Consider the following 140075-nt stretch of genomic DNA (forward strand, 5'->3'; position numbering starts at 1 on the left):
AATGTGGCAAATAAATTTAAAAACGTTTTAGTATTAGTATAGATGTGTCATTAATATCATAAAATTATTGTTAGTATTATTCTCAATTCAGTATTAATGTTGAATTTTTCTATTTATTACAACAGAATAGAAATCTTTATTATCCCGCAAAGGGGAAATTCAGGTGTTAGAGCAGCATCAGGTTGACAGACAAAATGTTCCTAAAGTGTTAAAAACGTTATAAAACACATATCTATATTCAACTTATTTACTACAGGTCTGTTTAGAAACATCACTGTGGAATCCACTGTGGACTCTGACATTTGTGTTTCTTGATGCAAAACAGCCATTATCCATGAACATAAAATTATGAAATAATTACTTATTTATGTACTGATTTCAAATAAAACGGGAATTAGATACTTCAAATAAATCAAATAATGTATTCATACTTATTTTAATGGTTTTTTTTAATATACAAAAATTATTAATGTGGAATTTAATTGGTGTAAAAATCACATGCATTTATTTAAATTTCTAATTATTTTAGAATCTTGTGTTGCAGCATATTGTAAATTATTTCATCTGCCATCGGAGCAGACATTACATTTTATAAACAACTGTAACACGGGGAATGTGTATGTGTTACATTTATTTCTGTAATATGAAATTAGTTCAAATTATAATTAATGAATGTCATATTTAAAGATTTTGTAAATTGTTGACACTTTTATATAAAAAATTATAATTTTTTAAAAGTATTTATCTAACATATTTGTAGTTGTTTTATTTAATTGATAAGAATTAAATATTTATTTGACAAATCATATACTGTAAACTGAGTAGTTTTAATATCTGCCATAAGAGGGCAGCAGTGCGCCAGTGTAACACGTGTTTCATAAGAAAAAGAATGAAGCGGAATTGTTTCCACCAATCAGAGCGGAGGAGGGCGGGGCCAGACGGCGGTATTTATGTGTGGAGCGCGGTGTGGCGTGACTCATCGCCGCCCAGATTCTCTTCATTCCGAGAAGCAGCTCCTCCAGACCGACTCGTTAGGACCCACGTTTCTCCCCCACAGCCGGACAGGATTGAGATGTTACATTTTAGGTTCTCCACAGTCCTGAAGGAGTGTTTTCAAGCCACCGTGAAGCGTCCCTTCCCCTGCCGCACCCAGGAGAGCTGGTACCCGGCGCCCCGGCACCACCGCTGCCTCGGTTCTGTTCCCAGTGATGCTGCTGCCGCCGCTGCTGCCGCGCCGCGCCGCACCGCGCCCTGCTCCGCACCGCGCCGCTCCTACTGCGTGAAAACAGAAGGCGCATCCACCGTGGAGCTGGACGAACACCTGAAGAAGGATGGGGCCGAAGGAGACAAGTACGTTTGCTGGGTTTTCTCTCTCCCGGAGGAGAAGGGTTATGTTAGTGGGGAAGGGAGTTATGCGGGGGTCACGGTGAGTCATGACGCACATGAGCGGATGCGGCGTCCTTTCACCGCCTGAATAAAAATGTCATGAATAACCCGTAAAGCTGCCTCCTCCCAGTTAGAATATGAACATATGGTGGGGTCCGATAACATGAAACCATCAGAACCAGTGTAGGCGGTGGTAACGCGGACTGGAGGCAGTGTAACGGCCTGTCCCGGGTAGCAGCGGCGGCCACCGCACCTGTTGTTCATTTCTGTCTGGAGCTTCATTTAAAACCGCAACACGTTAAATTAACCCCATTATCTCTCCATCTGGCCAATCAGAGCGCTTATTACCCCCCAGCGTGTTCCTGCTCTGAAGTCAGCCTGCGATTTGGAGCTGGGATAAAGGGCTATTACACAACATTTTAGGAGTTTAAAATCTAAAATATATATTATTTGTTATATTTGACATCCAAATGCACCGATCCACTGTTTTCACTTCTAATACCGATATCTGAGGTTTAGCACCAGCAGATACAGCAAAAACAGCTGAACTGACTTAAAACGTTTCCTTTTGTAAACACAGACATAAATGTACTGAATTAAAAAATAAATTTGATAACTCACACCAATAGCTTCACAATCTAGGTCAAACTCTTAAAACAACACAACTTTAATTAGATCAGCCAATTAGGAGGGTAACAGTCGGCCTGGCATAAGTTTTACTGGACAATTTAAGTAATATAATGTTAATGTCAAAATAATGCAAGAACACATTTTCAAAATCAATCACTTTAAATTCTAATGAACATTTAACACTGGAATTTAAATATCCAAAAAAATAAAAAGAACAACAGTAACAACAAATAAAATGAATTATGAAATATCTGCAAACAAGCTGAGAGCAAAGGTCCTGACCGAAACCTTTATCATCCAGTTTTTAGTAGAAAGAGAAAAACAAGTTATGCAATTGGAAATTATTCAGTTTGTTTTTATTTATCATGATTTATTAATTTATTGATTATTGTGACAGGTCTAGATAGCAGCCAATGGAAAATAAATAATAAAGAAACTGTCAAAAACCTTTTAAGGGCGTGCCGTGGTGGCGTAGCGGTTAGCGCGACCCGTATTTGGAGGCCTTGAGTCCTCGACGCGGCCGTCGCAGGTTCGACTCCCGGACCCGACGATATTTGCCGCATGTCTTCCCCCCTCTCCTTCCCCGTTTCCTGTCAGCCTGCTGTCATATAAGGGACACTAGAGCCACAAAAGACCCCCTGGAGGGGTAAAAAAAAAAAAAAAAAACCTTTTAAATGGTTCAGAAAGTGCTTAAGATCTGGAACACTGATCTAGAATTACTTTCAATATTGGGACCAATACAGATATTGATGATGGTTTTACCTGAATTCCTAGAAATAAAAGTGAATCTTGGATCAGCAGCTCCACCAGTTAATTCTTGTATACAATTTTGAACCTTTACATCAGGAAGTACATTTTCTTTAAAGTCATATTTGATATAAATAGCATTTTAATAACAACTGAAGGAAACAGTGTGTTTGTTAAGCTGTAAAATGGGGAACACGTGATGCTGCCCCTTTAAGACCAAATTTCCAGCTGTTGTAAAATAATCTAGTCCAGGTTTGAAGAGTTGGTGTATCTGAGCTGACGGACAAGTATACACAGTCATTACCATATGATTTTATTTAATCAGCAACATAGAATCATGACGTAGATCGTCACACACTTTGCTATTAACAGCTGTGTGACATCCTGACTTAGCGGTTTAGTAGGTTAATGAGTTTAACACGGCCGTGTTGTAGTTGACTGCAGCTTTAAATAGTTTCTGTTTTAAACTTGAAACCAGGACAATGCATGTATATCTATCTAGTTATCATTGAAAACAATTTAATACTTATTTTCGCCATAACTTGCCGCGTATGCTGAACCGACGGCTCCTCTGACGGTCGGACTGCTGCAGGCGCAGGCAGGTAGGCAGGCAGGCAGGCGCAGGCAGGCAGGTAGGCAGGCAGGCAGACGCAGGTAGGCAGGCAGGTAGGCAGGCAGGCAGACGCAGGTAGGCAGGCAGGCAGGCAGGCAGGCAGACGCAGGTAGGCAGGTAGGCAGGCAGGCAGGCGCAGGCAGGCAGGCAGGCAGACGCAGGTAGGCAGGCAGGCAGACGCAGGTAGGCGGGCAGGCAGGCAGGCAGGCAGGCAGGCAGGCAGGCAGACGCAGGTAGGCAGGCAGGTAGGCAGGCAGGCAGACGCAGGTAGGCAGGCAGGCAGGCAGGCAGACGCAGGTAGGCAGGCAGGCAGGCAGGCAGGCAGGCGCAGGCAGGCAGGCAGGCAGGCAGGCAGACGCAGGTAGGCAGGCAGGCAGACGCAGGTAGGCGGGCAGGCAGGCAGGCAGGCAGGCAGGTAGGCGGGCGGGCAGACGCAGGTAGGCAGGCAGGCGCAGGCGCGGGCGGGTAGGCAGGCAGGCGCAGGCAGGCAGGCAGGCGTCCTGATGCATTCAGGCTGTTGATGATCTGATGGCTGCGCCTCCCTTCCTCTGCTGGTTTCCAGGCGACCGCCGGGTTCCTGGGCTCGGTCCGATCTGTTTTTACACGTTCTGGACGAGCTGGTTACCGTGGCAACGCGTGGAGTGTTTACTCTGCTGGAGTGGAGAGAGTTAGCAGAACAGCTTTGCATTCTGGGAAATGTGCAAAGCGTGGCAAACTGCTGCTGCTTCATGGTGGAAAACACGAGAGGATTCTGATAAAACGGGAAAGTTTCCTCATATCAGCTGATCGATTAACAGAAACTAATAAAACCAAATCAGTAAATACACAATGGACGATTGATTACTTTAGTAATTGATTATTCTAATGATTAATCGATTAATCAGTTTTTTAAAAGTTATTTATTCTGCAGAATTTTCATCTAACCACTGAAGCATTTCTTATATAATATTAAAAATGCAAATAAATAATCTGATTCCTTTATTAAATGATCAAATCAACATTTTATTTTCTAAAAGTCAATAACAGATCAAAGGATCAATCTGCAGCTTCTGACACCAACATGAGAAACTAAAACTGAACATCAATACAGAGATGATTATTGATTAACTGATTAACTGTTAAAGTGCAGAATGTCCTGATTTGGCAGCAGTGTGGCGATATTTCAGTCAGATAAAATCGGTTTCTCATGTCCGTATCGGTTGATTCCCGATCTCCAATCGATTTATCGGCGCGTTCTTCTTCTCTGTTTCAGTTTCAGATTTGTCGTTTTCACAGAGTAGAAAATGTATTTCTAGATCTGCTCTGATGGTTTGATCCCCTATAAACAAACCGATCGGCCTCTTTGTGTTGGAAACAAAGAGGCCAAAACAAAGCATGGCTGCTCCACCTTCCTGCTCTGACTCTTCAAAATAAGAGCACAATGCAAACAGGTTCCCTCAATAAGCTCAAATTTACAAAACATTTTTTATTATTGTGTTTTTAAGATCATTCAGAGCTAAAATTGGAAGTGGATGATAAATATGATTAATTACACGTCTGCAGTTTTTTTTTGGGCTCTAGTGTCTCTTTTTTCAAAGCAGGCTGACAGGAAAGGAGAGGGGGAAGACGTGCGGTAAACGTCGTCGGGTCCGGGAGTCGAACCCGCGACAGCCGCGTCGAGGCCATGTTGCCTCTGAATGTGGGTCGCGCTGACCCCTCCGCCACCACGGCACGCCCCACGTCTGCAGTTTTTACTCGTATTCAGGTTGGATGGATAACATCTGAGAAAATCAGGTTGCTTTGACTAGGCCGTTTGACACTTGACTGATCTCATTCAGACCATTTTATTGTGGTTTTATGCAGGACTGAAGCGATTAATCTGATTAGTTGAAATACTAGTAAACTAAATAATAAATCTAATTTATATAAGAAAAATAATAGTATATAAAAAACAAAATGCTATTTAATAATCAAAGTTTTACTTTAGAAAAGGAAACGTGGTTAAATGAAAAATTCAATTAATCATCAGAATCATTGAGTTTCAGCTCTGGTTTGAAATTTGCTCCATAATCAATAACTTTAGAGTATTAATGTGTGCAGATGAGAGCTGGATGAACGCATGAATGGATCAGCAGCCATGTTGACTTTATTAATCCGCCTGCAGCAACGAGGAATCTCTGGAACGCAGAACCAAACGCTGGAGACAAAAAGTTAGCAAATACCATCTGAACGGGCTGCAAGGAACCGTGAAGGTCGTTCAGGGGAACCGTGAAGGTCGTTCAGGGGAACCGTGAAGGTCGTCCAGGGGAACCGTGAAGGTCGTTCAGGGGAACCGTGAAGGTCGTTCAGGGGAACCGTGAAGGTCGTTCAGGGGAACCGTGAAGGTCGTCCAGGGGAACCGTGAAGGTCGTTGGTGTGTTTTGTATTTTCAGCCTGCGAGTCGTTTGTGATGTCATAAATCTTTCAGTGTCTCTGTCCTCACTGAGCGCGCTCAGACAGGACCTCAGATGGACCTGTTCTGTTTTAACCCGACCCAAACGTCCTCTGACTCCTCCCACAAGCCGGCGGCCGGTCAGTCCGTGGTCGGTTACTGCAGCGACGAGTCGGTCAGTCAAGAGGTCAAAAGGTCAAACCTGCTGGTTGAGTCCAGGAAACCAGCAGGTTTGACCAGAACTGGAAGGAAGATGGAGGACGGAGCATCCATCTGTTCATCCATCCATCCATCTGTTCATCCATCCATCTGTTCATCCATCCATCCATTTGTTCATCCATCCATCTGTTCATCCATCCATCCATCCATCCATCCATCTGTTCATCCATCCATCCATCCATCTGTTCATCCATCCATCCATCTGTTCATGCATCCATCCATCCATCTGTTCATCTTAACTTTAATAGAAATTAACAAATCAAATCAAGCAAAGATCAGAATACCTGATCGACTCGTCAAATACTAAAAAGTTTATGTAATATTTACTTATTGATTAAAAGCATCAAAACTTTGATTATTTAAGTCTAAAATAATCTTCCACTCTCACCGTTAAGTGTTTCCCAATAAGCAATAATTGATCAATGAACTGCGATATAAATGAAAATGAGCTCAGTGGTTTTCCGTGTACAGAGACTTTATGATTATGATCAGTTTTATTTATGTTTCAGTCGTTTGAGGTTTTCTTTTCCTTTTATTTTCTATTTTAAATGTTTTCCATTTCCAGTGTTTCACTTCATTTCAGTTCACAGATCCAGTGAAAATTAAAGTTTTAAAGTTTTCCATTGTCAGTTGAAAATGTTGTCAAAACAACAATATTATCATTTATCTCAATAAAGGCTAATATTTAAGTTTATCATCCAAAATGGTTTGGCTCCAGTTGTACTGATATCAGAGCTGGTAGTTTTGTTCTGTTTGCTGCTGAACTCTTCGCTTCGTCCCAAAAGCTGCAGCCTGTTAATTATTTACTCATGTGGAAAAAATCCCAGAGAAAACTGAGTCACAGAAGAGCGGATGGTTGCTTTTTTTTTACCCCTCCAGGGGGGCTTTTGTGGCTCTAGTGTCCCTTATATGACAGCAGGTTGACAGGAAACAGGGAAGACATACGGCAAATATCACCGGGTCCGGGAGTCGAACCCGCGACGGCCGCGTCGAGGACTGAAGGCCTCCAAATATGGGTCGCGCTAACCGCTACGCCACCACGGCACGCCCAGATGGTTGCTTCTTTCATTTCATTTAATTTAATTTAAGTGTTTTAGGCTGAGCTGATTCATGCCTGCAGATTTTTAAAGTTCACTTTTTGACAGAGTAAAAGGAAGTTGGAAAGTCTTGAGCTGCTCATTGTTTTATTTCCTGTCAGTGTTTCCTCTGTTTTGGTTTAAAACTGAACCTGAAACTGAAGATGAAAACTTTCCTCCTCTGAAGGACGATCACAAAATACTTCACTACCTGCAGCATCTTTAATTGGCTCCAGTTTATAAATGTCAACGTGTTTCTACTCTAAAATCAAACATTTAGAAACTGCACTGAACAAAAATATAAACACCCCGTGTCAAATATTAGAGTTTTATGAACATTTGGGTTACGCAATATATAGAGAAACTCAAAATATATTTTCAGTAATTACTGACCTTCTGATATTGATGTTATCAATATCAGCATTGATGACATTGTGGTTCAGCCATTTGTAGCAGATTGACGGTCCTTTGAACATGATCAGGATCAGGTTGAGGAATCTGGTTCTGACCCAGTTGGCTTCCCGTAGGCAGAACAATGTGTCTGTTGTTCAGACCAATAGTTTCATCAGCTGAGTGTCGCTGGTCTGAGCCGATCCTCAGGTGGACGAGCCGACGTGGCCGTCTGGTGCTGAGCGGTCAGACGAGGATGAGGAGGATCTGCAGTCTGTTGGAAACCAACTCTTAAAGGACCGACGGTCCGATAACGGCCCATTATCGGACCGTCGGTACGACGTCCTGCATCCAACATGCCAACGGCTCCAACATAACATCTGAGGCTTTATGACTTCTGACATAATGTGACATTTTGGGGCCTTTTATTGTCCAGACCAAGGATTGTCCAGCTGTTGCTCATTTTGTCTGACCAGCCAGTGGACATGTCCCACAATGCACTGAGTAAAACAACAACTCACTGAGTAACGCTCACTGACAGGAAGTTGGATTAAATATTATACACAGATCAAGAGAAATATTACTTTGGTACAATAAAATGTCAGCAATGCTCATTTACAGTCGTTAACTCCACATGGCAACAATATTTGACATGTTTATATTTTTGTTCGGGGTAGTTTGTGATTATTTAAACCTCTAATATGGATTTTTATTTTCATTTTCTCTGAAGAAAAAACTACAAGTATAGAGTGACCAGCCTGGGCATGCTAGCTCTTAGCCTGTCTGGTGCTAGCATTAGGATAACAACTAGCATTAACTAGGCTAACACTAGCATTAAGTAGGCTAAGGCTAGCACTAGACAGGCTAACAGCTAGCATGCCCAGGCTGGTCACCTGCCACTCCTACTTTATTCTTTAAAGAAAATGAAAATAAAAAAACACATTAGAGGTTTAAATAATCACCAACTAGGTTTCAAATAGTGTAGTGTTTTATTCCACACTTTTAATTTAGTTTACTTAATGCTAGCATTGGGCTATCTAGTGCTAGTATTAGCATTAGGTTATCCAAGGCTAACGTTTGCCTTTCTAGTGCTAACATTAGCCTATCCAAGCATAATACTAGCCTACCTTTGCTATTGGCCAGCTGAGGAAGAAGACTATCCATCATGCTAGTTGTTAGCCTATCCAAAGCTAATGTTAGCTAGTACTCTCCCTGTTATTAGCCTGTGTGTGTTGCTCAGTTAGCGGTGCTAGCCAGTCATTAAGCAGATGAGTTTTCCTCTGTTTTGTTGCCGTCAGAAGGAGGAATCCAGGAATCCTGCCCAGTTTGGAGGATCTGCTCTTCTACACGGTCGCTGAAGGTCAAGAGAAGATTCCAGCTCACAAGTTCCTCACAGTGAGTTCCTGAATCAGAACTTCCTTCCTGTAGTTCCTGTTAGCAGAGCCTTGTAACCGACCTCTGACCCTGTGAGCCAGGCGCTGAAGGCCACCGGGCTTCGGAGCGGAGACCCCCGCCTGAAGGAGTGCATGGAGATACTGAAGGAGACGCTGAAGAAGACTCCAGACGGCGTGACGCTGGACCGCCACCTGTTCAAGAAGTAAGGCCCGCCGGACTTACCGGAACCGCGGGTTGTTCCACTCAGACCCGGTTCCCGTGGAAACAGCAGAAATGACGACTTTCTGGCTGTGCCTCTCCACTCTGCATCAGTTTTTACTCTCACCCAGTTTGTCAGACTTCAGAGTGGCTGAGCTGGTCGGCAAACTGCAGCTGCATGGCGCCGCCGCCGCCGCGCTGTCTCAGCATGCTGTCTGGTTCTGTTCATCAGGTGTGTCCAGAGCAACATTGTCCTGCTCACTCAGGCCTTCCGCAAGAAGTTCGTCATCCCCGACTTCCAGTCCTTCACCTCCCATATTGACCAGCTTTATGAGAAAGCCAAAAACCTCTCTGGAGGGCAGGTGTGTCCCTACGGCCGTCAGGTTTTGGGGTGTTTTTGCTTTTTCATGTTTATCGTTTATTTTCTGCATTCGGATTCATAATCGTCGGCCTGGTTTGGGTTTGCTGCTCTCTGCTGGGATTGAAAAAGGAGAAATTTGCCCTTCAGACGTGTCAGAAGCATCAGAGAGCTGATACTTTCACACAGCGCTGCAGGATGTTCTGCTGCTGCAGCCTGAGAACAAAACCTGCTGACTAAAACATGGAAAATTCACACGTTGCACTCAGATGGAGCCGCAATGGCAGCGCCGCCTGAGGAAAAACTAAGTACACCCCTGATGCTGCCACAAGACATCAGCAGAGTTCACACCTCCATCAGCAGGTCCCACTGACCCTAGAGGAGAAGCTGGGGAAGGGTCAAAGGTCATCGCAAGACCATCTGAGAGGAAAATAATTCCCAAGATAAAAATTAATAATTATTTGTTTAAAATTAATTCATTCAAAAATAAAAATTAATTAGAAAGTTAAAAAAATAATAAAGTAAAAATGTTAAAAATGTATTTAAAAAATCACAAAGATAATACAATTAATAAAAATAATGCAAGAAAGTAAAATATCAAAAATAATAAAAGTAAAACCACTGAAAAAATTACAACAAAAATAAAGTTTAAATTATTATTATTTAAGTTAAAAATAATCCGCTTCCTAAAATAATGACCTGTAAGGCAAAGAAGAAAACTTTTGACAAAAAATGACACAGGCTTTTATTTTAGGAAGGTGATGAAAAAATAAAGAATCTAAATTAAGTAAATGATCAAATATAAAAAAATAAAATTAAAACAAGAACTGGACTGAGGTTAGCAGCTCCGCTGGATGAAAACCTTCTGGAACAATGTCCTCTGGACAGAGGAGACCAGACGCATTGGACCAAGATGGAGGAAACCAGACACAGCATATCAGCAGTGTGGTGGAGGAATGATGGCCTAGTCAAAGTCCAGACTCGTCCTGATTGAAAAGCTGTGGTGGAACCTTCAGGAAACGTTGGAAACAGGAGAGTCATGTGGCTCATGGGGTGTACCTAGTTTTTCAGGTCAGCGGCTGGTTTTGGTCGTCTCTGGGCGGATTTGTCCGTTTCTCCTCTGCAGAAGCAGATTGGACGGGTTGTTGTTGTCGGAGGCAACTCTGAACCCTGAACCTCAGCGCTGAAAGGCGATGCCTTCCTTTCTCACTCTGGCCTCGCCTCTTTTTCCAGGTAGCAGATTACATTCCTCAGCTTGCCAAGTTCAGCCCGGACCTGTGGGCCGTCTCGCTCTGCACCGTCGATGGACAGAGGTGAGACTTCCAGCAACAACTCAATGTTTTCCACTGAAACGCCACATTTTACCTGACAGAGGATCAACAGGGGTTTATGTCTTTAGATACACATTAGCATGATCTGGCAACAACAAAATCATAAAATAAAAGGGCACCACGTTGTTTTTTTATTGATAACGAGAAGTATTTAATGAGGTGTTGTACCCAGTTACACCACACGGTGGCGGTGCTACATCTTGCTCTCCTTTGAAGAAATCTTCGAGTTTCCGTTTTAGTTGTAGGTTAATGACGATCACTAACCTCATGGATATGATTTCCATCAAGTGTTTATCATATATTTTTTGTTATTGTACTAACTAGCCTAATGTAGACTGTGTTTTCAGAGCTAAATAACAGTTCCTAGTTTGTTAGCATTTCGGCGCTAGCATGCTAGTTGCCGCGCTAGCTTAGCAGCGGTAATTGTACCGGAACCATACTTGGTATAGAAGCATAAAATAAAGTATTTCAGTCAGAAATGAACACAGTATGTGAGCAAAAATATGTTCATTATGTTAGAAATTAAGTATTTTATGCAAAATAACACTTTTAAGTGGCCTTTGTTACTAAGCTTAGTTTACTGTCCAAGAACAAATGTTTGTATGCTAGTTGTTCCTGGCCCAGTTCTCCCATTTGCAGCTTTACTGTCCTCGGGACATCATGTCCTCACCTGGAGACATCAGACTTCACGTCTAAAGGCGTTTATTTCTCTGAAATTGGGAAACTTGTACAGGAAGGTAATTCGCAGCAGTACTAATCAATGATTAATGGCGGTGTGTACCTGAAGCTGCTTTCTGATTGGCTCAGCGTGTGTCTGTGGATAAACGACTCCATAAAGATAAAACTGTTTTGTTATGAAGTTGTGACCTGTTTTATTGGCCTTTTTAAAGGATCCTGGTTATTTAACCTACTGCTGCATGTTGACCTTTAATGAGTGGTTTTGTTTTTGCACAGGCACACGGTGGGCGACACTAAGGTCCCTTTCTGCCTGCAGTCCTGTGTGAAGCCTCTGAAGTACGCCGTGGCGGTTCATGACCACGGCACCGAGTATGTTCACAGCTTCATCGGGAAGGAGCCCAGCGGCCTGCGCTTCAACAAACTCTTCCTGAACGAAGACGGTGAGACTTTACCGGGCCAGAACCGGATCTGCTTCCTGCTGCTGCGTAGAGACAGGAATGTCGCCGTTTTCTCCCCGGACGTGGTTTAACTCGCACTAAACACTTCCTGTGTTGATTGGTTGTCAGAAGCAAAGAGCTGCGTCTAGAATCAGTTTGACAGAAAGTAGAGCTTGGATTTCCAGATCCTGCAGCTCTGCTTGGTTTCCCAGGTGTTTTAACATCTGGTTAAGAGTAAAAATAAAAATATAAAAATAAAGTGACATTGCAAATAAAATATAATGGAAAAAATGAACATGTAGTAATACATATAAGAATGAGAATAATTAAATTGTAAAAATTAAAAGCATAGTATAACTAAGAAAAATATTAGTGATACAAATCAAAATAATAAAATGATGATGGTGCAAATAAAATATGTAATGCGAATAATGAAAATTTAAAATTACTAATAAATTAGGACATAATTAAAAATAAATACATAATGAAGTGTATTAATTTAACCTGGCTCGTTTGGCTTTTAAAACCTGTAGAAAAGTTTTGATTTTGGAGTTTCTGTTTTAAATGAATCCCTTCATTCCTTTACTTTATTTGTGCCGTGTTGAGTCTGTTTGTTCTGCGCTTGTTGCTGATTTTCCTGTGAGCTCCTGTTGTGACGGCGGCTAACTGAACTCCTGTTGTTTTGGCAGATAAGCCCCACAACCCCATGGTGAACGCCGGAGCCATCGTTTGCACGTCGCTCATTCAGGTAAAAGCAGAATCAATCTGTGAAGGGTGGGATCTCTGAGCTGCTACTCCAGATTAAAAATGATGATGAATAGCAGAAATGTTTGTTGCTGACTGTTCAGGTTTAAAATCTCCTGATTTAACCACTTTAGATGATTTCTGCTGCTTTTCTCCTGCTGAGTTTGGATATTTCTGACTGCAGGCATTTCTCAGCCTTCCTGGATATAAATAAAACCAACGACACTCGGATGCTCCTCTGGGCTTTTAGAGGCCTCAGCTACTGTTGGCATCTGAAAATAACCAAAGTCTCTGCAGCAGACTGTTGGTGTCCCCGAAGGAGACACAAATCTGGAAAAAAATGCTGTATTAAAAAGACAGACATGTAGTTGCTAAATAAAACCAGACAGGACTTTAAATTCCTGAAATAATCTTGAAGCTGCTCATAGAAGCAGGAGGCGTTTAAGCAGCTCCTCCTGTGCTTGTCGGGTCGGAAAGGTTCCAGTGATTTATGAGGCGCCAGGTTTTTCTGCTGCGCTCCACACCTGGCTGCAGGAAACGGGGACCTGGTTTCACTGAGAAGGTCAAATCCCAACTCAGAGGCTGCATTTCAGAACCACCTAATCAGACACAAATGGATTCTTCTGGGCATCTAGATGGTTCTTAGGTCAAACTCACTGCAGCATCAACGATTGAATCGTGAAAACAAAATGAGCCCAGTTCTCTTATTAACATGGTAATGCTAATAGCAGCATCGCTGTAAAGCAGCAGACTGCAGGCTAGCTAACCAGACTCTGTGTATTGAATTCTGCACAGGAATTCCTGTATAAACTTATACTTAATTAATAATAATATACCTGCAATAATCAATAGTTCAGTTTATTTAAGCAGCAGATGGACTGATTGTTTCTCTTTTGTTTTAAATCAAATAAATTAGATCATATCTTATGGCTTTAATGCTGCTGTGTTTGGTGTTTAGGCTTCTGAACTGTGGTGGGCACTGCTAACTGAGAAGCTAGTTGTGCTAACCTTAAAGAGCTAGTCATAAAAACAAGTTCCACTAACGCTGCAGCGCTACACCAACACAGTATTTAACAGGAGCTAATGCTAAAGCATTATAATACAACATATAGCAAATGCTAATGCTAAGGCGCTAACTTCTGTAACCCTGAGCACCAATTTAATTTTGACATTATAACTGTAATGGCCTTAAATATTGTATTTTTCTGTATTTTATTTTTTTTCTTGTTTTAAGTGAAATTATTAGTGAATAAAAACAGAGGAGAGGAAATGGCAGCTCAAATGATCTTCATCCTCTTCAAAATAAGAGCATGATTAATGATAAACTAAAGTCAAACTTGATTCAACTGGATGGTTATAAAACAGCCAAGTAAATTTATTTTGAAAAATTAATGTAGCGGAAACTAGACTAAAATGCTAAAGCGCTAAGCTAAAAATTAGCTCTGCTATTAGCATGTTAGCAGATGGGTGCCCAGCACTGCTCCTGAAGCATAAGCACTGCAGCTGAATTGACCCCTGAACTTGTGCAGCCCCTGAACCGGGCCCTCCCCCACCTGTTTCTAAAAGTATTTCTGAATCTGCGGCAAAGTAAAACCAGCCAGTAATGTTTGATTAAAATGTTTGTTTGCTTTTGTTTCTAAGTTTTGAAGTGAAGCTGATGTTTAGCCTGTAGCTGGTTGGATTTCCGCCGGTGGGTGACGGCGGGGCCGCCGCCCGCCTCGGCCCCTCACTGTGTTTCTGCTGCTTCAAGGCTACATGTTGTTGTTGTTTGTGTGTATGTTGCATATTTTCCAGACGTAGGAACTGTGGGAAATAATGACTGCTGCTGCAGGTCAAATGACGTTGGTAATTTTTTCTTCCTTTTCCATATCTATCCTCTGACCCCCCCCCACTCTCCCTCCTTTCTCTCTGTCCTCTCCTCCAATCAGCCGTTAGAGCCATGTAGTGACTGTTAACACCTCCATCTGTGACAGCGTGCAGACAGCCCGATCAGACTGATCAGATCAGTCCACTGAGTGCAGCTCGCTCAGTTTTAACTCTTCACATGTGCATGTGTGCAGATTGTTGTTGCTGTGTTTTCCTGAGGCAGTGAGGGCCATTCCTCCCTCTTTCCATCCTCCTCCCCATCTGTTTGGGCTGATAACCTCTTCAGCGCATCCACACTTGCATTATCGTAACAAATAATGCAGAAACCCAGCTGTCACCTGCACACCATGCACGCACACACACGCCTACACACACACACACCTACACACACACACACACACTGCCAATCTGGTTGTTCTAGATTAGCTAATCTACTAAAATCTCCTCCAGCTGCAGGCAGACTTTTCTCTCCTTAAATTCAGAAACAATCATAATTATAACATCACTTTATAGAGGCAAAGCTGCAGCGTTTAGGTTTTTATTTGTGATAAAATAATTTCTAATTCTGTAGCTTTAACCTGTCAGCAGTTAGTGTCCTCTGCTGCCCCCTGCTGGAGGACCTCCTCTCACTGTCTTCTTCTGTTCTCTCTGCAGCAAACTGCCAGCAACGCAGAGAAATTTGACTATGTGAGTAATCGGATCCTAAATGTTCCCCGCATCCGGTCAGCAGCCTATCAGCAGCTCCGTTTCTCTTCCAGGTCATGTCCTTTCTGAAAAAGATGGCAGGAAACGAGTATGTCGGGTTCAGCAACGCCACGTGAGTCTCTGCGTTTAATCAACACACAATAATATTTATCATCAGCAGGGATGAAAATCTGGACCCACATCTGAAATATTGAAAATTATAAGCAAGCCAAAACCAGATTGCTAATCCCAGATTATCTGCGTGAAAGTCCTGGATGGTTTTCTAAAATATCACTGCAGAGGGAGAAATCACACATCAGAGTTCAGCATTTCATTCACAGGAATAAATTTGTTCTTTTATCAACATTTACGGCCGTGTTTCCGAAAATTCAACACAGCGTCTCAGAATGGAGATGAAGTCAGTTTTTAACATGGGACCGATATCCATGTTGATGAAAATCATGTTTTATTTTTTCTGCCCCGCTGAGAAGCTCAGCTTTGGCTCCAACTAACAAAGATTTTAGTCGTCAATTATTCTGATTAATTGGATAAAAAAATTGGCACATTAACTATATTTTTTTTATTTTTTTTAGCACATTGTCTATTTTTGAATCTAAATACCAAGACTAATCAATTAGTAAATTAGTTGATGATCATTGTGAACTGATTGATCTGATTGTTTCAGCAGCGCTGATCGATTCTCCTCCAGAGTTTCTTGCTGCTTTTTCATTCATTTTTATTCCAGAACCCGAATAATTCCAGGTTTAATGAATTTATGTCAATCTGAACTTTGACCTGTGAATCACTGAGGTGTAAAAATACGAACGGCGTCGTTTCTGAAATTTATTTCATGTTGTGAAGGACGAAGCATCGTCAGGATTCAGACACATTTCAGTTGTTTAAAGATATAATATTTTCTTTTGACGTTAAAACAACTTGATTTACTTTTTTCTGTTTTTCATTTTTAATGTTTCTGCCTTTTAACTATCAAATCATTAATTTGAGGAAAGAAAACCTGCAGTTTTCTTTGCAGTTTTCCTGTTTTTAATTTTTTTATTTGTTTTTTACAAGAATATCTGCTCATTTAATTCTGTTTTTGAATGTTTTTCTGTTTAATTTTTAAATCCTCTTTTATTTTGAATTCTTCCTGGTTTCCAACATTCGGCCGTTCTGTCATGTGATTGAACTGGTTTATGGAAAGATGGCGGCTGCCTGCATGCTTTCTGCTGCATGCTGGGAGTGTTTTCTGGTAAACACCTGAGGCTCCTGTTACATCATCATCATGTGATGATGACGATGATGATGATGAGCTCCTCGCGGCCTCTTGGCAGCGCTAACCGACGCCTCCATGCTTCCTGTAACTCTCTCCCCTCTGACAGATTCCAGTCGGAGCGCGAGTCTGGAGACAGAAACTTCGCCATCGGATATTACCTGAAGGAGAAGAAGGTCGGCCATCTGCTTATATCAGGAAGTTTCATTAAACTGGAAACACTGAAAAACTGCACAATATGTTACAGTTTATCCTTGTGGCGATGCAGTTTTAATCTACGCTTGGTGAACGTAGTGGATTGTCTGATCGGCATAGAGGAACGTTTTTCTCCTCACAAATAATTAGTTTAAATCAAAAATCAAACTAATAGCTGGATACTTTCTAATTTAATATTTAAAAACGATGTATCAGATATAATTGTCCAAATTCTTCTATTTTAAAGATTAAAATGAAGAACTAAATTTTATATTCACAAAATAACAAATTCAACACCTTTCCAAAATAAGTATTTGTAAAATTTGGAACTGATTTCTGATCAAAACAAGTTTGTTCTTCATTTATTAAAGTTTCTCACAGCGAGTCGAGGATCCAGAGATTAGACTCAAGATTAGCAATACTTCATAACACGCAGTAAAATTACTCCTGGAAGTTGTTGTTTTTTTTTTCAAATTGTCATTCAAGTAAATGTAGGGTTAATTTTTACACCAACATTTTGTAACAGATTTCGCATCTAATATCAACATCAGAACATTTGCTAATTTTTTTTTTTACCCCTCCAGGGGTCTTTTGTGGCTCTAGTGTCCCTTATATGACAGCAGGCTGACAGGAGAGGGGGGAAGACATGCGGCAAATATCACCGGGTCCGGGAATCGAACCCACGACGGCCGAGTCGAGGACTCAAGGCCTCCAAACGTGGGTCGCGCTAACCGCTACGCCACCATGGCACGCCCATTTGCTAAAAGTCTCAGAGATCCGTCGTCTTCCTGCTTTCAAACAAACATCACAAAGTTTCACGAAGGGTTTTAAAAGCTTTGTCCAGTTTAGGAACATAATATTTCACTGAATCGTCTCCTTTTTTTATAAATAAAAACTGAACCAAACATCAGCGGAAGGTTTCTTTATGAAACTGTTTATGATGAATATTTCATCTGTATTATTAGTTTTCTGGTGGTAAACTGTCTAATATTTGTCTGCAGTGTTTCCCTGAAGGAACCGACATGACGTCTGTCCTGGACCTTTACTTCCAGGTGAGTTTTTATTTACAAGTATAAAATATGAATGGCTGAATATTACCCTCTGTTATTTCTCTCCTCCTTGAAGGTCAGACCAGTTTCTTCAGCTCATTTTTGTCCTCCATTTTGTTTGCTGACTGTTCTTCCAGCTGTGCGCCATCGAGGTGACCTGTGAGAGCGCCAGCGTCATGGCCGCCACGCTGGCCAACGGCGGCATCTGTCCCATCACGGGTGAGCGCGTGCTGAGCCCCGAGGCGGTGAGGAACACGCTGAGCCTGATGCACTCCTGCGGGATGTACGACTTCTCGGGACAGTTCGCCTTCCATGTGAGGCCCGGTCCGACCCGATCCGTTCCAGGTGGTTTCGCTCCTCTAACCGCTCTGCCGCCCCTCCCTCCGCAGGTCGGACTGCCGTCCAAGTCCGGGGTGGCCGGAGGAATCCTTCTGGTCGTTCCCAACGTGATGGGAATCATGTGCTGGTCGCCGCCGCTGGACAAACTGGGAAACTCGGTCCGAGGAATTCAGTTCTGCACGGTACGGACAGAACCCGCCTGCTGGTTGTATTAATGCAGGACGTTTGATCAGGTTAGAGTAACTGGACCTGATGAGAAAGCTTAGCCCCGCCCCCAACACGTCTGAAACAGTCCACCAAAAGTGGGCGGGGCCAAGAGGAGTGGGGGCGTGGCCAAGCCTCGGGCGGAGCAGAGGGGGTGTGGTCAGGACGACAGAACCACTGATGCTAACTTACACTCTATTGCTACATTTAGCAGCTTTTCAGACGTTGCTGGAAACCATTTCAGAAATATCAACAAACGTAGCATCTTTTATTTCTCAGTGCAAAAAATCAAACTTTTTGTTTTTTAACGACGGATCTAGCTGCTCTTTTTTTTTTTTTTTCTTTCCAAGAAAGCAACTAGTGATAAGTTTAGTAACATTTCCAAAAAGGAAACATATCTAGTTTCCAAACTTCAGCTTCTAGACTCTCATCAGACTCTGCAGGTGAAGTTGGTGATATTAAATGGTTTTGCTTCTATATTTTGGTTTAGTTTAACAAGCCGGATTTCCTACGTTGAACAAATTATTTGGATTAATAGTCTGAAGAATCTTGTATTTTTCAACCTCAAACCCTTAAAAATCCTCCGTATTGAATGGAAACTTTCCAGAGGTCGATGGACTGCAGCTGTTTAATCAGTGATGGCGTCCCGGTTAATGGTTAGCATGGAAGCTAAGCTAACGACTTCCTGTCATTTCAGGATCTGGTCGAACTTTTCAACTTCCACAACTACGACAACCTGAGGCACTTCGCCAAGAAGCACGACCCGCGCAGAGAGGGAGGCGACCAGAGGGTAAGGACCGCCGCGTCAGCTAGCGGTTGTCACGGCAACCCTCAGTGTCTGTTTCTGTGATCTGTCCCAAAACAAACAAGCCACTGTGGTCAGAAGTTTCCATCCATTCATCATGAAGGGACCAGCAAAGGGTCATAACTATACATACAGGTTCAAATGTTTTCACACGCCCTCAGATTTACTGGACGGCGTTTCCTCTAACCCAGAGGAACGGCTTCACCTTTACAAGCAGCCAAAGATGGAGGAAACTAGATTTAACGTCAGATTATTGTCAAAAGTTACATCCAGGTTCCTCATAGAGGATTTAAATAAGCCTTCAAAGGTCAGAGGTCATAGAGAGTCAGGACTAGAAAACACAGTGACCTCAGATTCATGAAGAGGCTTTACATCCTGCAGGCGGTAAGACCGTCGGGTAGATCCGCTGGTCGTCTCCATAGCGATGGGCTTGGGTGCCATGTTCTTTAAAGAGCCTATAAATGAAACCATGCCGGGCCAGGGATGGACCCCTGAGGATCCCCACATGACGACAGGCTTTCTGCCAGGCCAACGTAAATTATGGGATGCCGTTTGTACAGTTAATCAAAAAATTTATTTGGATTATTTAGGCTTTCATGAGAGAAAATGGGGGTTCGTTTTTAAATTTTCACCATGTTCATTAATTTTCAATGTCAGTTTCAAACTAAATATTTAGTTTGGAACAAACTATTTAGTTAGTTTGTTAAATATTTAGAGAGAGATGAGGCCCTTAAACCAGAGGGTGTGTGTGTGTGAGCCTGTATGCGTAGCTCCTGGCTGGCGATGTGTTCATGGTGACCTCTGACCTCGGCTGTTTGTGTTGAAAGGGCGACGCAGCGCGGCGCCGCTGCCCTTTTGGCCACCGGAGCCGCGTGGCTCTCTAATCCAAGCTGTTGATGATGAACTCCTCCAGCTGTTTTGTTGTTGCTGATCAAGCGATCGGTAATGAGACTAATTGATTATCCGTGTCGATTGAACAGCAGCACATCTTCGGACCGATGGATTACGAGAGCCTGCAGCAGGAGCTGGCTCTGAAAGCGCCGCTCTGGAAAAAAGTGTCTCCCACAGAGACGGACCAGGACAGCTCCACCACTGTAGTCTATAGGATGGACAAAGTCGCCGAGTGACCCCTGACCTCCACCGCCTGCTCCACCCCATATTTATATTTATAAAGCATGTAGACCACTATTTATTGCTTGTGAAGCGGTTGCTATGGGGACGAGCCGGGAAGCTCTTATTACTATTTCATTTGGTTCATATTTTCTGTGAATCTCTGAGATCCAACAATCAGCTTCATCTCACTCCAGATTCTGCAGAACCGGACGGGTTTTCTGGGTTTCTCTGTCAACAGGAGGCTCTGCCTCCAAGGGGCGGAGCAAAGAAGCAAGCAGCCAATGAGCACAGAGAACTCGTTTATGTTCAGATATGCAGAAATATTTTAGTGTTAGATGATATTTGCACAACAATGTAAGTGTTATATGCTGATGCGGTCTGCATGGAGGCTCAGTTATTGTTGGAAAGGCTTTTAATTTCTGGAAACTGACAGTTTTTACAAAGATTTAGAAAAATAAGCTCTGATCTTGTTTAGAAAAGTTTGAAAATTGTTGGATTTTACAGAAAAGTCCAATTTTAAAGCTATGAAATTTACTTAGTTGTGATATTTAAGTAAATTATCCATAAAACTTTGACGTATTAATGACCAGCTGCTGTTAATTCTTTCCTCCTGCAGTAGATCCTGAACCTCCAGTCGATTTCTCTGCTTTTATTTTAATCAATTTAAAGTCAAATGTAAATTATCTCCGTTTTAATCATGAACATTTTATCGTGTGATTTTGATGCGTTGGACCGACACCGTGACTGACCATGATTTTAGTGAGCAAAAGTATTTTCCAAGAGCTTAATTTAGTCTCTTTAAGCCAACTGAGCAGCAGTGCACAGCCTCTTTTCACTGCTGGAAGAGTTTAGTTTTATTTTGAGTCGTTACTTTCAGAAACCAACGCAGCAGAGAAATGAAAACATTTTTGTTGCTTGCACTGGATTTTATTTAGTGACATCAGAGTAAATTGGGCTGAATGCAGATAGATGCCTGCCACACTTTCCAGAAAGAAAAAAACAATAATAATCATGCAGTGTTTGTTTCTAAGGTGCAGTTTATCAAAAATGTTCCGTTGTCATCAACCCTCAGTCAGTCGGTGCCGAGACTCCGGTCGCTCCGGGTTTTTCCTTTTTGCTCCAGGTTTTCCTTCCCGCTCCGGGTTTTCCTTCCCGTTCCAGGTTTTCCTTTTTGCTCCAGGTTAGCTCTGAGTTTTTCTTGGCTGCTTTCCGAATCTCACAGGTTTACAGAAAATCTGCAGAAGTTTTGCTGCTTTATCAATAATAACTGGCAGAAACGAGGTTTTAAAGTTTCATAGGAAACTCTGCGATAAAGTCCCAGTCCGGTCTGATCCGGTTCGGGTTTGTTTGATTTCCTTCCAGTCTTTCAGAGTTTTTCCAGGCCACGGTCGTCTTCATGCAGGTTGCTTGGCGTCGTACATCATTCACACAAAAGTCTCATTTAAATAGCAGCATGAACCACAACGCAGAAAAAAATCTGATTTTATTAAAAAATCATAATTGAGAATCAAAACCTGTTTGAACATGAAGATCCTCAGAAAGATGGAAGGAAAGTCTGACTAAACCTGGTCTGGATGAAGAGTTTTGCACAATGCTGTACTCCTCTTTATGTCCCATGATCTTCCACTAGGGTCAGAGGTCAACTAAATGATCAGAAAGGAAAACAAGCTGAAATCTGTTCATTGTATCACTTTTCTGTAAATTATCAGTGGATCTGATTCTTCTTCATGGCTGTTGGTGAGACGAAGGCAGCAGCATTTTATTCCAGGTTCTGGTGCTGGTCTCTGTCTCTGTTCTGGTGCTGGTCTCTGTCTCGGTTCTGGTTCTGGTCTCTGTCTCTGTTCTGGTGCTGGTCTCTGTCTCTGTTCTGGTGCTGGTCTCTGTCTCGGTTCTGCAGTCTGTTTTCAGTATTACTGATCCGTTCTGCTGGATGCTCAGAGCAGCAGCTGTATTCTTTTGTTGTGTTGGATGGAAACTTTGGCCGGTTGCTGTCGCCCCCTGCAGGAACCTAAAGGCGTTGCGGGTGAAGGCGTTAATGGTGGCTGCACCAGTTGGTGCTGGAGCCGTTCAACTGGTTTTAGGATGGAGTTGAGTTCAGACAGAGACGCTGCTGGAGCAAAAAATCTGATTTATGAAAACGTTTTTTACTTTGTCACATTTCTTCTCTTTCTTTTTCTTTTTTATTTCTCTGTAGATAAAGATTCAAAAGCCTCGACTGCTTTAAGGCCCCTGAGAGACGATTTGAAGCTAAATCAGGTTACAGCTTGATTTCACTGTAAATAGGCAAAACTTTTTTTAAAAACTGAAGCACAAAGTTAAATTGCAGAGTTGTAACTCGCAGTATCATCGGCGTAGAAGTGAATTTTAACTCTCTTTAGGAAGGAAGAAACTGGTCTGAGGTGGATCCCTGAGGAAAAAATCATTTGTTGACTCAGTTTTTTAAAATTTTTTTAGAGGAATTAATTTTTCTACTCTGCAGGATGCGCTCCATTAAAATCCTTGGGGTCATAAAAAGTTAAATCTGTAACACTTTAACCCGGTTTGTTTTTCTGAAAAGGACTTTTCCCTCCAGTCTGATTCATGAATCGTCTCACCGTGTGAGCTTAACGCCGGCGGAGCTTTTGAATCTGTTACTGATTGTTCTCATGAAAATCATCCGTTTTTGTTTTCTGCTTGTGTCATTTTGGGTTTTTTTTATTCTCATCTTGCATGCTGAGTTTTGTACAGACTGTTAAATGTTTTTATTTTCTCCATTATGTCGATTCTCATGCTGAACCTTTTATTTCTTTATGAAATGGTCGCTACAGATGCAACTTGGATGAATAAAGATCATTTCTGCTTCTGTCTGACTTGGAACTGTGAGGTTTCTGGACTCAAACCAAAGATTTCATGTTTAATTGTGAAAATAATCGTGTTTCAGGTTTTAAATGTAGAAATGAAACCTTACATTTCCAAGTCTTTATGTGTATGAAGTCTCCATGATCTGTCCTGTCAGCTGATTGGAGCAGACATGACATCTACATTGTTCATTTGATTTTTCTTGTTTTGCCATTTTTGTCTCATGTATTAAATAAAATAAAGCTCTTATCTATCAGCTTCCTGTTTTGTTCCACAACTCTAACTTAACCCACCCAGGATAAAGAGATTTTAGTTCCTACTGGGTGTTTGAAGCTGTGTTGGTCATCATCGTGGGGGCGGAGCTTCAGGGATTACATCAGTAAGGGGTACCACAGGGTTTGCTATTGGGCCCATTTCTTTTTAGTTTATTTTTTATTAACTGTCGGGCAGGAGTTCAGAGTAGAGCTGTTGGATGACTTGATTCCTTTATTTACATTTAAAACTTAGTTTTTCTTAGAAGTCAAATACTGACAATGATCCAAATAATTTCATTCTAGACAGAAAACGGAAATAATCTGAGAATTCAAACATAGAAAATGTGGATTTCTTATTTAACTTTAGATTGATTAAAACTAGCTTTGGGGATCCTGACTCCATAGTGATGACCGGTTACGCCCAGGTCCCTCTTGAAAATGAGATCTAGATCTCAACGGAGATTACCTGGTTAAATAAAGGTAAAGGTAAATAAAGGTAATCTATATATCTTTATAACGAGAGGCCTAACTCCACTAAAACCAGTAGAAACTTCATAAACCAGTTTTAGGTTTCTCCTGGGAATCCAGAACGTCATCATGACCATTTTAAATGTCTACCGGTCAGATTTTACAGCCTGTTAGATGTTCAGTAGTTTTATGTACTTTAGTTTTTCTTAATATCACAAAGAGTGATTTTTCTATCTTCATACAGTATTTATGTTCATCCTGCAGATTAATTTCTATTGTTTAACTTCAACGCTTCAAAGAAGGTTAAATTTAGAGGTGAACAAAACTGATCTTATTGGTTTTCATACGGATTGTTACATTTACAAACAGTTTACTGTATTAATTTGGAGGCGGATCATCTCGGATCATCCCGGCTCCGCCATGTTGCAGCGGTTTGTCCACCACCCGGAAGCCATCAGTTTGTGGAGCTGATGTCTGTGATTGTGTCCTCAGGTGAAGTCTGTCATCAACCTGCTGTTCGCTGCCTACACAGGAGACGTTTCCGCCCTGAGGAGGTGAGCATTTCTCCCGCTGAATCCAATATCAAAGTTTTACTCACTTCATCAACCAAGAAGCTCTGCACTGTCGCAGCTTTGCGTTTTATCGCCCCCTAGTGGCGACACAATGCGCATGTCTACTGCTGTTTTTGATGGCTGTAACCGGAGGCCACTTTATGACTGTATGTATGATCCATTGGCAGTAATAATTTCCTTCATTTAACCTGTCTAACGGGACTGAATGAAGGGGCTAAAGTTTTATTTCCATGTTATTTATTCATTTGTAAAATTTAAATAACTATTTAATCTGCAAGCTAAATATTTAGCTGTGGAAAATTAACTTAAATATTTAGCTATCAAGCTAACTCTAGTTCGGAGCCATTGCTATGTAAATGTTGGGAGCTATTAGCTCTGAGCTTTTCCTCTAACTATATGTTTAGCAAGCTAAATGTTTAGTTTGGAGCCATTGACGCTCCGAGCTACTAACACCAAGGAGCTATTTAACTAGCTAAATATTCGTTCACATTAGGTCAAAGAAGTTAGCAAGCTAAATATTTAGGTAGTCCAGAGATAAATATTTAGATAATATGCAAATTCACTTGCCAACAAGCAGAAGTGGACTACCAAAATAAAAGGTGGGCTTTGGGGACCGTGTCATGTTTTCTATTCGTCTGTTCCTGTCCAACATTTACATTTATTTAGAACAAGGATGAGCCGTTTTAAATGCAATGCTGATTTTTATCAATGACTCGATGGTAACAGTGATGCCTCAGCGTCTCAACAGCAGCAGTTTCTCAAGACCCAGCTTTTATTTTGATAGTCCACTTCCGTTTATCGGCAAGTGCGTTAGCATAATAGCTATTTAGCTCTGAGCTAGCTAAGTATTTGAAGATAAGTTGCAGGTCTAGTCAGAAGTTCACATAAACCTTTCAGAGGAATGAAGATTATATTCAAGTTTTTAAGATTTATTTCAGATTATATTTTTTCCGGAAGTTAAATGTCCAATAACCAGTTTTGTTTGGATCTGGGATCTTTTTCCTGCTGGTCTGAACAGATAACCTCCAATCCAAACTGGTTCTGATTGGATCAATCCGGCCGACACGATTCAGTTCAGAACCCGGACTTGTGATGGGTTCTGGTTCTGGTCTGACGGGTCCAGAACCCCGGCTGAAGACGGGTGTGTGTGTTTCAGGTTCGCCCTGTCCTCCATGGACATGGAGCAGAGGGACTACGACTCCAGGACGGCACTCCATGTCGCCGCAGCTGAAGGTAAACCGGAACCAGAACCTTTAAAAAATCTAAAATATCATGTCTGAAGGAACATTCACGAGCCAGAACCGCACAGTATTCTGGGAGATGTAGGCAGAGGAAAGGCTTTAGCCGCGCAACCTCTCACGGCTAGCTAAGCTAAGTTGGATGGCATCAGCTCACCTGGTCTTTGGTTACCTAGCAACTCGGTCATTCTTTGGTTGCCTAGTAACAACCTGCTGAGTTGCAGTTTCAGGTTTCTCCATCATGCCCCAAAATTGCTTAAAAATAAAAAAAACGACATGGGTTTTCTCTCCATGGTCACAGGAATGGTCACCCCTCTAGTTTGGCAGGATTTTTACATATTTGAAACAAAAACTAAATAAATTTATCAGCTGATAAATCTGTCAGCCATATTGTCGTTCAGTTACCCAGCAGAACCAGTTAGCGTCTCTGTCTGCTTTCAGGACACCTGGAGGTGGTCCGCTTCCTGCTGGATGCCTGCAAGGTCAACCCGGTCCCTAAAGACAGGTGAGACCCGTCCCGCAGGTCCACTATCCGGTCCGGCCTGGTTCTGAGTCCAGCCTGTCCTCCTGCCAGGTGGGGCAACACCCCGCTGGACGAAGCCGTGCAGTTCGGCCATCACGACGTGGTCGCCGCCCTGCAGCAGTACCAGGAGAACTACAACCCGGCCGACGGTTCTGACAAGACGAGCAACGAGAAGAACCTGGACAGCCTCCTGTAGAACCACCGGATCGTCCGGAGAAAACCCGCTTTAGTGGCTTTGCTTTGTGTTTCCTGATGTAATGTGTGTGAGCTTCATGCAGCGTCTGTAATCCAGTGTTTACAGTATATTTACACATATTTAAATAAATATGAATATATCCAGTCAGGGATGGAACCAGAAACCTACGACAGTATCAGGGTCAGATGGAAAACAAAAAGATGAGAACATTTCAGGAAAAAACTTTAAGATTAATCTCAGAAAATTTCTAGAAAAAAGAAGACGGGCATTTCTGAGTTTGAAAAGTCAAAAAAATGTTGGAAAAGAATCTCAGAAATTTTAATCTCAAATTTTCTACAACAGGAAGATTTCTGACCTTAAAAAGTCTGAAAATTGCTAAAAAAAAAATAATAAAATCTGGAATTTTTTAGATTAATCAGAAATTTTCAAAAAAATAAAAATATTGTTTGATAAAATCTCAGAAATGTTGACACTCAGAGTTGCAGAAAAACAAAGAAATTTCTGAACTTGAGAAGTTAAATGTTTCAGTTCAAAACTCAGAAAATTTCCAAGTCAAACAATTTCAGAAATGTTTGTTTTTTCTAGAAAATTTGAGATAAATTTGTTTTTTCTAGAAAATTGTTTGATTTTTCAAACTTTTTTTTCTAAATGTTTCTGAGATAAATCAAAATTTTTTTTGGTGGGCATTTACTCCTTTTGTCTACCTACCATGGCCCTATTGTGTTGTCATAGAAACCAGTTTTCTGCTTATGTGAGTTTGTGTGAAATCTTGCTGTAAATTGTTCCAGGTATCTGTTCTCTGATTGGCTGATGGCTGCAGACGTCGTGCAGCTCCTCTGACGTCAGATGATTGTATCCTGAATGTATTTTATGACGACGGCGTCGTCGATGCACAGAGACTTTATGAGACTCATGTTTGTGTAATTTATTCAATTTACAATAAAGTTTTTTCTTTTTGGTTGCATTCTGACTCCAGACCAAAGGTGGCGCTAGTTTCTAGTCATAATCTCTTTCAGTGGGTTGTCATAGGCACATGAGGAAAGAACAAAAATCTGGAAATTTCTGCCAAAAAAGTTGAAATTTTGTAGAAAAAACAAATAAATTTCTGGTAAACGTTGAAAATTAACAAGAAAAAACATGTTTTTAAATTAATCTCAGACATTTTCTAGATAAAAACTTGGAATTTCAGAAGTCAAAAATGTTCAACTTTTGAAACTCAAAAAATTTCCAAAAGCAAAAATTTTTTTGTACTTTTTAATTCAAAAATTTTCAGATTTTTTTTTCCCCCAGAAAAAATTCTTGGGTTAAGCTCCAAACGTTTTTGTTTTTTGGCTGAAATTTATCTTTAAGCTGTCATAGTTTTTATGCATCAGTTTGTAAAATAATATTTACATATTTAACTGTAATTATTTTCCATTCAGCTTCATTAATGTTCAAATTCAAGAACACAATTGACCATTTTTGCAATTAAACATTTTTGTTACCAATACTTGTATAGTCAGTTTCCATTCCTTAGCTGCCTAGTGTTGCTAAATAGCTTCAAACCCAAAAATTTAAATGAATGTCTTCTACTAAGACATCAGTAAGCATAATTATGTTTTTAATCCACATTCCAGCTCAGGGTTAAGATTATTTACTGGGTTTATTGGTGACATTTTAACTTCCACTCAATAAATCAAGTGCAGTTCACACTCCAACCACTAGATGGTGTAAAAGTGCATCTAATCGCATCCTTCGTAATACAGGAATATCAATGGTGTTCATACTTATGTTTTGCTGTATTTGCAAAGAGGCATTAAAGTAATAGTTTATAGTTTCAGACGGATATTTCCGCAGCATAAATTGTGTCTGATAAAAGTAATAAATTTGTTTCTATGGAAACAGATTGGCCCCTTTAATCTTATGCCCATAAAAACAGCGAATAAAATGCAAGGTTTTCACAATCACCATGTGTTGATCACTTTCACTGTTGGAGTTTACTATAATCTTATTGTACAGTGACAATACATAAATTCTGTTCTGTTATGTTTGGATATTTACAGCTTTATTAAAGCATTTTTAATAAAATGCAATGAGGTAAAAACTGGAAAGTGTATTTATATTTCAGCCTGAAACCCTGGAGGAAAGATTTCCCCTTTAAGACAAACTTGCATTTTTTATTTTTACTATGTACATAATAAACCAGGTGATGTTCATGAACCTTTTCTGATCACTGATTGATTAACTGATTAATGAACTGATTGATGAACTGATTGGTGTCGTGCGACGGGTCAGGCTGGAATAAATCCTTGAAAATGTCGTCCTGCAGAGCAACAAAAACCGTTCATTTTAAATCAGCTGCCATAAAGAAGTCATGAGACAGGAAGCAGCCTTCAACCTACCAAGGTGTGCTCGGGGTCCATGTCCATGTCTGTGGACAGAGACGGAGACAGAGGCGGAGACGGCGGCGGCGTGGGGTCACTGAGGGGGAACAACATGTTTACTTCCTGTTTACTTCCTGAAGAACAACTGGCAAAGAGTCTCAGTTCAGCAGAAACTTACATGGAGACCAAAACGATCTTCTTGGAGACGTAGCCCTGTTTGTCCATGCTGGGAGGAGACGGATCTGCAGGGGGCCAAACAGAAACAGCGCCACCAACTGGGTGAAACTTTAACGGCTCTGATTCTAAAACTGATTTTAGATTTGAAACAAATTTCCCCACAATGACAACAATTAAACTGGCTTTTAGACATTTTTGTAAATATTGGTAAATACATTTTCATTTTGTCATAATAGGATATCTTGTGTCCAAAGTTTCAGAATTGGTCAAACTGAAGGTCTGTGTGAATAGTTTCTGCCAAGGTGTCATTTTTAAAGTCACTTAATTTATGCATAACAGTAACAATCTGGGCTATTTAGAAAAGAAAGAAAAAGTTATAAAAGTTACATTTTCATCATGTTATTCATAAATGTTCCAGTTTGAAACTAAGAATTTAGCTTGATGGCTAAGGCTCAGAGCTAACTAATTAGCAAGCTACCTGGCTAACTAAATATTTAACTTACTAACTAAATATTTCGTTAGCAAGCTAATTATGCAGGAAACACTTAGCTTGAAACTGACATGAATAACTGAAAAATTAACCTCCATTTTTACTCTTCAGGCCAAATTATGGCTGTTAATTTTTTATCCACACAGGACGTCAGAACCGTCTCCAGACGTAAACACGGCCTGGTGGCGCCGCTCGGTACCTGCTGCTCTGTAGCGTGCGAAGGCGGCGTCTTTGGGGGTGTCGGGGTAGAGGTAGACCAGCGGGTTGTGGCTCCGCCCCGAAGTGGTCAGGGTGTAGCTGTAGATGGCGTTGGGCAGAGACAGAACCGACAGCTCCTTCTTGGTGTACGGCTCCACGGCGTGGATGCGTTTCTCTGCAGAGCGGGTCAGATCAGAACTCTGTGACTGTTCGGGTTCTGTTGATCCCGTTTGGGTCTGTGTGACACTGACCTCCGGCGGACTGCTCCACCCAGCTGAAGGTGATGGCGCCGTCCAGGATGCTCTCACTGAATCGGATCAGAAACGTCCCGACCGGTTTCTCCCGCAGCAGGGAGCGCGTTCTCTCCTTGCTAACAAATCCCATGATGCATCTGGAGAGCAGAAACGCATCCAGACATGTTGAAGGAGGAGAGAAGCAGGAGGGCCGCTAACCCGACCCGACCCGACCCGACTTACCCGTCCCTCCACAGCTCCCACACAAACTTCTTGATCAGGTCCAGAATCCCATCGATCCAGATCCAGACGCTCTCATCCTGGGAAACAGGAAGTCAGAGACGTCCAGCGATAAAATCAATAAAAACATGAAACTTTATTTATTTACAGTTTCAGAAAGTTTTTTTTAAGGGTATCATTCATTACAGCTTGAATCTGGATCAACATCCTGAGTTCATAAACCAACTTCGTGCCATGTTGGCCCCTAAAGGCCCCTGGCCCACACTTTGGACCCCCTGGACTAGAACAGGTTCTGAACCTCACCTTGGAAAACTTGTTCCAGTCAATCGGACCATCAGGATCATCTGGATAAAATCAGAAACAAGCAGCAACAATTTAATCAGTTCAACATTTAAATCAATCAGTTAGCTTAGCATGAAGGCTAAGCTAATCTAATCCATTACATGTATGGAAGCAGAAACATGGAGGAAGTGGGAGGTTCTGGTTCTGTTGGACCCACCCATGATCTTGGCCTGCAGCATGGACAGCTGGTCCTGGTCCAGTGGCCGCTGCCCGACCGACAGGAACTGCCAGCTGAGGAGCGGCGCCAGCTGCTCCCAGGTCAGGCCCGGCGGGTCCAGAAACAGCGACAGGTTCTGGCCACACAAAGCAGAACTTCAGCCCGGTCCGGCAGAGGCCGGCCCTGGTCCTGGTTCTGTACTCACCTCCGAGTCGGCGCCGGACGCCATATTGGACCACATGATGGCGGCCCAGGCACTGGGAACCTGGTTGGAGCTGGAGATGACCACCAGCGGCAGGGAGCTGGCCTGGGGGACAAACAGAACCGGACCGGGCCGTCAGCCGGTCCAGAACCGGATCACTGGTTTAACTGGTTTTACTGGTCACCTGGATGTGGAAGGTCTCCCCGTTGTGCTGCAGCTGCGTGACGAAGCGGATGATGTGAAGCTCCTCTGTGACGGTCAGCTGGTTCTGATTGGCCCAAAACGTTCAACTATTTAAATAATCACTTCCAGTCTTCAGCTTCCTGGTTAACAAACGGTTAAATAATTCAAAACGTTTCACCTCACAGGAACCTTTAACTCTGGCCTTTTTTTCTTTGAGTGACTGAAAACAAAAACAGATACGAAAATGATTCATTAATGATAATCAATACTTTGTGATCAATAGTTTGATCAGGTTTTCCCACCATGTGCTCGAACGCCGCCGTCAGGGCGCCGCTGGACAGATCGACGTCCAGAACCTTGGAGTCGTCACGCGAGAAATCGAACTGACGAAAACTAGAACAAATAAAATAAAAAGACTTTATTATTATTGAAATATTTCACTTAAATATATAAAACAACAACAAAAAATTATTTTTACTAAAATATTATTTATAAATATTTAATATAAATAGCAAAACAGGATTTATACATTGTTTATTTTTTCAATGTAAACATTTTTCTTGTCTTCTTACCTGCTGATCGTCTTCATTTCCTCAACGTCTCTGATTTTAACCAGAAAAATGAGATTTTATGGAAAAACAGAAACAGAGTAAAATATTTGATCTGAACTGAAGATTTTTTCTTACTTGTCAAAAACAGGTTTGACTTTGATGAAAGTCTTAAAAGCTGGAAGGTTTACCAAAAACCTGAGGAAAATAAAAATAAAAGTTTAAAACGCTGAAAATAAAATTCATGTAAAAACATTTTAGGATTAAATCCCAATGAAACAGAGAAGAAGAAGAAGAACCTCCAAGCAAAATGGTGTCAGACGTTTGTGCTGCAAAGATGTTTGTTTGTGCCGCTATCATTTCAGACATTAAAAAAAAAAGTCCAGAGGTCAAAGGTCAACCAGCCCCCATGTTTACAAAATTAAAAATTGGTGTTGATAAACTCTGCTACGTTTGTGCCGCACAAAAATTAATTTGTGCTGCTTTTGTTTTGATCTTATTTTATTAGATTTCATAAATTAAACAAAATTTTGACATCAAAATCAGCCATTTTGATTTCTGGCTTGATTTCAAAATGGCTGACCTGTGGAAGCTTTTATTAATGTTTTAAAGTGACAGCAGCACAAACACCAGTTCTGCTAGATCTGGATGTGGGCGGCCATCTGGGCTCAGGTTGTAGGTCAAAGGTCACGGTGTTTGGACCCGGACAGTACTCTGAGGGAAGCCGCTCCGCCTCACCTCACGGTGACCTTGAAGCGAACGCCGGTCTTCAGGATCAGCGGCCGGTGAGGAAGGTTCTGCATGACGGGCTGCTTCTCCACCACCAGGGCGCTGCACAGAACCCAAACAGAACCGGTCAGCAGGCCCGGTCCGATCAGCAGCCGGGGGCGTGGCCTCACCTGGTCAGCAGGTTCCGGATCAGACTGCGGCTGAACTTCTCCATTTCTGCCACGGAGTTGGTGAGGCCCGGGAAGTCCGGGGCGGGGAACCTCTGGATCTGGACCTGCAGCCGCTGCAGCTGTTCACCGACACCGATCAGAACCTCGGCCACTGCCGTGAACCTGCAGAACACAAACGGGTCGGGTCAGGCAGCGGGCCGGGTCGGGTCAGGTCGGGTCATGAGGCGGGCCGGCGCCGGCGGCTCACCATTTCTCCAGCAGGTCCAGGCCGGCGTCCTCTGGGCTGCCGATGCAGGATCGCTGCTGCCGCCGCCGCCACTGAGGAAGCTCGGCTCCGGTCAGAGTCTGGACCGAACCGGCCGCCTCGTTCAGAACCCTGACCAGCCGCTGCAGCACAACCTGAGAGAAAACCATCATGAGACACATGAGGCGGGTCGACCCGCAAACCCAGAGACACCTGCTGCAGGGGAACCAGATGAAGCAGGTTGCCCTTCAAAATAAAAGAAGTTTTGCTGCTAGTCGGTTTCAAAACTTAAATTGAGGGAGCTACTGGTTCTGATCAGCTGGTTCTGATCGGTTCTGATCAGCTGGTTCTGATCAGCTGGTTCTGATCGGTTCTGATCAGCTGGTTCAGATCGGTTCTGTACTGTGTGGGTCTCTGGTACCTGTTTGGTTTGGGAGATGGACCGGGCCATCCTCAGACACTCCTGCTCCACCAGGGCCTTGGACTGGACCAGTTCCACGTTTTGCTCCACTGGTGAAGGAAACACAAACGTTCCTGTTAGAACGCAGCAGTGATGACCTTTGACCCAAACGTTCCTGTTAGAACGCCGTTTAGCGTCACACCGCAGCGTTCCTGCAGCGGTGACCTTTGACCTGACCTTTGCTTTGCCACGAGTTCTGGATGAAGTCGAGTTTTTCGCTCTGATCCTCCAGGATTTTCACCTCCTTCTTCAGTTCCTGCAGCAGATTTCACAGATCAAGATTCTGGTTCTGATTGTGTCGGTCCGGTCGGGAATCGGATCCGTCTGATTACCAGAACCTGCAGCTTCAGCTGCGTCACTTGGTTGTCCAGCTCCGTCCACTGCGGTGCCACGACGCCATCGCTGCCGCCCTGAGAGGAGAGCAGGGTCAGTTAGCTTCCATGCTCAGCGCCGCCGCCGTACCGTTAATCGGGACTCACCGTCGTCATGGTAACCGATTCCAGGAGCTGTTTCTCCTCCTTCAGACATTCAGACAAAATGGCGGCCAGGTTCAGCGGCTGAGCCTGGAAGTTCTCCTGGAAACACAGAGCTGCTTCAGACCCGGCAGCGGTAGCATACTGACCGCTGCGCCAGCTCCGCCGTACCACCATGAAGGCCCTCATCCTGGGGAAGTCGGGCCCCTGCAGGATGGCGTTCTCCTGGACCGAGCGGCGCCACTGCTCCTCCAGCTGCTGCAGCAGAGCGTAGAAACACGCAGCCGCCGCGTTCTCGTTCACAGCCGCAGAACTCCTGCAGCAGGAAATGATGTCACACTTTGACCCACCTCACTTCCTGATTTAGCTTCAAGATTTTTTCTGGTTTTGTGTTTTTATAACAATATTTCTAATGTTTTTAAATTGTTTATGTATTCTGTACGGATTTAAAAAATAAACATGGATAGAATGGCCTAGTCAAAGTCTAGATGTTCAGAGCTGGTGGAGACCTGCAGCTAGAGGAGGCTCCGCAGGGTTCTGACTCAGGCAGGATGACTACAAATGTCCTCCACACTTTTCAGATTTCCCCCCCTATTTTTACAACATAATTATTTTATTTCCATTTTGTGTCAAATTAAATCATTTTATGAAACTTTTTCAGGCTCAATAAATAAAACATGTTCAGTTTGACCCGCTGCGCCCCCTGCTGGACCACAGCGGCGTCTCCATAGCAACCGCATTCAGGAAATGCAGCGGGTGGATTCTGACTCCGCCCAGAACCGGCTTCAGAACCTCTTACCAGTCCTGGCTCTCGATCCAGTGGCTCAGCTGGTTCCGGATCTCTGTGGGGAACCGGCCCTCGTACAACTGCCGGACCTGGTTCTGCAGCGCCGAGTCCAGCTTTAGCAGCTCCTGCCACTGGGCCATCTGCACAGAACCACAACAGAACCGCCTGAGGAACCGGCTCTGACCCGGTTCTCATGTCTCAGGTGGGATCCAGCTGCAGGCTGTAGGTTACAGTATATCCATAAAAACCTCCAGAACTTGTAGCAGAACTTTTCAGATCATGTTGTAGTTTGTAGTTTGAATCTGTGAACGTTCCAGATGTTCAAACATTCTCGGTTCTGATCCGGGAAACGTTCAGTCAGCTTCTGATTCTGATCCAATAAAGACTCGGATCCGCTCCGTGTTTTCATGCATCACTGTGCAAAAAAACACGGAGCGGACCTTAAACTGGAGGGAGGAAGAAAGGGTCCGAGCAGCAGCGGTACGGAAGCCTGAGGGGTTCATGCTCACTCCGGTAAACAGTCTCACTACTGGCACCGATATTCATTTATTTATATTTTCTTGCTATATTTTCGAACACAAGTTAATAATCTAACTTTAAATGATTAAAGTTAAACTTTATGAAAATGTTTTCATCAAATTCAGCTTGAAATCATCAGACATTAGTCAGAAAACTAACATATTTATGCAATAAACGCGTAAAGACTAAAGCAGTCAAACTGTCTGAGGTTGAGTTTCTCACCGTGAGTCTTCAGAGTTTCTCCAGGAAGCGAATCAGAGCCGATCTGCAGGCAGCGGCGGCTTTTATCCCGCGGAACCTCCCTCCGGACCGGACCGGCTGATTCTCTGGAAACGTCTCAGCCAGAGGCTTCAAGTTCAGCCAGAGGCGTCACTTCCGCCTTCAGCAGCTTTTCATATTAAAGGTTTTTATTTTTAAAGAAAGGAGCCGCTTCACAAACATCAGAGCTGCGAACAACTTTACATTAAATAATCTTATTATGCTAATTATAGGCGCCGGACATGAAACGGTGATCAAAAATAACAGCAAAAACATTCAGTGGTATTTTATTAACTGTTTATCCGTTACTACATAAAGCTTATTTAAGCCATTTACAAGTGTCTTGAAATAGCTTAATTAACAAGCTATTATTATTTAGCTAATTATTTAGCTTGCTAACTGAATATTTAGCTTGGTAAATATTTAAATGGGGGCGAAATATGAAGTTTGCTTAGTAAATATTTAGTCTGGTGCTAAATATTTAACTTGGCTTAAAACCTAAATTGGTAAAATACTAATTTTTAAGTATAAAAACTAAAAGGCAAAGTATCAAAGTAAAAAAAAACCCAATAAAACATACCAAAAAGGAAATCAAATAATGGAAATAATAATGGAAAGAACACAGCAGTGAATGTCATTGTTGACCGACAGACTAACAGGAAGTTCTGCGTTAAACTTCTAAGATTTTATTATTGGTACATATTATTCTGCTGAGGGCATTTTAACCTAATATTAATATTTCCAAACCAACAGCGGAGAGAAAAGGTCAATATATGATCTATAAAATATGATCATTGTTGACTTATCAACCCGAAACTTTCAGCTTCTCTGAATGGCAGGTAAATTTGAACTTATGATCTAAAATAGTCCCAAGATGTTTATAGTTTTCTACTGTCTCCACTGTCTGACCTTCAATTACTGTTTGATTTGAGTCGTGGAGCTTCTGTCTAAAATAAAATAAAGTCCTTTGTTTTCTGTAAAAGTTTTAGTCAGAGAAATGTTCAGCATCAGGCCAACTATCACGAATCATCTGCAGATTTTAATATTAACCCGTTATCATGCCGTCTGCATACAAAATGTAAAGAAGGAGGAAAAGGACGCAGACCGGGTCTCTAAGATAAGATAAGATAAGATAAATCTTTATTGTCATTGTCACAAGAACAACGAAATTTAAAAGGTGCCATCAGTCAGTGCATATGCTTAAAAACAAAAAATAACTGTCTCACAATTCACACACAATGTAAGAATTAACAAATAACTGGTAAAAAAAAATAAAAAAATAAAAACTAATAAATAAGAACAGCCACATTCTCACATCCATCATTTATGATGATTAATGGTTGTTTTTGATTGCATTTAGTTTTGTTATTGCTGTCGGGTAGAAACTGTCTCTGAGACGGTTGGTTCTGGTTCTGGTTGCTCTGTATCTTCTGCCTGAAGGCAGCAGTGTGAACAGAGAAGGTCCGGGGTGAGAAGTGTCCTTTGTGATGTGTTGTGCTTTTCTTAGACAGCGGTCGCTGTGAGGGGAGAGGGCAGCCAATGATTTTTTGGGCTGTATTCCCAACCCTTTGGAGAGTTTTCCTTTGAGCCGCAGTGCTGCTGTTATACCAGACGCAGATACAGTAGGTCAGTATGCTCTCTATGGAGCACTTGTAGAAGGACACCAGCAGCTTCTCCTTGATGCTGTTCCTCCTGAGAACCCTCAGGAAGTTCAGTCTTTGCTGGGCCTTTTTTATCAGCTCCAAGGTGTTCATGTTCCATGTGAGGCCCTGCTCAATGTGGACCCCCAGGAAACGGAAATCAGCTACCCTCTCCACACATTTTCCCCCAATGGTTAGTGGTGTAATGTCCGTTTTATTCCTCCTGTAATCTATTATGAGTTCTTTTGTCTTTGAGTTGTTGAGGAGCAGATTGTTCTCCCTGCACCACTGCAACAGCCGCTCCACCTCACCCCTGTAGGCGGACTCGTCGCCTCCTGAGATGAGCCCCACCACTGTGGTGTCATCAGCAAACTTGATGATGGTGTTGCTGTGGTGGGCAGAGGTGCAGTCGTATGTGTACAGACAATAGAGCAGGGGGCTCAGCACACAGCCCTGTGGAGAGCCAGTACTAAGGCTGAGGGCAGTGGATGTATGTTTTCCCACCCTAACTCTCTGCTGTCGGTTGGTCAGGAAGCTCAGAATCCACATGCAGGTGGAGTGAGGGAGGCCCAGGTCCCCCAGTTTGTCCACCAGTCTGTGAGGGAGGATGGTATTAAAAGCAGAGCTGTAGTCTACAAAGAGCATCCGCACATAGCTCCCCTGCTGCTCCAGATGTGACAGAGCAGCATGGAGGGCCGTGATCACGGCGTCCTCTGTGGATCTGTTGGCTCTGTAGGCGAACTGGTGGGGGTCAAAGCCAGGAGGGAGAAGTGCTGTGATGTGACCCCGGACCAGTTTTTCAAAACACTTCGTCACCACAGGGGTTAGTGCCACTGGCCGGTAGTCGTTGAGGCAGGAGATGTGAGGTTTCTTGGGCATGGGGACTATGGTGGAAGATTTCAGGCAGGATGGGACTGTAGACAGGGCTAGGGACTGGTTGAAGATCCTGGTGAAGACTCCAGCCAGCTGATCGGCGCAGTCTTTCAGGACACGTCCAGGGACGCCATCAGGTCCAGCAGCCTTCCTTGGGTTGACGGCCCGCAGTGTGCGCCTCACCTCGTGCTCCTCTACGAGGGGTGTGGTGTTCTGGGTCGCTTGGTGTAGTGTGGCTGCCTCTGTTGGCTTCACCTCAAAGCGGGCAAGAAGAGGTTCAGCTCCTCTGCCAGCGTGGCGTCGCCTTCCGCAGCTGCGAGGTTGGTCCTGTATTTGGTGAGATGCTGGATTCTCTGCCACACCTACATTCATCCATTCATCCATTCACTCTCACTTTCTGCGTTCTGGATGTTCAAACATCCAGAATCCGGCACTGAAATCTAAATGTGGTTAATGAGTTTATGGATCAGAGTTAAGTATTTTGTGTTTAGCTTGCTAATTAAATACTTATGTAACAGGCGGCTCCACCAGGTGGCGCTCCCTCCACAGCCTGAACCTCCATAAAACGGAAGCTGGAAGGTGGAGGCCAGGTGTTAATTTCCTGTGTGTGAGACCAGGTGTGTGTCGGCTGTGGTAGATTTGGAGGAAAACTGTTTGAAATGGATTCTCTTAATAAGTTTGTGCTGATGTTTTTACACAGGGCCGCAGTATTAATGATGTTACCTGGGCGTGACGCTGCAGGTAGGTTGATCCATTAGTCTCTTTTAATCAGATTGAATTGCATGTTTTTGGTTTTTATAGAGTTTTTATCTGGTAGGGCTGCACCAGATCTGCTACATGTAGTTTAACTTTAGAGGTCTTGTTTATGCGATGCAGGTATTCAGTGTCTTAATGTTTTAGATTGACTCGATTAAAGTGATTTAATAAGCATTTAGTAATTTTTGTCTTACAGTTTTATCACTGCTTCCTTTTAGAGTTTGGTTTTCTTGTTAGTCCGTCCAGTTTGGATTGTTTGTCTCCTCAGTGTTTGTGGTCAGACTGACAACCTAACATTTATTGTTTTGTCCTCCGTTTGTTTTTGGGTCACTTCCTGAACACTCAGATTTCATGTGGCTGTTAATCTCAAATATCTGAGACCCGATCCTGTTGTTGTGATCTTGAGTTTGGATTGCATGTGATCATCTTGCAGTGAATCCAGTGGATCTTAAGTTTTCACTGATTTATGCGGGTTTGTCCGCCTGAAGTGGTTTTTAAATTCGGGTTGAAGTTAACGGGAAACCCTTTTATTTGTGTAACAATAAATGTTAACTTCATTCTGGTTGCTCATTGCCCTTCGGCTTGATGGAGTCGTAACAGTTAAAATATAACTTTGAAAGTAAAATACATTTTCTTTCTTTTATGTCAATTTAAATAACCCAATGTTAACTCCCTTTTCCAAAGTGCTGCTTCCAAGCATATTACTGTAAAGTTGAGTGGAAGGTAAAAATGTGCACAGAAATCAGGGATTATAGCAACCATGTGAGGTAAAATAAAACTTATTTAGTGGGAAGAAAATCCCGTGAATTTCATTAATTGTTTTGAACAAAATTAATTAGTTTTGCAGTTTTCAGATATTTTAGTGACAGGTTTGCTTCATGCTGTAGAAAGTAGCTGTTCAGTGAGAAGAGGTTTCTATGCCAACCAACAACAAACAAATCCAGAGCAGAATTTTTTTACTCGGATGTTTCCTCATATTTCACTGACTCACCAGCTCCGACTCATCGCTCTCAGGAAATCACCTCGGAACCAAAATCTGGTTTTGTTTCCTTGTCAAACTTGGTCACCTCTGGGATTTCTGCAGATTCAGTTAATAATAATAATAATAATAATAATAATAATAATAATAATAATAATTAATCTCATTTTAAAGTTTTCTTTAGAAAGAAAAAAAATCATCCTCTAGTTTAGGAGTTTCTGCACAAATAAAACCAAAACTTTGTTCTGAAATGAATGGAAGTCCAGAAAACCTTCAGCAAGCCTGTTGAGCAGCTGATTAACGGCCTGCAGGTGGATCCAGACCTTCGCTCAGAGGTCGAACCTCCATCTTTCTTTCTTATCCCACCGGAAGCCGCGATCACTGCCGCCTCTCGTGACTCATTCCCACAACAAAACAGCAGGACGACTCGCCGAGAACCACGTGATTCTCCAGAAACCCTGAACAGCATTTACAGAGAGTCACGGTGAGTCACAACATCCGGTTTCCTCTCCAAAATAAAAGCTCAGAACCGGGACCTCTGGCTGCAGTATTTCTTTCTGGCCAGCGGGGGCGCCGGTGAGCGGAGATGACAGGCTGATATGAAGGAGGAAATTTATTTAGAAAAACTTTTTACAAAGAACTTCAGCATATTGGAGCTCAAATTACAACATTAAATAAAAACATTAAAGATGTTTTTGGTCCCTAAGAACATGAAATATTTATAATATTTATGTTTGAAGAGGTGAAGAAACATCGAGGATTCACTCTGAGTACGGAGAGCTCATCTGGAAACAGAAAGAAAACAAACTTATTCTCAGAGAAATAAAAATACATCAGAAACTGAACACTCTTTTCTTTCTATTTCTTCCGACTAAATTAATTTAGGTTATGAATCAATATGAAAGTAATTATGTGTGTATTCTGAAGGCCATGCGTCTCATTTTCTATTCATTTGATTGTTTTTCACCCCTTTAAGACTTTAAATTACCGTAATGCACCATGTATGAGTTTTAAATGAGTAAAAATTAATTAATTAAAAACAAAGACAGATTCTTACATAAATGCTTTTAAAAGCTTCTCAGCTTCTTTGCTGTAATTTGGTTAAAACAGACAGGAACCACAGAGGTTATTATTTATTGATATTATCAGTTATTAACTGATAAATCAGCTTCTTTAAAGATTTTATGATTTCAGTTTTTAGGACATAAAGAGGAAAAATATGAACTCTGACATATTGGAAGAATAAATAATAGAAATAATCAAATGAATAAATCTTCCACTGAAGCTCTATTAAAATAATTTAAAACAGTCCTGTGAAGATAAGACTACATGGCCACTGGGGGGCGATGTGGTGGCGTCTATTGCCCTGGGCCCCCTCTGCTCTGGACAAACCCCTGGAGAACGCGGCGCGTGGAAACTCACGGTGTCGATGTCGAAGCACAGGTGCTCACTGAGCATGTCAAACTCTCCGGGCGTCATGGGCGGCTCTGGAGACGGGCAGGAGCGCGGCGTGGAGCTGGCTTCTGATCTGGATCACAGAACGGGAGACATTTCACTGTAAAGGCCTCAAACCGGATCAGAAACAAGATTCCTCCTCAAACCGGATCAGAAACAAGATTCCTCCTCAAACCGGATCAGAAACAAGATTCCTCCTCAAACCGGATCAGAAACAAGATTCCTCCTCAAACTGTTACCAACATCGGTTCGTTTAGAGCAGGGCTGTCAAACTCATTTTGGTTCTGGGCCAAATCCAGATCATGAAGGCTCTTAAAGGGCCGGTTGTGCCAGAAAGTGTTGATAAAATCTGATCACAAACTGTTAAAATATCAATGAATCCTTAAAATTAAATATTATTATTAAACATCTTTTCAGTCCCTCCAGGATTTCATGATTCTTTTTGTGATGTTTGCAATAAAAATCAAAGTGTTTGTGTTTCTAATTTGGAAATATTGATGCTCATTTATGACGTAAATGTGACTTTTTATCACTCGCTGTATAGATCATGGACTATAATCTGACATCATTTAAGGCTGAGGCAGCTGTTTAGTACAAGTAAAGTTTTTGACAAATTTTGAGAAAAATCTGCAATAAAGTCCTAATTATGTTTTAGTGCAAAATTATCGTGAATTGTCATAATAATTCTCAGGAAACTGGAGGGACTGACTTATATAATTTGGCAGTAAACCGATTTAAAAACTGCATTGATTTGATTGAAACATAATATTTAAGCACACTTAGTGTTTAATCTAGAATCTAGAGGGCCACATAAACAGTTACAGTGGGCCAGATTTGGCCCATGGGCCTTGAGTTTGACACATTTAGAGAGATAAAACGGAGCGAGAGCTTCAGCTACAACCATGTAGCCTGTAGCTTAGCCGCTAAAGTGCAGCTAATGAGAGTTGTGGCCATTTCTGTGGAGGACTCACCGCAGCTCGGAGATGGGGATCAGAGTTGATGGGATGTACGGATAGACTGAGAACACAGAGAGGTCAAAGGTCAGAGCTGAAGATTCAAGGTGACATAAAAACATCAATGCTAATGGGCTATAGCACCATGGTATTTAGCATAAGCTAATTTTGGTTGATTTACTGAAGTTGTTTATCTTGTAGGAACGTTGTTCCATGATGTTGGTTGGTTGTTCGTTTATATTTTCTGAAAATCAGTTTCCTTGATTTATCAGAAATCTAATCCTCCAAAGGGAAACTGCTCAAGCTGCCACAAGGCTGGGCTGGTAAAACACTGACTACTCAGAGGTACTCCACCTAACCCCAATCAAAGCAAGCCTGTATGAACTCAAAGGTTGGTGTCTTACCTTTGCTGGGCTGGCTGTTGTAGAGCCGTCCGAAGGCCTCGTCTTTGGGAATGTCGGGATACAGGAACTTGAGCGGGTTTTCCGGAACGCCGCCGTTTGAGATCACCTTGTAGTCGCGTATAATGTCAGCGAACGGGAGCGCGCTCAGCCGGTTCTTGGTGTATGGCTCCACAGAGTTGAACTTTACGTCCCCTGTTGGACAAAGTGACAGTTAATAAGACAATAGAAGAAGAAAACTGGCAGCTAATCAGGAAGTGGAACCACAAATCACTGAGCTGTCTTCAGTTTCTCAGGCGTTTCATTGGACACTGGCAGCTAATCAGCTATTCTGAGCAAACTTAGCGCTTTAATGTTCATTAAAGTTAGCTTCTATTAATTACTATGCTGCTAAAACAATTATCTTCCACTAAATACTATGTTGGTTTAACACTTTAGCATTAGTTTTCACTAACGATGATATTAGTTTAGCGCTGTAGCATTTGCTTCAACTAATTATTATGTTAGCTTAGCATTTTAGGATTAGCATCTACAAATTACCATGTTAATATAGAGCTTTAGCATTAGCTTCTACTAAATACTATGTTGGTTTAGTGCATTAGCAGAGCAGTAATTTTCCCAATATATATTTTTAAAATTATTCCTCAATCTTATGTATTCAAATATGACAAATAATGTTTTGGAAATGTAAAGATGCTAAGGTGCAGGCTCCCAGTTGCAACATGTTTTAGAAAATTAAATTTTTAATGGATCTGACCCAGAACTTTGTCAAAACCATCTGACAAAAATAAATATAAAAGCATTTCTGAATGACCCTATTAGAGATATTTTTACTCAGTTTTACAGACAAATGCTTTTCAAGAAACAAAAGAAATATTATTTAAAACAAAAAATAACAAAGTCCATCTGACTGAGTTTACACAGAACTGAAGGTTTTGACAAACCAGTGAGTAAAAAGAAAAACTTGATACATGTGAAGTAATGCAATTTATGTAAAATACATTAAAATGAACTAACTGCACATTTAAGTGAGATTTGTCAACATTATCACTGAAAGAGTCACAATGTCAGTTAAAAACTGATGGAGTCGACAAAATGCCAAACTACATCAATACGATGTTATTCTGAAGGAGGCCATATTGTAGCTCATCAGGTCCATGAAATCTTTACCGAAATTAAACATTTAGTTCACAAAAATTCATAAAAGTTTTGTAAATTGTCAGTTATGGTGTTGACACAATATGGTTGTGACGAACAAGTTAGGAATTAAACCGAAGAAAAAACTAAAGAATAACATAAGCTAACTAGAGCTGCTAGCCCTGTTAGCAAAGGAAGAGAAAGGAAGACATCATGGGGTCCTCAGGAGTTCTGATGCCCCCAATAATGCCTGATTTATTTTACATTCTTTTTATGTCAGACGATGTTGACAAAAACTTGGGACAAATTTCAATGGAGTTGGAAAATATATAAAAATGATTTTTAATTCAATTTATTGATACTTTTATAATTATTTATTTGAATACTTATACTTATTGTCATATTATATTATCTTAGTATTCCTTTAATTGTTTTAAACTATTATAATGTATTGAGTTTTGCTCCAGGACAAGGGATTTTACAGACACCATCCACCTACTACAATGTTTAAAATAAAAAATATTCAGCAAACTCCAGGAAAACATACATTATTGTTGTTCACATGGCCCAGGTTAGTTAGTCAGATATTTGAAAAAATATATATTTTGTGTATATTTTATTCAAATGTTGTGCTTTGTCCATAGGAAATGTTTTATCACTGAGAGCTAATTTCTATGACTAGTACTTTATGGTTTAGCTAGCAGTGCTAGCCACTGCTGAAGCTAAGAAAACCTCAAGGCCAAGAAAGGTTTGGATGCTGACAGTGAAATCCTGTAACTTTGTGTGTTTATATTTGTGTGTGTGTGTGTGTTTATATGCGTTTGTATCTAATACCTTGTGGGAACCATTTTCCTGACATATATTACGTTGTGGGGACCCACTGGGAAACACTGTTTTTGGGTCAGGGGTCAGATTTAGGACTAAGGTGTGAATTGAGTTTTGGTTAAGGATAGGGTTAGGGTTAGGCTGTAGAAATGAATGGAAGTGAATGGAAAGTCCCCGCAAAGATAGCTGCGCAAACATGTGTGTGTGTGTGTTTATATTTGTGTCGGGGTGTGTGTGTGTGTGTTTATATGTGTGTGTGTTTATATTTGTGTCGGGGTGTGTGTGTGTGTGTTTATATGTGTGTGTGTGTGTGTTTATATTTGTGTCGGGGTGTGTGTGTGTGTTTATATTTGTGTCGGGGTGTGTGTGTGTGTTTATATGTGTGTGTGTTTATATTTGTGTCGGGGTGTGTGTGTGTGTGTTTATATGTGTGTGTGTGTGTTGGCCTCTCCGCCCACCGCTGTCGCTGTGCTCCACCCAGGTGAAGGTGATTCCTCCCAGGTGACTCTCGCTGAAGCGCAGCAGGAAGGTGCCGGGCTCGCGGTCCTTCAGCAGAGCGCGCTCCATCTCTTTGCTCACAAAGCCCATGATGAAGCTGCAGACAGAAAATCACCTTCATCACTTCTCCTTCTGCCTCCAGGCTTTTACTGTAGAAACTATTGTTCCAGCTGTGAAGCTGCAGCGCGTTTTGCTCTGCGCCACTTCTCTGTACGGCCTGAACAATAAAGCAAAGCAAAAACAATCTGGGCAGATTACAGGAAGCTGCAGTTCCTCAGCTCAGATTAAATTGCCTTTAAAAGCTGCTGCTGTAAGATGAAGACAGAAAACAGAATAAAAAATCTGAAGCCAGCTGGTTTCATAAACATCACAGTGATCTGTTAAAAGGTTTTACACCACTGAGGTTTTTCACTGTTCCAGCCACAAACCTCAATGTTTTTATCTACGTAACCGACCAGCACAAAGTGGAGAGAATCCAGGAAATGATTCCTGATTTTCACTGTCCTGAACACACCAGAAAGAAACCTGGCGGTGGCAGCATCATGCTGTGGGAAGCAGGCCAGGGTAAAGTTAAATCCTGACAGGTAAACTTGTTAGAAGCTGCAGGGTTCAGGTTCACTTATGATGGGATAGTTTAGAACATGGGTCAGGATGGCCTAGTCAAAGTCCAGACGTGAGTCCAGATGGGATTCTGTAGGAAGACTTGAAACCTGATTTTCTCAGATGTTTTCCATCTGATCTGTCTGAGCTGAGATGTTTAGAAACACAGAATAAACTCAGAGGAATTAAAAAATCTAATTTTTCAGATTTTTTTTTCACAGCTCAGCAGAAACTGAGCAGAACTTTGTGTTGAAAATATCTGTAACATCTGAAGAGTTTAATGTGAAAATGATCTGGAGACATGAATACTTTATCAAAGTTATGAAAAACTTCCTTCTTGTTTTGGGTCTCAGGTGAATCTTGAAGATCCTCATTTTACTGAAAGAGGGAAACATTTTCTCCTTTCTGTTCCTTAAAGCTTCACTAAAAACACTAAAGAATGTGATGGAGGCTCCATCAGGCTCCATCAGGCTCCGTCAGGCTGACGGAGGCGTTGGGGTCTTACTTCTCGTTCCAGACCGGCAGCAGGTGCTTCTTGATGAGCTCCAGGATGGAATCCAGCCACATCCAGAAACTGAAAGGCTTTCCAGGAATGTTCTCCTGTGGAGGACGGAGAGCAGAAGGAGTGACCGAGGGAAGAACTGCACACTGAGGTCACACTGAGGTCAATCTGAGGTCACACTGAGGTCACTGTGAGGTCAATCTGAGGTCACTGTGAGGTCAATCTGAGGTCACTGTGAGATCAATCTGAGGTCAGTCTGAGGTCACTGTGAGGTCGTTACCTTAGCAAACTTGGACCAGGAGACTTGGTAATCCCCACATGAGGCGTGCTGACCTGCAGAAACACAGAAAACAGCAGAAATGTCACTAGATTAAAATCTGTCCTAGTTTTGTTTTCTCATATTTAGTAGTTTATTTATTAGGATGAGCAGAGTGTCGTCTGCATAGAGTGAAATAAAACCAGAGAAACCGACTCAGAGCAGAAGCTGTTTGGTGCGACAGAGAGAATTATCCTCCATCTTTAAACTGTAGTTTGTAACTTTTATAAAAAAATATATTTTTACATTTTTGTTAAAGTTGTGACAGTTTGTTATGAGACAGATAATCTGTGAAAAAGTCGAACATTTCCTCTTTCTTCCAGCGCTAACTAGAAACAACCAATCAGAGCCAGGGGGCGGGGCTGAGCGCTGTCAATCATCCTCTGTTTGTGAATGGTAAATCTAGTTAGCATAGGGGCCGATGACAGTGGATAAGCAGTTTTCCTGTAACGGTAAGTTGTTTCTCCACCATTGGCACATTTAGCAATGAGTACATGAGGATGATTGGCAGCGCTAAGCCCCGCCTCCTGGCTCTGATTGGTTGTTTTTGTTGCATTTTCCCAGTCGGTAAAGCAGCTCAGGCAGGTCAATCTGTTCTCGGATGCGTTTAGCCGTTGCTGTAGCTTTAGCCGCTCCCGGCTCCAGGCGCGTACCCAGCAGCTTTTCGCCCAGCATGTCCAGCTGCTCCTTGTTGAGGCCGCGGCCGGCGAAGGTGGAGAACTGCCAGCTGAGAACCTCAGACAGCTGGCTCCAGCTGGCGCGGGGCGGGTTCCCGAAAAAGCCCAGGTTCTGTACGGAAACACGAGTCAGCAAAACCAAACCGACGGCTACGGCAGGCTGGTTTAGCATTAAATTCACCACACTTACATCTCTGACTACATTTTAACATCAGATTTATCAGTGAGCTTCAGTTTAAGCCGTCTGCAGTAAATGACTAGCTGGTTAGTTTTTTGGCTAAAGTTTTGAGCAGCTGATCGTTTCACCCGCGGCTCGTCGGTCAGCAGGTTGTACCACATGACAGAGGCCCAGCCGCCCGGCAGCTGGCTCACGTTGGAGATCACCACCAGCGGCAGCGAACACGTCTGGGGAGAGGAGAGCAGAAATGAGCGACAGCAGCAGCTGGCGTGTGACGATGGAAACGACCTCTGACCTCCAGGTCGATGGCGAGGCCCTGCACGGTGAAGCAGGCCTCGAAGCTCAGCGAGTGAAGCTCCTCCGTCACAGAGAGCAGGCCCTGAAAGAAACCAGCCATCAGAATCCAACCGAGTCCAACTGCAACCAATCAGAGCCAGGAGGCGGGGCTTAACGCTGTCAGTCACACTTGTGTACTGGCTGCTAAATGTGCTAATGCTGGAGAAACACCATACTGTTACAGGAAAACCAGCTAGTGATGATGCTAACTAGTCTTAGCATTCACAACGTGGTATGCTAGATGCAGCGCAGCAGAGTTATTGACAGCACTAAGCCCCGCCCCCAGGTTCTCATTGGTTGTTTCTAGTTAGCACTGGGAGAAAGCAGAGGAGCTAAATCTTTCAGATAGTTTCAACAAATATGTTAAAATCTATTTCATAAAAGTTACATTCTGCAGATAATAACTCTGACTTTCACTTTAAAGTCGGATTTAATCAAACTTTAAAGTCTGATTGGTCGAGTAATTTACTAAACTCAACCAAATAGATTAAATTTTTATATATTTTTATTTTCCAAATGAACAGAAGGAATTTACAAACTGGATGGATTTTTTTTAATGAGGCAAACGGTCTAAACATCGCTTCCCTTCATAATTTAACTTGTTTTATTAAAATCCTGCATTCTCAGTTTATTACTGATAAGATAAAAAAATATATATAAATATGTGTGTAACAAGGTTTTATTTTATTTTATAATCAATTCTTCAAATTGATTATATTTGGTCAAACTGTACAGTACGTTTCGCTGTGCGGTTACCGTAGCAACCGGTAACTTTCAGCTCCTCCCCTTTTTAACAGTCGATCAGCTCTCTGCATGTATCTGAACATATTTCTGATCAGTTTAACTACAAACAGTGTCTCTGTGGTGCTTTGTATGATTTTAGCTGTAATTTTCTGCTTGTCTGACTATCTTGAGTTTTACAAAACACTGGATAAACTTTCTTTTACTGAGGGAAACATTTCCTTCAAACTGTTCTAGATTTTTGTGGCGTTAGTGCTTTAGTAGTGATCCTTTTTGCCCTGTGGATGTTTGATGTGTTTGAAGTCTGGTCACCTCGTTGCCCTTGGTGCCGTTGCTGTACTTCTTCTCTTTCAGCTGCTGTAAAACACAAACTCTGTCAACTTCCAGGCAGCGTTGCAGCAACCTGCGTTGCTCAGCAGTGAAAGTTTCCTACCAGGTGTCTGAACTCGACGGAGAGGCAGCCGTTGGAGTAATCCTCGATGTCCATCACTTTAGTGTTGTTGGTGAGGATGAAGAACTGTCGACTTCTGAGGAGCAAACGGGACGGAGTCCGACTCAGATTCCACCGAAACGCAGACAGAAAACTTCACGCAAAAAAAAAGTTCTACAAAAAACTTGGAATGTTCCAGAAATGTCCGGTGTTTCTTCTGGAACGTTTCTGAAATTAATCTCCAAATGTTATTTCTAGCGAATTTTCAGCGTTTGAAACTCTTTATCTATCATTTTTTGAGTAATTTAGAAATTTCAGCCTTTTTTCTCCGTTTGTAACGGACCTCATCAGAATCCCATCAGAACTTTTTGAACTTTCTCCGTCAGTAAGGAGGAATCTGGATTATTTCCTATGAGTTTCTGCTGAGGCATCTGAACGTCTCATCACAGCATTTCAACCAGGTCAGGACTTTGACTAGGCCACAGCAGCACCGTGATCCTTTTGTTTTCCAGCCTCTGTGTTTGGAACCGTTCACACTGCAGTCTGACCCCATTTAATGAGCAGCAGGAACGATGCAAAAGAAAATCTGATTTCAGTAAAAAAATTAGATTTGAGATCAAAACCTGCTGTGTGAAGGTGGTCATAATGTTCTGCTGCAAACTGACCGGTATGTTGCTGTTTTATAACTGTAAAAACATGAAAATGTAGCTTCATGTTTAGCGTTTTTTATCTGAGAAGTCAGACTCACACTCTGCCGGCCGGAAGATCCCTGCAGAGACGACGACACAGGAATTACTCCTCAGGTTAACGTCGAATTAATATTTATTTTATTCATATTAAAAACCGTTTCATACTTATCAAATGTTGTTTTCACTTTTAGCTGATAATCCACTTCAGGAAGTTTGACCAAAAGTCTGAAAGGAGGAGAAGAGATTAGCTGTTTATCTTTCATTATGACGGCAGTGGGAATGATGGACGGCTGCTGGGCTTCAGTTACCGGACTTTGGTGGTGAACTGGACTCCGGTCTTGATGATCAGAGGTTTCTGTGGGTGAGTGGGCATGCAGGGCTGCTTCTCCACCACAAAGGAGCTGAAACCAAACCGTGGTCACTGCCATGGACCCAATATGATCATATATTCATTATAAATTCATGTTATTTCAGACGGGCCATGGAGACGGACCGGGCCCCTGGACCCCCGGGCCCCGGAGACGGGCCGGGCCCCGGAGACGGGCCGGGCCCCTGGACCCCCGGGCCCCGGAGACGGGCCGGGCTCACCTCTTGATCAGGTGGTAGATCAGGTATTTGACTCGTTCCTCCATCTGAGGCTTCTGCAGCGGGATGGGGTCGCTCTCATACGTCACCTTCACCACCAGTTCTCCCAGTTTGTCCAGCTGCCGTTTGATCTGGAAGAGGCTCTGTGCTGTCAGAGTGAACCTGAGGGAGCAGGAGGGTCAAAGGGTCAAAGGGTCAGAGCCGTTTGACCCCAACAGAAGGAGGTCAAACTCTTTAAAAAACTGTTCAACGTTCATGTGATATTTATCGTTTTACAGTTTCACCAATAGAAACATGACTCACCTATTTTACTTTACATAGAATGAAAAATATAGAAGCTAAAACTGCTAATCATGCTAGCTAATGCTAACCTAGCGTAGCCACATGTATCTTCTGGTTGCTAATATCTGAGTTACCTTCACAACATTTAGTTTTCCAGTCATTCTGTTTTGAGATTCAATTTATCACTTAATATTTATATGAATAATAAAATACTTGATGCTAACATGCTAACATAGCCTAGCTTAGAGAGAATATCGCAGGTTTAATTTAATATTCACAATATTTTCTGTGAACTTAAGGAGATTCCTAAATAAACTAAACAGTGTTGTATGAAAGAAAGAGATTAAAAACTTATAATTTATCACTCATTGGGGCCTGCCATGCAAAGCAATGGCAGGAACCTATTACTATTCTCCCAATTCTTTATTTTTCATCCGTAACCGTTAATGCGGCTCATACCGCTGCGTGCACACCTACAAATGAGGTATCAAAACGTGCAGAAAATTCACGCCATTGGAGCTATTACTTTTGGTGGGATTTGGGCTTAACGTGGCGACATAATTCGCAAAAAACTACGAAAAAAACCCCATTATAAGTCAATGGGAAAAATCCTACAAATACCCTATTTTTGAGGATTTTCTGTGTCGTCACGAATTCACGTAGAAATGCCATTCAAATTTCATTTTGTAGATACGTCTGTGATCTCTTCGAAAGTGAAGACGGCTCGTCGATACCAATTACGGTTTGTCCACAATTTGTCTCTAAGCGACCCAAAGTTTCTCATTTTTCCTAAAATTAGAGTGTCTCTCTGTCTGATTGCCCCTCTGCTAGAGTGAGAAATGAAGAGAATTTTTCACCCCAAAATAATTTTGACATCGCCATCACGCCCACAAATATCGCACGATTGGTATCAAAATCGGTCCTGACATTGATACGCATGTGTGCTCCGGTAAAATGTTTTCGAAATTTATCTAGACCGTACGGTTTTCTGTCACGGTGCTTCAGAGCAAAGTCATGCGACAGGATTTTCTGAGGCTGTCTCAGGCTGTCTCCCATGTATTTGACTAGAATTTCAGATCTGGGCACAACATTTCTTTCTCTCATCGCTGTTATTGCTGTGAGTGAGGTACAGACATGAATCTCGGGACTATCGCAGAAGACACATAGCCCTCTCATACGCTTCAAACGGTTTTCGAATATGTATTACGGTTCCCGAACGGAAAGGACTTGTTCCCAATGCTTTTTTTCAGTAAAACTGCCTGGCTCAAACAGACAATTGTCTGCCCAGCCTCTCTCACTAACAGCTCACACTTTGCTGAGAAAATTATTTACCATAGCAACGGAACTCAAGAGGCTATTGGCTGCTGGTTTGGACTACAAATACGCATCACTGTAGTTCTATCTATAGTGGAACCCTCAGTTGAAACAGATCAGGACTGAACTGGCCTTTAGAACTACTTGCTGCTATGGGCTGTATATAACTGATTTAACTCAGGAACTGTTACACATGGGATTAGTTTGGAACTTTAAAATTAAGCATACTGAAAATTTCAAAATAAAAGCCTTGTGATGAGGCTTTTATTTTGCAATTTGGCATGTAATTGCACTTTTTGGCAATTACATGCCAAAAAGTGCATGTAATTGCACTTTTTGGCTTTATGTGACTTTTTTATCCAAAGCACTTTTACACATGGGATTAGTTTGGCCCTTTGAAATGAAGCATACTGAAAATTTCAAAATAAAAGCCTTGACAATTTTTACATGAGATTATTGCTCTTTTGAGCATTGTATAACTGATTTTATCCAATGACTGTTATACATGGGATTAGTTTGGCCCTTTGAAATGAAGCTTAACAAAAATTTCAAAATAAAAGCCTTGAATATTTTTACATCATGTAATTGCTCTTTTTGGCTTTATTTGACTTTTTCATCCAAAGCACTGTTACACATGGGATTAGTTCGGAACTTTAAAATGGAGCATAATAATAATTTCAAAATAAGAGCCTTGAATATTTTTACATCAGGTAATTGCTCTGTTGAGCATTATATAACTGATTTAACCCAATGACTGTTATACATGGGATTAGTTTGGACCTTTGAAATGAAGCTTAACTAAAAATTTCAAAATAAAAGCCTTGAATATTTTTGCATCATGTAATTGCTCTTTTTGGCTTTATTTGACTTTTTCAGCCAAAGCAATGTTACACATGGATTTAGTTTGGCACTTTGAAATGAAGTTTTACAAAAATTTCAAAATAAAAGCCTTGACAAAAATTTTAAATCATACTGAATGGTGCACGTCCACCTTACTTAACGTTCTTGTGATTCTCCACATGCTATTGATTACATTGAGGCGTTCTTTAGCATTGATGCTAATTTCTAGCATGACAACGCCGGGCCCAAACCGACGGGCATGGTTTGGCAGGCCCCGGTTAAATTTCTTCAGAAATTTTCTAGTTTATTTTTTTACTATTTCCCTTGTAGCAGATAAAAAATTACTACTTCATAATATCACATTAATAATAATAATATCACATTAATAATAATAATATCACATTATTCAGGTATTATTGACTTTTTTGTTGTACAATTTTTTACTTGTATCATTACAAGTTTTTATTACATTATTATGACTATTGTGGTAATAGGAGTTTATTCTCATCATTGCGATTTTTTTCTCAAATTATTACAACTTTCCTCATGACTTTATTTTTGTGATGTAATCATTTTTCTCTAACTGTCGTATCTAGATGATGTCATCGCTGATATTTTCCATTCATTTAGCTAAAACTGAGCAGTAAACGTATTTGTGTCGAGTTGCTAAGGTTTGTGTTTATAAGGCTGATTATTTATTAAATCAGTTATTAGTGTAAATATTTAGCAGGATGTTGCTGCAGCTCCTCACCAGCTCTGCAGCTGCTCCAGCCCCGTCAGCAGAGGCCCACCGATGGCGGCGATCTGCTGCCGGCGTTTCCAGTCCTGCAGCTCCGGTCGCAGCTGAGAGGTCATGAGGTCGTCGATCTCTTTGATCACTACGTCCATTTTTGACAGGATCTCCTGAAAACCAGAGGAGGAAGGAAGAAGGACGAGTTTACGGCTGTAGATGTTGGAGCTGCTGAGGTTTGGTGTCTCTGCTCACCTTCCGTTTGAAGTCCAGCCTGTTGAGCATTTCCTGCAGTCGAGTGATTCCCTGTTTGATCATCTCTGACGTTCTGTCTGCCGATTCTGGAAAATCAAACACGTGAATATTCAGCGTCTCTTTCCAGCCGATCCTCGACGCGGCGCTCACCTCGTGACTGAAGCGTCTTGTAGCAGAAATCGAAATCGTCCTGCATGTCCTCGATGTTTTTCACCGCCTGGTCCATCAGCTGCAGACAAACGTTTAGTTTTTATCACAGCTGATGCTTCGCAGCCCGTTTGGCTCCAGCTGTGCTCAGCTACCTGGACGCTGTTTCTGATGATGCTCACTCGGTTGTCCATGTTCTTCTGCCTCTCGAAGGCCACAGAGTTCTGCAGCGACTGCTCCAGCGCGCCCTGCAGAAACACCCGGCCGACCAAACTGAGCTCATATGTCTTCATTTTACAATCATTCATCACAGAAAACTGCAGCATCAGAGAAAACTGCAACATCAGAGAAAACTGCAGCATCAGAGAAAACTGCAGTATCAGAGAAAACTGCAGCATCAGAGAAAACTGCAGCATCAGAGAAAACTGCAGCATCAGAGAAAACTGCAACATCAGAGAAAACTGCAGCATCAGAGAAAACTGCAGTATCAGAGAAAACTGCAGCATCAGAGAAAACTGCAGCATCAGAGAAAACTACAGTATCAGAGAAACAGCAGCATCAGAGAAACAGCAGCATCAGAGAAACAGCAGCATCACAGAAAACTGCAGCATCACAGAAAACTGCATCAGAGAAAACTGCAGCATCAGAGAAAACTGCAGCATCAGAGAAAACTGCAGCATCAGAGAAAACTGCAGCATCAGAGAAAACTGCAGCATCAGAGAAACAGCAGCATCAGAGAAACAGCAGCATCACAGAAAACGGCAGCATCACAGAAAACTGCAGCAGAGAAAACTGCAGCATCAGAGAAAACTACAGTATCAGAGAAAACTGCAGCATCAGAGAAAACTGCAGCATCAGAGAAAACTGCAGCATCAGAGAAAACTGCAGCATCAGAGAAAACTACAGTATCAGAGAAAACTGCAGCATCAGAGAAAACTGCAACATCAGAGAAAACTGCAGCATCAGAGAAAACTGCAGTATCAGAGAAAACTGCAGCATCAGAGAAAACTGCAGCATCAGAGAAAACTACAGTATCAGAGAAACAGCAGCATCAGAGAAACAGCAGCATCACAGAAAACTGCAGCAGAGAAAACTGCAGCATCAGAGAAAACTACAGTATCAGAGAAAACTGCAGCATCAGAGAAAACTGCAGCATCAGAGAAAACTGCAGCATCAGAGAAAACTACAGTATCAGAGAAACAGCAGCATCAGAGAAAACTGCAGCATCAGAGAAACAGCAGCATCACAGAAAACTGCAGCAGAGAAAACTGCAACATCAGAGAAAACTGCAGCATCAGAGAAACAGCAGCATCAGAGAAAACTGCAGTATCAGAGATAACTGCAGCAGAGAAAACAGCAGCATCAGAGAAACAGCAGCATCAGAGATTAACGCAGCAGCAGCATCAGCAGCAGCATCAGGCTCCGTCACCAACCTGCTCCTGTGTGCAGGTGGTGGCCAGGATCCGCCGCTCCTCCCGCAGGCAGGTGGAGATGACTCGGGCCATTCCTGTGGGGTTGGTGGTGTATTTCCTCTGGAGCCACAAACACAAACAGCAACGTGTTTCAGGTTAGAGCAAAACATTTTGAATAAAACCAGATGAGGAAGTTATTTAATCGTTTCCACATAAACCGGTTCAGTATTGTTCTGTTTCCTCTGTTATTCAGAATATTGTTATGCAACAACAATCACAAAACAGAAACTCGTCACGCTCTCCATCCATGATGAATGAGTTCATCCTTTACCCACAATGCATTGCTATAGTACAGTAGACTGAAGTCCTATTAGAGTTAATTATACAAAATTAGCGACAGCAAAACTCAACATGATGAACTCAAACCTCGACTTCATCATGTTGGTTTGTTATTGGTTTAGCGTTTAGCTCCTCTGTTCATGTAGCGCGTTAGCTTCCGCTACATATCATGTTGGTTTATCGCTTTAGCATTCAATGAATTTTGACTTTATATGGAAACAGAAAACTCACTAAATCAGAAAAGGTCATTTAATTCAACAGTTTGAAGATGGAGAACTTCAAGATACTGAATCTGACAGCATGAACTTTAAAAATAAACTTCAGAACTTCAGTCTTTTTTAACAAATCAAAATGAATTATGGTTCCATATTCCAAGTAAAATATTTTCATATCTGGGTTAGTTTATTTCTAAGATGTGACTTCGATGTTAAAAAACTGCCTGTTAAACTTTCCTTCTTTCACCAGCAAGTTTTATTTTATTGGGGATTCATCTATAAACACACAATACTCCCTAAGGAATTTCTGTTACATAAAAATGAATAATAAATCAATCTTTACACATAATTGGCTGGAACAAGGTGTTTGGTCTGTGATGCATTTATTAAATAATGGAGGGATTCAGTGTTAAATATAACCTGCAAATTAATAAAAGTGAATTTTCAAAAATTATTAGAGCTTTTCCCCAAAATATTTTATGCACAGCTAAATGTCTTTATGAGAACCATGTTTACAGAACCTCTGGTCTACCTGGACTTCTGATTAATGGACCCAGTATCACAGATAAAAAACTAAAAACTCAAAAATTAGAGAATGTTTTACTACTTTGTTTCCTTTGGTATCAAATCAAAATTTCATATCACATGTCTTCTCAAAGGTTCAAAGGGTAAAAATTAGAACAAATTATTTAAATCTTCCTTTTCCTCCAAAAGCTAAGGAAGTCCACTTTAAAATCGTTTTATCCCTCTAAGGAATCTTTAGACTTCGATTTGCTATTGATGATAAAACTTGTTTATTTTGTGATATCGAGTCGACTGAACATCTTTTCTATTAATGTGTTTATTGCAAAGCTTTCTGTTATGATGAGCATCACTGGCTTTTCCCTAAAACTCCAAACTTACCTGAATTTTCTAAGAAAGACATTATTTATGGGAAAAGAAATTTGAAAGGCTACTAAATGTAAGAATTATCATGGGCAAGTTTTTCATTCACAAATATTGTTTTCTTCAAGCAAAACCTTTTTTCCCATTTTTCACAAGGAGCTCTGCCGCCTCTTCTTATCCATAAAGTTCATGGACAAACAACCAGATGCAGAACTGGATCATGTGAGAAACGATCTGAAGCTGCTGGAAACACTGATGGTGATTTTTGTTCTTTTTGTTTTGTGGTTTTGTCTCTTCTGTCTGTGTGGAAGCAGCCAGTCGACTTTTTCAGGTTTGAGCACATCTGATACTGATGCCATGTTTGTTGTATTTGATGTTATCAATACATTAAGAAAAACTGAAATATCTCCTCAGCATTAGCTTCTGCTAAATATCGTGTTGGAATAGCGATTCTTATGGCGTCCCATTTGAAGAAGCCCAGCTGTTTTTTCTTTCCATTCTTTACATAATGATGTTTTCCTGCTTTGGTCTTGACTGGATGTTTCTACGGTTCTCATTGGGCCTGAAGTTTCAGATACACTTTGCCTCTCAGATCAGACAGCATAAAGGAAGTCCAAATCTAGTAATATAGTATTTCCCCCTTATTAAACCGTTGCCATAGTTTCACCAACATCTGCTTGATGATCCTCTTCCAGTCACTACAGAGCTGAACTCTCAGGGTCAGATTATATATTTATGTTACAAACTAATTTCATCAAAACTCTGAAGTTCTCACAAGGTTTTAATCTTGCAAACATTTTAGATTCTCCAGCTACTAAAATCAGCTACATAAACATTTACAAATTAGGCTTGAGCAAATTTAGCCACCGCAAACTTTCCCACAGCCGTATTTTTACCACCATGAGCTTCTGCTTGACATTTACACCCAGAGCGAGGCGTTGGCCTGCCCATTCAGAAAAACCAGAACGTTTCTCTGCGGAAAATTCACCCACAGGCGTGACGAAGCTTTCATCACCAGCGGAAAGTCAGAGATCCGATGCACACCTACACCGAGAGCAGAAGGTCTGCTCGTTTCTCTGCTTCCAGCATCAAGTGAAGACTTTCTTCCCTGTTCGCTTCTGGAGTTTATCTCTCACAACTTTCCTGCTAAAGAAACAGACTCTTAGCAAAAACCTCAAAGATGATTTCAAAACCAATCAAACGAAAAGCAAAACTAAGCTTCAAAGTCTGTTTTGGTCCTTGTGTTGCTTTAAATCTACAGAAACACAACAGCAGCAGAAAACCGCAAACGCCTCAGAGCTCAGGAGTTTCTGCTTCCTCTCGACATGATGTTCGCTTCGACACAAACATCGAGCTGACAGGAAGCCGCGGTGAGGCGCCACGGCCCGGTTCTGCAAAGGTGAAGAACTTTTCAAGAACAAAACACATGCGCTCATGTTTCTGACGTTTCCTCAACCAAAATGTCCTGCAGAACTCCTCAAGCAAACAGCATTTACTGCAAAAAATACTCTGAAGTACTGAGAAATACCGTGAAGTACTCGGCCTTCAGATGGATATTCAAAGCTGGATGTCTGGGATTAAGTTCATAAACATTTCCAGATCATTTGGAGGAGAACCCAGCCACACATTTAAAGCTCATTTCAAGCGAACATGAACTAGATTTTACTTCCTTTTCTCTCCTACAAGCTGTGCAGCAAACCCCATCCTGCTACTTCTGCTTACTGCCGGCGTGTTGCGGCTCCGAGCCACTGACCTGGTTCTGATGCCAGAACCGTTTCAGGAGGAATAAACTGGTTTCTGTACGGATGAGTAAACGTTTCATGGTGATGCTCATGAAAGTACCGGAAAACTTTTTCCTATCAGTGAAGACAGATTACCGTAAATCCAGGCAGAATTCGTTACCGCCCGGAAATCTGTACAAATGATTTAACGCTTCCAGCAGCTCATCTTCCTAAATATCAGAAAAAAAACTAAAAATGAATCAGTTTTAGAGCTTCTTCCAGTGGTGAACACACTGCCGCTAATCTGCTAATAGCAGCACTAATTTTTCACTTAGTTTTTGCTAACTTTGAAAACAAAATTAGTGCTTTAAACTTTAGCACTAGCCTCCCCTAATTATGTTTATGTAGAGCTTCAGCATTAGCTTCCACTAATTACTATGTTGGTTTAGTGTTTTAGTGTTAGCTTCCTCGCTGACATTGTCCGTTAGCATTAGCTGAAGTAATGTTTATGATTGGTGTTATAGGATTAGAAAACAAACCTGTTAGCTAGCGTTGCTAGCAGCTGGCTCCTTACCTGTCCCTGTTATCTTTCTATACTTTACTGCGCTAATAAACGGCTAGCCTTCTGTTTACCTTCAGAACCAGAGATTCTGGTCCGTGTTGACGGATCCGTCATCAATGATGAGAATCTAAAGTTCATGGAAAATGTATTTTAAAAATGCTAATTTTCATTTCATTGCTTTTTGTTTCTCTTTTTGAATAAAATAATCTGATGACCTGCGTGACGTCTGCTCTGGAGTTGAAGCTGAATTTTGTTTCTCTTCCTTCCAGGATGAGATTCATGTTTTTATTCTGCATGGAGAACTTCCTGTGGAGTGTGGTCATGAATAAGAGAACAAGCTGTAGTATATAAGACCATTTCTGGTGATGATCTTAACGACTAGGAAAAGAAAAACTCAGAAACAGGAAGGAGAAATAAACGTGATGCTCCTGGAAACCAGGTAGCTGAATTCCTGAGGTTTTAGGTGAAAATTCATCTTTTGAATGTAAAACCAGAAACAAAGCCGGCGTTGTTACCTGCAGCTGCTGCTGAATGATTTTCATGTTGTGTCTTTGCAGGAAGTTCTGCTCTTGAGATCGGACCTTCTCCAGCTGCGTCTGCAGGTTGGTGAACAGAACCGAAGCCATCGCCTCGTCGTTGACCGCAGAATCCCTGAAAACGGCCGAGACCGACCAGAAGAGCAGCGAGATTTACACAACGAGACTCTCCAGCTGGACATGATAGAGAGATTCATCTTATGGTTTAAATCATGTTGCAACTGGGAATGGATGGACTTTGACCCCAGAACGGCAAAAATCCAACTTCTGACTGATAAAAGTCATAATCACTGTGAATGTCAGTTCTACTGAGACTGATTTCAGTCTGAAAAGAGAGAAAAGGTTGATTTCTTTTAGGTTTGAGAGAAAGATGCACCAATAGTGAGGAGTTCAGGTAGGAGGGTGAAGTTAGCGTCGGCGGTGAAGTTAGCGTTGGCGGTGAAGTTAGCGTTGGCGGTGAAGTTAGCGTTAGCGGTGAAGTTAGCTTTGGCCATGAAGTTAGCGGGAATCTGAGGATCAGGATGTTTGCAGATGACGTTGTGATCTACATTTCTCTGTCAGCATTACAGTTAGCGCGGTTAGCTTAGCATGATGTGTGTTTGATTTTAGTTTGAGGTTTTCTTTTTGACAGAGTTCAGGGGTGACTGCTGGGTGCAGAAGGTCGCATTAAGGGGCTGAATTTGTGTTTTCCAGGCACCTGGTGCCATTTTACAGCATAATAAAACTGTTAGCTTCTGTTGCTATAAAATGCTATGAAATATGAATTACAAGAAACTTAACTTTGTAATTCAACACCTTGAAACTGTCATTAGATTGAGATATAAATCTCATTAAAAGAAAAATTATGTTTTTAATGTGTTATAGTGAGAAATGTCCTCGTCATAAATAGTTTTATATGTTATTTTAATGACAAATTTTCTCATTAAGATATTTCAAATAAAATTCTTTTTTTTTTCCTTTTTTTTTCTCCGAAGAGGTTTTGCGGCGCTAGCGGCTCGTATTTTTTGCGACAGTAGGCAGACAGGAAGAAGGGCGAGGAGAGGGGGGAGGACATGCGGCAAAGGTCGCCGGGACCGGGAGTCGAACCCGCGGCGTCCAAAAGTCACACACACATAATGAGACATAAAATTCATCCATGTTATGAAAATGGGAAACATTTTATGGCAATAAATGGTTTAAAAGGCTCAAAAATGGCGGCCATCTGGAAAATTGGCGGTTATCATGAACTTGAAGTGGCTGATGGGAAAAATGAATGAAATGAAGCCATGAACTACAGAATCATATTTAGAAATGAAGGTGAACGGGCGTGCCGTGGTGGCGTAGCGGTTAGCGCGACCCGTATTTGGAGGCCTTCAGTCCTCGACGCGGCCATCGCGGGTTCACTCCCGGACCTGGCGATATTTGCCGCATGTCTTCCCCCCTCTCCTTCCCCGTTTCCTGTCAGCCCACTGTCATATAAGGGGCACTAGAGCCACAAAAAGACCCCCTGGAGGGGTAAAAAAAAAAAAAAAGAAATGAAGGTGAACTAAAGACGACTGAATCCTTCAATAAAACCTTTCAAAGAAACTCGTTTGTTTTTCAGAATAAAAGTGACAGAAAATGTTTTAAAATCCAACATTAATGTTTGTAGCAGCTGCTGCGGCACATTAAACATAAGCTGTGGTGAACAGACAGGAAGTGATGTCGATGAGTGAAGCTTCAGGAAGTAATCTGATTACTCTGATAAAGCAGTAATCCTGCTGTTTTTTTTGGTAAAAAAAATAAAAACAATAAAACATACAAAAAGGACATCAAATACAAATCAATACCTAATGGAAAGAATACAGCAGTGAGTTTCATTGTTGACTGACAGTCACTAAACACTAACAGTACAAATGCTGAGTTAAAAAGAGAAACTGCTGTAGGAACAAAGCAGAGCTGCTACCTGATATTCTATCTGTAACTAACTGTAACTGTTACTGTTACTATAACTGTTACTATTACTGTTACTATTACTGTAACTGTTACTGTTACTGTAACTGTTACTGTAACTGTTACTATAACTGTTACTCTATCTGTTACTGTAACTGTTACTGTTACTGTTACTATAACTGTTACTGTAACTGTTACTGTTACTATAACTGTTACTGTAACTGTTACTGTTACTATAACTGTTACTGTAACTGTTACTGTTACTATAACTGTTACTGTAACTGTTACTGTAACTGTTACTATAACTGTTACTCTATCTGTTACTGTAACTGTTACTATAACTGTTACTGTTACTATAACTGTTACTGTAACTGTTACTGTTACTATAACTGTTACTGTAACTGTTACTGTTACTATAACTGTTACTGTAACTGTTACTGTAACTGTTACTATAACTGTTACTCTATCTGTTACTGTAACTGTTACTATAACTGTTACTGTTACTATAACTGTTACTGTAACTGTTACTGTTACTATAACTGTTACTGTAACTGTTACTCTATCTGTTACTGTAACTGTTACTATAACTGTTACTGTAACTGTTACTATAACTGTTACTCTATCTGTTACTGTTACTGTTACTATAACTGTTACTATCACTGTTACTATTACTGTAACTGTTACTGTTACTATAACTGTTACTGTAACTGTTACTATTACTGTTACTGTTACTGTAACTGTTACTGTAACTGTTACTGTTACTGTAACTATTACTGTAACTGTAACTGTTACTGTTACTATAACTGTTACTGTAACTGTTACTGTAACTATTACTGTAACTGTTACTGTTACTATAACTGTTACTGTAACTGTTACTGTAACTGTTACTGTTACTATTACTGTAACTGTTACTGTTACTATTACTGTAACTGTTACTATAACTGTTACAGTAACTGTTACTATTACTGTAACTGTTACTGTTACTGTAACTGTTACTGTAACTATTACTGTAACTGTTACTGTTACTGTAACTGTTACTGTTACTGTAACTGTTACTGTTACTGTTACTGTAACTGTTACTGTTACTATTACTGTAACTGTTACTATAACTGTTACTGTAACTGTTACTATTACTGTTACTGTAACTGTTACTGTTACTATTACTGTAACTGTTACTATAACTATTACTGTAACTGTTACTATAACTGTTACTGTAACTGTTACTATTACTGTAACTGTTACTGTTACTGTAACTGTTACTGTAACTATTACTGTAACTGTTACTGTTACTGTAACTGTTACTGTTACTATAACTGTTACTGTAACTGTTACTGTAACTGTTACTGTAACTGTTACTGTTACTATTACTGTTACTGTAACTGTTACTATAACTGTTACCGTAACTGTTACTATTACTGTTACTGTTACTGTAACTGTTACTGTTACTATAACTGTTACTATAACTGTTACTGTAACTGTTACTGTAACTGTTACTGTTACTATTACTGTAACTATAACTGTTACTGTAACTGTTACTGTAACTGTTACTATAACTGTTACTCTATCTGTTACTGTAACTGTTACTATAACTGTTACTGTTACTATAACTGTTACTGTAACTGTTACTGTTACTATAACTGTAACTGTTACTGTAACTGTTACTATAACTGTTACTGTTACTATAACTGTTACTGTAACTGTTACTATAACTGTTACTGTTACTATAACTGTTACTGTAACTGTTACTGTTACTATAACTGTTACTGTAACTGTTACTCTATCTGTTACTGTAACTGTTACTATAACTGTTACTGTAACTGTTACTATAACTGTTACTCTATCTGTTACTGTTACTGTTACTATAACTGTTACTATTACTGTTACTATTACTGTAACTGTTACTGTTACTATAACTGTTACTGTAACTGTTACTATTACTGTTACTGTTACTGTAACTGTTACTGTAACTGTTACTGTTACTGTAACTATTACTGTAACTGTAACTGTTACTGTTACTATAACTGTTACTGTTACTGTTACTGTAACTATTACTGTAACTGTTACTGTTACTATAACTGTAACTGTTACTGTAACTGTTACTGTTACTGTAACTGTTACTGTTACTGTAACTGTTACTGTAACTATTACTGTAACTGTTACTGTTACTATAACTGTTACTATAACTGTTACTGTAACTGTTACTATTACTGTAACTGTTACTGTTACTGTTACTGTAACTGTTACTGTAACTATTACTGTAACTGTTACTGTTACTGTTACTATAACTGTTACTATAACTGTTACTGTAACTGTTACTGTTACTGTAACTGTTACTGTTACTATTACTGTAACTGTTACTGTTACTATTACTGTAACTGTTACTATAACTATTACTGTAACTGTTACTATAACTGTTACTGTAACTGTTACTGTAACTGTTACTGTAACTGTTACTGTTACTGTAACTGTTACTGTAACTGTTACTGTTACTATTACTGTAACTGTTACTGTTACTATTACTGTTACTGTAACTGTTACTGTTACTATTACTGTAACTGTTACTATAACTGTTACTGTAACTGTTACTATTACTGTTACTGTAACTGTTACTGTTACTATTACTGTAACTGTTACTATAACTATTACTGTAACTGTTACTATAACTGTTACTGTAACTGTTACTATTACTGTAACTGTTACTGTTACTGTAACTGTTACTGTAACTATTACTGTAACTGTTACTGTTACTGTAACTGTTACTGTAACTGTTACTGTTACTATTACTGTAACTGTTACTGTTACTATTACTGTTACTGTAACTGTTACTATAACTGTTACTGTAACTGTTACTATTACTGTTACTGTAACTGTTACTGTTACTATAACTGTTACTATAACTGTTACTGTAACTGTTACTGTAACTGTTACTGTTACTATTGCTGTAACTGTAACTGTTACTATAACTGTTACTGTAACTGTTACTGTTACTATTACTGTAACTGTTACTGTTACTATAACTGTTACTCTAACTGTTACTCTGTTACTGTAACTGTAACTGTTACTGTAACTATTACTGTTACTGTTACTATTACTGTTACTATTACTGTTACTGTAACTGTTACTGTTACTATTACTGTAACTGTTACTATAACTGTTACTGTAACTGTTACTATTACTGTTACTGTTACTGTAACTGTTACTGTTACTATAACTGTTACTATAACTGTTACTGTAACTATTACTGTAACTGTAACTGTTACTGTAACTATTACTGTAACTGTTACTGTTACTGTAACAGTAACTGTTACTGTAACTATTACTGTTACTGTTACTGTAACTGTTACTATAACTGTTACTGTAACTGTTACTGTTACTATTACTGTAACTGTTACTGTTACTGTAACTGTTACTGTTACTATAACTGTTACTATAACTGTTACTATAACTGTTACTGTAACTGTTACTGTTACTATTACTGTTACTATTACTGTAACTGTAACTGTTACTGTAACTGTTACTGTTACTATTACTGTAACTGTAACTGTTACTATAACTGTTACTGTAACTGTTACTGTAACTGTTACTGTTACTATTACTGTAACTGTTACTGTTACTATTACTGTTACTGTAACTGTAACTGTTACTGTAACTGTTACTGTAACTATTACTGTAACTGTTACTGTTACTATAACTGTAACTGTTACTGTAACTGTTACTGTTACTATTACTGTAACTGTTACTGTTACTATAACTGTTACTGTAACTGTTACTGTAATTGTTACTGTAACTGTTACTGTAACTGTTACTGTTACTATTACTGTAACTGTTACTGTTACTATAACTGTTACTGTAACTGTTACTGTTACTGTTACTATAACTGTAACTGTAACTGTTACTGTAACTGTTACTGTTACTGTTACTATTACTGTAACTGTTACTGTTACTATTACTGTTACTGTAACTGTTACTGTTACTATTACTGTAACTGTTACTATAACTGTTACTGTAACTGTTACTATTACTGTTACTGTTACTGTAACTGTTACTGTTACTATAACTGTTACTATAACTGTTACTGTAACTGTTACTGTTACTATTGCTGTAACTGTTACTGTTACTATTACTGTAACTGTTACTGTAACTATTACTGTAACTGTTACTGTTACTGTAACTGTAACTGTTACTGTAACTATTACTGTAACTGTTACTGTTACTGTAACTGTTACTATAACTGTTACTGTAACTGTTACTGTTACTGTAACTGTTACTGTTACTATAACTGTTACTATAACTGTTACTGTAACTGTTACTGTAACTATTACTGTAACTGTTACTGTTACTGTAACTGTAACTGTAACTGTTACTATAACTGTTACTGTAACTGTTACTGTTACTATTACTGTAACTGTTACTGTTACTATTACTGTAACTGTTACTGTAACTATTACTGTAACTGTTACTGTTACTGTAACTGTAACTATAACTGTTACTGTCACTGTTACTGTAACTGTTACTGTTACTATAACTGTTACTATAACTGTTACTGTAACTGTTACTGTAACTGTTACTGTTACTATTACTGTAACTGTAACTGTTACTATAACTGTTACTGTAACTGTTACTGTAACTGTTACTGTTACTATTACTGTAACTGTTACTGTTACTATTACTGTTACTGTAACTGTTACTGTAACTGTTACTGTTACTATTACTGTTACTGTAACTGTTACTGTTACTATTACTGTAACTGTTACTATAACTGTTACTGTAACTGTTACTATTACTGTTACTGTTACTGTAACTGTTACTGTTACTATAACTGTTACTATAACTGTTACTGTAACTATTACTGTAACTGTAACTGTTACTGTAACTATTACTGTAACTGTTACTGTTACTGTAACAGTAACTGTTACTGTAACTATTACTGTTACTGTTACTGTAACTGTTACTATAACTGTTACTGTAACTGTTACTGTTACTATTACTGTAACTGTTACTGTTACTGTAACTGTTACTGTTACTATAACTGTTACTATAACTGTTACTATAACTGTTACTGTAACTGTTACTGTTACTATTACTGTTACTATTACTGTAACTGTAACTGTTACTGTAACTGTTACTGTTACTATTACTGTAACTGTAACTGTTACTATAACTGTTACTGTAACTGTTACTGTAACTGTTACTGTTACTATTACTGTAACTGTTACTGTTACTATTACTGTTACTGTAACTGTAACTGTTACTGTAACTGTTACTGTAACTATTACTGTAACTGTTACTGTTACTATAACTGTAACTGTTACTGTAACTGTTACTGTTACTATTACTGTAACTGTTACTGTTACTATAACTGTTACTGTAACTGTTACTGTAATTGTTACTGTAACTGTTACTGTAACTGTTACTGTTACTATTACTGTAACTGTTACTGTTACTATAACTGTTACTGTAACTGTTACTGTTACTGTTACTATAACTGTAACTGTAACTGTTACTGTAACTGTTACTGTTACTGTTACTATTACTGTAACTGTTACTGTTACTATTACTGTTACTGTAACTGTTACTGTTACTATTACTGTAACTGTTACTATAACTGTTACTGTAACTGTTACTATTACTGTTACTGTTACTGTAACTGTTACTGTTACTATAACTGTTACTATAACTGTTACTGTAACTGTTACTGTTACTATTGCTGTAACTGTTACTGTTACTATTACTGTAACTGTTACTGTAACTATTACTGTAACTGTTACTGTTACTGTAACTGTAACTGTTACTGTAACTATTACTGTAACTGTTACTGTTACTGTAACTGTTACTATAACTGTTACTGTAACTGTTACTGTTACTGTAACTGTTACTGTTACTATAACTGTTACTATAACTGTTACTGTAACTGTTACTGTAACTATTACTGTAACTGTTACTGTTACTGTAACTGTAACTGTAACTGTTACTATAACTGTTACTGTAACTGTTACTGTTACTATTACTGTAACTGTTACTGTTACTATTACTGTAACTGTTACTGTAACTATTACTGTAACTGTTACTGTTACTGTAACTGTAACTATAACTGTTACTGTCACTGTTACTGTAACTGTTACTGTTACTATAACTGTTACTATAACTGTTACTGTAACTGTTACTGTAACTGTTACTGTTACTATTACTGTAACTGTAACTGTTACTATAACTGTTACTGTAACTGTTACTGTAACTGTTACTGTTACTATTACTGTAACTGTTACTGTTACTATTACTGTTACTGTAACTGTTACTGTAACTGTTACTGTTACTATTACTGTAACTGTAACTGTTACTATAACTGTTACTGTAACTGTTACTGTAACTGTTACTGTTACTATTACTGTAACTGTTACTGTTACTATAACTGTAACTGTAACTGTTACTGTAACTGTTACTGTTACTATTACTGTAACTGTTACTGTTACTATAACTGTTACTGTAACTGTTACTGTAATTGTTACTGTAACTGTTACTGTAACTGTTACTGTTACTATTACTGTAACTGTTACTGTTACTATAACTGTTACTGTAACTGTTACTGTAATTGTTACTGTTACTATAACTGTAACTGTAACTGTTACTGTAACTGTTACTGTTACTATTACTGTAACTGTTACTGTTACTATTACTGTTACTGTAACTGTTACTGTTACTATTACTGTAACTGTTACTATAACTGTTACTGTAACTGTTACTATTACTGTTACTGTTACTGTTACTGTAACTGTTACTGTTACTATAACTGTTACTATAACTGTTACTGTAACTGTTACTGTAACTGTTACTGTTACTATTGCTGTAACTGTTACTGTTACTATTACTGTAACTGTTACTGTAACTATTACTGTAACTGTTACTGTTACTGTAACTGTAACTGTTACTGTAACTATTACTGTAACTGTTACTGTTACTGTAACTGTTACTATAACTGTTACTGTAACTGTTACTGTTACTGTAACTGTTACTGTTACTATAACTGTTACTATAACTGTTACTGTAACTGTTACTGTTACTGTAACTGTTACTGTTACTATAACTGTTACTATAACTGTTACTGTAACTGTTACTGTAACTATTACTGTAACTGTTACTGTTACTGTAACTGTAACTGTAACTGTTACTATAACTGTTACTGTAACTGTTACTGTTACTATTACTGTAACTGTTACTGTTACTATTACTGTAACTGTTACTGTAACTATTACTGTAACTGTTACTGTTACTGTAACTGTAACTGTTACTGTAACTGTTACTGTTACTATAACTGTTACTATAACTGTTACTGTAACTGTTACTGTTACTGTTACTGTAACTGTTACTGTTACTATAACTGTTACTATAACTGTTACTGTAACTGTTACTGTAACTATTACTGTAACTGTTACTATTACTGTAACTGTTACTGTAACTATTACTGTAACTGTTACTGTTACTGTAACTGTAACTATAACTGTTACTGTCACTGTTACTGTAACTGTTACTGTTACTATAACTGTTACTATAACTGTTACTGTAACTGTTACTGTAACTGTTACTGTTACTATTACTGTAACTGTAACTGTTACTATAACTGTTACTGTAACTGTTACTGTAACTGTTACTGTTACTATTACTGTAACTGTTACTGTTACTATTACTGTTACTGTAACTGTAACTGTTACTGTAACTGTTACTGTAACTATTACTGTAACTGTTACTGTTACTATAACTGTAACTGTAACTGTTACTGTAACTGTTACTGTTACTATTACTGTAACTGTTACTGTTACTATAACTGTTACTGTAACTGTTACTGTAATTGTTACTGTAACTGTTACTGTAACTGTTACTGTTACTATTACTGTAACTGTTACTGTTACTATAACTGTTACTGTAACTGTTACTGTAATTGTTACTGTTACTGTTACTATAACTGTAACTGTAACTGTTACTGTAACTGTTACTATTACTGTAACTGTTACTGTTACTATTACTGTTACTGTAACTGTTACTGTTACTATTACTGTAACTGTTACTATAACTGTTACTGTAACTGTTACTATTACTGTTACTGTTACTGTAACTGTTACTGTTACTATAACTGTTACTATAACTGTTACTGTAACTGTTACTGTAACTGTTACTGTTACTATTGCTGTAACTGTTACTGTTACTATTACTGTAACTGTTACTGTAACTATTACTGTAACTGTTACTGTTACTGTAACTGTAACTGTTACTGTAACTATTACTGTAACTGTTACTGTTACTGTAACTGTTACTATAACTGTTACTGTAACTGTTACTGTTACTGTAACTGTTACTGTTACTATAACTGTTACTGTAACTGTTACTGTTACTGTTACTGTAACTGTTACTGTTACTATAACTGTTACTATAACTGTTACTGTAACTGTTACTGTAACTATTACTGTAACTGTTACTGTTACTGTAACTGTAACTGTTACTATAACTGTTACTGTAACTGTTACTGTTACTATTACTGTAACTGTTACTGTTACTATTACTGTAACTGTTACTGTAACTATTACTGTAACTGTTACTGTTACTGTAACTGTAACTGTTACTGTAACTATTACTGTAACTGTTACTGTAACTGTTACTATAACTGTTACTGTAACTGTAACTGTTACTATAACTGTTACTGTAACTGTTACTGTTACTATTACTGTAACTGTTACTGTTACTATTACTGTAACTGTTACTGTAACTATTACTGTAACTGTTACTGTTACTGTAACTGTTACTGTAACTATTACTGTAACTGTTACTGTTACTGTAACTGTTACTATAACTGTTACTGTAACTGTTACTGTTACTGTAACTGTTACTGTTACTATAACTGTTACTGTAACTGTTACTGTTACTGTTACTGTAACTGTTACTGTTACTATAACTGTTACTATAACTGTTACTGTAACTGTTACTGTAACTATTACTGTAACTGTTACTGTTACTGTAACTGTAACTGTAACTGTTACTATAACTGTTACTGTAACTGTTACTGTTACTATTACTGTTACTGTTACTGTAACTGTTACTGTTACTATAACTGTTACTATAACTGTTACTGTAACTGTAACTGTTACTGTAACTGTTACTGTTACTATTACTGTAACTGTTACTGTTACTATTACTGTTACTGTAACTGTTACTGTAACTATTACTGTAACTGTTACTGTTACTGTAACTGTTACTGTTACTATAACTGTTACTGTAACTGTTACTGTAACTGTTACTGTTACTATTACTGTAACTGTTACTATAACTGTTACTGTAACTGTTACTATTACTGTAACTGTTACTGTTACTGTAACTGTTACTGTTACTATAACTGTTACTATAACTGTTACTGTAACTGTTACTGTAACTGTTACTGTTACTATTACTGTAACTGTTACTGTTACTGTTACTATAACTGTTACTATAACTGTTACTGTAACTGTTACTATAACTTACTCTATCTGTTACTGTAACTGTCACTGTTACTGTAACTGTTACTGTAACTGTAACTGTTACTGTTACTATTACTGTAACTGTTACTGTTACTGTTACTATAACTGTTACTATAACTGTTACTGTAACTGTTACTATAACTTACTTTATCTGTTACTGTAACTGTTACTGTTACTATTACTGTAACTGTAACTGTTACTGTAACTGTTACTGTTACTGTTACTATAACTGTTACTATAACTGTTACTGTAACTGTTACTATAACTTACTTTATCTGTTACTGTAACTGTTACTGTTACTATAACTGTTACTGTAACTGTTACTATTACTGTAACTGTTACTGTAACTGTTACTATAACTGTTACTCTATCTGTTACTGTAACTGTTACTATAACTGTTACTGTAACTGTAACTGTTACTATTACTGTAACTGTTACTGTAACTGTTACTATAACTGTTACTCTATCTGTTACTGTAACTGTTACTATAACTGTTACTGTAACTGTTACTGTTACTATTACTGTTACTATAACTGTTACTGTAACTGTTACTGTTACTATTACTGTTACTGTAACTGTCACTATAACTGTTACTGTAACTGTAACTGTTACTATAACTGTTACTCTATCTGTTACTGTAACTGTTACTATAACTGTTACTGTAACTGTAACTGTAACTGTTACTGTAACTGTTACTGTAACTGTTACTGTTACGATAACTGTTACTGTAACTGTAACTGTAACTGTTACTGTTACTATAACTGTTACTGTAACTGTTACTGTAACTGTAACTGTTACTCTATCTGTTACTGTAACTGTTACTGTAACTGTAACTGTTACTGTAACTGTTACTCTATCTGATGAAGCCTAGGCGCAAATTCAAACTGGAAGACTCTCTAGCCACACCTTCAGCAACCAATCAGCGCACGTCACGCATCACCCTCGACCAATCAACGCCGGACCAAGCCATGTCACGCCCTATCATCATTCAAGCCCCAGCTGAAAAGGACCTTCATCCAAGGACCCCTCCGCTTTCCAGCCGAGCTCATCCCACCTCCACCCCATCTCCACCTCCACTCTCCTAGCTCTTCAAGGATGCATCCTTCATCGACCTCCACCACCAGTGTCGGGTCCCGGGGATGACGTTCCTATCAGCGTCGGGAACGCTCGTCCGAGCTTATCGCAATCACAGCTCGATGTCCTCTGCCGGGGCCCGAGCGCCAAAGACTTTAATTCATGCATGTCAATAAACTCTCTTAATCGCTTCTCTTTCTCCGTCTGAGTCTCTCCAGATTGAATTACTGTTACTATAACTGTTACTCTAACTGTTACTGTTATTCTATCTGTTACTGTAACTGTTACTCTATCTGTTACTGTAACTGTTACTGTAACTGTTACTGTATCTGTTACTCTATCTGTTACTGTAACTGTTACTGTAACTGTTACTCTATCTGTTACTCTATCTGTTACTGTTACTCTATCTGTTACTGTATCTGTTACTGTAACTGTTACTGTTACTCTAACGGTTACTCTATCTGTTACTGTAACTGTTACTGTTACTCTGTTACTGTAACTGTTACTGTAACTGTTTCTGTTTCTTTTCATACAGAGAAGTCTGAGCCGGAGGCCTGAAGGCAGAAACTGAACTCAGCATGTAAAAGCTGAGATCCGTCAGCAAGGATGGCTTCAGTTTCCCTGATGATGTGTTTACTGACCAGTTCTGTATGTGAGCTTTGTTCAACTCCAACAGAGGAGAGAAAAAGTCAATATGTGATCTATAAAATATCATCATTGCTGACTTATCAATGATGATCCTATTTTATATGACAGTAAAAATATTCAGAAAAAACCGAAACAAACTGTAATGTTTCATCACACTGCGGTTACTTTTAGAAAAACTACATTAAATTATCACAAAACCTGAAACCAAACTCTTAAAATATCAAAGTGAAAGTTTGATTTAGTTTCAGATTAAGTAAAAGTTATTTATAATATTTAGTTCAGATCAAATCACAGCTGCAAGAACAAATCGGTTGGTTTTGTTTCGTATCTTATTTTGTTTTTTTCTTTTTATAAAACTCACAAAACACAGATTAGCATGATTATTTATCAAGTTTTTCTTCAGACTTAAATGATTTTCCCTTGTTTTGGTTCAACATCGGATCATTTTCTGACCCCATTAAAATAAACTGTAAATGAATCAGTTTGAGGAAAAAGATTCATATTTAAAAAGGAATCTCTGTTTTTATTGTCTTTATTGTTTTATCTTCCTTTATCTACTGCTGTCTTTATATTGAACAAAGAAACAGAAAGAATCTGTTTTTGTCAATGTCTGCTGGTAACGAAGAGAGAATGAAGATTTCACTAAAAACGACGTCGTTTTTCTCAGACTTTGCTGCTCAGTGAGGAAAATCTGTGAGAATATTCTGAATAGAAAATATTATTTAATGAATTTCCTGTTGGAGTTTCGCTCCTTCATTTTTATTAAGGAGGATCATGAATGTTTTACAGAAGCTGCTCCGTTTATTAAACCTGACCACAGGTTTTACTCTCAGGTCAAATCAAACCAGACTAAACAGAAGGAAATGTTTTACTGTAAAATGTTTCTCTGTTTCTGGAGCAGGAATTTAAACTCGGCCTAATTCCAGTTAATGACATGATTAACATGAAGCAGGAATCGCGGGAGGTTACAGGAATTTCATCTCTGAGGAAGATAATTAAATATTCTCAAAATGAAAGAACAAATTGGTGCTTCAAACCCGAATCCTCTCCAGATCATTTTATATTTACTGAAAAAAGTGAAATTATTCTCAAACTCGTGAGACTTTTTATCCATTTAATTTGACCCATTTCTTTACGTTTTAAGCAGACATGCTGCCATGTTCAGGTCCACGGTTGCAGTCGATGCATCAGAACCAACCCGAGTCGGACTCACCAGTCCTGGGACTCGATCCAGCCGGCCAGGCCCTGCCGGATGTCCATGGGGAAGTTGTCATCGTACAGGTAGTCCACCTGCTCCAGGAGCCTCATCTCCAGCTGCTGGACCTGCTTCCACTGGCTCATTCTGCTTCTGGCTCAGGGTCAGAGGTCACGGTCCGGGGGGCTCCTTCAGAAAGCTGGCTGTGCTGCTCTTCAGATGATCCTAGGTGTCAGAGCGCCGTTTCCCCGTCACTCCCTGCCAGCATGTGCGCCTGCTTCTGTCAGAGGTTTCAGTTTTACAGTGCGCTGCGTTCAGGAAGAGAGCTGATTTACTGGCGGCTGTCGCTCAGCAGGAAGCCGGCCCATCCCCCGCCACGCGTCAGCTCGCAGGTTTCACCCCCCGCTGTTCCACTCCGACAGAAAAACAGCACAGGAGAGCAATAAAACCAGAAACCTCAACCAAAACACAGGAAATCACAACGTATGGAGCTCCCAAAGTGCCATTAATTATTGTTTCATTGTGTTTACATTTAGCTCCAAACTGAATAGTTACCTCATTAACTAAATATTTACTTACTAATTACATATTTAGCTTGCTAATTAAATAGTTATCTTCAAACTAATATGTAGCCCATTAACTAAATATTTACTTGCGCTAACTCATTTGCTAGATAACTATGAAGTTTCAGATCTAAATATTTAGGTTGTGAACTAAATAGTTAGCTTACTCACTAAATATTTGGCTTATTATCTAAATATTTAGGTTCCGACTAAGTAGCTGACTAACTTAATATTTAGCCTGCTGTTAAATATTTAGCTCCCAAATAATTTGCTCAATAACTAAACATTTAGATTAAAGCCAACTTTTTGCTAGCTAAAGATTTAGTCAGGAGCTAAATATTTAGTTTGATAATTAAATACTTAGGATAGAAGTAAAAATACATTTTTACTTATTTAGCTTAGAACTTTACTTATTTACTTATTTATCTCTAAGCTAAATATTTAGATCACTAACTAAATATTTACTTTGATATTAGTTTGTTAGCTAAATGTTTAGTTTGGATCTAAATATTTAGCTGGCTAGATATAACAGCCACTTTAACACAAAGATAGCTTGAACAAATATGAGGCAGATATTTCCTGGAGGAGTCATGCTGTGGGACTGCTGCTGTCTCTGTTTCCTCTGAATTATAATAAATTATTGAGTCTAACTTTAGACATCACACAGTGAGTCACAGATTAATATTGGGAATAAAACCAGCATGATGTGTGACTGAAAGTGAGAGTTGACCTGAGGTGTTGGTTTCATATCAGTCATAATGAATTATAATGTTGATAACTTTCTCTGTCTGACACCCACAGTCAGAACAAACTAAACGTTAGAGCTTAAACAGGAAACACTTTCTTCAAAGCGCCGCGTGTAATAGTTGCCATTTTAAGTGGAATAACTTTGAGGGTGTCATAATTTATTCCTCAACAGAGATGGCACCTTTAAAATGTTTTGAAAGGAAAACAGTAAATTTAGTTGATTTAAATACTTGATTTTAAGAGTCGGTTAATAATTTAAACTGTGATCTGCTGACACCTAGTGGAGAAAGTGTTTGATTGCCTGACAAACATAATAAGCACTATCATCTGGTCTGCTATCCTTTCAGTGACTCATTAAACTATTTCATCACCTGAAAAATTTAACAAATAGAAACTTGATAAATTTGACCCAATGAAAAACTTGTGGATTTGTGCTTCAAATCCACAAGTTTTGGATTTGGAGCACAAATCCAGACTTGTGCTCCCAGTTTTTCTTTAAACTTTATGCAGTTGTATGTTTTATGTAATCCCACCGGCATTAATAAATCATTAAACATCCGTACTACATTTGCAGCTCATGAGTGGCTCCAAACCACTATATGGAACAGTTCATACAGAGTGAAATAATACAGTAATAACATGTCGATAGTTGTAGTAAAAATAACAAACTGAGCTGTTTGAGATAAACTGCTAAGAATGACTCTCTGCCTTTAATTAAGAAATCTCGATGAGTCAGTTAGTGAATGACAGGAAGCCCGAATCTTCTTCACCCAATAGATGCTGATTATTTCGTTTCTTTTCATCCCATAATGCCAGAACACGTCCGACACGACCATCCCAACATGGCCACGTCGATTACGTTCAAAACATTTCATCTGCAGTGCCATTTCCGCTCGCCAGGTGGCGGTAAGGTTCCAACCGAAAGCTTTACGTAGAGACACCGGGCGGATATGACGTCAGCCGGTATGAAAACATGGTTGAACAGGCTGAAATCCGCGTGGTTCACCAAGGTGGCAGTAATATAACCTTCAGGGAGCCGGCTATAAGCTCCGACTCCAGGTTAGTGACTTATTTTAGTCCGGTTTATAAAGCTAATGTCAGATATTTAGTTGGTGTTAGCGGGACAGCGGATGTCTCAGCGTTAGCAGCTAATGCTACATGCTGCGCTTCTGCTTCTGTGGCGCTATTACCTCAAAAATTTACCTGAATGCAACTTTACAGTGAAATTATGTAAATAAAACCTGCCAGAATGATGCGTTACTCTAAAATTATGACTATAAAATCTGCATTACTACGAAACTTTACCCATAAACCCCCCCAAAAATCTGAGTTACCACAATTATGACTATAAAACCTGCCATTGAAGCCGAAAGATGATGTTTTGTGTCCGCAGGTTCCTTCTTTGCGCTTCGGGACACAATGTGAAGGTGTTCAGTACCGTCACCGAGGAGTGTGTCCAGGAGCTGCGGGGCCACACGGACCTGGTGACCGGTGTGCTGATCAGACCTTCCAACCATCTGCAGGTAAACATCCAGATGTGCTGAACTCATCGTGTTGTTGTGTTAGCCACGGCTGATGAGAGAGAAAAGCTGTAGATAACCTGACTTCACTTCAATGGAGTCCCTCAGTAATCCAGCTGAGGAATGAAAACATTCAGGAAGGAAAGTAAAATAAAAGAAGGATGTAGTTGGTTTTTTTCAGTGCAAAAGTAAAAATCAAGTCAGTGTCCATACCATAAACCAGATGATGAAAACCACAAATCTCTGATTATTATAATTAAAATGTATTCTGAGTGACCCATATCATAAATCATATTTGATTTATAATCTTGTTTTCTAACCTTTGACCTGTGAATGTGTCTGATGATGTGAAAGCAGCAGGTCAGACGTGTTTTGTATTGAAATCCAGATGCATCTCAATGCATTAGAGTCTCATTAAAATGAATTAATTTCAGTAACTTAGTTCAAAACCAAGCTTACCTTTGTGAACTGAATGAATGTTTGATGCTTTATTAGAAATGAATTCTGTGGTTAAACCTGCAGGCCTACTCCTGCTCAGCAGATGGCACTGTGAGGCTCTGGGACTTCACCGATGGGATCCTCATTAAGGTAAAAACTTTTCCTCCATCATCTGAAGGTTCAATCAGGTTGATTAAACCTTCAGGTTTTAACTTCCTGTCTGAGCTGGTTCCACCTGAACCAGGCTGTTTCTAACAGGGCCGACTCCACGTTAGTGACTTATTTTAGTCCGGTTTATAAAGCTAATGTCTTTACATTAGCTTGTTTACACTTGTTTAGTTGGTGTTAGCAGGACAGCGTATGTCTGGACGTTAGCAGCTAATGCTACATGCTGCGCTTCTGCTTCTGTGGTGCTATTAACTCAAAAACTTACCTGAATTCAACTTTACAGTGAAATCAGTGAAGCTTCTCTTCCTGTTTCCTGTTTCAGACGTACCTCATCGGGTATCCCATCTGCTCCATTTATGCCTCGGCCAGCCATGATGGCGTCGTCTTCATCGCCACGCCAACGAAAGGACACAAAACTTTGGGTAAGTTTGAGTTCCTTCCAGCTGAACGAGAAGTTTTGGTCTAAAACTCTCCTTGTTGTACTTCCATCTGAATATTTTTCAGCTTTTTTTGTTTTTTTATTGCATTAAGACGTAAAGTTAAAACCTTGGTAGACATTTTACAGCAAAGATATTTCTAGCTTTTAATCTGTTATTCAGGCACCAAATCATTTATGAAGCTTCTTAAGAAATGTGAACTGTGGATGCTAACATTAGCGTTAGCTGCTGCATGTTAGCAGTGAGGTGCTATTTTAGGCTACCTTACCTTAGCTTCTAGGCTAACTCCTTTTAGCACATCTTGAACACAGCAATAGTCTTTCTCAGCGTCCAATCAGATTGTTTAGAAGCAGAAATGAACTGAGAAAGCAGCGTCAAAGCTTCTGTTAGCAGATGTAGCTGTGCGTCAGATTTATGGACGTACTGGGAACGAGTGAACATAAAGGTTCCAACTGCAACCTTTGTATGTAAAAGAAAAAATATTGTGTCAAAATTTATGTTATTAATTAATCAAAATGGAAAACACTTCAAACATCTGTTAAAAATATGAAACTTATGGCATATTTTGAACATGGAGGACGTAGCGCCATCTGGTGGACGAGCATGAAGCTTAATGAAATGTTGACATGAAGGAATCTGTTAGTTTATCTTCAGATGAACATAGATGGATCAGAAACAGTGTTTTTAACTGAATCTTCACCCATAAAAGCAGAATTATTCATTAAATATGATCTAAATTTGTAAATAAAATCTCATCTCTCTGGTTGCAGATTCTCTCCAACTCCTGGCCGTTCATCTCCCTCAGACCGCCGGCCAGCTGGTGGAGACCTCTGACCTCTCCGCCGTCCTCTCTGACGTCAGCGCCAACCCGGCGACCGTCGCCTTCGGCAGAGCGGTGCGTCCCTCTCTCTCTCTCTCTCCCCCGGCCCTGTTCTGCTCTCTGATTGGCTGCCGTCTCCCCACAGGGAGAGTATGTGGCCTCCACTAACGGCGTTCAGCTGCAGATCTTCTTCTTCAAGAAGCAGAAGTCCTTCAGGTCGGTTCAGCTGTCTGATTAATTGTTAATAGATCAGGCAGCGAAGTTAATATGAATAACATTTTTGTCTGTTTGTAAAAAAAACATTAAGTTTATCGAGAATGTGAAGCAAAATTTGTATCATGGCAATAAACTTTTCTCAATAAATGATAATGATAAATTAAAATTTTTTACAATAAATAAGAATAAGTGATAACGATAGCTGATGATTTTTTATGATAAATTATCGATTTTTTGCTGCTGCGCTTCCAGATTCTCTCTGAAGGAAAACAGCTGCAGCGGCCGCAGCAACACCTTCACCTGCGTCGCCTGCCACCCGACGGACGACTGCGTCGCCACGGGACACGAAGATGGAAAGATTCGGCTCTGGTGAGTCCCTCTGGTCTGGGTTGAACTTCCTGCTCCTGGTGAACTCTGACCTCTGCGACCTTTCAGGAGAAACTTCGACCAGAAGAGGGAATACACCTACCGCACCCTGCACTGGCACCACGGCGCCGTGCGCGCGCTGCGCTTCACTCCTGAAGGTAACGCCGCCGCAGCGCGTCCCTCCGCCTCCTCAGCATGTCCCGCCTCCACCTCTTCGCGTCCCGCTGGTGTTTTTTGACCCTCTGTGTTGCCGTTGTTCCCACCAGGCTCCAACCTGTTGAGCGGCGGCGTGGAGTCGGTTCTGGTCCAGTGGCAGTACCAGCAGGAGAGCCAGCAGGACTTCCTGCCGCGCCTCGGCGCCACCATCACGCACATCGCCCTGTCACCAGACGGGGCGCTGTTCTGCACCTCCCACAGCGACAACAGTAGCTAACAGAAAACGCTCTTGGGGAAAAGAAAGTACACCCTCCGTGGGTTCACTTAAAGCTGCAGTAACTTTTATAAAATGTTTCTTCCATATTTGTTAAAACTGTCACCATGTTGACACATTTTGTTATGAGACAGATAATCTGTGAAATTATCGATTTCCTCCCTGAGCTCCCAGTGTTGACAGCCAATCAGAGCCAGGAGGCGGGGCTTAGCGCTGTCAATCATCCTCCATTTGTTAAGGCTAGTTAGCGTAGCCACTGATGACAGCGTATAAACGGTTTTCCTGTAATGGTGAGAAGTTTCTCCACTAGCGACACATTTAGCAGAGAGTACATGAGATGATTGACAGCGCTAAGCCCCACCTCCTGGCTCTGGTTGGCTGTTTATAGTTATCACTGGGAGCAGACGGACTTTGTCACAGATTATCTGTCTTATAGCAAGCTGTCACAACTTAGTGACAGTCTGAACAAATATATAAAAATGTTTTAATAGAAGTTAAACTCTGCAGCTTCTTGTTGTTAAATAAAAATTTTCAATTATTGTAGAAATGAAATAATTTCATCAATAAAACAGAAAAACTGCTTTAACCTACATTTGCTAATATATCTTTAAATCTGAGCTTTTCATAAGTTTTATCAATATCTGTTAAGAGTCGATAAGTTCTGATCGGATCGGTTCTGGTTGGATCAGATCGGTTCTGGCTGGATCAGATCGGTTCTGGCTGGATCAGATCGGTTCTGGCTTAGTTGGACATCCTGTCTGTATTTGTCTCATCTGTTCAGAGGATTTTTGTCTCAGAAGTTTTATTCTCCTTTCAGAAACCAGGAAGTGAAGCAGGGTGTACTTTCTTTGTGAAGTTGGAGGGTGTACTTTCTTTGTGTACTTTCGGACTGCGTCCTTATTGATCTGCTGCAGCGTTTCTTTGTTGTTGATATTTTTCTGTTTCCTGTCCAGAAATCACCGTCATCCAGAGTTGTGTGAAAGTGTCGTCCATCATTCAGGGTCTAGTCAAAGGTCAGCTCAGATTCTGATCAGAATCTGGTCGCATCATTTTATTCTAATTTTAAAAACTTTTTTTCCGCCTGAGACGCTCGACCTTATTGGTTGGAATAAAGCGGAGATGTTTTAATTCACCTCGTCTCCTGATCTGGTAGCCGTAGCAACACTGTTGTTTCCGTGCGTCTCTGCAGGCGAAGCCGTCCAGACGGACCTGATGGTCGACCCGCGCAGCAAAGCTCTGGTTCTGAACGGGAAACCGGGTCACCTGCAGTTCTACTCCCTCCACAGAGACAGACTACTGTTCAACGTGAGACTGGAACCAAGCTTAATCTGGGTTTAATCTGGAGACCTGAAGGTTTAATCTGGGTTTAATCTGGAGACCTGAAGGTTTAATCTGGAGACCTGAAGGTTTAATCTGGGTTTAATCTGGAGACCTGAAGGTTTAATCTGGGTTTAATCTGGAGACCTGAAGGCTTAATCTGGGTTTAATCTGGAGACCTGAAGGCTTAATCTGGGTTTAATCTGGAGACCTGAAGGCTTAATCTGGGTTTAATCTGGAGACCTGAAGGCTTAATCTGGGTTTAATCTGGAGACCTGAGTTGATAGTTTATATATATGAGGGTTTGATCTGGTGGATTATAATCTGTGATGTAATAATCTGGTGGATTATAATCTGTGATGTAATAATCCCCACCAGCTGGACGTGGTGCAGCAGGAGTTCATTCACCAGGAGGGTCTGGACCAGTTCCAGGTTGTCATGGCGACACTGGACGGCGCTGGCGCCTGGTTGGCCACGGTGGAGGAGCGGAAGCAGGAAACGGCGGAGGCGGATCTTAATCTGAAGCTGTGGGCGTTCGATGAGCCGAGCCAGAGGTACCTAGGTCTTCCTCGCCAAGGCGGTCCAGAACCTCCAGAACCTCTGACGTCTCTCTCTCTCTTCGCTCCAGCTTCGTTCTGAACACCACCGTCTCAACACCCCACGAGGCCCGGATTACGGCCGTGACCTTTGACCCGGCGGCCCGCGGCCGGACCTCCCTGCTGGTCTCCTGCGGCCAAGACGGACTTTTCAAAGCCTGGAGGCTGGCGGCGCCGGCCCACCCGGACGGTGAGAACCCAGCTGGACCGGGTCCAGACTGACAGTAATCTGTCTTTAATCTGAGGCCTGCTGGTCTCCATACTGGGATTAATCTTTGACCCCAACGTCACGACTGTCTGGAGGGACGACGAAAATCTGAAACTTTATTTCTTTCTTCATTTCTTTTCTTTTGTTTCTTCCAAAATTGAAAATGTCAAAACAATCAAATAAGACAAAATGATAATAATAAAAAACATTAATCTGTTAATTAACCGATTAATGTTAATTAACAGATTAACATATTAATTAATGTCAGATTAATGTTAATTAACAGATTAATTAATCTGTTAATGTTGCCGTTAATCTGGAATTGTCAAACTTTAGTTGGTAACAGTCTGACTGTCCCGTCTCCAGACGGCGGTCCTTCCTGGTCATGTGACTTCGTGTCGGCCTATCACGGCCTGGCGCCGCAGCGCTGCTGTTTCTCCGCCGACGGCTCACTGCTGGCCGTCGGCTTCCAGGAAGTGGTTACCGTCTGGAGCCCCGCCTCCTGGGAGCTGCTGCTCACGCTGTCGCAGCCGCCGGGCAACATCAGGTAAAACAGGAACCTTAATATCTAAATAAATGTTTAACAAGATTTTATCTGTCTGTAAAAATCTCAAATTAATCACAAATTTGCTCCATTTTTCAATTGTGGCCAGAAAGGCCAAAGAAAATCATCCAGAGGGCTGTAAATGGCCCCCGAGCCACACTGTGGGCATCCCTGATTTAAACTTATTTTTTAATCTTCTTTTATTGTTTAAATAAAAGAGATGGAAAGTTTGAAGCACATTAAAATGGTTTATTAGTCATTCACACATTTATGGCCGATTCCTTTTGTTGCTGTGACACATTTAACCACTAGGGGCGCCAGAGCACAAAAACATATATTTATACTCAATAAAGGGAGAAAATCTGTGTTCACCAAGGATTATTTATGAAGTCAAACCTTTTTGATGCTTTTAGTATTTTGTTTGTCAATTAATTAATCACTGTTTGCTGTTTTTAACAGATTATTTAATAATGACCTGAAATCATGAGCCAGTTTGCTGTTAGTCTCAAACTGTTATCTTTAGGGATTATTTTGTACAGTGAAATATCCCAGATTTTTATACGGTTTTCATTAATCGGGAACAAAATGTTTAACATTTCTACTTGCTTAGAATTTAAATGATTATTTCCTGTTAAATCTTTAATAAAACCACATTATAGCTGTGCTAAAAACAGTTTTAGGTCAACCAAACAGACGAGCCACTTTACGCTTTACAGTCTGAAGAATTCAGGACTTCAGTTGGTCTCCCAGCAACCAGCACAGCAGAGTGTGGGTGCAATTTGGAGGCGTGTGCATGTTTCACTGCATACAGGTTTTGATATGCAAAAGGTTTAAGAGTTTAATACATTAATCTCCTTCTGACGTCCAACTGGAGGAATGTTTCTGTAGATCAGCAAACATATTGCTGCTAGCATCATGAGCACCTGCTAGCATCATGAGCACCTGCTAGCATCATGAGCACCTGCTTAGCTAGCTGTGATCAGGACAGAACTGCAGCGGTGCTGCTGCTGCATCTTCCTCTGGATCGGACCTGTAATAATAATTCACAGAGAGCTTCCTCATGTCTGATCTGAATTTAATTTGCTTTATTAATTTCTGTTGAGATCTGCACCGGATCAGAACTTGTTGGTCATGAACTCAAAACTGTTTCTGAGCTTTTCAGACCTGAAATCTATAAATCTCCGTTATGAAAATCACCTGCAGTCTCTAAACTGGGAGGTTTTCTTTTATTTCTGGATGTTCTTTTAGGCCTTCCTCATTGTGAGCTGACCCAGCAGGAACTGGCTGCAGTTTCTGCTGTAATGTTGGCAGCTGTTCCTGGGCTCACATGGAGCTCCGGGTCACAGAGGACACCAGAACCGTGCCGCCCGGTTCTGCTCGGCTCATTATGAAATAATCCACATTCAGCCACAGAATAAACCGAGTGACTCTTTTTCTTTAGGGAGTGGTGAGCTGCAGCGCTCAGATTGAAGCTGATCAGAGGAAAATGTTTGAGCTTGTAAGAACCAGGCGGGTCGGCTAAAACTCTCGGACCTCAGAGTTAAAATGAGACGTTTGAAGCAGGAAGAAGCTCATTTCCAGCTGTTGTTACAGCTGTGAGGTGCCTCTCTTATATAACGGCTGCCTATAGAGGTCAGCCCTCTGGAAACCAGACGCTGATCTAGTCGACGGCTGCTGCCGGACCAGAGGAAACCATGGAAACCATGGAAACTGAGGCTCTCACCTCAGTTCTGAGGGTTTCCATAAAAATCCTCAGAATGAGATCAGAACCGACCCATAATAAACAGTAACAGTTGGTGGTCTCTTGGCTTGAAGGATTTTTGAATCATTTCATGTTTAAATCCTCCAGTTGTGGCCTAGTTAAAGCTGAGCTGTTTGTTTTGGTCTGAATTTCTGGTTATTGTAGCTCCTCAGGCTCCTCTTTGACCTCTGACCTGAGCTGTGTTTGATATCAACTTGTTTTGGTACCGTCTCTTTAAATGTAAATGAGGTACGTCAGGCCCCGCCCCCTCCAGTTCATCCAAACAAAGGTGTTGGAGAAACATGAATGAACACAAGGCTTCTACTGAGTTAGCAAACCTCACTGACTGCGTTTAGATCACAGGTTCCCAAGATAAAAATGGCAGAAACAACAAACTGTTGATGTACTTATAATATTCAAAACATCCTAGCATATAACGCTAGCATTAGCACGATGCTACTGCTAGCAAAACAGCAGCCAGGACGTCCACAGTGTCTTGACTTGAGTGGGTTAATTCAACAGACAACCAAACATTTTGACTTGTAGCTTTGGTGTCTTTGAACTTGGACTAAAAAGTATCTGGAAGTTCATGACCTTGATAGCAGTTCTGCTGCAAATACTGTGATGTAACAGTTCAAAAAACATAGAAGAACCTAAAAGAGAAAACTGAAAGGATTGAAAAACCTGCAGCAGCAGGAGAAACGCAGACAAACTCCCAGATTCACAATAAGATGAGTTAAAAAGTGGATTTTGTTATTTTTAAAGAGCAGATGATGTGTGAGTGACGTTTCCTCCTCCATCAGGGATCTCTGCTTCGGCCGGCTGAGCTGCTCCAAGTTTCTCCTGGGAACAACCAGCTGCAACCAGCTGTGCTGCTGGAACCTCCTCACCTGCTCCTGTAAGCCTCCACAGCGCCACCATGTGCGCAACACGCTAACACATGTCTCCTGTCTTTATCTTGGCTCAGGATAAAGACAAGAACCAAACGCTCATTTAATCAGATTCAGCTTCAGCAGGAAAACTGAAGTATTACAATAACAAAGAAGCTGATCTTAGAGAGTTGGCTAATGCTAGTGCCAAGAACGTTAGCATTAGCCAACTGGCTAGTTAGCTATCAGGCAGTCAGGTTAGCAAGCTGTTTGAACTGAACCTGCTTCTTGTTTCCTGTTTGTCCTGCAGTGGAGTGGAGCACGTCCATGGAGGTGAGCCTGCTGCTGGCAGACCCGCTGTCTGACAACATGGCCGCCTTCTGCCACCAGGACGGAAACACAGACCGTACGTCCAACCAGCGCTCAGCTTTATTTACCCAGAGATGCAGGAGAACTGATGGCTGCTGCTTCACTTTATGCTAACTGCAGCTAAGCCTGTTGCAACCAGCAATCTATCAGTCAATCAATCAATCGCATGATAAGTTAAAATTAGATCAATAATTTCTGTTCTCATTAATATTTTTTGAAGAGAAATTTTGTTTAGGGAGATTTCATAATCCATTTTATTTATGGTTTCTGTTGTTTTCAGGTTTTATTTCTGTTTTATTTGTTTTTAGATTGTTGTGCTTTAATTTGGATCATATGTGAATTAAGCAGCTGCTTGGAACCCAGCTGCTTAATTATATATATATATATTTACAATAACATTGATTAATACAAACTAAATACTATTACACATGGAAAAACAATTTCTATATATTTTTTGTTGCTACACAAATAATGATTAATCTGTTAAACTTGTTAAATTTAGTTTTTATCAGCTGATGTTATTTAAAATAATACAACATGTTTAAATGTCATTCTGTATTCCAAAATCTAAATCCTGTTTTTTAGTTACTCCTGTAATTTTAAAGCAGCCATAGTAAGATAATCATGCTAATGCTAGTTAGCTAGTTAATGATGACGCATCATGTCGGTACAGGGGCCCCACATAAAAATCTGCTGAGGGCCCCAGAAAGGTTTGGACCAGCCCTGATCCGGATATTTAATGTTCTGTTTTAAATGTTCTTTACAAAATGAAAGTTTATTAGTGGGTGAACTTGCATTATTATCTTATTATCATTATATTATTGGAAAATGGTCTCCAAACAACAATATTATTGTTTGTCATAATAATTCCTATCCTCCAGTAAAATCTGTTATTGTGTCGGGTCTCACTGCAGCCGAGATGTTTGGGCCTTTAGGAGCAGAAAAAATAAATCACATATTAAACCTCAGCGCTAGTTTTAGCTGCAACTCCGAGAGAGGAGGCTGCAGGAGAGCCGGTTTCATCACCATGGTTACACCTCTCCTTTGTTTTCCAGTTTTTGTCTTCAAGCCCAGCGAGCCGCGGCCGCTGTTTTCCCAGAAGGCCGTGTGCTCGGGGCGGGTGAGCCGCGCCGTCTTCGCCCCCAGAGAGGTGGCGCTAGAGAGCTGCGAGGAGAGCAGCAGGTGGCTGAACCGCTCACAGCTCTACTTCCTGACGCCGCTCATGGTAAACAAATGGGCCAAATATCGGCCAATCAGCAGCCAGCTCACGCTGTGGGAGAGAGGTCCCGCTCTGACGCCCGGCCGCTTCCAAGAAAACCGTTCCATCTTTCTGAGAATACAAACCCTGCTGAGGGTTACAATAAACCACCAGCAAGTTTTATCCTAAACTCCAGCAGGTTTTATCCTAAACTCCAGCAGGTTTTATCCTAAACTATAGCAGGTTTTATATTAAAACTCCAGCAGGTTTTATCCTAAACTCCAGCAGGTTTTATCCTAAATTCCAGCAGGTTTTATCCTAAACTCCAGCAGGTTTTATATTAAAACTCCAGCAGGTTTTATACTAAACTATAGCAAGTTTTATCCTAAACTCTATCAGGTTTTATATTAAAACTCCAGCAGGTTTTATCCTAAACTCCAGCAGGTTTTATATTAAAACTCCAGCAGGTTTTATCCTAAACTCCAGCAGGTTTTATCCTAAACTATAGCAGGTTTTATCCTAAACTCCAGCAGGTTTTATCCTAAACTATAGCAGGTTTTATCCTAAACTCCAGCAGGTTTTATCCTAAACTATAGCAGGTTTTATCCTAAACTCCAGCAGGTTTTATCCTAAACTATAGCAGGTTTTATTCTAAACTCTAGCAGGTTTTATCCTAAACTCTAGCAGGTTTTATCCTAAACTCTAGCAGGTTTTATCCTAAACTCTAGCAGGTTTTATCCTAAACTATAGCAGGTTTTATCCTAAACTCCAGCAGGTTTTATCCTAAACTATAGCAGGTTTTATTCTAAACTCTAGCAGGTTTTATCCTAAACTCTAGCAGGTTTTATCCTAAACTCTAGCAGGTTTTATCCTAAACTCTAGCAGGTTTTATCCTAAACTCCAGCAGGTTTTATATTAAAACTGCAGCAGGTTTTATATTAACACTGCAGCAGTTTTTATATTAAAACTGCAGCAGGTTTTATATTAAAACTGCAGCAGGTTTTATATTAAAACTGCAGCAGGTTTTATATTAAAACTGCAGCAGGTTTTATATTAAAACTGCAGCAGGTTTTATATTAAAACTGCAGCAGGTTTTATATTAAAACTGCAGCAGGTTTTATATTAAAACTGCAGCAGGTTTTATATTAAAACTGCAGCAGGTTTTATATTAAAACTGCAGCAGGTTTTATCATGTTGTCTCTCCTGTGCAGGACCTGCTGACCTTCAGCACCAGAGCAGAGGAAGAACGACTGATGGCTGCAAGCAAACAGGTGAGCTTGTAGATACCTGCTCTGTCTGCCTGGAAAGAGAGAGCTTGACCTTTAACCTCCATGTTGACACTAGAAATGATAGCATAAACATACTGTAGCTTTTAATGTTAACTTTGACTCAATTAGCTTTACTCAAAGAATTCCTGGTCTTATCCACTCTTTACATCATACTTTACACGTCTTGATAACATGCTACTTCCTGTCCAGTTATTGATTTGTAATTATCTGACCACCGGGAGGCGCTCCCAGGGCGTTGGTCCTTTAATGGAAAAGCAGTAAATTCCACCCCATTGATCCCAGTTTACACCCAGCATTCTGAACTAAAATCCACAAAGTTTGCTCTTCCACAAACTCTCCTTCATTTCTTGATGCTCAGACCCACCTAACATTTTCCAACATGGTGGCTAACATGGAAGGCCGTTCCATTTGGTAAAATTATCTTCATAATTCAAATTTGTGCAGCTTTATGATAGATGGAAACAAACACAATAAAACAAATGCGAGAGAAAAATGCTGCAGTCAGAGAAAATGGAAACCAAACAACAGCGAGTATAAAACGCTGCAAACTCGCGCCACAAACCATTAGTCCTCCAGACCACTAGAGGGAGTCTGGAGTCAGATATGACACTGATGTAAACCTGCTGCTGCTCTATAAGATTAGGAAAGACTTGAAGTATTGCGCAGCTTTTCTTTCTGCTGGTCTTTCCTGAGGTTCTGGTCCCAGATGATCTGCTGGTCGACTCCCCCTGGTGGCCTGGAGGACCAACGTTTTCTGGAGCCACTTCAGAGTTTTATACATTCTGTTGTTTTGGTATTTTGCTTTTATTTCCTGTGTTTTTAATGTTTTTCTGCTGCATCTTTTTCTGTTTTTTAAAGTTAACATTCATTCCTGTGTTTGCTGCCGTTTGAACCTGTCAGCCACCGTACTTTAAGAAATGAGATAAAAATAATGAACAGACGCAGAAAAAGAAAACGTTCATTTTCCCAGTGAGTGCTGCAGCTCCATGCTGACAGAACGCCGATTCTTTTAAGATGATTCTTAAATTCTGGACATTGTTCGAACATTTCTCTTGTTAAAACTCAGTAAAACATTTTAATTGCATTTTAACGTAAAAACAAATAAACCAATTTGTCTGCAAAGCGTTTCCATCTCCATGCCATCAGGACGGCTCCATTACTCCTGAGTAATGAGGCCGTTTGTGTCGACCCGAATGTCCGACCCGGTTCTGTTCTCACAGCATTTGCTTCCCCGTCTTTTCTCCTCCTTTACAGCTCGTGGTTGACGACAGCGTTGCCATGACGCCCTTCCAGCTGTTGCTGGGGAAACGCCCACCCCACCACCAAGCGGTCGGCCCGCCTGCCGAGCTCCCGGCACCGCCTGGAGGTTCTGCTGCAGTCAGAGAGGTCCGACTTCCCTCCACTGGAGGAAACAGGAAGCAGGAAGTAGGAAACAGGAAGTAGTAGCAGGTTGACTGACTGAGCGGCTCGTTGTCGTTGCAGCTGCTGCAGAGTCCGGCTCACGTCCTGCCGGCCGCCGCCGCGCTCTGCTCCGCCTTCATGGAGGCTCTGCTCGGCGTCGCCACGGAAACCAGGTCAGAACCAAAACTGATTACAATTTAAACATTTAGAAATTATTAAATGGTAAAAATTGTGACTTGGATTAATGGTTTCTCACAGCATGTTGGTTCATGAAACGTTTCATAGATTCAGTTACAGAAACAGAAACAAACAGCAGTTTGTTAAATTGATCTGAAACAATGAAACTAAACGTGATCCAGAATCTGCTGACGAAGTGTTTGGGTCCGAAACCTGGAGGAACCGGTTCAAACAGCCAACAGAAAGTTCAGCATGACTCGGCACAGAAAGCTGCTGCAACAGGATCTGCCTGAGTTGTTTTCCTGCTGAGTCATGCTAACGTTTCCACCGTTCCTCCAGGGAAAAGAAAACCTCAGCGGGAGAAACGCCCAGCGACACGGAGGAGGAGGAAGAGGAGGAGGAAGATTCAGACGAGGAAATGGAAACCAGAGCCACACGGTCAGAGGAGGCGCCGCTGGAGACGGACAGCGCCGGCCCGGTTCTGAGCAGAGCCCAGGTCAGGGAGCTGAGGCGGGTCAGGAAACTGGACCACAGCTGGTTCTCCAGCCTGCTGGACTCCTGAGCACCAGAACCAGAACCTGGGAGCGGTTCTGGGTTTCCTTCCAGGAAGGAGAAGCGACAGGAAGCTGGTTCTGGACCTGGACGGGTTCTGACCCAATTCTTCCTGTTGGCTCCATCGGACCGGTTCCGTCTGGTTCTGATGTTTATTTTATGACTCCTGAAATAATAAACCTCACTGATGGTTTGTGCCGATCAGGCAGAACATTACGACCGGCGTCCGTCTGAGACATGTCCGGACATTTTAGTAGAAATTATTTTAATGGATTTTCTCACTAGACATCTTGATATTCTGCAGACTGTCCCTTTAAGAGCCTCCATCGCTCTCACTGCATCTCCAGTGGTCATAATGTTCTGCCTCGTCCTTGTGACTCAGCTTTTACTAAACTTGAGTTGCAGAGAACTGAATTAGTTTTTCCTTAATTTTCTTACAGAAACAAGATTTTAATTGTTTTGTTTCCTAAGAACAAAAAAGTTTGGATAATTTTTTTATTTATTCCAGTAAAATAAAAACTGAGTTTTCCTAAAACCTGCTGACTCATCATCTGGCTTTCCCCACTTCCTGTTAAATAACGTTGTGATGAAGATTCCATCGTCTTCCTCATCAGAAATCAGGTCATCAACGCTTTAGGGAGCTAAATATTTAGTTTAATATTCACTTCAAATTCTTATTTTTTAGCCTCAAATATTTAGCTTACTAATTATTGAGTTGGTTACATATTTAGTTGACTATATAGTTAGCAAGATAGATAAATATTTAGTTTGCCAACTTGCTAATATTTTGCATATTTAGCTTTATAACTAAATATTTAATTTACTAAATGCTAATGTCAACAGCAAGTTAGCAAAAATATTTTTTTTGGTTTGTCAGCTTAGTTACCAAAAACAAATAGCCACTAAGTGCCTAGCTTTAGCGGTGCAGCGATTTATCGGTGCAGCGATTTATCGGTGCCGATTTCCTGCATTTTGGGAGATGGTCAGATTTTCACATGTGAAGCTGATTTTATCTGGGTCTAAGAATCGACCTCTGACCTTTTGCTCTCTGGTGAGAACAGTCACGTTTACAGGTAACAGTGACGGCGGCAGACTGGTGACCTGTCCAACTGTGAACAAAACAACGGAGATGATTGTTGATTTCACAGGGAACAGGGTCAAAGGTCACACCCTATTTCCATCCTGGGAGAAGTGGAGGTGGTGAGGAATATAAACACCTGGGTGGTCGCCGTGACAACAGACTGGACTGGAGCAGCAGAGAAACATCTGTAAGAGATGGAGCGACTGGAGGAAGAGAAGATCCTTCAGGTTTAGATCTTCTGTTGGTGAGAAGATCCATCCGTCTGTTGGAGCAGCAGAACCAACAACAGCAGCAGGTTCTGGTTCTGTTCTGTTCTGGTTCGGTTCTGGTTCTGACTGTGGAACCTCTGGAGATGATGATGCAAAGAAGGATTCTTCATAAAACCTAGTAAATTATTGCCGATCTTGACCGTCCTCTTCATGAGAGTCTCAGGGAGGCGGAGCGTCTTCAGTCAGAGGCCGTTTCAGGGTCAGTGCGGTACAGACTGCTACAGGAGATGCTTCCTGCCGACAGCCATCAGCATCAATTTCTCTGAAGCATTTCTGTGATGAGCTGCAACATTTCATTTCCCTTTGAGATTTAGAAATTATTTTTGAACTGAATTTGAATTTAGCCTGAAACTAAATATTTAGTTTGTTTAGTATTTTTTAGTTTATAGCTGACATGGTAACCTAAATATTTATGTTAGCAAAATAGTCATCCAACTAAAATATTCTGCTTGCTAACTAGGAGCTTGAAACTCTGACGTCATTTATTACCGTATGAATAACATCGGGAAGATTATCAGTGTTTTTTCCCTCTTATCTATAATAATAATAATAATCCAAATGATTACTGTTCATTTTTACAAATGGCCGCCATTCCTTCCTGCTGAACTCATCTGATGATTTTGTTTTTCTGCAGAACCGTGAACTCGGTCGGACCCAGCTGGGTTTAGAAATCCTGATCAGACATTTTCCCATCAGATCCGTTTTCTTTGTTTCATCTTAGCAGCTTTTTCATTTCCTGCCTTCAGTTTAGTTTATTATCTGGTGGTTTTACTGCAGCTGGTCATCAAACCGGGTCGCCTGCAGGACCCCGCCGGTTTATGGTCTTTATCGTAAAGCTGCTCCCAGCTGTCATAAACCGACAGAACAACGGTAACCATGGCAACCCGTATATTCGATTATTCTAACATTTCTGAGTTTTTCGAATATTTTATTTTTGGAGCTCAGGAATTCAAGTTTTTTCTTGAAAATTTGTCAGACCAATTTTAAAATTGACAGTTTTTGGTTTTTTTTCGTACATACCATCACGGCTGAACATCTGAACGGCCATTTCACATTTCATCTGACTTTCACATTGATGTGACACGTCGTGATTCTGCAACCGATGGTTTTTATCAGCCTCCTTCGTCTGGTTCTGATCCGGCGGCCATCATCTAAACGGTTTGAACGTAAACTTGGAAAACAGTCGGATGATTTTTGGATGAAATTATCACAAACGTTACAGAAAATAGTCGATTTGCGTCACATTCTGCTGCTCTTCCTCCAGACTTTCTTCTACTTCAGGTTTTCAGCTGAACTTTAGTCTTTACGCTGTCTAATGGCTGACCTTTGAACCCAGGGACGTATAGGCTGACCTCGCTATCAGCAGCCTTATCGAGGCTGACTGGTTCTGCTGGAGGTTCTGGCTCGGTCCAAACCATCATCCTCATCACCTCATGACATGTCAGATGTCAGTGAGCTGACCTCTGATATTTTCAGAAATGTTTTTCATAAACAGGAACTTCTCTCCAGTCCCAGTTCCTGCTGCTGGACTTTCACCGCCATCAGCACCATCAAATCATTTCATCCCAGTTCTCACATCCGGTTCCTGCTGGTTTCTGCAGAACCTAACGGCATGACGGTCCAGCTCCACGGCCCTTGGTCAGCAGGTCAAAGGTCATCACAGATCAGAAAAACACTGAAGGACGGAGGAGGATCAAGATGGCGGCTGGACTGAGGTTAGCGGAAAAACCACGTCCAGTTTTTATCTGACGGGATTCAAACGTCAGAGGATAACAGACGGAGAGATCGATTGGTTTCAACATTTAGTTTTATAAATAATATCTGAAAAGTGTGGCATGCATTTGTGTTTGAGCCCACTTTACTTGGATGGTTGTATCCATCTGCTCCTTTTCAGTAAGCAACACCTGGCAGCAGGATGCATTATGGGAAAAAGGTGAGCCAGTGAGGACTGTGGTAATTCATTCATTTATAAATGTCTGTTTGAAACTTAATATTTAATTAGCAAGGATGTTTAGTTTATCAAGCTAAATATGCATTTTGATAACATTAGCAATCTAAATATTTAGCTTGTTAATAAATATTGGTTAGCATAATAATTAGGCAGCAAGATTAAATGTTTTAAAGTGATGACAGCGCTACTGTTTTAGTTAGCATTGTCCACATTGGCAACAAGTGACTCTATGCCTGTCACAATAATCAATAAATCAATTAATTGCATGATAAATGAAAACAAGGTCAATAATGTTGAATATTATAAATTGATGATTTATTGTTTTTCTCTTTTCTTCTCTTCCCACCAAAATCTGGATGATAAAGTTTTCAGTTCGGTTTCAACCAGCTCCTTTTTAAAGGACAATTTTGTTGTTTACTTTAGTGTTTAAAATGTTTCCCAGTTCCAGTCAAACGTTCATCACAATTTAAAGTTTATTGCTTTTAATGTTCTTGCATTCTTTTGTCAATATCATTTAAAATGGTCTCAAAACAACAATATTATCATTTATCACAATAACTTCTGGGACAATTTATCGTCCAGCTAAATGTGTCATCATGACTCAGCGTTTTCTTGGCTCCTGTTTCCGTCGTAACGAGTTGAGTTGATGAAAGTCCGAGTCATTTTAGACGCTCAGAGCTGCAGGTGGTTCCTGCTGAACTCGACTCCTCCTCCGTCACCGAGCGAATCCAGGTCAGTCTTTGACTCTCAGCTCTGGTTACAGTCCAGTTTCAGCACTTTGACACTAGATACCTTCAGAGAGCTCACACACACACACACACACACACACACACACACATTGAAGACTCGACACACAGCCTGGTTTTCATCCAGTTCTTTATTTCTGAACTTCTTCATCTACTGGAGTGTGATTCTTACACAAACAAACCTGATTCCTTTATGATTTCACGCTCTTAACTAGAAAACTACAATACTGTATGTTTATATACAACACACACACACACATATATATTAAAGTAAAGGAGATTAGAGCAGGTGTTTTCAAATAAATGCAATAAAAGCACAAATTAGCACAGAAACAACAAGATATAAAAACAGTTAAAAAACAAACGGTTCATATTTATTTCTATTCCTCTAAGCTAAAGTCGACTCAGACCAGACGTTAACGTGGAGTTAGTGAGTGATATTCCTGAATAGATTCCCTCGGTTCTGTGCCGCTCCGGGCCGGTTCTGATGACCCGGTTCGGTTCCGTGTGCGTTACGCGGCGATCGGCAGGTTTCCATTAAGGCGTTCAGACAGACAGGAAGCGGATAAAGCTATAAAGTTTCATTTACAACGTAAAGAGAACTGTTCAAACCTCTGGGGTTAAATATTCATTCGTCTTGATTTGCTCTGTAGCTTATGTCGACTCGCATCGCAAAAAACCACAATAATCTGGATTATTCTGACCAGATTTAACTAGAAAAAGTTCTGATTCTGCCACAAATTCTTCATATTTTACCTCTGCTGTCATCTTTTAAACCGGTCTACACTGACGGTTCTAAAGACCTTCCTGAGTTTTCATTGGACTTTCTTTGCTTTTGTACTTATTTTCAGCCCAGAACTCAAATAAAGTCCCAGTAAAAACATTTTTCAGGCTCTGTTGGAGCCAGAATGTTGAGATTAGCTTCATGCTCAGCTGAAACAGCAGCCAAGGTCCAAAGAAAAGACAAAAACCTCCAGAAGGTCTGCAGAGTTTTACTCAAGACCATCTAAAATGTTTAATTAGTCAGTCTGTTTGGATGCAAAATGAAAAGAATTTTGGGTCCAAAGAATTAAAGTTTCACTTGATCAGCAGCTTATTTTGGTCTTGATCAAAAGTTCTTCAGGCTTTCTGAAGCTTTCGGGGTTTTTTGGACTCTGGCTGATTTTACCTCAGAAGGATTATAAATTGAATCATACAGGTTGAATTTTCTTCTGTATGACGGACATTTTTAAAGGTGTTGTTGGCTCTAGTGGCCTTTATTTGAGCCTAATAAAGGGAAGGTGGAAGACATGAGGCAAAGGTCATCAGAGCGGGAAGCTGTGGCTAGCTTCAGGCTAAAGGAAAACTCTGAACTGCAACAAATGATCAGCAGCCAAAGTCCAAAGAAAACTGTTGAGTCTTTTCTGAAGACCATTTCTTAAACAAAGAACAAAGAAACTGTTTGACATGAAGGAATGAAAGTGACGGCTGGTCAGTGTGGCTGATGGAGACGTTTGTAATTTGAGGAAATGGCAGTTTCTACTGGCGAACGCTGCTAAGTGTTTATAATATGTGCCTTTGTAATATATAATACATGCGCCCTCAGTCACGGGCCGCAGACGACCCGTGACTGAGGGCGGACCGCGGTTAGTGGGCGGGGCTTCAACTTTGTGCAAAAATAAACTAAAAAACTGAACGAGTGCCCAATGATCAGAGTGGAATGACAGACGTCAATCACATAAAGTGCCTGAGTAACGACAATCACAACAGAAATCAGAAGAACTGAAACATTATCGCAAACTACCTGAAAAGACGATTTTCTTCTCTTCTAATGGGAGAAAGAGCTCAGCCCGCCTGCGGTGGTGCTGCCACCCGCAGGCGCAGAGACGTACTGCAGAGACCTGGCTTCCCTCACTTCCTTTTTCACCAGACTTTGGTAACTAAGAGCTATTATTGCGGTGCGCGAGTTTTTGTTTGGTACGAGAAAAACACAATACTGCTGATAAAGTTAGTGAATAAATATAGTCGGACCCTTTAAGATGCCAGTGAGTTTGGTTAAGTAGGAGGCGTCTCCGCAGCACCGGCGAGAGGCGTTCAACCCGCGCCCCATCGCCCGCTTCCCTGACCGTCCCCTCCGCCGCCGCGTACGGCCGGCCGACGGGAGGACGACGTACCTCGGGTCTAATGGAGGAGGCGGAGCCTCGACTAAACTATGTGTTAATAAGCAAACCCCGTCTTAGCTAAAGCTACAAGCTAGTTTTCTGTGACGCTAACCCGTCTATCCAGCATCAAGATGCTAACAGCTACAATCAGGATGCTAACAGCTACAAGCGTTGGTGTTAGTTGGGTGAATGAGAGGCAGGGCGGTCCGGATAGGACAGAGTCTCTGTAATGGCGGCTCTACACGGTGGTGGGAGGAGAGGCGTCCGTCTCCGCCTTCTGCTCCGGCGAGCAGCACAGGAAGAGGCGGCTGCCCAGGCTCTTGAAGGCGAAGCGGAAGTACATGGCGTGACCCATGGCCACGAAGGACACGGAGATGATGACGAGCAGGCCGAAGGCCTCGGGGTTGGGCGCCAGGATCACCATGATGAAGTGCAGCAGGTCCAGGAGGTAGTTCATGGAGTTCTGGACGCCGTTGATCACCCCGCGCTCCGACTCGATCACGTTCTCCTGGATGAGTTGGGTCACGGTGAGGTCAAAGGACCACAGACCTGCAGGGCGGCGGAGGAAGCAGCGGTTAGCAGCAGCCTGACTTACTGCCTCATTAAAAGCCACTTCACTCCGCAGCGGCTCAATCTGGAACATTATTGGCTTCAAAGGTTGCAAATATGACGCATCATCTGGAGGAGATACTCAGCACGCGGACCCCACGCGGACCCCACGCTGCGTGGCTGCTCACTTTATCAGGGAGGAAGAAAACACGCTGACGCAGCAAACTGAATCCAATCAGCTCCAGATTACCAGGAAAATCAGCCGGATTATTAATCTGCGATTCATTTGACTTAGAACAACATCTATAATTATTACAACTTTATTCTGGTAATATTATGACTAAGTTTATTAGACTTATCAAATAACTGTTGTATTATTACAACTTTAAAATCGTGACTATTCTCTTATTTTAATTTCATTCTTATAATTATGATTTTTTAATATATATTTTTTTCTCATATTACAACTTTAATCTTGTAATTAAAGTATTTTTTTTGTCTTAAAATAAGGAGGTGTTTTTGTTTTTGGTGATTTTTTTGCACCAGAACCCACTGAGTACTGGGTCAAAGGTCGTCGGCCGGAGTCCACAGAGAGACTGGGATTAGCAGAGATTAAAGAAAGTCTGGCAACTTAGAAGGAGAGAAAGGATCAGGGAACGGGGATCTGCTCACCGACTCTGGCGGCGATGACGCCAGCGAACAGCAGGCTGACGGACATGTAGGACTGCAGCGGCGGCGGCTCCTGGGCCAGCGGCGGCGGCGTGGTGGCGTTGGTGCTGAAGGCGGCGCCCAGGCTGTGCTCGGCCTCCGGCAGGCTCTGCTGCCCCATCAGGTGGGCGTACAGGTCTTGGAAGGGCGACACGCTCAGGTCGAAGGGGCTGCCGGGGGCGAAGACGGAGAAGACGCACAGCAGGAGGCAGCAGAGCTGCGCCGTGCCGGAGATGAAGCCCGTCCGGATCAGGCCGCACTTCCTGCGGATCCAGGTGAAGGCCACGGTGCCGCAGATGCCGGAGATGGCGGAGGCGCCCATCAGCAGGCTGAGGATGGAGCCGTTGAGGCCCTGCGTGTAGGCGAAGCCCGTGGTGATGCAGTCGAAGCCCAGCACCGTCATGTAGAGGAAGGCCAGCGACATGCCGGCCAGGAAGATGTCCTGCTTGTAGTAGGCCACCCATCCGGCCCTGAAGGTCCGCAGCGGCTGGCTCGCCGCGCCGCAGCAGCCCGCCGCCTTGCCGGGATCCACGGCGCCGGGCGGCGAGGCGTCCATCAGCGGCTGAGACGATTCCTCGGGACTCTGGCCGTTCTCACAGTCTGCAGGGAAACAGGAAGCTTTGGATCAGCAGGTTTAAAATTAAAGTTCAAACGGAAGACGGAAAATCAGAAGTTTAAATTCCGAGAATAAAGTCGTGACATTACCACGAAAATATCATATTATATCATTATATATTATATAAAATGATATTTTCTTCTGGTAATATCACGACTTTATTCTCGTCGTTGAAAGAGAAAAAGAGCTTCGATAAGAAGCGGCCAGATCTGATCCGTCTCCGTTCTCTCAGGTTCCTGCTGCTGATCATTTGATTCTAATAAATATTTCCTTATTATTAAGTTCTAACTTCAAAAGATGCTCAGTATTGTTCAGTTTAATTTTTAAAATATTCCTACTTCAGTCTGTTTTTACAACTTTCTCATATTCAGACTTTATTCTCATTACAAACTCATTTTATTTCATCTTTTCATAATATTACAACTAATCTCAAACAATTTGCTCATTATTTTGACTTCATTCTTGTATTATGACTTTATTCTCATTATTATGACTTTTTTGACTATTTTCATAGCCTTACAATTTTTTCTAATATTCAGATTTTTTCTTGTATTTTCGCCTTTTCCTCATAATAAATCATTTCTCCACAGCAAACTGCAGAAATGGGACGAACACACACAGGAAGTGTGTGTTTGGGGTCAGAGGTCAGGGCGCCGGTACCTTTCTGGGGGCTGAGCTGCTTGAGCTCGTGCTGCTGCTCCTTGTGGACGGCCTTCAGGGCGAGCGCCGGCGTCTTCTGGTAAACCTTCCACAGCAGGCCGTACTCCACGCACATGGAGGCCAGGTTCCAGCCGGAGATGAAGCCGCAGCCCACGAAGTGCGAGCCGAACGCCATGATCTGGCCCACCAGCATGGGCGCCAGGATGTTGGTGAGCTGGTCGATGATCCGCACCGTGGCGTTCATGTCTGCGGGAGGAGAAACGCCGTGGGGTCAGCGGGTTCACCGCAGCAAATCTCTTAAATAGCTCAGAACAATCAGGACATAAAGCAATGAGAGCGAGTCAGCAGCGCGGCGGTCCAAAGTCTGACGCTCACAGATACGAGCGGAAACTCACCGGCCAGGCTGCTGCTGTCCTGGCCGGCCACCACCACCACCCAGTCCCGCTGGATGGTGATGGAGGTGGCCGTGCTGGCCAGGTTGGCCACGTTGGCGATGCTGATGACCAGGATGTAGCAGACGGTCTGGAGGAGAAACACACCAGGATTTAACCTCTGAACTCCGGTTTGTTCTTATCAGCAGGTTCAATCCTGACAAAGCTGATTTTTCCTACATTCATTAAATGCAACAAAACTATAAACTTCTGCATTAACATCTCGTCTGACAAGTAAAACTGATATTAAAAAACGATGTTAGTTTCCATCGTTGTGTTTCATGTGGCTTCAGTTGGTCATGTGATGATGATGCAGTGAAGGATTGTGGGAGGTTTAAAGGAAGGATGTGATCACATGACCAGGACGCAGCCAACCAGTATTTTAACACGATTAATCAATTTTACAGATCATTCTAACAACTAATTATTCTAATGATTAATCAATTATAACAACTAATCATTTAGTCTATCGATTCTGTCAATTAATGGATTATTCTGACGATTAATAAAATTAAGAAAATACAATCTGCACAATTTCTGTTTCACTTTTTAAACCTTTTTATATAATATTAGAAACACATTAAAAAGCAAAGAAATAATTTTACTTCTTTTTTAAATACCAAAATCAACAAGTTGTTGTTTAGAAAAGAAAATCAGGTAGAAATCCAGTTTAAACACATTTTATAAAACTTATGAAATAATTGCTAAACATTTGATAAAAATTCACTACATTTTCCTACAAAGTTTAGAAGTAACAGAGTTTATTTCTTTTATTATTTAAATTTTTTGGCCCATTTGGCCACGCCCCTGTCTCTCTTGGCTCCGCCCACTTTGCTGGGATTTACTTTGAATACGAGTAAATATTTAAATGTTTGTAAATAAAAATGCTGATTTTTAAACTGTAAAGGAAAGAACTGGAGCAGCTTTTTAAACCAAATTTGTTAAAATAATTGAATAATATTATCGTTCCCTCCTTTATCGTGTATTTTGAAGTAAACTTTCGTTCAGGCCCTGAAAGTTCTGCGAGTTAAAGCAAATATTTTTGATAAAAAGAAACTAAACTCAAAGGTCGAGTCCTGCTCTCCTGCCAGGTTATGCAAACCGACCAGAATCGATTTCTAGTTTTTTGGGAAAAAATCTATAATTGTCTGTAAATAATTAGCAGGTAGCAGAAACCGAACGCTGCAGGTCAGCTGCGCCGTAATAAAGGCGTCTTAACGACTCAAACTGACATGTTGTAAAACAAGTTTAGGGCTCAGCTGCTCCGGTCGGCATGGCAACAGGAATCTGTCAGCAGGCGGATCAGGGAAGGATTTTCCTCCGTTTTCAGTCACATGAGCAACCTGCTGACCGGGCGGCCTTCGACTAGACGCTGCAGCTTCACTCAGCGCCCCCTCCCACACACACACACACACACACACACACACACACACACACACCGCAGACAGAACGCCTTTGTCCTGACCCGGGCCGGCCTGCCGAATCAGCATGCCTGCAGCTCCAAACCAAACAACCGGACCACCCGCCGCACTTTTCAGCTCCGTTTTGTTTCTAGGTTTGCGGTCATTAACTAGGCCCGTCATGATAAAGTTAGTTGCAATAAACGATTATGTTGTTGTTTTGTAAATAAACACTTTAATAAATAAACCAAACAGAAACGACAAATTAATTAATTATGAAATCACTGGAAACTAAACTGAGACCAAAACTCCAGACTGAAGACTTTTATCATCCAGCTGGTTAGAAAGAGAAAAACGGTAAATCATGCAAATAGAAATTATTGAGTTTTTAATTTATCATGTGATGAATTGATTTATTGCTTATTGATAAACTGTTTTCAGTGGATCTTACCAGAATCCAGCCGTTGTAGAGCTCCACCAGCTGGGCCTTGAAGTGGAAAACCAGCATCAGCAGAACGCCGCACGTGATGACGCAACTGTTCTGGACCAGCAGCGACGTCTGGGCCACTGTGGAAACACCGGGCCCACGTCAGACCGGACCGGGCCAAACGCTCCAACCCAAACCTGACCAAACACACCTGACCAAACCAACCCAACCCAGAGCAGACCCGTGTTGAGAGTTCAGACGCTCACCTTTCAGCCGGGGGTTCCTGTCCACCCAGTTGCCGATGTTGGCGCCCAGCAGCAGCACGGACCCGGCCACCACCAGGCCGTAAACGGCCGTCAGCAGCAGGCTGTTCCCGTACAGCTCCACCAGAAAAACGGCCACCGCAAAGTTCCACATCCGGTCACCCTGCAACCAGACGCACATCCAGATATTTCACATTTCTACTTTCTGTCTCACTTTTTTATTTATTTGCATTTCCATAAAACACATTTACATATCTGGCTGTAATTAGCTGCAAATCTGGAAACTCAACAACATTCAAAATAATTTTTTAGGGCCGTTTCTGTAAAGGAAGCTTGATTTTAAAATGTATAAAGAACTTACCAAATATAAACTGTTTTTCTACAATAATCAGTTTTGTTCTGTGATGCATTTATTTTTCCAATGAAATTCAGGAGAACAGGAGTTTCATGTTTGGTTTGGATCTACGATTCTCTAGAAGTAGGACAAAAACTAAAATAACTAGTTTATTTAAAATAAAAGAAAATGTAGTCTGCATATAAATCAATTTATAGACTTATTTCAAGCGTTTTTTCTTTTAGATAACATGATAAAGAATACTACATTTTTTACTTTCTATCTTTAGACAGATTTACAAACTACACAAACAATGAGAGCAGATATTTGTCTTTCAGGTGCCAAAATATTTGGTTTATTATAAGAAATTAATCATATTTACAGGTAACATTCAGCTCTACTCACCCATGTTGACAGTGCATGGCCCATGTAAATAAGAAACTTGGCTGAAGTGAAGAAATGTCTGATGGATTCTGAAGAGATATTATTATTAGTATTATTATTATAATTATAATTATTATTTCCCCTGGGTAATTACACAAATATAGTTGTATAAATAATATCTCACCGGCGCATGTTGCCTTCTTGGGTCCAGTAGTTTCCATTTTAAACAGCCTGATTTTCCTTCTTTTGTGCTGGACAGGAGCGGAGCCTCTGCTGTCTCTGCGTCCAACCGTCGGCAGCAAGAAGCAGAAAAATCAAAAAACCAAAAGAAAACGCGACGTTTCTCCCCTTCCCTCCCTTCCGAACTTAGCTAACACTGTAGCTGAAGTTGGAAAGAAATGTTCTTATGTTCTGACGGATGGGTTCGACCCAGAACAGACGGGGAATGGCTGCTTCGCTGTCCGGCTGCGGGTCGTGGCTCCGTCCTCTCTCCTCTGCTGCTCTCTGTTTACGTCCCCGCCGTTACATATACCCACGCTGTGACGTCATCATTTGCATAGGGGCACAAACAAACGCGGTGCACTCCCATCGCACGCGCTCCTAAGGAAGAACGACAGAGAAGTTAAAAATGGCGGAACGCGCCTTTACTACAGGCTGTTAGAGCAGCGCGTCCTCAGCTGCTCCTCCAGACTCACTGCCTGCTTGTTTTTGGTGTTTCGTTGCTTCAGTCCAGCTGATTAACAGCCGTTTATTGAACTGCAGTCAGTTGAATCAGGGAAACCTCTAACATGTGGGCCAGTGAAACACTGTTAGAGGACTGGAGCTCCGATAAAAACCGGATTTAGTCATTTTCTTTTCATGTTTGGTGACTTTTCTTTACTTCTAGTGGCTCCATTATCAACATGTTTACATCTAAAAAGGACAAAATCTGTCCACAAATAGATAAATGATTTTTACCAAGAGGAACCAGAAATATATTACCAAAATGACTTTTGTAACCAGGGCCGGATAAAGGTTGAATGGGGCCTGAAGCAGAATTTGATTGGGTTGCCCTCTTCCTATTCAGAACTTTAGCAGCAATTTCATCAATTAATTTGGTTGAATTTGGGAGAATTGGGCTTAAAGTTCAAATGGCTCAGCTTACAGTCACTGAGTTGTGAACAAACTGAGTTCAAACAAAAACAAAGATTAAACTCATAGCATCAGATTCTAACTTTGTTAGCTCAACAATCCTGGTCATGTTCAGGAACAAGCCAGGCTCAAACCCTGCTGGTTCCTGGGAAGTTCTGGAACAGCAGCGTCAGCATGGAGGACCGTGCTGCAGCTGCTGCGGCGGCTGCTGCTGCTGCTGCTGCGGCGGCTGCTGCTGCTGCGTTGGAAACAGGAAAAACAGAACAACACAATGACTTGACAGAGTTTGACCCAAATGAATTGTGTGTTTCCATTTATAATTCAAAGTCATAATTTCTGTATTCCAGGACAGAAAATGAATCTGAAACATCTCTGCAGTTGGAAACTCGGACCTCAGCATCCAGTGTGTGAGAACGTTACAAGCTGCAGAAATAACATATTTTCATCCATTTCATCTGGTTTCTATTTTCATAACTTGTGAAAAACTGACCAAGTTGAATTTTTCATTTAAAAATTTAATTAAACATTTTCTATGTTTAGCTAAAAACAAACAAAAAAAATTAAATCTTAATACTTTCTTAACATGTTTTAAAACTAAATTAAAAAATATGCAAATGTTCAAAAATATATGTGCATCACAGATTAGCATTAAGATACAATCTACTTGATGTTCTCCAGAGAGGTCAGAGGTCAGTAGGCCGTTCAGAGGCCTTCAGGACATGGAGCAGGACGTCTGCGCTTCCAGGAAGCTGTGCAGCAAAACCTCAACAGTCCTTAGATATCAGAGAGGTAACTTCATCTCTACGTTGTGCCAGTAATTAATCCGCTTCCAGATCTGAAGGCTCTTCACAGGAAAGTTTAGTTTTCCTGTGAATTAGAGAAATATCGTCTTTTTGTGTCTTTGTTCTGTTTCTGCAGACGATCCGGCTCCAGTTTCTGGAAAGTTTCTCTAGAAAAACTTTAAAACTGAACATCTGCTGCAGCTGCAAATATTTGTTTAGGAAACTGCATGACTTTTAGAGACAGTGACGCTCTGCATCGCCATCGTTCATGTTTCAAATGACTTATTCTGTAAAGAAGGCAAAAAATTATTTAATTAGAGTTTTAGACCATATAAAATAATTGAATTAAAAGCAATAAAAACTGGGATGAAAACATTTTAAAGATGAATAACTAGAATAAATTAAAAATATAGTTTCATATTATTAAAAATAACATACAAATGATCCTATTTATTTAACGTCAGAAGGTTTTCGTCAGCTAATTGTTGACGGCATCCAGACTTTAGATTATTTCTATCTTTGCTTTTTTTAGTTATTTCTTCTGTAAATATTTTTATTGTCTCCTAATAAAACTTTGAGTTCTCTCCTGTGAATTATTTAGTGAGTTTTTTGTGTTTTCTTAAAGAGGAAGTTTAACTGTTGTTCTAGATTCTGCATATTTTTACAGTGTACTGTTCTACACTGTACAATTTCATTAACAGATTCCAGTTAATCTCTATATTTTTATTAATCTGCTTTGTTCCACAGGAAGCTGCAGAAACCTTTGAAGGATTTGGGCATTTTAAACGTTGCTAACATAAAGCAGCTGCAGGAAGGAGAAGTGCAGGTAAGGTTTCCATGGATGACTTGCATTTCTCCGGTTTGTCAACAGAGCGGAGCAGAGGTGTAATTACGGCTGCTGCTCCATCAGGTAACAAACACTGATCAGCTGGAGGTCTCTCTGGTTTCTCTGGGTTTTATTGTTCATGGAGATGTTTTTGGATCTGCAGTGATGAATAATTGCCACTAATCCCAGCAGCGTTGTGTTTCTGAGCTGATGTTGTCTTAGAGCTGAAGGATTCCAGAATGATCCGTCCAGATTCAGCGGGCCGACCCGGCATGTTGTGAAAGAAACAAAAATGCTCTCTGGCTTGTTTCACTTCTCCCTCTGGCACAAACAAAGGAGGGGGCGGAGCCTCACATTCCCATCGCTTCATCTGCAGGACAAGAGTCCGGTTTGACTTCATGCATCCAAAAGAGTAAACATTTAATTTTTAATGTCTTGTATTCTGTAAACATCTTTATTTGCTACAGAAGAAACAATGAAGAACTGAAAAGTGCGTCTACATGCTTCAGGTCCCGATCAGAGTGCAGATGAACCTGTTCTGACCTGAAGGGCCTGAGGGAAGGTCAGAGGCTCCAGGTTCAGCGAGAAAATATGCAGAAAGTTCAGATCTAAACTTTACAGCAGAGTCAGAGTGAACAGGCCGAGGTTCACATCGCTTTAGTTCATTACGTGATTTTCTGGCTCATCTCAGGCTGTTCAGAGACAGAGATGATCAATATTTAGACAAGGTGGATCTGCAGAGCGACACCTGAAACCTGGACTCAGTCTGTGTACCTAATAAAGTGGCCACTGACAGTAAATGTCCAGGATTTCTGAATATCTTCAAAAAATCCTGGAAAAACAAAGTTTTTCTTTGTTCCCAACTTTTTCCCATTTCTTTCATTGAATCTGAACAAAAGTCCCAAAGATAAATCTGGATTTTATCTCCATCAGACGATCAGAGGAAGCATGAAGCTTCTGTCGGGTTCAGATGAAACAGACGAACTGAGCAGCTGCTGTAGAAAACGTCGGTTACGGATCGTAACCCCAGATCCTATTTCATAAAGGCTTCGCCCTGTAAGGCTATCGCTAGTGGGTTTATCGTGAGGGTTAAACCCACTAGCGATAGAACTCACAGGTCCGACCTAAAACTTGTTCTACGCTAAATAGTTTTTATGGGTCGATACGACTCTAGATGTTAAATTTATTCGTTTGGAGAAGAAAATAAATTTTATCAGTTTCTTTTAGACAGAGAATTCAACAGTGGACACCACTAAAAGTATAGCTGTGCTAACTCTAAAGCACTCATCAAAAACATTAGTTCCGCTAATGCTAAAGTGCTAACTGTTTATGCTAATGCTAAAGCTAAAGCGCTGATCGGTAGAAAGATTTCTATTTAGTCTTTGGCTAAAGACCAGGAGTTATTTCTCCTGCTATCGCTAGGCTAGCATATTTGTTTTGGTTGTATTTACCCACAATGCCCTGCTCCGTAGTCCACTTCATGGTTTGGTCTCTGGACGGCTTGGCGTTCTCATATACATTCAAACCGAACCAGAGTTCACTTCAACTGAACCCAGACCGAGGTTTGAAGACCGCAGGTCAGAGGTCAGTTAGCGTTCACACCTCACCAACTGAACCGTACTTTCTACAGAATTTAGATTGAAGTGGATTTAAAAAAGCACCTTTATATTTTCCGACCTGCCTGATTTTACAGGGACTCTCCAGTTCAGATCTGGAAAGCCAGGTTAGCTCTAGACTTTCCACTGGACCGAACCGAGCTGATTCTGGTCGCTTAATTCGGATTTTCAGAATAAAAGCTGGGGTTGTCCTCTCTGGGTGCTGTCTCATGCCGTGAGGGAGCAGAACTGGCATAAGCGGGTATTTTGGGCTCAGCGGTAACAAAGGGCTCAGGTGAGTCTTTGTGATGTATTCAGGGCCCAAACAGAGCAGAGAGCCGCTGGAGCGGAACCAGATTAGTGGGTCGGTGTGTCAGCCCGCCGGGCTCAGCTGGCTGTCATCAGCGGTCAGACGGCTGCTCTGTTATTTTCAGCACAGGTAAGTCTGCCTCCTTTTGCTGCACAACAAGCTGTGTTTACCTGGGCTAATTTTATCCCGGATGGATAAAAATATGAATGACTGACCCGCTGTGGCCTCGCGCTGCCGGGCCCAGGATAAAGCTGCGATGCTGGAGGATTTTCAGCTATTCTTCACCAGAGAGCCGAGCTTTTTACAGCTAATGCTAACGGCATTTTATCAGAGCAGGTAAATAAATCTGCTGTTTCCTCGGAGCGGTGCTGGTTCTGATGGTTCTGAAACTGCGGCGCTTTGGTCTCTAAGACTTTGATCTGCTTCACATCAATAAACATCAAAGGTCTCAGTCTGAGGCCGTCCTTCCAACATGACGGAGGGTCTTCTAAGGACACAGACATCAAACACATGACAGCTGGTCCGGATCGATACCAGCTGGTCCGGATCGATACCAGCTGCAGCTGGTCCGGCAGAGCGCCAGCTGGGCCGGGTCAAACCTCTGGAACCAAACATTTTCTAGTAGATTTGTTTGGTTCCAGATTACAACTTTCTGGCCAATCATCCAGGGCCGCTCCAAATCTTTCTGGGGCCCTAAGCTGATTTTCATCTGGGGGCCCCCATACCAACACGTCAACACCAGATGCTTCATCATTCCTGAGCTAACGCTCATTAGCATCATTGTAATTAGCTTACACCACATCAGTGTTATTATGGTTATTTTAATCTAAGAGGAGAAACAAACTAGAAAATAGATTTTGATATGTAGAGTTGATGGTGTTGAAATGTGCTGTATGTTTTTAAACTATTTGAAACAGTTTTAGTTATTCTAAAAAGTATAGTCCAGTATATAGAGGTGGACAATATGGCTGAGAAACACAATATAAGCATTTATCAGTTTTTGCTGTAAATACTTGAGATACTGTCAAACTGGTGATTACAACCTTTCCCGTTTAATTCACAGTTTCCTCTTAGTATGGGTCGTAGAAGACAATCCATTTTCACTCCAGTTGTATTGTGGAATTGAAAATATGCATAAAAGTTAATTTCATATTGCAACATGACATTCTTTTACTCAATACATAATTACATTTTGCTAGGAAAATAACATACTAAAGGATATCAAGTTGGATGAGAAAGAAAATGATCTGACATTTTCTTACGGAGCTATAGCACCCCCTAGAGCCGCCACTAGGCAACTATTCATTCATTGAATTATGGCACCTTTTGACATCCATATTTTCCCAAAAAATTAACTGTTTCTTTACTTTTCTCTTAATGAAAACTATTTTATTTAACTTTGTCAACATTTCGGATGTTCATGAAGTGAAAAAGTTGAATGAATCAGTTGTTCTGTCTGCTGTGTTTAGATGCTGAGCAGCTTCTCCAGGACGGAGGCTCCGGCCGGGGCGCTGGTGAAAATCGTCCCGACAAAGACGTGCGTCCCCCAGAGGGAATGGCGGACCGCCCGGCAGCAGCCCAGGTCCTCGATGTGGAAGCCCAGCTGGGCGTAGCGCCCATCCGTCTCAAACAGCGTGTTGTTGGTGTAGGAGCCGAAGAAGGCCAGGCCGGAGGACGGGTCGATGAAGTCAGCCCAGAAGCCGTCGGCCCGCAGGGCCCCGCAGATTTCCCGCGCTCCGTGGATGAACGTCTCCAGCTTCTCCTCCCGCTCGCGCTCCACCGCGTCGCTCCATGACGTCATGTCGCTCCGGGTCTTCTGGGTCACCGTGATGACCGTCAGGTCGGACACCGGAGCCTCCGGGAACATGGACAGGAAGTCTCTTCTTAATGTTTCCGGGCAGGACAGGATGGCACACTCCACCCTGGAGTCGGAACCGGGAGGTTCGGAAAGTTCGGACGGAAGAACTTCATCAGTTACCTGGAAACCCGAGAGCCCGTTTCTCCTGCTGTGCTCTCCTTCTCCCTCCAAGGGGCGCTGCAGGCCCGCTTGGTCACACAGGTAAAGGTGACGGTCCGGACCGGCCGGGTTCTGGTCGGACCCAGCTGTTCCGGTTCGGACCAGATCATAGTTCTTTACGGAGCAGGCAGCAGCTGCTGAGATCGGTCTGCTAGCAGCCATGCTGTGGACCAACACATTGATCCCGGAGAGGTACCGGACCAGCCTGGTTCTGCCGGACAGAACCGGACTCAAACAGGCCATTTTACCGAACCTCGGCCCGCAGACGAATCTCTTTTTTCCTCCGCTTTTTCAAAGTGTTTCAGTTAAAACAGAAACTCGTTGTGTCCTTGTAAACTCTCCTACCGTGTAAACATTCTTCTGCACATGCGCATTTCCCACCTACCGCTTCTTCACTTCAGTTATTTTCACATGGTTTTATCGCCCCCTGGTGGTGTGGGGAATAAACTCCGTGTTTATCATTTTCTTAATTTCTTTTAACCATACTACATAACAAAACAATAGAAATACATTACTTGTCCAGTTTCTCCTAAAACCGAAGAAATTCATTGAGAAGTAGTAAAGCGAGTTTAAAAACCAAAGACTTTCTTCAACACTGGAAAACATGCACTTCATGTAATTTGTAAATCAAAACAGTTGAACATCAATTTTACTCTTGCAATATATCTTAAAAAATTGCATAACCTAGAAAAAAGTAATTTGCCCAAATGTAGCTTTTCAGACTATTAGATTTGGTTTTTACTCTGAAAATAAAGAGGAATTTGATAATAGACAAAATTTGTATTCTTAAATGTTGTTTTTAAAAGTCTTATTTGAAAGTGCACTAAATCTGTATAATTTTACTGAAGCTCACATTATATGTATCAGCTCTTCAAATGTCGCATTTATGTTTGAAAATAATGTGAACATTTTGGTTCTATTCCTATTTTTGGAGATTATCTTTGTTGGAATTTCTGTTGAATTTTCATTACATAACTTTTAAAAATTAATTTACTAAATGTAACATAAGATATTACAGCGCAATACATCAAAAATGTGAACATAATCATGTAAATAGCACACATTAAGTAAAACATGTAAGGGATTTAAATAACAGTATATGATGGCTGGATAAACTACACAGCACGATTTCTCTTGTTTGTTGCCTCTCGCAACATGGCGGCGACGTAGACGTGCGATTCCGACGCTTCATTGTTCATGAACCGGAACCTGTCTCTTAGGGGCAAAACCTAAACCGGGTGATGAACCTGCTAGCATGCCGCTCCTAGCCGGTTGCTAGCTCCGCCAAACAGCTTGTTTTAGTTTAGTTTTGGACAAAATGTCTCAAACAAACTCCGGCAGCAGCGATAATGTGAGCGAATATTCAGCGCTGAAGGAGGAACTGAACAGAAAGGTTCGTTAAAACCAGTTTCTATCGGCTAACACGCTAATATAGAGGAGGATAAGCAGCTTTCACATGTTTTAATACTGAGGTTTGGATGTTTTAGATGGATATTATGACTTTACACAAGCTGTTATCAACTGTGTATGTGTTTGGTTTGATTATTTGAATTTTTATCTTTTAGGTGAAGGAGCAGAAGATTATTGTGGACGAGCTTTCGAACCTGAAGAAAAACAGGGTGAGCAGCGATGTTCTACTAACACCCTGACTTTACAGACATCAACATTTCTCTAATTATTCAGGTAAAGCGGAGTGAAACCGATCCATGTGGATCAGCATGAAATGTAGTTCCACCAATCACAACCTGGCTTTCAATTTAAATTTCAGTGATAGGTCTCTATTAAAATATCTAACCGAGTTAATTGCAGAGTCTTATTGCTTAATCATAATTAATAGAGAAAAGATTCGACAAAACAAACATTTTCAATTCCAAAATCCTTTTTGCTGCTAACTTATTGTATGAACAGACATCAGCTCAACAAAATATTCATGTTTTTAAATCTGTTATTTGGGTTCCTAAACCATCAAACTGCTGTTTTAGCCATTCAGTTTGTCTGGACTGGATCATTTAAAACTATAAAATCCGTTTTTCTGTTGACTTGATGCATGTTTGTGTTTGTTTCCTGCAGAAAGTTTACATCCAGCAGAGGAACAGCAACGTTTTCTTCCTGGCCGACAGAAATCAGACTCTGAGTTCCTGTAAAAGTAAGTCGTTCTTTTCCGGGTCGTGTCTTCTGACCCTGATGGAGTCGTGATCCCGGTCCGTTCTGTCTGCAGAGGAGTTGGACTACATGAAGAAGGAGCAGCAGGACCTGTGAGGTCATCACCATGTGCGGGATCTTCTGCCTGCTGAGCAGGTCCGCGGCTCCGGAGGAATGGGACCAGGCGGTCCTGGAAGCTCTGCAGAGGAGAGGACCGGACTCCAGCCGGGACGTCTCGGTTGCAGGGACGGACTCCGGTTATCGGTGCCTGTTCTCCGCCCATGTGCTCCACATGCGGGGCCTCCACACGCCGCAGCCGCTGCGGGACGCCGCCGGGAACATCCTGCTGTGGAACGGGGAGGTCTTCGGTGGCCTTCCGGTGGATCCGGACCAGAACGACACCACCGTCCTCTCTGAGCGGCTGCAGTCCTGCGGAACCGCCGCTGAGACCCTAGCGGTTCTGTCGGCGGTCCGCGGGCCCTGGGCCTTTGTTTACCACCAGAGGGCGGCGGAGTGCCTCTGGTTCGGCCGGGACTTCTTCGGCAGGCGGAGCTTGCTGTGGAGTTTCTCTGCGGGAACGATGACCCTGACCTCAGTGGCGGCGCACAGTCCGGCCTCCGACCCGCGGAGCTGGCAGGAAGTCCTGGCCGCCGGTGTGTTCAGGGTCAACCTGAAGGAGTTCGCTCGATCCGGTTCTGTTTCCTTGGAGATTTTTCCCTGGGCTCATCCCGATATTCTCTCCACCAGCCTGGAATCCCTTCCCATCGACTGCCGGGCGGTGATGAACCCGGCCGGACTCGTTCTGTCCGCCCCAGTTCCTCCTCTGAACGAGTCACTTCCTGCCGCCAGCCCTGACCCGCTAACCGAGTCCCGGCTGTCGGTCCGGGAGCTGGAGGAGCTGCTGGCGGGAAGCGCGCGCCCGGATGAGGCGAATCATCTGATCCGAGTCCTGAGCGAGGCGGTGCGGAGACGAGTCCAGGCTCCGCCTCCTCCGGCCGGTTCTGCCAGCGTCGCTGTTCTTTTCTCCGGAGGAATCGACTCCATGATCCTGGCCGCTCTGGCGGACCGCCACGTTCCCGCTCAGCATCCCATCGACCTGCTGAACGTCGCCTTCCGACTCCAGGAGCCAAAGAACCACAACAAGAAGCGGAACAAGGATTCCCCGAACAGCGACCCGGCTTCTCCCCGAACCTTCAGCCCCTTTGACGTTCCGGACCGACTGACGGGAAGGGCCGGTCTGGAGGAACTGCGCGGCCTGAATCCTGAGCGGCGCTGGAACTTCGTAGAGATCAACGTGACGCCGGAGGAACTGCAGGAGGCTCGGCGGCAGCGGATCCGGCACCTGGTGCTTCCGCTGGACTCGGTGCTGGACGACAGCATCGGCTGCGCCGTCTGGTTCGCTGCCAGGGGCGTGGGGGCCGTCATGGAGGACGGCGGGCCCAGGCCCTTCACCTCCTCAGCCAAGGTGACCTTTCACCTTCTGATGCCGAGAACAATTTCCTGTTTTCTTCAAGGCTCAACCTGCAGATCCGGATTTTAGTTCTTTATTCTTCAGATTTAAGAAAAACATGAGACTGATTAGGCTTTTTGGTTTATTGTTGATTAAACAGTTTATTCTGGTGATTAAGCATCTAAATTGTCACATTCTAGCCAATCAGAGCCAGCATTAATCATCCCTATGGACAATTATTTCAGTAATTGATTAATCATGATTGAGAATAGATGATTTTCTTGATGGAAGTGTTGCGTTTTTGCTAAAGTCTTCAGGCTGAAAACCTTTTAAAGGTTTTTGTTTTATTAAAATTAACCCTATAAAGTGTTAAAGTAACCCAGATTTTATTTTCTGGGTCTTAAAACGTTTGTTTTAGTTAATTAAATCGATAATTTAATCAGGGCATTTTCTCGCTGCTGTGTGACGTTTGCGTTCTTCCTCTGCGCCTGCGTGCTAACCGTTCACACCGAGTGGTAGGTCAACGAGCCACGCGGTAAAATGTGATTCCGGCTGATCCTTCGCTGTTTCTGCGCCGCCCGGCAGGTGGTCCTGACCGGGATCGGAGCGGATGAGCAGCTGGCCGGTTACTCCCGCCACAGAGTCCGGTTCCAGACGGCGGGACTCCGGGGACTTCTGGAGGAGCTGAGGATGGAGCTGGGCCGGATCTCCTCCAGGAACCTGGGCCGGGACGACCGAGTGGTGGGAGACCAGGGCAAGGAGGCCAGGTAGGCGGAGCCAGAAGACCTCAAATAACTTTTATAACAATCTGGTGGAAATATTAACATTTAACGAAAAAATATGGATTTTTGTTACAACATAAAGCTGAAATGTTGAAGTTTATGCAGGAAAGCATCGCTGAGGCTGCAGGTTGAAGTTTCCAGACCAGTTTAGTTTGAGAAAAAATTAAAAATCAGGTTTTTGAGCAGCTGATCAAACCGAACCAATCAGAGCAGCTAAAGATTATTAATTAATCATCAAATTACTCTGATTAATCAATTATTCTCTGGTGATTAATCTCTTATTTTGATGATTGATTAGTCTGAAGACTAATCAGATAAAAAGATGGTCATTCTGCACATTTTTAATTTAACAACCTTTTTGTATGCAATATTAGAAACACGTTAAAATATGCAACTATTAAATTATATGGCAAAAGGTGCTTAATATCCCCCAGACTGTGAATATTAAGTTTTAATGAAGTTAGAAATTATATTTTCATAACAAAATTTGATTCCAAACTCATTTTAATGACACATTGCTGTCAGTTTTTAGATTTTGTTCCTTGTAATTTTATAAAAAATGAAAAGTGTTTTTTGTTGTTTCATTCCATCATGCAGAATAAAAACCAGCAAAAGTTTTTCATAAAGAAACATTTTAGTTTTTATTGAGGCTTTTTCTGAAAATAATAAAAAAAACAATCGAAATAGATTTTATAAAATCCTTTTATTGGTAAATTTTCATCTATTTGCTGACAGACGAGAGATTAAACCCTGATGGTCAGACTGGGAGCGAAAGGAAATAAATGTTTTAATGTAATAGGAACTTAAACCTGGATGAATTTATTCTGCTGCCCAGATTGAAATGGGTGTGACTGGTTCTGATCCGACCCGCCGCATTGTTTGCATGTTGTTTCCGTCCCGTTTGTCCCTGCAGGTTTCCGTACCTGGACGAGGGCGTGGTCAGCTTCCTGAGCTCGCTGCCCGTCTGGCTGAAGGCCGACCTGTCTCTGCCGCGCGGCGTCGGCGAGAAGCTCCTCCTGCGGTCGGCGGCCCAGCGGCTGGGCCTCGGCCGATCGGCCGTCCTGCCCAAGCGGGCCATGCAGTTCGGCTCGCGCGTGGCCAAGATGGAGGACCGGCGGGAGAAGGCGTCCGATAAATGCAGGAGGCTCCTGACCGGGTGACTGACAGCCTCTGATTTCCTGTTTGAATCATTCTAAAATCATTTCCTATTAAAAGTTGGTTCCTTAAACCATGAACGATTTGTCGTCCTGAAGCTTCTCGCTGAAGTAAACGTCACACTCCAGGTAAGACGGCAGGTTTCCCACGTCAAAGCGTCCGGAGATCTCATGGGCGAAAACCGGCTTCCTGATGACGTTAGAAACGAGTTAAAAAAGTTATAAATCATTTTCTGCTTGCTGGACGGACTCGGAGCGGCTGAAGCAGCGTTTCCGTTACCTCGGGATGAGCCACGACACAAAGTTCCCCGGAGCGTCGCGCTCTTCGATCGGAGCGTCCTGATGACAGAAAGTTTCTCAGTGAGAATCTGAACGTCTGGACGCTAAAACTGGTCGTTCAGGTTAAATGTGACCTTCTTCTCCTCCAGGAAGGCGTCCAGCAGAGGAAGACTCTCCTTGGAGAAGACGTAGAAACACGGACACTGGGAAATATCAGCACATGAAATATTAATAATATTCACAGGTCAAAAACTGAGACAGGTGGGAACACTTTGCTGAACATCATAATATAATGAAACAGTACCAGCTAAATACTGTTCTTATAGCATGTTAGCATTAGTTTCCACTAAATACCATGTTGATTTAGTGCTTCAGCATTAGCTTCTGCTAATTAGCATAATGGAATTGTGATTTAGAATGAGCTTCTATCCAGTGTTGGTATAACTGTTGTGATGCATGCTTTATGGTTAGCGCAGCTAGCATGCAGCTAGCATGTAGCTAGCATCGGGCGCCCAGATGGACTCACGGCTCTCCTGGACTCGGTCTCTGAAGGCCGCGGCTTTTCCTTCATCCGGAGAACCCGGAGATCGTCGTCCACCTCCAGGATCCCGTACTTCTGGGTTTCTGCAGAGCAGCAGAACGTTCGTCCTTCCACTAACTGCAGCGATGATGATGATGATGATGATCTCACCTTCGTCCCTGCAGCGGTAGCACAGCAGCAGGCAGCTGTCGCCGCTCCTCGCCTGCAGCTCAGAAACCTTCTGTGTGACCCGGCCCAGACTGAAGTCCTCCCTGAACAGCGTGTCGCTGCAGAAACATCAGAACCGGCATCAAGTCCCTGAAACCGTTACGGGTCCAGACCGACCAGAAACTCACCCTCCGATGACGGTCACGCCGTCCTGGATGCCGAAGTGCTTCACCGCCAGCTGCAGGCAGGCGACGGCGCCGAGCCGCTCCTGGGACGGACAGACCATGTTAATGTGGGTCGGATCAGAACCGGACCGGTTCTAACGGGTTTTTCTCGGTTTACTTCGTTGCTTCGCGTCTCATCGCTGAGAATCTGCACTTCTGGAAACTCTGCAGCCCAAACGGCGAACGCAGCCTGGTGGAGAGCGTTGGTCTGGGGAAGAGCAGAACCGGAACCAGGCGGTCCAATTTAAAACCCGCCAGAGTTCTGGTCACAAACCGTCTGACGTTTAAATCTGGTTTCATTCTGACCCGTTTCACTCCAAACTGCATGTCAGGTTCATTTCTGTCAGAATTATTCAGAATAAACCAAAAATAAATGATAGAAAGTTCTTAAAGCTACAGGCTCCCGTTGCTATAGTTACATTCAAAAATGTAACTAGAATTTTGGTTATTTAGCCTGTCAGGAAAAAACTGAGGTCCATCTTCCAAATTCATATTTTCACCATTTTGTTCATTTTTATAATGTCAGAAACTAAATGTGTAGTTAATTATCTAAACATTAGCTTACCAGCTAAACATTAGCTTACCAGGTATACATTAGCTTACCAGCTAAACATTAGCTTGCCAGCTAAGCATTAGCTTACCAGGTATACATTGGAATTAAATATTTAGCTTGAGGGTTGAAGCTAGTTGCTGGTTAAATCTTGGGGTGGAGATTTCCTGCTGAGGTGAATTTGTGAACAAATCCCAGTTAAAGTACAAGGAAAAGATTGAATTTTTAGATTTGAGCTAGCTTAGTGCAGCTATTAAACAAGGAGGTTTTTTATCTGTTACAAACTAAATGTTGCAATTCCTTAAGATCAAAGCTTAAAATGCTGTGTTTAGATGTTGAAAAATATTTGATCTGTTCTGAAATGATCGAATCACATTTAACAGCATTCTCCTTCTCAAAAAAAACTCTAGCATTAACGAGACCCTAAGCAGGAGCCCTTAGCTTGCGTATGCCTTGGACCGGCCCTGTCCAAAAAAACCAAACAGTATAAAAATGTATCCGTTTTTAAGCAGTGGGATAAAAGTTTTACAAATAAATAGAACCTTTAAAGTAAAACGGTCCAGTTCAAGTTTGGCTGTGTTGGTTTTTAACTAGAAGGGGTCAAAGGTTGCGTGGAGTTGATAAACCGAACGGAATAGTTCTGGGTCATCTAGTTCATTAATCGGTTCCAATTAGGATCCGGATCATTCCCTTCGGTTCAGCTGTCTGGACCGGTTCTGTTTGATCATCTCTACTGAAACGTGATTCGAGTATTTTTGGGTTCCTACCACCACGTAGATCCCGTCCACGGTTCCGGACCGGGTCAGCGCCCGGACCCAGCGGCTGATCAGCGGGCTCCGGCCCACCGGCAGCAGCGGTTTCGGGACCCCGACCAGGTGAGCGAACCTGCCGCTGCGGTCGGAGGAAACGTCCCGCTGCAGCCTGGTTCCGTAGCCCGCGGCGAGAATCACGGCCTTCATCTAGAACTCTTGTCTGGGCCAGTCCGGGTCGGGATTCTGGTACCAGGACCGGATGAACTGAAGCAAAGTTCCCATTCTTCTTTGGAGGTTTGGAAGGAGCTCTTTAACTCTCTACCGCCCCCTGCTGGAGGAACTAATTAACTCAGCAGAACCTTATTGAACCTGCTGACCACAGAGTTCAGAACACCCACCCGAACCAGCTAAACTAGAAACTAACCAGTTAAACTGATTGGATCATAATATTATTTATAAATGAAAATAATTTGCCTCTAGGTTTTCATTTATTGACACTTCTTAGGATGAACTAGTTGCATTTACTCACGTTACTGTAATCAAGTATAATTTGTAATAAAGTTTTAGGGACGTCCTTTTTTTATTTTCCTTTAAGAGTTTTACCCTGATAACTTAATATTAAAGTAACTGGACTTTTACTTGAGTACATTCTGTTTCTACTCTGGACCGATGCATGAAGTTGTTCATGAAATAAATTCTGATCCTCGTCTTCTCCGACCAGAATCGTTCAAGTTGGACCTCTGACCCGACAGGAAGGACGAAACATAAGTTCTGACAAACTAACATTTATTGACCCAGTCGGGTTAAACCGGGTTACAGCAGCAGAACCATCGGTCTACTCTGGGTCCTCCGACCCGCTTCCAGCTGCAGGCGGTGCCGCCTCCGGTTCCGGAGCCGTGAGCGGTTCCGGCTGATCCGACGGCTCGGCTTCAGGCTCCTCCATCGGTTCCTCCAATGGCTCCTGGCCCGGTTCTGGTTCTGGTTCCTCTGCGGCTTTCGGCTCTTCCTCCTGCAGGAAAGTTCCTCCAGACTTTAACTGACCAGGTTCCTGTTTTGGGTCAGAACCAGAACCACTGGGACTCGAGTCAGTCCATTTGTTTGGTTTTTCGGACCCGAGTCAGGTCGTGGCGACCCGTCAGAACAGGAAGTTGGCTCACCTGGTGAATCGGGTCGGTCGTCTCAGGTGTCGGTGGCTCCGCCTCTTCCTGTTCCATCGGTTCTTCTTCGTCCCTCAGCAGAACTGTTTCCTGCTGTAGCGCCGGTCCTGGTTCTGGTCCGGGTCCTGGTTGCTGTGCGACAGTTGGTTCTGCCGGTTCCTCCTGGAACATCAGAGGACAGTGAGACCCTGAACCCGGCCAGACCCAGAGGGAGGAACGGCGCTGACCTCCAGAACCGGCTCCGCTGGCACCGGGTCGAGCTTCTTGTGGGCCTCCAGCACCGCCATGACGGAGTTCGGGATGTGAGCTTGCTGTGGGCAGGAAGGGGGACGGTCAGGAGCGTGGCGCAGCACGGCGGGCAGGAAGCGAGAAGAGTTCTGACCTGATGCGGCGTGAAGGAAAGGACGTGCTGCAGCAGCGGCGCCCTCATCTCCGGGCAGCGCTCGAACACGCTGGCCAGCTGCAGCGGCGGCAGCTGCAGCAGAACGCTGTAGGACTGCGGCTTGGTCCGCTGGCAGCACTTCACGAAGCCCTCCCACACCTTGGGGTACTTCCACACCTGGAGGACGGGTGGAGGTCAGGCGCTGACCCGATGGAGTCGACTGACCCGGCGGCGGCGGCTCACCTGCTTGACGATGAGGCGGGACAGGATGTTCATGACGAAGCCGCCCAGGCGCGGGTACATAGTGAGGGACTGGATGACGGTGCGCATCAGCAGCATGGGCAGCGGGTTCTGCTCCATCAGCTGCTGCATCACCACCGCCAGAACCTCCGACGTGTAGACGTTCTTCTCCCCGAAGCACAGGTTGGTGGCTGTCGGTCCAAAGGACACAAATTAACCACACAGGAGATCAGACATATTTAATCACCAAAAACATCCTGAAAATACAAAAACTTTATAGGAACATTGACATCTAGTGGTGAGGATGAAGACTGCAACAGATCTGGCCCTCTAGAGGGCGATGTAACACGAGTCAGTGACATCGCAGGCGTTAATTAACATGGCTGAATTTAACCCTTAGCATTACTTTCCACTAAACACTGTGTCGGTGTAGCGCCATGGTGTTAGCTTCTGCTAAATACCATGGTGGACAGCTCGTTTAAAATAATACCTAATAAATCTAATAAAGTTTGTCCTCTTAAATAAATCTTAGTTTTGTTACTTTAGGAGCCGTTTTCTTATTTCTGGGCGTTTAGATGTAAACATCACAGCTATAAACGATTCAGTTAAACTTGATATTTCTGCTGCTTGGTTTGTTCTCACGCTTCCTGACACATCAGGGTGTTACTGAAACGCTGGAGCCCCTAAGCAGCTCGGTGTTTGAACTCTGACCTTTGATGATGGATTTCATGTCGCACTTTGTTGAGTCGATGTTGTGCAAGGCGATGAGCAGATCTCCTGGAGTCAGCGGAGAAACCGAAGAGCTTCCCTCACCTGCCAACAGAAACTGAATTCACTGGCAGAAACAGAACCTGTTAGCTAACGGCTAACTGCTAACCCGCTTCGCTGTCATCAAGACAAATTGTTTATAAACAGGTTTTTGTTTCCTTTCGCTTTGGTTTGATAGTAAAACATGTTTAAGCCGCCTGGTGATCCAGCTGCACCAACATGCTGAGAAAATCTCATCAGCTGATCGGAAACACCGGGTCGCTGGATCCGGACTCCAGAACCAGTAACGTTGTTCCTGGTTTGACTTAAACTAATGTTTCCAGATGCTGTAAAACCTGAGAGTCCTCTGTGGCGTCACGTCTAAACGTTTCCCTACAGAACCATTCACTACGCTATGCGGTTCCCACGCAAACATCCTGCTGTGTTCATTTGGTACCAAACCACCAGAACCGGATATTTTACACCCCCAGCTGTTACAGAACAGCTGAGGCCTAGCAGTAGCGCGGGGGAAGCGGCGCCCCCCGGTGGGGAAGCAGAGCCGTACTGTGCTGAGTTCCCAGCAGCCGGTTGAAGACTTCCTTCACGACGATCGGGTTGAGCTTGATGAGCTTCGGCAGAGCCTGGATGACTTCATTCTGAGGAGGAAACAGAACCGTCAGCGAAACGCCAGCCGAGCGGCGCCGGACCGACCCGTTCCCTCAGCAACTCCACCTTCTCCAGGCCGTTGATGACCGGGATCAGGAAGCGGACGTCCGGAACACGCTTGTGGTAGAGGTCCCGGACCCGCTCCACCAGCTCCGGCGACGGAGGCACTGGGCGGAGGAACGACATGCATCAGAACCAGACCGGTCCCATCTGGACCTTCATGTTTCTGTCTGGGTTCAGATCTTTTCTACCTTTATCGGTCAGAATGTGCAGACAGCGAGTGACCAGAGTCTCCGCCCCTTTAGGACAGTTTTCAACCAGAAGAAGCAGCTCTGGAGAGTTCATCCCCATCCCGCGGATCTGCAAGGACAAAAACCCAAACAGTCAGGATGAGCTATAGATCTATAGATCTGCAGAGTCATTCTAACTGCTAATGTCTCAGGTCCAGAACAGAGAACATGTGCTGCAGGCTCACAGGTAAGAGGAATGGTACAAACATCATTCCTTGTCTTCATTAGACACAGAAATCGCTCATTTTATACAGGAACACCTCCATTAGCGCTTAGCTTGCTAGCTTCCCCTGAATTCATTCTAAAGCACTAATTTCCTTAGCTGTTACGTAACAAAATAAAATCAGAAGCGTACAAGTGGATTGCAGATACAGACCGGCTGACTCTGCTGATCCACACGGGGTCATAAGTATACATACACCCCGTAATGTCTGGTCAAACGTTTCCTAGAAGAGACACGAGGACGGACTCACCGGCTGCTCGATGGCGCGCAGCACGCTGCGCTTGATGTCGGCGATGGCCTCGGTGTAGACAGACGCCAGCTCATGGACCAGCCGGTGGTTCAGAGGAAGGAGGGACAGGTAGAGGAAGAGACACTGTCTCACCGTCTCCTCCGTCCACGGAGCAGCAACCTCTGCAGGGACATCAGACATTAGTCCCTCTGCAAACGTAGCCGCTTCCTGCGCTGTGACGGGTCGGTGAGGGACGCTGACCCGTGTCCTTGTCGGCGCCGAACAGCAGCGAGGGCGGGTTCGGGTGAACCAGGAGCTGCAGGTAGTTCAGGGCAAACTTCTCGATGTAGTCCCTCAGGTGATCCTTCTCATACATCCGCTTCAGGAAGGCCAGCGCTGTGCTGCGGACCTGCAGCACACCGACAGCTCTATCTTAGCATTAGCTTTAGCACTAGCATCAGATTTAGCACTAGCATCTGATTTATGTTTATCAGAGCTTTAGCTAAAAACAAGCAGCTGACCAGATCGAGAGGACAAGATTTATCAGAGCTTTAGCTTTAGTTCAGATTCAGATTGATCTGATGATATTTGGTCCATTTTCATGTATAAAATCAGGACGGATGGATTTGATGAAACCAGTATAAACCAGTGGGACCAGTCCGGCCCGACCCAGCCCAGTCAGCAGAACCAGACCTTCTCTTTTTCGTGGGAGCTGAGGTCCAGCAGAACATGGAGGTACTGGAACTGCCTGGACGGCCTCTTGACGATCAGCTCCTTCAGCGTCGTCATGCCCAGATAAACCCGGGACTGAAATAGAGGTCAAAGGTCAGCAGACAGCTCAGCGGGACAGCCAGAGGCGGGGGACGGTGCGACTCGGTTACCTCGTCCTCACAGTAGCGGCGGATCACATCCAGCGCCGACTCGGTGATGATGGGAGCTTCCAGAACCAGCTTGGTGAAGAGCCTGGAACAGGAAACGGGTCAGACTGATCCGGTTGCTACAGACTGTCATCCGGTTGCTACGGACATTCCAGGTTCTTCCAGACTTTCCCAGAAATTCAGATTAAGCCAAAAATAATTAATCTTTGAATTTATGTTCAATATTTCAACAGTAGGACATATTGGAGGGACAGAATGGACAGAGTGGACATCATGGCGGCCGCCCCACTGACCCGTCCCTCTGCTCGGGTTTCTCCTGCAGCCCGGACAGCAGCGTGTAGAGGCAGTGGTCGTATCCGTCCAGCAGGCCGGCCGGCAGCTGGCTCAGGTAGCTATTGTACTCCTGGTACAGCAGAGAGAAGGCCAGGTCGCTACGGCAACGCATGTCCTCCAGGACGTAGTCCAGGACGTCCTCCTTCATCACGCCCTCGAACTGGGTCACCAACCGGGACAGCAGCTTCACCCTGACCTGCAGCATCATCATCATCATCATAGTTACATATCCATGGAAACGTGGGACTTACCCAGCCAATCACAGACGAGTATTCCTCAATCACGAGGCAACAGGCCAATCAGAAACTGCACAAGCAACGAAAACCTAATACTGGAGATGCTTTAACTCCAGAGAATATTTATTCAAGCATAAAAATACTTTTTGTCCATTTCAGGTATTTTTTACTTTTGTTTTAACTTTTTGTCATCATCACTGACGGCGTTTCAATGCAGAGTAAGTGGAGGGGGCGGAGCTTAACTGGCCAGGCTTCAAAACAAGCAGGTTAGCATTAGCTTCTGCTAAATACATGTCAGTACTTAGTGGAACAAGAGGCAGGAAGAAAAACAGTTAAATTTTAGTATCAAATATTCAACACTTAAAAAACAGATTATTGTTATTAATATCTAGAAATTCAGAGTAAACTTCCTGTTTCCGTTCATCTCTGATCATCCAGACCTAAAACCATTTTTCCAGATGGACCTGACCGGACTGGACCGGACCGCCCTCGGCTCTTACGTGGGACATGCCGCTCTGGGTGACCGCCTTCTCCGAGTGCAGGATGCGCTTCACGGCTCTGGAGGACAGCAATCCAATCTGCGAGTCGGACAGCGGCTGAACCACGTCCGCCAGGCGGAACACCTTCTTCCTGCCGCCGGCACCCGCCATCCTGCAGAGGAGCACAGCGTCAGGGCGGCCTACAGACCACCGGGACGGTTTTGGTTCCGGCGGGCTCACTTGGTCTGGACGGAGGGCAGGATGGGCTCAGGAAGCCTCTTGACGGCGGGCGCCTCGGGGGCGGGCGGCTTCTCGCTGTAGCCGCCCACCACGGAGATGGCCTGGCCCACCATGGAGGACAGCGACCGCCTGATCAGGACGTCCTTCCCTCCCGACTCGTCCTCCGCCGGCTCCTCCTTCCCCGACTCGTCCTCCCGCGCCTTGCACTGCTCCAGACCTGACAGGAAACACGGCCGCATCACTGTGATGTCACAGCTGCCTGGGCTTCTGATTGGTCAGTCACCAACATGCTGCTGAAGCTGCTCAGACTCTTTATCCACAGAAACTCTGAAGCGTCCAGCTTCTCATGCTAATGCAGCTAGCCACAAGCTAGTACAGCTCCTCATGCTAATGCAGCTAGCCACAAGCTAGTACAGCTCCTCATGCTAATGCAGCTAGCCACAAGCTAGAACATCTCCTCATGCTAATGCAGCTAGCCACAAGCTAGTACAGCTCCTCATGCTAATGCAGCTAGCCACAAGCTAGTACAGCTCCTCATGCTAATCCAGCTAGCTTCCAGATGCTAGCACAGCTAGCCCTGCGGCCGTTAGCGGCGCTGACCTGGTCCGATCCCGGCCGCTGTCATCTGGGTCGCCATCAGCCGGGCCAGGTGTTTGATCTGGGCGTCGGTTCCGGCCGACTCCACAGGTGTGTAGGTGGCCTGGAAGGACGCCGGCATGACGTCCGGCAGGTACACCATGCTGATGAGAACCTGGCAGACAGACGGACGTCAGCAGGACGGGTCCGGGGCGACGCAGACAAACAGGAAGTGGCGGCGCCTCACCAGGTTGGCAACGTTCTCTGAGGTCAGCAGGGGTCGCAGGAACTCGGCCGTCAGGTCGATGGCCGACTGTGGAGTCGGGGCGGCCGCCGGCTTCGGGGCGGCGAGCGGCACCGGCTCCTCTTTGTCCTCGTCATCTTCGATGAGCGCCGGCTCTGAGGGCAACAAAACTTTGATTAGACCGCGGGCGGATGGGCGGAGCCGGGCGAGGGGGGTCACTCACCCATCTTGACCTTCTTGCCCTCGGCGGCGGGCTCGTAGCGCGGGCGCTTCCTCTGCTCGCGCGGCAGCGGCGTGTTGCGGCTGATCTCGCTCTGCGGCATGCCCAGGTCCAGCAGCAGCGTGCCGATCTGGACCTGGAACTCCAGGCTGCACGGATGCTTCAGAACTGACACCAGGTGCAGCTTCAGGTTTTTCCTCACGCTGCTCACCTGGGACTTGGCCAAGGTGGGGGGCAGGTTGGCTGTGGGGGGGTAATTATCAAGTAATCAGTTTAATCAATTAGTCTGTTCATCAAACTGTCATCCCTCCATTTGTTCATCCAACCAAACATCCATCTGTCCATCAGTAGATTTTCTGCCTCTGTGACCTCTGTGACCTCTGACCCTCACCGTGCAGCGTCTCGTAGGCCTGCACCACCTCAGACATGAACATGGGCCGTTGCCTAGCGATGGTTGCTAGGGAGCCGAGCGCGGTTGTCAGGTTGATGCTGGAAATGGCCGGGTGAACCATGAACTTCAGCAGCTTGTCCAGCGCCGCCTTTCCCTCGTCGCACAGAGCATCTGCAGACCAGAGACACGGTTAGCGCCGCCGCCGCCACGCCTCCTCTGACCTCTGACCCCGGGCCGTACCGTAGCGGATATAGGGGTGGTCCCTGGGAACCTTGTCCAGGCTGATGTCTCCTTCCTGTCTCTTGGGGACGTCGGACTCGGGCGTCCGCGGCGACAGCGTGACGATCAGTGACTCGGTGAACTTGATGGCGTGCGTCCGGACGCCGTCGTTCTCCGAGTCGAGCATGCTCAGAACGTCTCCGGTCATCTGGGACACCAAGTCCCAGCAGGCCTCCTGCATCTCCGACACCGACCGGGACCGGACCAACCACTGACGGAAAGAACCGGAACCGGATCAGGTAAAAGGTCGGGTTCTCTCTGCTGGGTTCCGGTCCGGTTGGTTCCGGTCGGCCCGCTCCTCCTACCTGCAGGGCGACCTTGTAGAGCTGCGTCAGGGACAGGATGGCCTTCTTCACCACGTTGACGCTGTCGTCCTTCAGCAGCAGGTTCAGGTTGGCGATGAGCCGCAGCAGAAGCTCGTTGTCCCGTTTGCTGAACGGGTCAGAAACGACAGGAAGTGAGGTTCTGGAGGGAAATCAGTACCAGAACCGGCAGAGTTCTGGCAGCTCACCAGGCTTCCTCGATGAACCCGATCACAAACTTCCTGACTTCCATGGACCGGTCCGTCTGGAAGGCGATGATCTCCTGAGCAACAGAAACATTTAAAATCAGATTAAAACACTGAAATATGATGAATCAGCAAACGAGGCTGATCAAAATAAACTCTGACTGAATGGCAGCTTCATCAAGTTCGACTTTAAAATAAAAATATTTATTAATGGGAGAAGCATATAATAAAATCATCAACAATCCCTTTAATAAAAACAAAACTAAAGCTGAATTTGTATCTTTTTAAATGGAGAATCATTTACATCATTAAATCACTTCATGTAACGTGTGAACAATAAATGCTTAACTAAATGCATAGATCATTTATTAAATAAATAGTTAAAATGCAAAATGTCAAAACATCCATCCGTCAATAAGATTCATTTATTTTCTAATGTTTTACACATTTCGACCAGCAGGGGGCAGTAAATGTGAAGATTGCTGTAAATAGATCATTAAAACTGAAGAATCGAGTTATTTATTATGAGGTTAATGATAGAACATTGTTTTTATTCTAGGTGTAAAAGTCTTCATCCAGTTTTATTTTTATTCATTTTTCCATAACTCTGTTTTTTTTACTTACATCCAGGAAGTTGTCCAGAAGAGACGGATCCTTGTTGATGATGAGTTCCTGAACCTGAAGGAGACAAACTGAGAATCAGAGTTACTGCAGCACAACCTGCCAGCAGGGGGCGCCCCCTCGAAAACACACAGAATAATGGATTTTACTGCAGAGAAAACAAACAAACCTGTTTGAGAACAGTGAGCTTTTCATCCGCGGGGATCAGAGCCGCCTGGTTCAGCAGCTCCACCACCTGAAGGATAAAAAACCAAACATTTTCTGGTTTCTAAAGGAAAAAACTGAGAAATGTTTCAGTTAAAACAACAGCAGCAGCTTCATTTTACACAAAATTATCTCTGCAGCAGAAACTGCTGCTCCATAAATATCTATTTAATGTCTTTCTTCTTTCCTTCAACGCTAAAGGAAACCCGGACAAAATCCTGAAATCCAAGATATTCCAGGATATTCCAGGAAAGAAAGGATCCATCGTCTCTCCAGGATCACAGACAATTTCTAAAAGGAAGCGTCTGCATCAGAAGAACCAACTCAGCTGCCTCCTTTACTCAAAGCAGAGAAGCTACATGCAGATGATGGAGCTCCGACCTCATCGCCATGACAGGAGACGGTTGCTATGGTGACAGTCCATATTTCTTGACTACCTGATCTAAATGTGTACAGGTGCAAAGAATGATTCTTCATAAAATCAGGAAAATGATGGCCAACCCTGAGGATCCGCTTCATTTCCGCTGGAACGCAGACTGCTACAGGAGGTCCTTCATGTAAAATCTACAACTCTCCGAAGAACCTTTAATTTACATTTAATGTTTCTTTGGGATCAGAAGTTTTGAAACAGATAGAAGTAGTTGATCAGTTTCTCTCAGTCTGAATCCTTTTATTGATCTGAGCCAGAATTATTCATAATTATCACCTTCTCGCTGGTGGTGACGTCGATGACAGCAGGAGGCTCCCCGTCCTTTGAAGGACGCTCCATGATGCTGCTGTTAGTCGATCACAGTGAGGACAGCATGGTCTGGAAAAATCCTGGAAAATTCTGGAAAACATGGAACCGGTTCAATGGAAGTTAACCAGAAAACTGTCTGGAGTCCAAATTCTTCACACCGAAACACGAACCGAGTCACTAATAATAAAGTGGCTGATATTTACGTTATGAATATGAACAAATAAAATAATCACAAAGGTTAAAAACGAATTTTAATTAGAAAGTACCACAATTATCTTAGCCGCTATGCTAACCATGATGCTAACTTGCCCCGTTTAAACTTAATTAAAACATTTAAAACACAACAACATACCGCTTTAATTCTGTCCTCTGGTTAAAGTACGTAGTTATAACTGGCCGGCAGGAAAATAGTTTCTTTCCAGAATATTTAATTCATTTATTCATTACAACAAAACACTGTTAGCGCGGAAGGCAAGAAGCCATTCTTCTTCTTCTTTTTCCGGTGTTATTTCTGAATCAGTGCGTTTGTGCAACAGCACCACCTAGTGTACAGAAGGCGGATCGGCATGTATTGGTATCATGCATGACTGTATGAGGATGTCATTATCTTTGATCCAATACATACTGTTTTTTAGTTTTGTGTCATAAAGTTAAGTGAACAATATTTCCTAATTAAATAAATGTTATCATTATTTCTTTCAGTTTCCAATATTTCCAAAGTCCATCCTGTCTTAGTTTTATTCCCTTTCAGATTAAGAAACGTAGCAGTTCAGCAAAACATCTTCTACATTTTATTTTCTTTATGTCATGAATTCGATTGAATAAATTATCCACTGTTATAAAACTGCGCTTAAAGGAGACATATTTTGAGTTCTTTAACTCAAACAGGTTAGAGATAATAAATTATAAATATGAATTTACTGGCATTTTTTACAGTTTATAAATTCACAGGTCGGCGTAAGATCTCATGTAATTATTACAGCTTTAAACAAAATAAAACATGAAATTGAGAAGAAAATAAACAATAAGATAATATTTGGATGTTTAATGTCGCAGTTTAATAAAATATGTAACTTTGAACACATACTATATAAATATTGAGACAATTTTATCTATAAATAAAAATCTTAATGTTAAGAAACCTGTTCTAGTTTCTAGTTTTCGTAACGTCACATTGTAGGAATACATTTCCCAGAAGGCTTTGCGCCGCCAGTGACACTGCTAGTCAATTACGAAGAGAGGAGGAAATGCTAATGTTTACAACCAGTGAAGTGTCTCCAGTTTCCCAGTAAAACCAGTGATGTAGGTCATTTTGCTGCACGGAGTGAAATGACAGTTAGATAATGTGTCAAATTAAATGACGAGGTTAAACAATCAGGTAAGAAAAATAGATTTTATCGCAATTTTAGTCTGATACTTTAGTCGAGCTTGTTAGCGCTTAGCTTGATAAACATTTGGCTAAACTGCGACCTAAACCTGAACATCAGACGTTTTATGAGTATTTATGCCTCTTATCGACCTTAATGTTGTTTATTGCGGATAACAGAAGAACGGTGAATTGGTTTTTACCTTTATTATTACAAATAAACATGAAAACTGTGCTACGCATTTGAATTCAGTCCCGTTTAGTCCACTGCAACCCAGCTGGTTCCATAGCTCAACCGGTCAGTACCAGAGTCCAGCTGGGTTTACATGAATCCGAGTCCAACTGAAGATGTTCTGGTTCTGGGACAAGAGGTTCTTTAGAAACCAACCAGCATCAGCAGCAGGTCAGGGAGGTTCTGGTTCCGTTTAAACTTGATTAGCGTCTACAACAACTACCAAAGCTCTGATCAGTCCACCACCTGGACTCGAGACGGACCACCTGGAGACTAGATGGACCATCTCGTCAAGATCTACAACCTGCAGAGGAGATGGATTCTTCGGATCTGACTTGTCACACTTTTAAGAATTTTTTTTGAAGGATTCACGAAAACTTCAACCCACTTAACGGAAAATTCTCAATAAAATAGATCGGGAGAGGCTTTCTGATTGGCTGTTTGAGTGCATGAAGTGTCCTGATTGGATGGCTGTTTGTGTGCAGCGTCCTGATTGGCTGTCTGGGTGTGTGCAGCGTCCTGATTGGCTACCTGTTTGTGTGCAGCGTCCTGATGGATTGGGTGTTCGTCATGAACCGGATGAGCTCTCAGGGCAGCGCGGCGGCCCAGCGGCGGCGCATGGCCCTGGGGGTGGTGATCCTGTTGTTGGTGGACGTCATCTGGGTGGCCTCGTCTGAGCTCACCACGGTAACCAGCTTTCATTTAAAGACAGACTGGAAACCACTACAGTACCAGTAACCAGCACCCTGAGCGTTTCTCTGCTGACCTTCTCTCCAGTACATCTTCAAGCGGCAGGACTACAACAAGCCGTTCTTCAGCACCTTCACCAAGACCTCCATGTTTGTTCTCTACCTGTTGGGCTTCCTGCTGTGGCGCCCCTGGAGGCAGCAGTGCAGTGGCGCCCTGAAGCGCCGCCAGTCTGCCTTCGTAAGTCGCTCTACTCTGTTAGGCTGCAAATATTTAGGATTTTATTGATACAACGTGATCCTGAAAGCTGCTTCCTATCGTGTTTTCTGTTATTTCTCCTGAAAACTTTGATCTATTTAACGTTTTTGTTGAGTCAGGAAATGATTTTCTGTCATTTCTGCTGCAGTTTGCTGACGCTGAGGCCTACTTCGCTCCCTGCACCACTGACAGCGCTGTGAACAACTGCTTGGTGCGTCCTGATCCCCTGCAACGTCTGTCAGGGTAACAGCCGCTCTCCGTCTGTCTGTTGCTGGTAAAGAGTTTCTTCTTTGTCCGGTTTGTGCAGAGTGAGCCGCTGTACGTCCCGATGAAGTTCCAGGACGCAGCAGCCGATCCGTACGACTGTTTACCTGCAGACTGTGGAGCCGGTGAGTTTAAATCTGATTTCAGCTCTAAATGAAACTCAAACCTCATTACTGATTACAGACATGAACCAACAGCAGGCTGGAAAAACACCAGCAATGACCGTCAACCTGGGAAGGGTCAAAGGTCAGCTGGATCCTACATTCTCCAGAGATCAAGATCATTCCCAAGATAATAGAAAATGTAAAATAATTTTAGGAATTACTGTAGAAAAATAAAATATATAATATAGTATATAGTACAGAATATGTAAAATTATACATATATAATATTTTGAAAATTAACTAAAATGAATAAATAAGTAAAATCATGATAACATTTTTAAAACTAAACAAAAAGTTAAAAATAAAATTAAAACAACCAGAGAAAGTATTGTTCCCAACAACTCAGATGACAAGCAGGTGCTAACATAGCATCTGATGCTAACATAACCTCTGATGCTAATGTAGCCTCTCATGCTAGCACAGTTCCTGAAGCTAACATAGCCTCTGATGCTAATATAGCTCCTGATGCTAACACAGCCTCTGATAGTAACTCAGCCTCTGATGCTAACATAGCCTCTGATGCTAACATAGCTCCTGATGTTAACATCTGCAGGTCTGTGTAGCCTGTTAGCATCAGTGAAGCTCCTAGTTCTGACCCATAAACCACAGACTTAAGTCATCTAGATTGTATGTATTTCCTGTTTGGAGGTGTTTAAGTGAATCCTGTTTGCCCCCCCCCTCTTTTCCGATGCCCCAGCCTCCAAAAAGCAGCGAGTTCGTTTCAGCAACATCATGGAGGTGCGTCAGCTGCCGTCCACCCAGGCTCTGGAGGCCAAATTGTCCCGTATGTCCTACCCGGCCGCCAAGGACCACGAGGCCCTGCTGCGCACAGTGGGGAAGCTAACCATCACCGATGTGGCTAAAATCAGCTTCTTCTTCTGCTTTGTGGTGAGGAAAACTGGTCCTCCACACAGAGGAGCTAACTGCTCGCCTTTAATGTTCAGAGCTTTAATATTCTGATAACTTTAAAACGTTTAGGGCACAAGAAACTTTATTGAGGAAACAAAATGAATAAACTGGGTATTACGGATGAATTTAAGCAATTTAGCTTTAGCTTCTGCTAAATACCAATGTAGCGCTTTAGCGCTAGAGTGCTGTTGTGATTTAAACTCGACGGACCAAATAAGTGTGAGCGCACGAACAGGAAATCAGCCAACACAGAATAACCAGAGTTTACTTTTTTATTCTTTTTTAGCGCTAGAAAAGAAAGAGATGCTTACCCTTACAGGCTAATTTGTTGGAAAATGAATATGACCAAATTTACACAGCATCTGATCAAAAACGGAAGAATCATTGGTTATATCTAAAAACACGCCCAGTGGTTGCCTGATGTCGTACGTCAGCTAAGTTGCTATTTCTACAAAGGTCTTTGTGTAAAAGTGAAGAATTCCATGTGTGTAACAAACTGTGTGTGCGTGTCCTTGATAAGCGTCTCAACAGTGGTTAAGCCCTTTATGTTTAGCACTGCTAGCTTTTTAGTTAGCTACACTAACTGACTGGCTTAAAGGTTATTTTCTAAACTGGACCATATTTTCATCTGTTCATCTGGACCAGTTAAAGATGAACAGGTTTCGTCTTTAATGTCCCTTCCTCCTCTGACCTCCAGTGGTTCCTGGCTAACCTTTCCTACCAGGAAGCTCTGTCTGACACACAGGTGGCCATCGTCAACATCCTGTCCTCCACCTCAGGTCGTTCTCTCCTCCTCTACGTCTGAGACTCAAGTTTAGCTGAGTTACGTTGACTGAAACCTTCTGTGATGTCATTTCCCTCTTCAGGCCTCTTTACGCTCATCTTGGCAGCCATCTTCCCCAGTAACAGCAGCGACCGGTTCACGTTGTCCAAACTGTTGGCTGTGGCTCTCAGGTGAGCCAGTGCTTTAGCTTTCCAGGTGCTAGCTAAGAGTTGTTTTAAAGATAAATGTTGTTACTGTTGGTTTTCCTGTGCTTCAGCATGGGAGGAGTCGCTCTGGTGAGTCTGTCCAGCATGGACAGCCCTGATGAGAAAGGAGTCGTAGGTAACGTCAGATCTACCGTCCTCCGTTGGTGGAAGCATTTAGCTAGCTGTGGCTAACCGTTAGCGTCCTGCAGGCTCTCTGTGGTCGTTGGCGGGGGCCATGCTGTACGCCGTTTACATCGTCCTCATCAAGAGGAGAGTGGACCGCGAGGATAAGCTCGACATCCCCATGTTCTTTGGTACGTGGCTTCTTTATTTAACCCTTCTAAATGCTTTTTCTTCCACTGAACTTTTATCACTGATTTCAGGTTTTAACACATGAAATCCACTCATCTTCCTTCAGCTCATATATTAGGACTGGACAAAATGGCTGAAAATGTATAAGCATTTCATATCATTTCATAGTTTTTTGTTATAAATATCTAAAATTCTGCCACACTGGTTTCCTGTTTTCTCTCCACCTCGTTTTTTATTTTTAAGCAGTTTTGAGTCACAATGCCAAAACTTTAAGTTACTATACAGATCGTTGCTAGGCAACTGAAGTTGGGGGGAATTGAAACTGTTTGTTACCCAGCCGGTTGTTGCTAGGTAACCAAAGAGCGAGTGAGTTAGTTGATGCCACCCAGCTAGCTTAGTGGCTAAAGTCTTTTGTGTTCCTACATTTCCCAGAATGCTGTGCGGTTCTGGATTGGAGCTCAGTGAATATTCTATATATTGAACTGAATGAATCAGATGTATTGATATTGATCATGTGTCCATGGCGATGTATAATGTTATTGTTTTATTGCCCAGCCCTACAGCTACGGTACGCTAGGTTAGCAGCTCTTCGGGAATTAGCTTAAAGAAACAACAAAGCCTAAAGAAAATCCTTTAAAGCAAGGGGGGCCCAAAGTGGGTCCCTGAGGGCCGGCATCCTGGAGGTTCTAGTCTCTCCCTGGTTTAACGCACCTGGATCCAATCATGGCTCATTAGAGGCCTAAGAACATTGACCTGCTGAAAAGGTTGTTGGTACCAGGAAGAGAACTAAACCATGCAGGATCCGGCCCTCCAGGACCCACTTTGGGCTCCCCTGCTTGAAAGGGGTTTTTTAAATCCAGGACTGGATGTAGGAAGAACTGGGCCCTGGGCTCCTGACAGTTTGGGGCCCAACTCTTACAAATTACTTTTACTCATTAAAATTAAATTAACGGCAACGGATTCAAGACTTGGGAACCAAAATGAAATATTTAATTAAAGAAAGAAAATAATTCTAATAACTCAACAATAATCAAGACATAATATTTTAATAATTAAACAAAGTCAAAAATTTTTATTACTGGAAATGGATGTCAATTATTGTGAATCCAAAACTGAGAGGTTTTTTTTGCACGTTTGCCTTATTAAAAGTAAAGCACCCAGTTTGCAAAATTAATAAAAAAATGAATAAAAAATTTAATGCCAGAAACTTGAAGGCGGAGCTTAAGAAAGAGCAGGAGCCTCTTAAAGAGACAGAGGCCCAATTTCACAGCGTTAAATTACAAAGTCAAATTTCTTTTAACTCATATTAGATACATATAGCAATTTCATAACAACTTCAGATAGTTACTTGATTGTGCTATAAAATCTCACTATGTGCCTATAAAATACATAATAATTTAATTTAATTTAATTTAATTGGTTTATTTGGTAGGGACAGACATACAGCGACATAGACAAACTGAACAAAACAGCAGTCCCATGTTTACGTCATAGTGCCATAGCAACAGCTAATTCGCAGCACTTGTCCCTAGATGGGCTTTTTAAAAAAAAAAAAACCCTCTAAAAGTTAAAGTAGTAATCGAACAAGCAGTGAAACATGAAACATCAAAAGTGGGTACAGTTCTGTTTTTGACATAACCAGAGTTTTGTTTGCTTCTTAAACATACTGAAACTGGTTACAGACTTTAAATCAACAGGAAGTGAGTTCCAAACTGCAGATCTTCTCACGGACAGAGAACTTTGAGCAAAAGTGGTTCTTCGAAAGGGAACCTTACAATTTCCATTTGAAGCTGATCTAGTAGATCTGCTGTTGCCCTGCAGTCTATTTATGCAATCACTTAATGATTTAGGTGCATATCCATTTAAACACTTAAAAATCCATTTTAAAAGATTATAATTTATAAAATCAGAAAAGTCCAAAATGCCGAATTTAGCCAAAATGTGACAATGATGGAATCTGATTGGCTTTTGATATAAAACTTTTAACGCCCGATTACAGAGACTTGCTAATGGTTTGAGTCTAGTTTGACTAGTCTGAGACCAGACAGTAGCTCCATAGGAAAAATGTGAGAATCATTGAGTTAAAAAACATCTCTGCACAGTGAAGAGTTAAACAATTTCTAATCATTTTAAAACAGTTTATATTTGATCTAACAGTTTTGCTGATTTTATCAACATGGCTCCTAAAATTTAACTGAGCATCCAGAATTATTCCTAAATATTTTTCTTGTGATACTTTCTCAATATTAATGCCATTTAATACCAGGAAGCAGATTTGGTTGAGTAATGAACTGATTTTAAAATAATTTTTGTATTTTCTGGTGAACAAAAAAAATTCCCTGAAAATTTCCTGAAATATATATTCTGTGTTTCAGGATTCGTGGGCCTCTTCAACCTGCTGCTGCTCTGGCCCGGTTTCCTGCTGCTCCATTTCTCCGGCTTCGAGGCCTTTGAGCTCCCCAGCCAGCTGGTCTGGACCTACATCCTGATCAACGGCCTGATCGGAACCGTCTTGTCTGAGTTCCTGTGGCTCTGGTGAGAGGTCAGAGGTCAGAATGCGTTCGGACCGGGTCGGGATGAGTGACGTGTTTTCCTCTGCAGGGGCTGCTTCCTGACGTCGTCTCTGATCGGGACTCTGGCTCTCAGCCTCACCATCCCGCTCTCCATCCTGGCAGACATCTGCCTGCAGAAGGTCGACCCCTGACCTCTGACCCCTGACTCCTCTCCATGCTCTGGCTAACTCTGGTTCCTCTGCAGGTCCGGTTCTCCTGGCTGTTCTTTGCCGGAGCCATCCCCGTCTTCCTCTCCTTCTTCATTGCCGCGTTGCTCTGCCACTACAACAACTGGGACCCGGTGCTGCTGGCGCTGCGCCGCCTCTACACCTTTATGTTCAGGAAGCACCGAGTGCAGAGGTACGGCGGCCCCAAACGGTCAAAAATATGATCAGGAAGCACCGAGCGCAGAGGTACGGCAACCGCTCAAAGTCAAAATATTTCAATCTGCCAATAATTTCTCTGGAAAAGCTGAAAAAACACAAACTTAGACGATGAATTAAGAAGATTCTGAACCCAGAATGCGTCATGGAGGGACTAACTCCTGCTGACCAGCCGGGGCGCCAGTAGAGAGGAACAACTCCCATTAAAGCAGCAGTACTATTTAAAATGGACTTTTTTGATCTTCCCATCATGTTGTAGAAATCCATGGCAACCATTCAGCTGTGCAAACACCGTGGAGGTGGAACTCATGCATTTTATAAAACTGACAGAACACCAGAGAAAATAAAAAGTTAACAGTTGAAATATCAGCGAACCGGAGAGCAGTAGGAGAAGAAAGTTAGACGAGTTCAGATGTGGCTCTGATGGAGAACATCTGCAGGTTCTGGTCGGTACCGGGTTCTGGTCACATCAGTTCTTTAACTGTTTTTTTAGGAGTGACTTCCTGGTTGAGTAGCAGACGCTGCGATGACGTTCTGACATCATCACTGTAATAACGGAAGCTGATTGGCTCAGACCTTCGTCCTGTGGTCGCTCTTCCTCTGGACGTTTTCCAGATGAAAGGATGAATCGCGTTTTCTCTCCTCGATTTTAGACGCCGTTACCATGGTAACTGACGCAGCAGCCGCTGAAAGCGCTGAAGCTGGCTGGAGAGTCGGCCTCCATTGTTGGAGAAATGAACGAGTCATTTCAAAGTTAATAAAAACACATTAAAGGAGCTGCAGACTTTTATGTGTAAAAAACCTAAATATGGAGAGAAATCAGTGGTTAATATATTTATGAGGCTGTTAGCCATGATGATGAAGATGATGTGCCTCTTCCTCCTCAGACTGTCAGACGAACAGACTGAAAGCCTTATTCCTCTGCACTCGGTTTCCCCTGATGAGTGATCGTCCTTCTCAAGGTGAGATTTCTAAACTTCACGTTTATTGACCATCAGCAGTTAATATTTCCATTTCAGGATTAATAAGGTGACATGTTGAGTTAGAGAATGAAACGTTCCTGATGAACGGATCTATGATGAACGGATCTATGATGAGTTTTTCTTCTCTTGCAGCCGTGGAGCCGCTGAGCCAACAAGCCGGAAGCTTCCTGGGCGTTGAACCTGTGCCTCTCATCCATCCATCCAGCCTGATCTTTTACTTTTGGTTCTTTGTGTCAGTTCTGGTTTTGTAGAACTGGTTCGGGGTTGGATCGTCGTTCTGCTGAGTCAGCTCTACTTAGTGCTGCTGTTTTCAGAAATCAGTTTAAAATCAAACATCCAGTTAAATTCAACTTTATTTGCTTCATTTGAGGCGAATGAAACCAGAACAGCTGATCTGGACCTGAGAACAAACTGAAGCTCAGAACCACTAAAGAACTAAACGTGATGGGGAACCGCCGCGTCACTCTGGACCAGAACACTAATTTCTCCTGGATGGATTCACCTTTAACCTCAGAGGAAATGAAATGATTCAGATTGCTCTGAGTTTCCTCCGTTTAATGGAGATAGGAGCGGAAACCTGTTTCAGGCGAAGAAACACGTTTATTTATCAGTCACTACAGATTTCTACTGAGCGAAGCTGAAAACGCAGCCGGCGCTTCCTGTCTGCTGGGATTTCTGTCCTCAAACAAAGCACTTCTTCTTCTTCATCGTTCCTTCCTGTGAACTCTTCCTCAGCAGGAGAAAAGCCGACTCTTCTCGGTTCGTCCGGTTAAATGTGCAATGTTTTTGCTTCTTGGTTGGTTTTTGTTCGTTGCACTTTCTCTGTTTTTTTTTTTTCTTCTGTGGTGATTTCAGCTGAGAAGATTTTAAAGAACATTAATGTTTATCTTTTATAATGGTGCTTGTGAAATCATGGGTTGGTTTTTTCGTTCTCAGGTTCTCTGTCTTGTTTTGAGAATGTTGTACAATCTAAATAAAAAAAGGCTTAAAACGTTATATTATTAATAATAATAATAATAATAATAATAATTGCCCCTTTATCAACCAACTCGTGAATAATTCTTTTATTTTTCAAAACTGTTTTCATACTTCAGTGAACTATTAAAACATATCTTTCTAAAATTCAGAGTGAGGTGTGTTTTGTTTTATAAACGTGTCTCAACCAATCACAGGCTGATTCTTAGGTCACTTCTTGGTTATCCCGGATGTCTCTTCCTCCCGGCCTCTAGGGGGAGCAGTCACACAGTTCCTGATTAAACATCCCGCAGCTTCAGGACGCTGTTTGGGTTATTTTTTGGGTTATTTAGCCTGAAAATGGGGAGTCATATTTTCACCATGTCAGTTTACAAACGTCTCAGTTTGGAACTAAATATTTATTTCATAAAGTATATTTGTGTTTGTCTCGCCTGGTCTGGGCGCAACAAGCTATTAACTCCTACCGAAGGAACGTCATTCAGCTCCGGACCTCCGATCAGAGATGACGGTAAACTATGGATGTTTAGTTTACCCGCTGCGCCACCACAGCACGCCCCACGTGTGAAGGCCTTAGTCCTCGACGCGGACGTCGCGGGTTCGACTCCCGGTCCCGACGACCTTTACCGCATGTCTTCCCCCCTCTCCTCACCCTCCTTCCTGTCTGCTGTTGAGAAAAAATGATTATTTTTAGTTCTTAATACAGTTAATCTTACAGAATGTGTAAAAGTTATATTCAATACTCTTATTTGGAACAGGTTTTGTCTGAGATGCGGGTGGGGCCGAATAGCAGGCATTCAGACAAGCAGGGGCCTCCCGCTGTCACACAGAGCCATAAAATTAGCATTCCGATGGGGCAGAAGTACGAGAGTTTGGGGGAAGAGACTTCAGAGGTATCTGCGAAATCTCATCTCAGGACCTTTCGGCGCCAGGGATCCGCCCGTACCAGACAGGGATTAGCACTAAGTGGTCCGCCCTTTTGCTTAGACAAAAACCAGACGGCCCTCCAATCTTTGCCGTAAATCAGGGAGGTTCTTAAGTTTCTCTGAGTCCCTACGGGAGTTTCTAATTGGTCGAAGAACGGAACGCCTTAATTGAATATATTAAATTGAAGAAACACCCACTCAGTATAAAATTTCGTGTCAGCGCTAAAAATCCAGAGAGCGGCCACTATTTTTTGCTTTTTGCATGGGCTCTCTCCAAAGACGCGTCTTTGCCTTTTTTTTTTTGTCTGTTTTTGTCTTCGTTTTGTTGATCTGTCTTCTCTGTCTTTGTCTGTATGGGGAAATCAATGCATATCTCTGTACCTCTGCAGCTTTGTTAATTGATTCATGCGTTGCTTTGTATGGGATTAAACTCTGTGATCTGTGACGTCAACGCGCTCTGTTGTTTCACTTTCTCTGCAGCGCCGCCCGTTAAGAGGACCCGGGAATTTAAGGAAGAAGGAGCCAAACGTTTTGTCCAAAGTTAATATTAAATTATTCTTCCTTAACACTGCCTACTGTAGAAAAAATACGAGCCGCAAAGAACTCTTCGGAGAAAATAAAAAAAAAACATAGATGTATGTAGAAAACAAACGTTTTGTAACCTGAGAAGCTGGAAAATATTCCTGCAGACATTAATGTTTTATTCAGCTTTTATTTTGTGTTCCGATCTGAAGCTTCCCTTATTATTATTTTTTTTTACCCCTCCAGGGGGTCTTTTGTGGCTCTAGTGTCCCTTATGTGACAGTAGGCTGACAGGAAGGGGGGAAGACATGCGGCAAATATCGCCGGGTCCGGGAGTCGAACCCGCGACGGCCGCGTCGAGGACTGAAGGCCTCCAAATACGGGTCGCGCTAACCGCTACGCCACCACAGCACGCGCCCCTTATTATTTTTAAACATAATGCTATGGTAAGCTAACGTCAAAACGGTAGTTTGCATGCAGTACCGGTAGGGGGCGCCGCTGTCTGAGAAAGCCTGGGTTAAACTCAGTGAGACGCATTCCTTCAGGATGGACGCGAGTCTGTTGGAAGGATTTAATATAAACTGGTTTTCTGCTTCCTGTCGGCCCAGTTCCTGCTGGCTGAACGCCCCTCTGTTCTTTATCACCAAACTGACATCCACTCTAATATTTGTCTTCCCTTTTCTGGAATCTCATTATCAGCAACGTACAAACACTTCCTCACCTCATGAGATGACAAATTCACTAAATATGTCATAGCTCACTGCTAGGAAAGCACAGTCACCTTTGACCTTTGACCCACCTATCACCCAGCGATGGAGGCTTGAGTCGGCTTAGAGCCAGTTTGTTTTAGTCTCAGTTATTATGGAAAACTGATTTTATGACTCAAACTTCAGCTGAACGTTCATGAGTATTAGTGTTTGAATATTAGTGTTCTTATTAACTGTAAGCACAAAAACATCATAACTAAAAAGCATAAAAACATGAGTCTGTGTAAAATAAATATTTATTAGTGTTGGATTTACTGGAATTAATCCACATTTAGTAATATTATAATTCATTGAATATGACTACAGGCTGAACTTTAATGTTTCATGTTTATTAAACTTTAAAACCAAACTGTATTTTAACTTGACTGACGTAAAGAATAAATAATATTTCAAACAGACCAAGGCTTGTAAATCAACGTTAGGAAGACGTCCTGGTAGCTTTATGAATGCTAACAGGAGCTAACTTTAGCTTACCCCTTGATCTTCCTGGAAGCGCCTACTAAAATACTTTTACATTTTTATCAGTGCTAAATAAACTTATGCTCATTGGTTGTCAGAAATAAGAGTTTTAGTCAGACATTTATCCATTTAGGATCGCTAACAAAACATATTTTAACAAGCTAATTCAGTTTTTTACAGTTGAAACATGTGAGTATCTGTTCACACCACAGATGGAGCTAAAGGTAAAGGTTTGTGAAAAATTGGAGAAACAACAAAATACATAAAATCACTCAGTTGAACGGTTTAGCTAACATAGTAAATCTGGCCTTGCGAATAAAAATATTGCGTTAGCAAGCTAAATAGTTAGCTTTCATGCAACTGTCACACTTTCAAACTAAATGTTTAGTTTCTAAACTAAATATTGACTTCAGACTAAATATAAATAGCTGCTAACTAAATATTTAGTTAGCATGCTAAATAGTTTGCTAACATGTAAATGTCACAGATTCAAACTAAATATTTAGTATTTTGAAATGAATACTTCTGAGTTTCTACTTCAGAAAAACTTGAATCTTCCTCAAAATTAAAATTCTGTAACGTATCTGTTTGTCAGGATGTTGTTTAAGTGTTTGAATGTATAAGATGCAGATAAATAAATTAAGCTAATTATTGCAACTGCTAATATGGATACATACGACACAGATCCATGTTGCTAACTATGGCGTCCCCCAAGGCTCTATTTTAGGTCCTCTACTGTTTAATGTTTACATGTTGTTGCTTGGTGGGTGGATTCATCAGGAACCATGGAATCAGCTTGTCTCATGACGACCCGCAGCTTTACGTCTGGTTGTCTCATATTATCCAGGTGTAGGAGATTTCTGTGGAGAACCCTGGTTTTCTGGGCATTGTTCTCAGGATATACTTTGTAGATGGGGCTGTCATTAATCTGTTCTTTGACAATGTACACAGTCTGCTCCCAGTATGACCTGAGCTTTCCAGGTCCGCCCTTTTCTCCAAGGTTGCGAACTAGCACTCGGTCTCCAGGCTCTAAGACAACTCCTCTCACATGTTGGTCATAGTGTTTCTTTCCGCGAGCACTCGACTGCTGGCTGTTGTTGGTAGCAATACGATAAGCCTCTTTCATCCTCCTTGCCCACTTTTGTACATATCCATGTGGTGTTCCACTGTCCTTCTCGGTGTTGAGTCCAAACATGAAGTCCACAGGCAAGCGGGGGTGCCGTCCAAACATTAAGAAATGTGGGGAAAACCCAGTGGCCTCATGTTTTGTGCAATTATATGCATGAACAACTTGGGGCAAAAAGTCTTTCCAGTTATCTTTTTCCGTCTCCTCCAGAGCTCTCAGCATTTGCAGCAGGGTGCGATTAAATCGCTCGGCAGGATTTCCCTGTGGGTGGTATGGTGTGGTACGTGAGTGGCTGACACCTGACAGCTGCTGTAGGCCCCTAAACAGTGAGTTTTCAAATTCACGGCCTTGGTCGTGATGTAGCCTAGCAGGGTAACCGAAGCGAGGAATAAAATCACTAAATAGTTTTTCCGCAGCAGTTTTGGCTGACTTGTTTCTGGTTGGCCATGCCTGAGCGAAACGCGTAAAGTGGTCAACTGCGACAAGTATGTATTCGTGACCACCTCTGCTCTTTTCTAAATGCATAAAGTCAATGGATACTAGCTCCATGGGTGCACTGGAGCTGATGCTCCCCATGGGTGCCCTGACATGTGTGGTG

General features: G+C 42.1%; 10 protein-coding genes across 21 annotated transcripts; 4 read left to right on the forward strand and 6 right to left on the reverse strand.

Annotated features, from left to right (window-relative positions):
* The first annotated feature begins 874 nt into the window (after positions 1-874).
* On the forward strand, positions 875-26611 carry glsb (glutaminase b). Of its 6 annotated transcripts, none has more exons than XM_032568771.1 (18): positions 875-1350; positions 8770-8866; positions 8947-9068; positions 9297-9426; positions 10656-10735; positions 11708-11871; positions 12558-12616; positions 15133-15165; positions 15237-15295; positions 16542-16608; positions 17629-17679; positions 17814-17990; positions 18066-18197; positions 18917-19009; positions 24190-24251; positions 25426-25502; positions 25949-26012; positions 26082-26611. In XM_032568771.1, exons 1-18 carry the CDS (start codon positions 890-892, stop codon positions 26224-26226), a joined length of 2073 nt encoding a protein of 690 aa, XP_032424662.1. In that variant the 5' UTR covers positions 875-889; the 3' UTR covers positions 26227-26611. The 6 variants fall into 6 exon arrangements, with proteins under 6 accessions (XP_032424662.1, XP_032424663.1, XP_032424664.1 ...); XM_032568772.1 differs by having other exon boundaries at positions 8773-8866; XM_032568773.1 differs by lacking the exons at positions 24190-24251; positions 25426-25502; positions 25949-26012; positions 26082-26611 and adding an exon at positions 20005-21805.
* A 1449-nt stretch (positions 26612-28060) lies between these two features.
* Positions 28061-35095, reverse strand: LOC116723258 (signal transducer and activator of transcription 1-like). Its single transcript, XM_032568018.1, has 24 exons — positions 34964-35095; positions 34235-34362; positions 33607-33751; positions 33442-33537; positions 33295-33372; positions 33140-33218; positions 32924-33012; positions 32506-32657; positions 32259-32420; positions 32098-32190; positions 31498-31557; positions 31384-31413; positions 31114-31204; positions 30990-31031; positions 30813-30896; positions 30632-30733; positions 30427-30562; positions 30231-30271; positions 29931-30007; positions 29706-29845; positions 29456-29629; positions 28768-28831; positions 28608-28686; positions 28061-28528 (listed from the first exon to the last, which is right to left on the reverse strand). The coding sequence occupies exons 2-24, from the start codon at positions 34360-34362 to the stop codon at positions 28436-28438; spliced, it is 2235 nt and encodes a 744-aa protein (XP_032423909.1). The 5' UTR covers positions 34964-35095; the 3' UTR covers positions 28061-28435.
* A 4747-nt stretch (positions 35096-39842) lies between these two features.
* On the reverse strand, positions 39843-73498 carry LOC116723259 (signal transducer and activator of transcription 4). Of its 2 annotated transcripts, none has more exons than XM_032568020.1 (23): positions 73155-73498; positions 58788-58923; positions 54572-54670; positions 53294-53386; positions 53142-53220; positions 52992-53077; positions 52758-52909; positions 49574-49732; positions 49294-49386; positions 49151-49210; positions 49045-49065; positions 48300-48393; positions 48179-48220; positions 47085-47168; positions 46918-47016; positions 46588-46723; positions 45899-45951; positions 45622-45716; positions 44477-44613; positions 42060-42251; positions 41674-41719; positions 40670-40775; positions 39843-40032 (listed from the first exon to the last, which is right to left on the reverse strand). In XM_032568020.1, the coding sequence occupies exons 1-23, from the start codon at positions 73280-73282 to the stop codon at positions 40009-40011; spliced, it is 2214 nt and encodes a 737-aa protein (XP_032423911.1). In that variant the 5' UTR covers positions 73283-73498; the 3' UTR covers positions 39843-40008. The 2 variants fall into 2 exon arrangements, with proteins under 2 accessions (XP_032423911.1, XP_032423910.1); XM_032568019.1 differs by having other exon boundaries at positions 48179-48223; positions 73155-73496.
* Positions 73499-75372: 1874 nt separating this feature from the next.
* Positions 75373-89353, forward strand: wdr75 (WD repeat domain 75). The gene is made up of 21 exons (XM_032568604.1): positions 75373-75505; positions 75840-75969; positions 76489-76554; positions 76895-76994; positions 77780-77904; positions 77975-78045; positions 78298-78414; positions 78481-78569; positions 78678-78836; positions 79795-79854; positions 80031-80146; positions 80537-80712; positions 80787-80944; positions 81329-81509; positions 84051-84145; positions 84427-84522; positions 85541-85710; positions 86895-86954; positions 88227-88358; positions 88455-88546; positions 88890-89353. Exons 1-21 carry the CDS (start codon positions 75420-75422, stop codon positions 89110-89112), a joined length of 2502 nt encoding a protein of 833 aa, XP_032424495.1. The 5' UTR covers positions 75373-75419; the 3' UTR covers positions 89113-89353.
* A 3908-nt stretch (positions 89354-93261) lies between these two features.
* slc40a1 (solute carrier family 40 member 1) lies at positions 93262-101601 on the reverse strand. The gene is made up of 8 exons (XM_032567934.1): positions 101247-101601; positions 101084-101151; positions 100348-100507; positions 100106-100221; positions 98219-98345; positions 97824-98069; positions 96512-97147; positions 93262-95839 (listed from the first exon to the last, which is right to left on the reverse strand). The coding sequence occupies exons 1-8, from the start codon at positions 101281-101283 to the stop codon at positions 95529-95531; spliced, it is 1701 nt and encodes a 566-aa protein (XP_032423825.1). The 5' UTR covers positions 101284-101601; the 3' UTR covers positions 93262-95528.
* Positions 101602-106675: 5074 nt separating this feature from the next.
* On the reverse strand, positions 106676-108126 carry LOC116723201 (methylmalonic aciduria and homocystinuria type D homolog, mitochondrial-like). The gene has a single exon (XM_032567937.1). It carries the CDS (start codon positions 107964-107966, stop codon positions 107172-107174), a length of 795 nt encoding a protein of 264 aa, XP_032423828.1. The 5' UTR covers positions 107967-108126; the 3' UTR covers positions 106676-107171.
* A 1164-nt stretch (positions 108127-109290) lies between these two features.
* Positions 109291-113332, forward strand: asnsd1 (asparagine synthetase domain containing 1). 2 transcript variants are annotated; one of them, XM_032567933.1, is made up of 5 exons: positions 109291-109406; positions 109794-109869; positions 109942-111330; positions 111901-112082; positions 113011-113332. In XM_032567933.1, exons 3-5 carry the CDS (start codon positions 109993-109995, stop codon positions 113255-113257), a joined length of 1767 nt encoding a protein of 588 aa, XP_032423824.1. In that variant the 5' UTR covers positions 109291-109406; positions 109794-109869; positions 109942-109992; the 3' UTR covers positions 113258-113332. The 2 variants fall into 2 exon arrangements, with proteins under 2 accessions (XP_032423824.1, XP_032423823.1); XM_032567932.1 differs by having other exon boundaries at positions 109302-109342.
* On the reverse strand, positions 113279-116421 carry LOC116723200 (glucose-1-phosphate adenylyltransferase). Of its 2 annotated transcripts, XM_032567935.1 has the most exons (8): positions 115760-116421; positions 114561-114650; positions 114407-114486; positions 114222-114337; positions 114057-114154; positions 113665-113733; positions 113532-113590; positions 113279-113441 (listed from the first exon to the last, which is right to left on the reverse strand). In XM_032567935.1, the coding sequence occupies exons 1-8, from the start codon at positions 115949-115951 to the stop codon at positions 113321-113323; spliced, it is 825 nt and encodes a 274-aa protein (XP_032423826.1). In that variant the 5' UTR covers positions 115952-116421; the 3' UTR covers positions 113279-113320. The 2 variants fall into 2 exon arrangements, with proteins under 2 accessions (XP_032423826.1, XP_032423827.1); XM_032567936.1 differs by lacking the exon at positions 114561-114650.
* A 92-nt stretch (positions 116422-116513) lies between these two features.
* On the reverse strand, positions 116514-126141 carry sympk (symplekin). 2 transcript variants are annotated; one of them, XM_032567931.1, is made up of 27 exons: positions 125979-126141; positions 125594-125716; positions 124853-124918; positions 124687-124740; positions 124066-124139; positions 123860-123986; positions 123516-123765; positions 123276-123446; positions 122888-123127; positions 122668-122819; positions 122445-122595; positions 121845-122061; positions 121626-121776; positions 120850-121085; positions 120560-120641; positions 120372-120485; positions 119940-120087; positions 119700-119860; positions 119188-119296; positions 119003-119103; positions 118836-118926; positions 118235-118336; positions 117527-117714; positions 117284-117460; positions 117129-117212; positions 116902-117063; positions 116514-116753 (listed from the first exon to the last, which is right to left on the reverse strand). In XM_032567931.1, exons 2-27 carry the CDS (start codon positions 125654-125656, stop codon positions 116580-116582), a joined length of 3645 nt encoding a protein of 1214 aa, XP_032423822.1. In that variant the 5' UTR covers positions 125657-125716; positions 125979-126141; the 3' UTR covers positions 116514-116579. The 2 variants fall into 2 exon arrangements, with proteins under 2 accessions (XP_032423822.1, XP_032423821.1); XM_032567930.1 differs by having other exon boundaries at positions 116514-116792.
* Positions 126142-126834: 693 nt separating this feature from the next.
* LOC116723159 (solute carrier family 35 member F5) lies at positions 126835-135821 on the forward strand. 3 transcript variants are annotated; one of them, XR_004339920.1, is made up of 15 exons: positions 126835-127004; positions 127770-127911; positions 128002-128151; positions 128318-128380; positions 128477-128558; positions 129295-129485; positions 130204-130285; positions 130373-130460; positions 130547-130611; positions 130685-130789; positions 133163-133322; positions 133389-133479; positions 133545-133752; positions 134610-134684; positions 134838-135821. XR_004339920.1 is itself a non-coding variant. In XM_032567842.1 (15 exons), exons 2-14 carry the CDS (start codon positions 127777-127779, stop codon positions 134668-134670), a joined length of 1428 nt encoding a protein of 475 aa, XP_032423733.1. In that variant the 5' UTR covers positions 126836-127004; positions 127770-127776; the 3' UTR covers positions 134671-134684; positions 134838-135821. The 3 variants fall into 3 exon arrangements, 2 of the variants coding, with proteins under 2 accessions (XP_032423732.1, XP_032423733.1); XM_032567842.1 differs by having other exon boundaries at positions 126836-127004; positions 133545-133699; XM_032567841.1 differs by lacking the exons at positions 134610-134684; positions 134838-135821 and adding an exon at positions 133753-134603 and having other exon boundaries at positions 133545-133699.
* Positions 135822-140075: the final 4254 nt, after the last annotated feature.

This window comes from Xiphophorus hellerii, chromosome 7 (assembly GCF_003331165.1).
Source record: "Xiphophorus hellerii strain 12219 chromosome 7, Xiphophorus_hellerii-4.1, whole genome shotgun sequence".
In the NCBI taxonomy this organism is placed as follows: domain Eukaryota; kingdom Metazoa; phylum Chordata; class Actinopteri; order Cyprinodontiformes; family Poeciliidae; genus Xiphophorus; species Xiphophorus hellerii.

Bases quoted from the DNA above. Each gene is read 5' to 3' on its own strand.
- slc40a1 (XM_032567934.1), bottom strand. From the start codon at position 101,283: ATGGAAACTACTGGACCCAAGAAGGCAACATGCGCCG. The intron at 101,152-101,246 runs GTGAGATATTAT...ATATCTCTTCAG, and splicing joins CAAGAAGGCAACATGCGCCG to AATCCATCAGACATTTCTTC. The intron at 100,222-100,347 runs GTGAGCGTCTGA...GTGTTTCCACAG, and splicing joins CAGGAACCCCCGGCTGAAAG to TGGCCCAGACGTCGCTGCTG.
- asnsd1 (XM_032567933.1), top strand. From the start codon at position 109,993: ATGTGCGGGATCTTCTGCCTGCTGAGCAGGTCCGCGGCTCCGGAGGAA. The intron at 111,331-111,900 runs GTGACCTTTCAC...GCCGCCCGGCAG, and splicing joins CCTTCACCTCCTCAGCCAAG to GTGGTCCTGACCGGGATCGG. The intron at 112,083-113,010 runs GTAGGCGGAGCC...TTGTCCCTGCAG, and splicing joins GACCAGGGCAAGGAGGCCAG to GTTTCCGTACCTGGACGAGG.
- LOC116723201 (XM_032567937.1), bottom strand. From the start codon at position 107,966: ATGGCCTGTTTGAGTCCGGTTCTGTCCGGCAGAACCAGGCTGGTCCGG.
- LOC116723200 (XM_032567935.1), bottom strand. From the start codon at position 115,951: ATGAAGGCCGTGATTCTCGCCGCGGGCTACGGAACCAGGCTGCAGCGG. The intron at 114,338-114,406 runs GTGAGTTTCTGG...ATGTTTCTGCAG, and splicing joins GGCGTGACCGTCATCGGAGG to CGACACGCTGTTCAGGGAGG. The intron at 113,591-113,664 runs GTCACATTTAAC...TTCTGTCATCAG, and splicing joins CCTTCCTGGAGGAGAAGAAG to GACGCTCCGATCGAAGAGCG.
- glsb (XM_032568771.1), top strand. From the start codon at position 890: ATGAAGCGGAATTGTTTCCACCAATCAGAGCGGAGGAGGGCGGGGCCA. The intron at 18,198-18,916 runs GTACGGACAGAA...CTGTCATTTCAG, and splicing joins GAGGAATTCAGTTCTGCACG to GATCTGGTCGAACTTTTCAA. The intron at 24,252-25,425 runs GTGAGCATTTCT...TGTGTGTTTCAG, and splicing joins GACGTTTCCGCCCTGAGGAG to GTTCGCCCTGTCCTCCATGG.
- LOC116723258 (XM_032568018.1), bottom strand. From the start codon at position 34,362: ATGGCCCAGTGGCAGGAGCTGCTAAAGCTGGACTCGGCGCTGCAGAAC. The intron at 31,414-31,497 runs GTAAGAAAAAAT...GGTTAAAATCAG, and splicing joins GTCAAACCTGTTTTTGACAA to AGACGTTGAGGAAATGAAGA. The intron at 30,897-30,989 runs GTGAAACGTTTT...TGGGCCAATCAG, and splicing joins GAGTTAAAGGTTCCTGTGAG to AACCAGCTGACCGTCACAGA.
- wdr75 (XM_032568604.1), top strand. From the start codon at position 75,420: ATGGTTGAACAGGCTGAAATCCGCGTGGTTCACCAAGGTGGCAGTAAT. The intron at 80,147-80,536 runs GTGAGACTGGAA...AATCCCCACCAG, and splicing joins GAGACAGACTACTGTTCAAC to CTGGACGTGGTGCAGCAGGA. The intron at 81,510-84,050 runs GTAAAACAGGAA...CTCCTCCATCAG, and splicing joins CAGCCGCCGGGCAACATCAG to GGATCTCTGCTTCGGCCGGC.
- LOC116723159 (XM_032567841.1), top strand. From the start codon at position 127,777: ATGGATTGGGTGTTCGTCATGAACCGGATGAGCTCTCAGGGCAGCGCG. The intron at 128,381-128,476 runs GTGCGTCCTGAT...CGGTTTGTGCAG, and splicing joins GCGCTGTGAACAACTGCTTG to AGTGAGCCGCTGTACGTCCC. The intron at 130,612-130,684 runs GTAACGTCAGAT...AGCGTCCTGCAG, and splicing joins TGATGAGAAAGGAGTCGTAG to GCTCTCTGTGGTCGTTGGCG.
- LOC116723259 (XM_032568019.1), bottom strand. From the start codon at position 73,282: ATGAGCCAGTGGAAGCAGGTCCAGCAGCTGGAGATGAGGCTCCTGGAG. The intron at 44,614-45,621 runs GTAAGACCCCAA...TTCTGTCTGCAG, and splicing joins CTGCCGGTCTGGAACGAGAA to CTTCATCATGGGCTTTGTGA. The intron at 41,720-42,059 runs GTAAGACACCAA...CTGTGTTCTCAG, and splicing joins CAACAGCCAGCCCAGCAAAG to TCTATCCGTACATCCCATCA.
- sympk (XM_032567930.1), bottom strand. From the start codon at position 125,656: ATGGAGCGTCCTTCAAAGGACGGGGAGCCTCCTGCTGTCATCGACGTC. The intron at 123,128-123,275 runs GTGAGGGTCAGA...ACCCCCCCACAG, and splicing joins GGCCTACGAGACGCTGCACG to CCAACCTGCCCCCCACCTTG. The intron at 121,777-121,844 runs GTGAGCCCGCCG...GCTCCTCTGCAG, and splicing joins CTGCCCTCCGTCCAGACCAA to GATGGCGGGTGCCGGCGGCA.